Here is a 144,179-nt window from a genome sequence, read left to right as displayed (position 1 = left end):
TTGAAAGTAAGGCAATCATAGAAAGAAGATGGCATTGAGAAGGAATTGAGATGGTATAAAGAGATAGACTCTCTTCCCAGCTTCCATACTGGCTGGTAATTGAAAGTGAGAGCCTTCTGAAGCAGTGAGGGCTTAAGAACATATCTTCAAATTGACAGCAAGTTCTTCAGATGCAGGGGATTGTTTTAAGTGTTCTCCAAATCAGTAGCAATGACCAGATATAATTTTTCACGAATAGATTGTTCCACGTAAAATATTATCATCTACAAGATTAAAATTGAAATAGACAAGCATACACCAATATTCTGCTCTCTCCTCTCTTATAGGGAACATTTTTCTTTACAACACATATTTTAGAGAACATTAGTACCTCCTAAGTCTTATAAATTGGAAGAGTTTGACTGTTTGTACATTTAGGAAGAGAAAATAAATGAGAAAAAATCTGACACAGCAAGAGATCACAGGGAACAGAAACTTTATCTTCAAACTCGATATCACTGATAACTTCTGGGTTCCTTGGCTGCAGACTCTAGTCTATTCTACACCTTTATGCAAATTAGAAAAAGATACATCCCTTGGGCAGAAACAACCCCATAGCTAAGGCATCTCTTCTTCCAGGAGAACCCAGCCCTCTTCAGTGCTGAGAGCTTGGTGAGCTGAACTCAGGCTGGATTCTAGCCCCCACCTCCCCCTTAGCTGGGTGCCCTAGTGCAGTGAACTCCCTGAACAACTGCACAGGGAGCACTGCCTATAAGGACCCACTCCTCCTCTTCTTTCTCCTGCTTGCTTCAAAATCTGATGTGTCATGCTCGGGCAGGGAACATAGCACTATTAGGGACCATTACCACCTAATACATTTTTATGGGCAAGGAGTATTCTATAGACTTCCCCCTTGGGTGCAGATCATATAACTATAAATTTCCCCAGGAGCTTTCAATTTCTTTTTATGATGATACATCCCCTCTCTACCCCATCGAGCCCATTCTCTGGAATTCTCTTTCTTATTCATCAGGTTTCCCTCTGTCCTAGCTCTTTTTTGGCATATGCACTCTGACCCCCACAACCCTACACATATGTAAGGTACAAAGAGCTCCTCGGCCATGATCAACAACAAATAAATCCCAGAGGCAGCATTGAATTACCACAGTTTTATTTCCACCATCATTCTCCCCTGCCTTTGTCCTTCTTCTCAAAGTGTAAAGAACCTTAATGTTGTTGGGAAAACAGATGAGTGGGTTCAGTTAGCAGAGATATAATACTCGCACTGTTTCTTTGGGAGATCTGAGGGCTAAAGTGCACAGGAGCTTCTCTTTTAGGTCAGGGAAGGGCACGTGAGCTATTTGCTTTAGAAGGTATTGTTGAGAATTAATCAAAATGAAACACAGGTTTGCATTTTCTTGGGGAGAGGTTAGAGACAGAAGTGAGGTCGACCTGAGAATAAATCTTGGTTTGGTTGCAAACTGCATGGGAGTGGACCAGATGCTTCATCCTGCAGCTCAGTTTCCTAATCTGCAAAATGGGATCTAAAGCGCCCACCGCTGGACTTGTGGGAAGAAATGGACACAGTGTCTCTTGGGATTCCTGACCCTGCTCTGTCCTGTCTCTAGCTTCTCTCTGGCATTTCTTCCTTTTTGACCTTCCCTCTTGCCAATAACATCTCTCTTCTTTGCTTCTCCTCTATTGTCTTCTCTTCCTCTTCTCCCACCTTCCCAAAAGAAAATGGTATTTTTTTTCCACCTTATTCTTTAGAGGATATTCTTTTGCAGGATGATGTCACAGCCTTTCCCCTCCTGTGAATAGAACCATTTTGATCAAGACAAAACCACCATGGGAACCCAGAAAAGGTCACCTGGATCTGCCTTGTATACAACAAGCCCCACAAAGAGACAGCCCATCATGAAGAACTTTTGAATTGAAAAGAATGTTTCTATTCACCAGGACATCTTTCCATCTTAACAAGGGGGAAGTTAAAAGACTCACACCTGAACTTAAGGAGAATCACACTTTACATATTTTGCTTCATTGTAACCCTAGAACAGTAAACTACTCCTGGAAAAAGGCTTTTATGGCCATTGTAAGAGAAATACCCTGAAACTGATTAAGGACCTGACCCAGATGTAAAGCAAGGGATGAGTTTTTTGGGTGATTTTCCCCCTGGGGTTATTGTTTCTGAGTCAGTGAGAAGCCACTTATGTCTAATAGCTTTATACTGATTAAAAGAAAATAACATTATACCCCATCCACCCCCATCTCTAACCAAAACCCTTTTGGGGCCAACTCAAACCTTGCAAGTGAACAAATTCAGTATTATTTCACAGCATTAAAAAATTTTCCTTTTCTTGCAATTAAAAATATATATACCCCAGATTGAGTATCAGGACATTATTATGTAGATCTGTTAGAGAAATGAGACATGCCAGCATTGAGTTGGAAGGGAATATTATTTACCATTCCTGTTTCTACCTCTGTCCTAGTTTCTTTTCTCTTTCTGCACTGGACTCTTCTTTCTTCTTGGCCTCACCAGATATGCTGAATTGTGGTAAGCATGTCTGACAAAGCCTCAGCAAAGCACAACTGCCTTTCCAAGAACCAACATCTTCCTATGAATTTATATGTCGATTCAGTTAAATTGTTAAATCCCAGCTGCTTTATTCAAAAGCTGTTTATTCAAACGTTTTTATGAAGCAAACACCAAAACCACCCACTGTCAGATGCTCACACCTATGCACACTTAGACACCTCAACAGCAGCCCACGTTAACCTGACAGTAGGTATGGCTGCTATATTTTACTAGTCTTCAATACATTAAACATGCTCTACACAAAGAAATATGACTGCAAGAATTATAATAATTAGCGCCTATTAAAGGAGGGGGAAAAAGACATCGCTACCTTGTAACAACTTAATGAAACCAGTATGACCAATTTTTCAAGACTCAGTGCTGAAAGGAAAAATCCCACTCTAAGTTAATATGATGTGGCTCTCATGGTGACTCTTGCCAGCACTATGATATCAACAAATGGCTTTTAGTCCTTCTATAACAGGGAGACAATCTTCTTTGGGATTCCTGGAAGGAGGTGAGCTAGAAAGTAGACTATCCCAGATTCTAATAATTTAATTCTTAGGTTTTGAGGTGTACACTTCCTTTTCTAGTTTAATTTGGTTGTTTGATTTTGTTTTTGAATGCAGAGTAAAATGCACTTATCTGTCAGGATTAAGCCATGTTCCTTCTCTTTCTGCATAGATGTTCATTTCAGTCCATCCCTGAAGACTATGCAAACTTTAATTCTCTGATATGTCTACTATGATGTAGGTTTCCTACTCTTATTTTTCACTTAAAAGAAACAGCATTCAGAGTGGCTGACATTTCCAAATGCAGAGAATGATTTAATGGAGAGGCCAGGCTTATTCCCTAGCCTCTCCCCCAATTCTCCTTTTGGGTTCACAATGTGGTTTTATAAAAACAAAAATGTATTAAAATAATATACTTTTAGCAGACAGTGAACCCAATCATGGAGTCCTAACTGCACAATTTAAGTTGACAGCAATGGGATTTCTTTATACACAAGAGTCAACGAAAATTATGAAATCGGGCCCTGGGTAAGTTCAGGGCATTAACATTCAGAAACACTTTGACATTTGCAACAGTAATGGTCCAAGCACTCCGTTCAGGACACCTCTTAGTTCATCATGTAAATTCACCTCTCTTTTCTCTTGATTTCAAAATAAGGAACACAATGGCTTTGCTTCATCTTACAGGGCTGATTAGCTGGCTAATGGACCACCTTTCCATGGTTGCAGTTTTCTCATATTTCATTAAATACACAAGACTTCTGTATTGCCAGTTGCTCTCCAGAGAACACCTGTTTTGCACACAAAAGTATTTACATCTCTTCTCTGTTTTCCAGAAATTGCATAATTGTTTTAGTCCTCTCATCACTGATAAATGTCTAGTCCATTAAAATAGGCCCTGAACTTGGCCTCCATTCCCCCCAGATTCTCAGCTAAGTGTCAAGGGTCAGTGGGACACTGTGTCCCTGAAGCCACAGGTATCCCTGGTCCCCAGTGATTGCCTCCTCTGTCTTGCCAAAGCAAGGGACATCCTTCTGCCATCCAAATGGAAACCTTCACCTGAAGCCTTCTCACCGTCTCTTCAGAGCTTCACCATCCCCTGAAGTCATCCATATTTCATGGAATGTGTGTTTGAAGCAGTCGACTGGGGAGATAGCGTGGTTTTCTTTCTCTTTTATAATCCTCTATGGTAATTGAGTTCATTATTATGATTTCACACACAGGGATCTGGAATCTTCTGAGAAGTCGACAGAAAACCCATATAAATGAAAATATCAAGACCAACCAAAAACCAGTGTGTGTGTGTGTGTGTGTGTGTGTGTGTGTGTGTGTGTGTGTGTGTGACCTACTTATCAGCAGCCATTTCTGGGTGCATATGATTTTACCCAGTTGTGTTGGTAAGTATCACATGGAGATGTGTGAATCATGGCCCTGACCTCCAGGACTTTAGAATTACGTTGTAGTTAGGACTCCTACCTATGATGGGTTATTTTCCTGGTTGCAAGGCAATGAGTAATATATCACCCAAATTCAGGAAAACTTAATTTTGTCACAGATGAAAATGAATGTATGGCTATTTCTTGGGAAATGACTCATTGCCCTCTCAAGGCAAATAGCAATAAGGCCAAAGTTAGAAAAAAAAAATGGAGTAAATAAAACTCCAGTCTTAAATGCATTGAATAGTAGAAAAATTACTGAGTTAGGTACCTGAGTTAGAAATTCTAATTTGTTCTTGACACTGAAGAGGTGCATTATTCAATGAGTAACAGAAGAAAAGTTTCTCTCTCTCTCTCTCTCTCTCTCTATGTATATATAAAATATATAAATTATAAATATTATATAAAATTATATATTATTTAAATAATTATATAAAATATATAGTTATTACCTGTTATCATAGAAATATTAAAAAGTAAAAAACTACTGTATCACCTGGTCTTTTCACTACATATTGATAAGCCAACAAACAAACCAAAAGGCCCCGGAAACTAGTAGCTAACAGCTTGCTGTGTACTGAACATACACATTCCACAGAATGTCAATAGTAATTAAACAAGGTCACTCTGAGATTGTGATGAAATTTGACAAAGCAAGGTCACTCTATACCTGAATATACAGCAAAGACAAGGACATCATGCAACAAAAATAACCAATATCTTTCTCTATTGGTTAATATCAGTGACTAGGACAGCAATGGCAGCTTCGTTTCTTCCATCTACTAATAAAAACCATTAAAATACCCAATTCCCAAATGCCCCTATTTCAAGAGAGCACCCAAGATCAAGATCAAACCTCACTTTCCTAAGCCCTTTCCAAAACTACCCAACAGAAGCCCAAACCTTATAACAAGCCTAGCTCAACACCCCATCACTGAGAAATACCTTGTGTGTGTTTTCCTGTGTTGCAAAGAGTTAATATAACTTCTACTACAGTTATACTCCCTGCGTCCTTTGTCTGGGGCATTAAAAAAATACACAGTGTACATAACTTTTTTTTTAACAAAATAAGGGTCATGGTTAAGACCTATTTTTAAGCAATTCTCATTTTATCAGTCTTTGCAAAGATGCTTTTTAATGTCTGTTTAGTATCCTATCATATAGATGTTACTCTTTTTGAAAATATATAAAATGTAAGAATTATACAAAAGTGTTATGCTTGCCAATTTATAAAGTATGCCACAAAATTGTCTACTTTTTCTCCCTAACTTTATTGAGATATTATTGATATATAACATATGTAAGTTAAAGTGTATAATATGATGATCTGATACACCTACAGATGTCCCTTGGTATTCTCAAGGGATAGGTTCCAGGACACCTTACAGACACCAAAATTCAAGGATACTCAATCCCTTATATAAAATGGCACAGTATTTGCATATAGCTTAGGCACATCCTCCCTTATACTCTAAATCATCTCTAGATTACTTATAATAACTTAAACAATCTAAATGCTATGTAAATAGTTGCAAATACAAATGCAAAAGCTATGTAAATAGTTGTGTGTGGCAAATTCAAGTTTTTCTTTTTGAAATTTTCTGGAATTTTTCTTTGACTATTTTTGATCTTTGGTTGGTTGAATCTATGAATGCAGAACCATGGATACGAAAGGCCGACTGTATATATCTATTTTGCAAAATGATTACCACAATAAGGTTAGTTAACACCTCCATCCCCTCACATTATTATCATTTGTGTGTGTGTGGTAATAACATTTAAGATCTATCCTTTTAAAGACTTTCAAACATAATGCAGTACTGTTAATTATAGTCACCAAGCTGTGCATTAGATCCCCAGAACTTATTCATCTTACAGCTGGAAGTTTGTAGCTTTCGACTAATATCTCTCCACTTCCCCCACCCTCTCATCTACTGGCAACCACAAATCTATTCTCTATTTCTATGAGTTTGGCTTTTTTAGATTCCACATATAAGTGGGAACATACAGTATCACAAAATTTTCTTATAATTTTATCCATGCAACAACTCTGTAAGGTAAGTATATAACTATATAAGTACTTAGCTCCTTTTAAAGATGAGAAAATTAAAATTTAGTAAAAAAAAATGACAACACACCAGTAATTGACAAGGATTGGACTTCATTCCATGTAATTTAGTGCTGTTGGTGCCATGCAATCTAATATCTCTCCTAACTTAAAAATTCTTCAGGGTCTAGCTTGCCATTTTGTATATAATATGGTTTTTATATTATTATAATGTTACAGATGGCTCATAAATCTGATATTTCATAAACCTGATCATTCCTTTGCAATGGTTTAAGACCTCAAGTGTGGCAAGATAATTTGTTGCATTAAGTGAACAGTGTAGAGGTTAAGAGAATAAACTTGTGTCAGACAGCTTGGGTTAGAATCCTGGCTCCACCAAGGCTTAGCTAGCCTTGGATGTTTCTTTAAATGTATTTGTGCCTCAGTTCCTTTTATGTAAAAATAGAGATAATGGTATTTTCCACAAGATTGCTGCTATATTAATTTTTTTTTTAATTCATACCTGTTGAATAAAGTAAAACTTTCCTTTTAGGCAGCAAATTACATTTCTGAAGACATTGTAAATTGCTTCATAGCTAATAACCAGTCCAGTCTAATAGTTCAAACATTGTTACTGGAATTCTACATTTCCAAACATGTATGACCTTTAGCAAATGACTTGGCTACCTCTCAGGTTCATGTCTCCATCCAAAGAAGGAACATAAATGCCCAGTTGCCACAAGGCAAGAGTCACAGTATTTCTGAGACCTCAGATTCTACATGAGTCCTGAATGAAATTCTCTCAATGAAGGACTCCAAGATGAGTCCCAGTGTTCCTCCACTGTGGGTGTAGTACAGGGATGCACTCAAGAATTTGGATAGAGGAAGATAAATGACAACGAATAAGTTTTTAGGTTCAAGTAGTATTCTAGTGCTTGCTGGAGAAATACATTGGTACAAACATCAGGCTTACTGTAGATTTCAACATTTACTATTTTTTAATTAATGAAATTTAAACATATAAGAACTGTGTCACACAATGCAGGCCCTATTTTCAATGTCACATTAAAAGAAATATATGGGGGCTTCCCTGGTGGCGCAGTGGTTGAGAATCTGCCTGCCAATGCAGGGGACACGGGTTCGAGCCCTGGTCTGGGAGGATCCCACATGCCACGGAGCAACTAGGCCCGTGAGCCACAATTGCTGAGCCTGCGCGTCTGGAGCCTGTGCTCCGTAACAAGAGAGGCCACGATAGTGAGAGGCCCGCGCACCGCGATGAAGAGTGGCCCCCACTTGCCGCAACTGGAGAAAGCCCTCGCACAGAAACGAAGACCCAACACAGCCATAAATAAATAAATAAATAAATAATTAAAAAAAAAAAAGAAATATATGAAGAACGTGAGCCTTAGGGAATAATAACAGAATAACACCTATGTATTTACCTAAAAGCTAATCCTCCCATGGAGGTACGCTCATTAAATACAGTTCAGAGAATTAAAGAAAGTTTAGTGTTATTTGTAGTACCATGTATAATTGACCACCATTTGAGGGAAGCGAGGGAGTTAGGGTTTTTTATGTTTGTTACTCCCTGTAAAACATCCTATGTGGGATTTTGAAATAACATATTAAAGGGAAAATCAAGGAAAAACATGTAAAAATAGGTTCATTTAAAGGGATGGTGACAAATTGTACAATTATGATGGTACAATTCATTCATTTTGTTTACCAGCCAGAATTTACCTCTGTCCTCCAAAGCCTGCAGTGCCCTCACTTCCAATCTCCATGTCCAGGGCAGGTGCACTCTGTGCAAGTGAAGGTCAGTTCTGATGTGGAGAAAGTTCACATAACACTGTAGGTGCTAATGCTGTATTTTTATGGTCATAATGTCCATATTATATACATGTGTACATATAATGTATTTTTAGGTTGTGTATATAATAGTAGCTTTATTTTATAAATTTTATAAATTTATAAATTGAAAATTGAAGCACTTAATGACTTGGCCAGTGTCATGCACTTAGAAAGTCATAGGACTTGACATTACAATGTCCAGAAACAGAAATTACTGACCTAAATTCAGTTTTATTTCCAATACTGTTAGAAAACTTGATTGTATTATCCGTCCAAATGAAAGAATTTTATAACTAGAATAACTAGTTAAATAGTTTATTAAATTTCTATTGAGACTATTAAATAAAATTACCAGGGTGTTTATACAGAGAAGTTTTTTGTTTTGTTTTTTTTTCCCTTTTGCATTGTCTGACAAAAAAGAAGAGATTTCCCCTTTGATAGGGCAAAGCCTTTTGCCTTGAAGACAATTTGCCTGAGAAGGCAGTCATCTGAGGCCAAAAACTTGGCTGAAGGCACTGAAAGAGTGAGGCCTCAGCCTTATTTTGTATTAAAGAAATTGTTAGTATAAATGCAATGTTACTAGTCCTCTATTTAACCCATTAGAGCTTTCCCTCATTTTGCTCAAAGGAAATAATTCCAGTCAGTAAAGTATTTTAGTGAATCCTTGTCTATTTGAAGAATATTTTTCTTTATCAAGTCTACGGATTCTGAAAAGAAACCACTTTGTGAAGAGTAAATATTTTTAAAACTATGAAGTATAAGAATTGTGAGAAATGAAGGATTCTGATTAACTCCATGTTCTCCTTCACCGGGGAACATGGGGCACGTGTGCCATGCAAGGATGATGGCAGGTATAGATGCGCCAAGGAATGCCAAGGATTGCTGGGGCTGCCAGAAACTAAGAGAGGGCGGGAACAGATTCTCCTCAGAGCTTCCAGAAGAAACCAACCTGCCCACAACTTGATCCTGAACTTCTAGCCTCCAAAACTGTAAGAGAATAAATTTCTGCTGTTTTAAGCCACCACACTTGTGGTACTTTTATACAGCGACCCTGGGAAACTAATACACTAAATAAACTCATTTAAGATATTATATTTTTTTCCTTATTCTTTATGAAAAAAAAAACCTTGAAAAGTGAAAATGTCAATTGTCCTCAATTTCTTATTTGTCTCTAATAAATAAAATCTATTGGACTACATGTTACCATGTTTGATTCCATGTAATAGTTTCTTTTATTAAATATATTTGAAGAGTAATTTGTGCACTTAGACAAGTCACTTTTCCATTTTCTAAGTCTAAATGTCACTTAGGAATTTGGTAATTATCAGGAAATCAATTAAAGTAGAGGTTTATAAATTTGGAATGATAATTCATAGAGCAATGGAATTTAGAACAAAATATCCAATACTCCAAATCTAACACTCTATCTTAAAGATAGTTAACCAACTCAGTTGCGGGGATTTCTACACTGTGTAGCTGTTAAGACTGGGGGACTCTGGAGACTCCAGAGCACTTCTACGTGAATGGAAATCTGTGTTCGCCAGTTTTAGTCACAGAACTTGGACAAGTCAATTAACCTCTGTATTTTTCAATTCCCATTTTCATAAATATGGAAATGATAGCTGTCTCATTGGATGCTGTGGATTAAGTGAGTAAGTACATGTAAAGCTATTAAGAACAGTGTCCAGCATGGATTAAGCTTTGATGTTTACTATTACTGGGGTGACTATGTAACTTATCCACTTTCAGTTGTGAAAGTGGGTGGAGCTCTACTATAATTAACCTGGATGATATAATCTAAGTGTCTGGGGTACCTGAAGCATATGATAACAGAAAGTTTTAATAGCTCTATGGACTGAAAAAATTCATCACAAAGGGCTTAATATAATTTTGAATAAAGTTTTAATAACTACCTTAGAAAGTCTTTATGGATTTCCAAGTCTGCAGTCTTTTCTGTAATTCTGAAATCCAAACAACTCTGAACCCCAAAAGTTATGAAAGCTTTTCTTCATTTGTTTTGCTTTTCATAAACCTGTGAAATTGTGAACTTAATTTGGACAACTTTTTGTCTTTATTTATTCCACTTAGAAAGAATGCTATTATATTCCATGGCCTGAAATATTAATGTATTTAATACAAGAGACAGGTGAGCCTAGCTGGTGCACCATTTTTCCTTTCTAAAATCAGAAACACTAAATTCAAAACACACCTTGCTGTAAAGTTTTCTGTTAAGGAAATGTGGACATGTGTTATTTAAATTCAAATGATTGTTAAAATTCTATTCTACAATTGGCCAATTTATTAGGCATTGTAATACACAATTAAAAGTAACTTAGACATAGTCCAAGGATGTCAGAAAAAAATTTTTAATTACTGGAGGAGGGAGGCACATAAACTTTCATCTGTGATTCAAAGCACGTTGTCTAGTTGTTCAATGGAAATACAAACACTGAAGTTTGGACATGAGAACTTATCAGGGAGGGCTGCAAGAAAGAGGAGCCATTTGATCCAAGTTTTGAAAGATGATTAGGATTTTATTAAACAAAAATATAGGAGAATGCTTTTGATCTCATGGACCAAAACATATTTGATATGTTCAAGGCATGCCGAGTTTTGAATAGTATGACCAAAGCAAAGGATGATGACAGGAGGTAGTAAAATCTACTGAAAAGATTAATTTCTGATGCCTGAAGAGAAAAATAATATTATTTTAACTCTTTTAAAAGGTAGTTCTTTCCCCTGTTATTAAGAGAAGAAAAAAGACAATTTGGGGTAGATATTTTGTGTGAAATATTTTTCTAATAAAATTGTGTATTTTGAATGGCAGAGTGTGGCATTTTTGATTTGATATTTTGAGATTGCAGAGAGAGGTAACAAACAGATAGAAACTTTAAAGCCTATCAGCAATACCATTTCATGGAAGATATGGGATACTGGATATAGAGCTTTGTTCCTCAGGAAGGTTAAGATTGTAGAGTAACCAACTCATCTGTTATGGTGGCCAGTGTAAGCCAGTCTTTGTGGACCAGGAGGTAGTTTTCTGTTTCTGGAAACATTAGAGTATCCTCGTTCCTGACTGGCAAACACAGTGTATAATATAGGAGGATGATTTTTCTATTCTACCAGGGAAATACCTACATGGGTAACCTAGGTAGCCTTATCATCACAGGTCTCTATGTTTTATAGATTGTAATCTGAGTGATTGAGGGAAAGTAAAGATGCTTTATCTTTTAGTTGAGCTTCTTTGGGTTTCAAGAATTGGGAACCAACTTAAACCAGCATTAATAAAAGTGACAGTTGTGGGTATGATCTTTGAATATTCAGGATAGAAGTCAAGGGGTCTCGAAGAATCCCGAAGTTGCATGCTATATGACCTCAGAAGGGATTGCCACAGGGAATTAGCAAACCCAGACAACCTGTTCTTCCTCTTGCTTGTCTCTTAATTGTCCGCATCTACTTCTTTCTTTTGTAAAGGCAAACTGGTTGTCTCTGCTTCTTGCTTCTCAGCCTTCATGGTAGAAGATGACTATCCCACAATGTCCAAATTGCATGTTTCTCACCACCAGTCACACATAGAAATAACTAATTTTCTATGCATTCCATTCCCCAAATCCAGAGAGCTTAACTGATCAGTCCAGCCAGGTTGGCTCTGGTGGAAATCTCTGAACTAGTCAGCGCTGGCCTGGTACATGGAGAGCAGGGTGGTATCACACAAATATAGCTGTTAGTTCACAAGCATGTAGGAGAGGCTGAGAGAGCAGAGCATTTTCAGTGGCTGGAGATCTAATAAGACATCTTGAAGAATATCTACTCAATAATTTTATTAACTTCTTTGATTCTTTGGATGATATTGGGGAAATAATATTAAAAGTACAGTTTATCTTTTGCCAAATCCTCACCGTGTATATAAGTCAACCTGTTGTGCAATGTTGGTGCCACCACTGGTTTTGGTAGCAGACAGACCTGGGTGCCAGTCTGACTCTACAATTTGGGGATGTGTATTTTTGACCTAGTTCCTTAGTCCCTTCTACTCTCAGTTTCCTCATCTGTAAAATGAGGATGATCACACCAACCATACAGTGTTGTAATATGTATAAAATAAAAAGTGCAAAAAAAATCAAAATAAAATACTCAGCATAGTATCTGACAACAAGTAGGTGCTTGATAAATAAAAATTGGTAAAAGTATTGTTTATTTGGCGTATGCACCATTATTACAATAAGTTCTTGCACCAAACCCATTATTAACATTGGCCTCACATTGATTGATATTCCCATGGTCAACGTGTCAGTTCCACATATTCTAATGAGATGTTGTGATGGGATCAGTCAGCTAATTCTACTGCTCATTTACCCTTCTACAAGACTCTCCATACAAAAAAGGAAAAACTGCAATGAAATGGAAGAGTCACCTTGGCAGGTAAACAGAGGATATCATCCATATTTTCTGGTTAAATGTAAAAAAAAGTGAAAAGCAGATTGTCAAAATTCAGCTAGAAACAAGAATCCCCAATTCATATATTGACTCACTGACATTATCACAAAGGGATCAAGTGATGACCCTTCCCCAGATGAGTTCAACCCAGAGCAAGAAGGAGATAACATTGAGTAAACATTTCTTAAAGGGAAAATGTCTTCTACACTCAATAAGCTTTGTGCTGTCACCCCCAAAAAATGGAGGAAGAAGGGAAGAAGAGTAAAAGATAACGTACTGGCATAACTAGTGGTTTCTGTTTGCTTTGTGTTCCAGGATGCAGCCAAGACAAGTCGTCAGGTCTCAGAGTGAATTTTCTAGTTACCGTGGATGATGCATTCAGTCAGCTGTGGTGACGGATTGTTGGTATTAGTGGACTTGAGTGTGATTAATAAGGCTGCTCTGTCTCTGACAGAGTGGGAATGGCACCACTAAAATTGAATGGAGGCAATCCTACTAAAATCTGTTAGGGATGCTCCTTGGGGAAAAGAAAATGGTACAAGGGAAATACCGGGAGTAGAAGCATCAGTTCACCAGCTGTAGCCCCATAGATCAAAGCAAGATGTCAAGGTCCCATTAAACAGAAGAACTCTGTGCTTCTCACTTGGTCTTCTTAACAATGAACAAACCTGGATTCCTTACCTCCTTCCACAGAGGCATACATTTATTTATAGCAGGGTCATGTATGTACCAGTGTATATATTTGTGTGAACTGTTACCTGTATGGATGGAAGAAGAAAATCAAAATGATAATACATTTGCGATTAAGTATATTTTTGTTTTAAAATGTGTCAACTGTCAGGTTTGAAATAAAAAGAGAGAGAGAGGGAGAAAAAGAGAGAGAAAGAGAGTCAATCTTTGGTCTATTAACAGATGTGTTTAACATTTAGATACTAGAGCCAGGGTTTTATATGACACAAAATGAAAATATATTCTCTTATGACAGTATAACTTTCATCACCATTAAAATACAATAAAACTGTACAATGGAAAAGAGGAAATATTTGAAAAGCTGGGTGAGTCTGTGTCATATATTGAGTTAATATCTGAGAGTTATGTTTCTGGTTAAGCCTGTATCAGGAGACTTAAAAGGCGTAAAATATACCTTTATCCATCTCTCAGAGTTTCAGAAATTGGAATGTGTGCTTCTAAAATCAAAGACAACTGTTTTTATTGATAGTCTATCTGGAAGAACTGACAGCAAAGAGCTTGCTACTTTGCTGGTGGGCAGAGTAGTGGGGGCTTACAAGGTGCTATTACTGATCATTGCCTTGTATGATCAATGTGGACTTTTGAGATATGTCAGTACTATCTCAATACAATTGCCCCTTAAGGGTGGTGGAGTCTTGTAGAGCAAAACCTTTAGTGACAACATTATCATTCATAATGAGGGTCTACAAGATGCTAGATGAGCTTCTATTTGTTCTACATAAAATAAACACAATTCCATTGGTCTGGACCTTTAATTCTAAGCAGACACTCTGGAATATTTTACTTTTACAAATAATTTTATAAAATTAAATAAAATAATATTTTATTATATTTACTTAATCTCTTTTTTTTTAGTTGCAGTTAGGATAATTTAGCAATGGAAATAATCTATATCTTTATGACACTTTACAACTTACTAAGTACTTTGTACACGTACTTTTATTTGAGCATCACAACTTTTTAAAATATATTGGGCTTTTCTAATATTTTTTCCCTTTTTTCTCCCCCACAAGTTATTGAAGTCTGGGAGAAGGAATGGAGAAAATTTGAAGATTTATATTTCCAGAAGATGAAGATGATCTGAGATTTGGAAGTTGTTCAAGGGTAAATTAAATAATGAGACAAGTAAGATGTTAATTCTATATGTTTTTCATCTCTCAACTGGTTATTTCAGCATCATATAAATGGAATTCATATTTTGCTTAAATGATGGAGATGTGATGCTCACTCATTGTACCTGGTGTAATACCCATTTTCTTGCAGATGTGGAGTGTGTTTAATAAATTTCTTATTATTTACTTGTTTGTTCATTTCTTTGTAAACACAGTTATAAACCTCATTCTTGTCACATACAACCTTTCCTAACTGTAAAATCACATCAAATCCTCAAGAGAGCAACATGCAGCAGGTGGCTTTTATTAAATACCAGTTTCTAAAGATATAAGCAGATTCTGTCAAAAAGCTGTCCCTGTATCAAACTCGGGTATGCACTCAATTCTTATAAACACATTTATGTGTTTTATTAAGTCCAAAATAGTTGATATATATTTAATGCTTCAAGTGATAGAAATATAAAGATTTATTTTAAAAATTTTAAATAAATACAGGTATATAAATGCATGTGATTTAAAAAAAAAAAAAACAGTACCCACCTACCATACACCAATTATCAATCAGTATCTGTATTTATAAATTAAATTCTTGGTTTCCATGTCACCACTAAACGCTAATACATCCTCATGCTACAGTTATCACGAAAGCAACTAGTCCTTGTTAACCCTCAGGGATTTAATATACATAGAAGAAGCAGCTAGAAGGTGGTTTGCAAGAGATGTCAGCCAATCTCACTCTGCCCCTTCCACACACCCAACATGGTGGCCCAGGCATGCTGAGGTGGAGGTACTGTTTGTAAGTGTGGAGGGTGACTTAGTCCAAGTGTCCAAGGTGGTCAGCATGTTTATTCCAATCTAGGTGGGTCTGTACGGAATGTGTAGGCTGGTCATAGTGTCACAGGGAAGAGACCCAATCCTGTACAGAGACTAACCTACTTTCTCATTTTTTCCTACATCACAATCCCTTAATCTATGCCCACAGCTGTGCTGGCTTAACAGAAACTAAGGTAGACGCCACAGAAAAAAAATCACAGAACCAGTCTCAGTTAGAAAGCCCCAAGATGGCAACAGCCAACTACCCTGAACCAGTTCCAGCCTGACCACGAGGACAGCGCTTGCGCAGATGAGACCCAGTATCCAAAAGTTGCTTTTGCCTCATTACCATGCTAGGATCTCCACCCAAGGTGGGGACTTGCACTTTGCTAGGCATAATTAGTACCATGTGTAAAGGAGCACAGAGTGCTGTGCATGTTCTGGTTGTTTCTGGAAATCGCCACCCCCTTCCTGGAATTCTGGTGGCACACCCACCTCTAACCACTTAAAAGCTTCCTGCTTCCCTTCCTCAGGGGGAAGGGATCTTTAGAGCACTAGCTCTCCCTTCCCCATCTTTGATCTACAAATAAAGTTTCTGTTCTGCTTTGCTGAACCTGGTCTCATTCAATTGGCCTGAGAGGTACTGGGTAAGGAAAGGTGCCAATTGTGGTCCCATCTGATCCGAGAGGGTCAGCAACAAATAAGTATTGACCACCTATTTCTCTAAAAGTTTTCTTGGACAAAGTATTAATCCTCAAACAAGGAATAAGATTTCAGGGTTGCTTTGGCCCATGTGGAGGTGAGGCAGGTAGTAGAAAAGAGGCTCCTATGGAAACTCCCATTGCCTCAGCAGTTTGCCACCTTCAAGTAACTTGCACCTTAGAGGATCCACCCCTAGCATGGGAAGAGTGCCACTGCCAAGGACCTGCCCAGGGTCCATGCCACCAGTTCTAACTCAGGTTATGCAAACACAGGAAATGGGAGCAGAGCCTAGTCTTAGAGGGTTCCTCCTCTTCCCTCAGGCATCCCTCTCTACCTCTGGCCCTTTGGGCAGCAAGAGTCCCTGTGACATAGTTTAGGGGCTGGTTGACCATCAGCTTTAGCAAAATTGTTTTTTTTGGAGTTCTAGCATTGATTGACTGAAAACTCTTGGGCACAAGGCACCGAACTTTAATTTCCTCATCAGAAAATAAAACAGAGGTAATAATAATACATACGTTGTTTTGTCAGAGGAAATAACTATCATGTTTTAAAATGAGTAAACTCAATAAATGGAATTATTAACTTAAGTTGTCATTAGCATGAATGTGTAAAATCTTTATATATATATTGCTTCAAAGGTTAATCTGGTATTTTTCCCCCACTTGATGTTTGTTTATTGCATGAACATACACTTAATATACATGCATAAATAAATGTTGGGAAAACAAAGAAAACCATCCTAGTGGGACCTAAGGAATACATAACAAAATATCCCATCAAATGCATTTGTATTAGTTGTAATACAGTCATCCTCATTCAGAGTTTTATACTGTGCAATAAGTGGTCAAACTGATTGTTACTCTCTTTGAATCTCACTTTGACCAAGTTTTATTTTTTCTTACTGGTTATGATTATTGCTTATTGATTTTTTCTATTAATTATGCTTGATTTTATTTGGCATATAGCTGCCATTTGTTGGAGTTCTTTGCCTTATTTCTAGGCCTGTGGGCTGTATTTGTGAAGTTCCCCCAAGGAAGGGCTCATTTTGTTCAAAGAAAAGAGATCACTTTTTTTTTTTTTTTTTAATTTAACATCTTTGTTGGAATATAATTGCTTTACAATGTTGTGTTAGTTTCTGCTGTATAACAAAGTGAATCAGCTATATGTATACATATATCCCCATATCCCCTCCCTCTTTCATCTCCTTCCCACCCTCCCTATCCCACCCCTCTCAGTGGTCACAAAGCACCGAGCTGATCTCCCTGTGCTATGCAGCTGCTTCCCACTAGTTATCTGTTTTACATTTCGTAGTGTATATATGTCAAAGCTACTCTCTCACTTCATCCCAGCTTACCCTTCCCCCTCCCCGTGTCCTCAAGTCCATTCTCTACATCTGCGTCTTATTCCTGTCCTTCCCCTAGGTTCATCAGAACCATTTTTCTTTTTTTTTAGATTTCATATATATGTGTTAGCATACAGTATTTGTTTTTCTCTCGAAGAGATCAATCTTCTCTGAGATCAGGTCATCTCTCACTTTAAACCGATCCTGTTTATTGTTCATTCTTGATGTTACCCAGTATCAGAAATTTTCAGCAGACAGAAGAAAAAAAAAACAAACTATTTAACACATACTAAAAAAAAAATTCCGTCAAAATGTCAAAATGGGCATGAATCATTCCTGAAGCATTAGCTAGGGTGAGACAAGAGCCAAAAGAAATTGAATTAAAAAGGGAATGAGGGGGGCTTCCCTGGTGGCGCAGTGGTTGGGAGTCCGCCTGCCAATGCGGGGGACACGGGTTCGTGCCCCGGTCCGGGAAGATCCCATATGCCGCGGAGCAACTGGGTCCGTGAGCCACAACTGCTGAGCCTGCGCGTCTGGAGCCTGTGCTCCGCAACGGGAGAGGCCGCGACAGTGAGAGGCCTGCGCACGGCGATGAAGAGTGGCCCCCTCTCGCCGCAACTGGAGAAAGCCCTCGCACAGAAACGAAGACCCAACACAGCCAAAATAAATAAATAAATAAATAAATTTATATTAAAAAAAAAAAAAGGTAAGGAGGGATCCTTAAATATCCATGCTTAGGTTAAAACAAAGACATGTAGGAAAAGGAGGGAAAATCTGTTGTATTCATGAGCTGCAGATAGTCCAACTGAGCAAGAGGAGAGTATTACTATTAAGCTTTCTTAGGTATGACCACAGATTGTCAAATGGAGTAGTAGAATATCCACTGGTGAGCAATGAAAGACATTTTGGAAACTCTGCTACTGTGCAAGCTTCCTTTAAGAAAGCTGGTGCTAAATTGCTAAATTGTCAAAACTGCACATAAAACAATTGTTTAACTGGATGTACTGGACATACCAGGAGATAAATATAATACTTGTGTCTATGTCCAGAGCAGAAATATCAATAGTTGAGAGACCTTAGAATTTTTATCATCATATGCCTTAGACCACTGAGTTTAGATACAAGCATGTAAAAAAATTTTAAAAATGTAAAGTAAAGCTTATAAAAAAGGGAAGAAAAAAATCCCTCTTCTGGGCAAGTGATCAGGTGGTGACACCTCTCAGGACCAGTTTTAACAGGAAGGGTGAAGACATAGTTAGGTTAGTGGACTAGACAAACCCAGTGGAATGTGCTGAAACAAGATGAACAAGGCTGACCATTGAGTTGGACACCAGGTTTTATACCCCAGCAGATTTCAAAAAGGTCCTTTAAATAGAGAGCAGACAGGGAAATATCAGCAACAAAGAGTTGAGGTCGAAGGTAGAGAAGGATGAAACAGGTAAGCCAAGGTGGGTCAAGAGTGAAGTGGGAAGGAAGGTGTGGTCTTGAGCAACTGCTTAGGGCAGGCTCTGTTGTTTCTGATGCATTTGGAAAACAAGCAAACAAACAAACACACAAAAAAGTTTGGTCCAAATCAAATGGGACATGCTTTCTGTGTAACAAAATCATTTAACTCACACTGGTCTTCAAACTTACATTCAATGAAGAGATTCCTTATTGCTCTTGAATTGCTCAGTTTTACCTGTATTAAGCACAAGACAATGAATTCTAGTGGATTACATCTTGCTTCTTATTGCTTCTGAACATCTCAACAGAAGTTGGCATTAACGGAGATGCTGGGACTGGAATTAACATCTTATTAAGGTGTCTATAGATTCCATGACACAAAAAATAACAGTAGACATTTTTTTTTTTTTCCCAAACAGTGCTGCTAAAGGATAGCAGGACTTTGTCCAGCCAACTTTTGACAGGAATGAATTTTCTAAAATAAAATCAAAGAAAAATTTTGGCCTCCCCTCTCGTCTTTTGAGGAGGATGCATGTACTGTGGTTGTTTGACAGTGTGATCAAATGCCAAATGATGGACAGCTCAAAAGGCATTGTGAACCTACTAGGGATACTTGTTGGTGGAATCTGTTTTTGATGCTATTTGAATAGTTATGAATTTCAAGGATAAGAATAACTAATATTTATTGAGATTTTACTCTAGCTCATGACTTTTCTCATGCTAAGGATTTGACATTGGTAATGTCATTCTATCATCATAGCAACTCTATGAGTTTGTTCTTATCCTCACTTTACAGATTTTCCAAATTTATACAACTAGTAAGTACAATACCATGAAGCTTTCTTCTACCAGCTATCAAGAACTGCTTTTTTTATTTTACTGATAGGCTTTATGTTTAAAACATTTATAGGTTTACAGAAAAATTGAGTAGAAAGTACAGAGAGTACTTATGTACTCCCTCCCCCTGTACACATAGTTTCCTCTGTTATTATTATCATGACTTAGTGTGGTACATTTGTTACAACTGATGCAGCAATGGTGAAACATCATCATTAACTAAAGTTCAAAGTTTATATTAGGGTTCACTCTTTGTCTGGTATATAGTTCTCTAGGTTTTCACAAATGTATCCACCATTACAGTTTTATATGGAATACTTTCACTGCCCTAAAAACACTCTGTATTCCACCTATTCATCCTTCCTGACCTCTCCTCTAGCCCTCAGAAACCTCTAATCATTGTATTATCTCCATAGTTTTGCCTTTTCCAGAATGTCATACAGTTAGAATCACTCAGTGTGTAGTTTTTTCAGTCTGTTATCTTACACTTAGTAAAATACATTTAAGTTTCTCCATGTCTTTTCATGGCTGTATAACTCATTTCTTCTCAGTGCTGGATAATATCCCATTGTATGGATGTATCATAGTTTATCTATCCAACACGAATTGAAGGATATCTTGGTTGCTTCCATGTTTGGGCAATTTATGAATTATAAAAGTACTGTTGGGGCTTCCCTGGTGGCTCAGTGGTTGAGAATCTGCCTGCCAATGCAGGGGACACGGGTTCGAGCCCTGGTCTGGGAGGATCTCACATGCCGCGGAGCAACTAAGCCCGTTGCTCTGAGCCTGCGCGTCTGGAGCCTGTGCTCCGCAACCAGAGAGGCCGCGATAGTGAGAGGCCCGCGCACCGCGATGAAGAGTGGCCCCCGCTCGCCGCAACTAGAGAAAGCCGTCGCACAGAAACGAAGACACAACACACCCAAAAATAAATAAATAAATGAATAAATTTTTTTTAAATGTGCATAAAAGTACTGTTTTTCATCTATTTAATTCTGATTTGCATTATCAAGTTTTTATCATATCATCTTGAATCGTGTACCTATGTGTATATATATATATATATATTATTATACTATACTATACTATTATACTATACTATTATACTATTCTATTAAATAATGTATTAAATACACAATTTCCAAATCTATAGTTTGATTTTCAACATTTAAAATTTTCAGCTTAAGACATAAGGAATTGAATTGACAGGTGCAAAAAATTGGATGGCCAAATAAAAGTATCAACTAATTCTTACATTTTCAAAAAAATTCAAGTTAAAGGTGAATGGACAATTATCATTTGATAATGAAGAAAACTGATGTTAAAAGTGTTTAATATAGTAGTAAAAATACTATAAATGGAAATTTTTCTAGTCATGAAAATTCATATTTAGAATAAAAACCAGAGGAAAAGCCATCTATTTTTCAAGTGATACTTGATAATAATGTAAATTTAGCTTGACAAATTTAGGAAAAGATGAGGAAATTTGAAGAGGAATGAAAGGATGTTATAAAAACATGAAATAATTTGTGTTTATAATGTCAGAATAATTCTGACAGTCATATTTCTTTGTGTAGAGTATCTTTAATGTATCGAAGACTTAGACACCTCACAAACTGTACCTTTCTAGGTGTGGAGGCAAGGGTGTCATTTTACTGATTAAAGATAAGTCGGTGCATAGGGGGAATATGTAGTTTGTTTTTGGAAAAAAATACCTTTGTGATTGATGCCACTTTTTATGAGGATCAAAAACCAAACCAAATAAACAAACAGAACAAAACAAAAGAAAAACCTTCACAGACACAACAGGGAGGACACAGATCTAATGATTTCTGCGTTATGGTAGCAGGTTACTCACAAAATGTCTAGATATGTTTTCCTTTGGATTCTATACTTTCTATCATAGAAATAACTGGTTCCAAATATTTTTATAAATAAAATAAGAGCATATTGATACATATACCCCAAATATAGTGAGAGAGATGGATATATTAAACCAAACACAAAGTAAACTCAGTATTTTCTTCACATTCAAGTCAAATCACAGTGATTATTTGGAGATATCAGCCAAATCAAGTTCACATACAATTAGATTAAAATTGTGAAGTGAAGTCATCTTTTTGCATCCACTTCCCCTTTACTGGAAAAGTAGTGAGTGCTCTCTGCTTTCCTCATCACCGTATTCCTTGTGCCTGGATGAGAGCTTGGCATGGAATAGGCTCTCACTCAGTAATTAATTAATTAATTGTTTCTACACTAGTACAATTCTCAGAATCATGGAGACAGAGGAGAGAGGCAGTGTGTACTACGCCTACTGGATACCCAGTAACCTGTCCTCACTGTTACCTTCAAGTTAGGAGTGCTATATAGCTTCACAGAGTATTGGTTTGCAAAGTTATTGGTAGATATTCAACCTGTCCAAGCTATCTCCAATGTGAATAAAAGATGTGCTGTCTCTCTAAGCTGGTTAAAAAAAATAATCTGAAATTATAGACTAATGGATATTGTCCTTGTCGCTCACTGCTTTCCAAATGCAGATCTTGGCTAAATCTCATGTGTATATACGATAATCATATGCCCACACATAAATGACATCCAATTTCTAGTATAAGCACTCACACAGTAGCATCTGTCATTAGAGGAGATAGCTTCAGGGGAGGGAGGAAACACAATGTACCACTCTGGAGAGGATGGGGACCTTTGACCTAGTGTCCTATGGCTGTGTTATCATGCTTTCCCCATTTCTCTCTCTCTCTTACACTCACTGTCTCTGGGGATCAAGACCAATTCACAGAGTGGTACCGGCTTTAGTAAAAAAAAAATCAGTGACCTATTCTCTTGGTCAGAGCATGAAGTGTTGTGATGGCAGTCAGCACAGCAGGAGACGGAGAGGAAAATGAAATAAAAGGATGCAATATCAAGGGATGGGGGATATAATTATGCTTGCAGAAAAGCATGTTCAATAAGCAGATTGCTGGGGAGTGGCAGAGGCTAGCTTTTCATAAATATGAAATTAGAATTGGGTTGAAAAATTAGGACACTGAAGCTCTTTCTCTGAGTAAGGAAGGTATGATAATAGAGGTTATTTCCACTTCCACTGCTACGTGCCATTTGTCAGTCACCTAATTACACTTTGTAGAGGGGGCTACAGACAAAGTTCTCCATTGTGCTGAAAGCCTGGGTGAGGCTTCTGTGGGACTCATTTGCTTTGTTTTAGTTTTGTTTTTTGAAGTCTAACAGTTTTTAGGGAACTGAGTAAGAAAAGAAAAGGAAACAAGGAAGTGAGGCAGTGAGGAAAAGAGGACGGAAGGAAGGAAAGAAGGAAGCAGGGAAGGAAGGAAGGACAAGAAGGAGAAAGAAGAAAGACAAGGAGAGTCCAGAACAGGCTGTTCATGTCTGGGAGGAGACGTGCATCTGGCTCAGCCCAAGCTTTGGGAACTCGGCCACTCCCCTTTAGTCATTACAGAAAGAGACCTGCCAAGATGAGAAATTACCGCAGGAGGGGCTGGATATTAGGATTAATTGTCTTGAACCAGAGCAGTGGAGCAGGTACACAAGGCATATCCAGGTGGAGATAATGACACCAATGAGCAGCCCTTACAGCTTTTTTTGCCTAAAGAAAAGAAGAAATTTAAGTAGTGGTACTAACATTTTCACCACAATTTCAGGAACTTGAAGTAAGACAAGATGATGGCCTTTCAGTGTGTTAATGATTTGCATTAAGGGAAGGTGCATCCTTGAGCAGTTTGAAATGTCTGTAGTGCTAATTGTAGGTCATCATCTCTTTTTTCCCCCACCTTGCCCCTAAAAAAATTGGTTTTGATATTTATATTGACCACTGACTTATGCCTTTACACATTTAGTTTCCTTTAAATTTTTCTAACCAACAGCTTCAGGAAATTACTTATGGACCAATTGATACTTTAGAGTCATGGATATCAAGGCTGAAAGATGAACCTGAATGTGCTGTCTGTAAAATGTTACTCTGTTGAAAATTGTTAGTTTACAAATGAAATAATGTTCCATGTAACTGAGCTGAAAAAGAAAGGGATTCAGGTGATATATGTATTCTGTTGTTATCTATTTTTATAAAGGCTTACTACAAAATTTCATGTAGCCACCTGTTAATTAATGTGTGCTGCTCCCTAAAATCCCTTTGCTCTTTTTCCTGATTTTTTTTCACTTGGAGTCAAGAGTAATGACTGAGATGATCAAGTCATTATGCTCTTTTCCAGCTTTTTTATTAAGATGACTTGTGGATAACCTGGGTACTTCAAATTCAGATGAGCTGTAGATCTTCTTCTTTGTATGACTTATCAGCAAAGTTTTCCAATTCCAATTTCTTCCTGGAATTCTCATGGAAATTAAATACTTGTTGATGAAACTCTCTGTATACCTGTATTGGTTTCTTACTGGTGTTATAAGAAACTAGTGGCTTAAAACAAAATAAGTTTACCACCTTACATTTCTGAAGATCCGAAGTCTAAAATGGGCTGGCAGGGCTATGTCCTTCTAGAGGTTCTAGAAGAGTATCAGTTCCTTGCCTTTTCTAGCTGCTAGAGGCTGTCCTCATTCCTTGGCTCATGGCTTCACACCAGGCAAACTTCTGCCCCCATCCTCTCTGACTCTGACCTTGACCCTCCTGCCTCCATCCATAAGGACCCTTGTGATTACATTTGGCTCACCCAGATAATCCAGGATAATACTCTCCTAATCTAAAAAATATTTAATTTAATCATAGCTGCAAAATCCCCTTTGCCATGTAACACATTCATGCTTTAGTGTGTGGATATTTTTGGGGGTCACTCTTGCCTAGCATAGCACTCAATATTCAAATAAATAAATGAGTTTTTTTCTTATTTAAACATATTATGTTAAGAAGAAAAAGGGTCTCTTTTCCTTTCAAAAGCACACAAAAACATATTTTAGTTTAGTTTGGTTGAGTTTCTTAAAAATAAGAATGTGACTTTCTGAAGATATAACTTTCAGCATATCAGAAGCCATGTATTCAGTGTCTCTGATGTACCCTGAGGCACTCAAGATTGTGCTTAGGCCTGTCTTGCTCCCCAAGTTTCTGTGGATGCAAAGCGTTTTGATCTTTTATGCTTATTTAAGGGCATATTAACATTTAAATAAATATAAGGGAAAATACAGCTTTATCTTATTCTAGGGGATCTCTAAAGAACTGAGTGCCTATCACTGTATTCCCAGTGTTTAGTGCAGTATCTATTATGTAGTAGATTTGCAGCCAGTATTTTCATTAATACACTGATGATTAAATCATTGGTCATTTCACTCCATTCCCTTAGGTCACCCAAAATTCCATTTTAATGATTGGGTGAAGAGAAAGATGACAAGGCCTTAGAATTATTGGTGTCCTTTTGTGAAGTAGAGTCCTGGGAAAGAAGGAGCTCAGTCTTTGTCAAAAGACAACTCTGATTACTGTCAACTCCCAAAGGCAGGTGGGCATTTCTACTTGAGACCATTCATAAGAGAAATTCCACTCGTACCTGGGACTGGAACCCAAGAAGAAGGAGCTACCCAAATCAGGGTGGCAATCAAATACGATTGGTTTCAGATAAATGCTGAAAAGGAAAGCAAGACTGGAGTTCAGTGGAGTCGATGGAAACGATTCTGGTAGGGGAAGGGAAGATGATATCTCAGCGAGCAGCAGGTGACAGGTGGGATTTTGCACACTCCCTGGAGGGAATGGAGGTCAAGGTAGGATCAAGCTTGCAGTTTGAATCACTCCATAAAGCTCAGATCAGCTGGGGAAGGCACAAGTTGTCTTGACTGCTTTAGGAAGTATTTGTAAATTGCAGCTATGACCTTCAAAGAAAATTTGCCTTTCCCTCATTGGGAAAGACAATTTAGAAATGGAATAACCTGGAAACAATTGGTATAGCTCACCGGGTATTCTGTCATCATCAATGAATAGACTGTCAGAAAGCAAGGGCTACCCTGAGTATATTCAATTCTCGCCAAAGTCTTTATTTCTTAAAGCAGAGATGAGGGCAGATGTTGGGAAAAGTGATTTGTTCATATCCTCAAAGATCTTAACTAAAGTCGCTGTCTCTTTAAACAGGCAGTGTGGGCTTAGGCTGTGTCCAACAGAGAGCAGAGGCCTTGTCTAATTTGGAAGGGTGCAGGCATCCTTGTCAAAGCCAGGAGGAGCTCCAATCAGATTCTCTGTCATAGCCTGACCCCATCAATCAGAATGGCCTGTGGTCACAATTTTCTGGGAAATGTTGAAAATTACCATCTACAGTAAATCTGTTGCCTGCAATGTCTTTATATTGTCTATATTTTATTTAAAAAATGGGTGCAGATATTTTATCTCTTTTGTGTCTTTAAACTTTGATGTAACAATATCTAGTTGAAGAGTAGCTCAATTGATGATGGTTGAAAATCCCTATAAAGAACAATGATTTTTAAATTTTTATTTAGTTTGAATAAAAATGCTTGGGATAAATCAACACTGTGTAATTATCAAAAGACCTCATATACAGTCTTTTGAGATATTAGCAAGCGTGAGACATGGTGCTGGCCTTCAAGGTCTCTTGGTATTGCCAGAGAAACAGCCATGTTCCTAAAAACACTGCTAGGGTTTGAGAAGAAGAGAGATTCTGAGGACCAATGGAGGAGAGGAAGTTTTGCAGGCCTAGGTTGCATGGACAGAGGTATGGAGAATAGAGGAGATATGGTCCTTTTTATATAGACAAGTGGCCTGATGTGGTTACACCCAGGAATGCCTGTGAGGAGGAAGCAGAATATGAGACTGGGAAAGTAGGTTGGAACAAGATATGTGAGCCTAGACTGACTTGGTGATGGAAGAGTGCTAAGTGACAAATGGACCTTGGGGTAACTTGAGAATGAGATGATAATGTCTTGTGGCTACTCTCTCTTTGTACTTGGTAGAACTCTATTTCTTGATGTGAAAACACAGTCATCATTTTAAGTTACATAATAATGCATGTGGTATTAAAACAGATTCTTAGGATCAGGCAGCACCTTAGTTATCAAATAATCCAATTTACTTTACTATTATTCAAGCCACTATCTGCCTAGTGTCCTGAACAAATAGTTAGCTAGCCTCTATTAGAACAGATGTACCCTAGTTCAGTGGTTGGAATTTGACTCTGTTCTCCCTTATATTGAGCTAAATCTGCCTGTGTAGTTTCTCCACCCCAGTCTCAGTCCTGCTTTCTGGGATCACATGAATAGTTCTAAATTTTCTCATACATTATAGATCTGTAGCTATTTTTCAAAACTGCTTATCCCTTGGACATATTCTCTCCTCCATGTTGTTGTTCACAAGACATAATTTAGATTTCCTACTTGCTTCTCGTGCATTTGTTCATCCATCAAAGTCCTTTTCCTTTTAGAGCAGGCCCTAAAAATGAACAAAAAAACTCTAGGTGTGACCTGATGGAAGAAAGTAGAATGTAACCAATACTTCTCCCCATCTCCTGCTCCCCAGAGAGCTGTATATTTCTGTAAGAACTCAACAGCTATAAATTATTGAACAGACACCTCAGGACAGGAATAAAAGAGTCGTTTACAAGCATGATTATCTCTGTTTTACCAGTGAAGAAAGTGAGTACAACAGTGACCATGTAACCGACCTAAGCTCATCCACATAGCAAGTGATGGAGTAAATTTTAAGTCTAAGCCAGCCTCACTTCAAGGTCTATCTCTTTTCATCATGCCATGCCATGTTACCTTTCATTTACTTGCCAAGCTCTATCAGCAGGTCTCTGTGCAATGAATGCAGACACATCTAACAGTACATTATTCAAATACAAATACAAAGGAATAATCAAAACCTCGCAGTCTAGTTCATCTTCTAATTACAGTTTGAATTTGTAAGTAATCCTTGGATGTAAGTAGTCATGGCAAGTGAAAATTACACTAATGGTTTTCAGGATGTGGTAATGTCAAGAAAAGCATTGGGCTTAAACAGATTGAGTTGGGAGGTTATAAGATGAAATGGGGCAAGAGGAGGTATGCTATCACCAGTTAAGCAACTAAAGTGTTTTTATTTTTAATTCCAGAAATATGTAAAAAAATGTGGGCAATTGTTTCTTCAGGCTATTTTCCTTGTGCTGCAAAAATGGTCCCATGTAGTGGCTAGTGTCCTCTGGCAAGGCCAGTGTGATTCACAATAGACTTGGGGATCCTTCAGCATCCTGCAATTTGTTGTTGAAAATTTGGCCTCAGAGGGGATCATTAGATGACACTTCTATTATTCAGTGGTGATACAAGGTAAACCTATTTCTTAATATACTAAGAAAAAATTTTTAAATAGAAAATTGTTTTAGCGTTGGCATGAGGGAGCAGAGGCATCACCAGTTTTAAACAAATTATGTGAATATTTTAAGGAACATGTTTGTTTAAGGCATTTTGGAGAACATCCTTTGACCTGTGACCTATCCAAATCTTTAGGGTAATGAATTGTGCTACAATGAATTCTACTCAACCCGTAAGCATTTTTCTTATCTACTTGACATATAAAGACCAATACAAACTAGTAAATTTGTCTTTTTTTTCAACTTATATTTACAATTTCAGAAAACACTATTTTCCATATCCTCAGTATTACACATATTTGTTGTGGTAGCTGGTATTTTCATGAATATTTGTGGGAAAAATAATTATTTCCACTGACTTATCTTGACCTAAAAACACTAACATAATTGATTATAGCAGGAGAAAATTGAGTTATTGGATAGCATGACCCTGTATTGTGTCTGGGATTCTAATATTCCTGCCAATTACTGCCAATGATACAAAGCTCAATGTCAAATGAATTTTTTTAAATGCTAGAATTAATGTGATTTTGATAGACATTCCAACTTCCACTCTGAAAAGTAATGCCTGAAAAATACGGTGTGTTTTTAGACCAAGCCATTATAGGGAAACTTAAGAGTTAGAACTTTTGCTAAGCTGAGAATGAGTATTTTACTTAATTTTCAGCCTGTGTATAGAAAAAATACAATTCTAAGCTAAGATTTTTTTTTGTTATTTTATATTTTAAATAAAAATTTTTAATTTCAATAAATGCAATCATTTAATGATAAAGGGGTGTTTAATGTGGTAGTATTTATTTGCTGCTTTTAATTGATGGTGTGCTGATAGTCAATAGCATCTTTATGTCATGAAAATACAGTGGCGCAAGTAAAGAACAGAAGTGCTAACTCCATTGTGAGTGAGGTAGCTTTGCAAATTGTGAGACCCTTTGGAATTTTTTTTCTCCTTATGTATTTAAAGTGGAACCAAAAATTAATATTTACCCTTGTGACAGGTGTGTTTTTGTGTTTCTAACAGTTACTGATGGTGACTTGAAAGAATAAGGAGATGTATGCTCCTTCTGGTGAGAACACCTTGAAGGAGGTGTGATTGGAGGTCCACTGCCACTGGACACTCTCAACTTTAGGAAAATGTACTAGTTGTGTTAGTTCAATTATTTCTTGGGAAAGACCTAACCTGGGGAAGGACATATAACAAAAGCGTTTACCCAGGATGTAAAGTGAGAACAGCCAATGCTTGTGCTACATGTAGGGGTCATCTAAAGAAAAAGTTAGCTAAGGGTGAATCGCAGCCCTTGCTTTTAAATAACTGCATGAGTCCAAGTGACCCCACCAGGGGTAGTTTTGGTCCTGAACATGGCCCTGTCACACAAGTACAAGGCTACGATTAAGCCTTCAGTAATATCATCATTAGACCCCCTGGGGAGATGCATTGTTCAAGAGTGGATGTTTCAGGCAGGAAGAATAAGGGAGGATGCCTAGGTAGTTACGTTTAGTTCACCAGAGTGTCCCAACATTAATTATGCCTGAGTAGTTGCTAGGACAGGATTAACCTAGGGAAATAGTGTGCCCACCAACACCATCTGACACAAACTTTTGTAAAATTTTTTATTTCGTATTGAAGTATAATTGGTTTACAGTGTCGTGTGAGTTTCTGGTGTATAACAAAGTGATTCAGTATTATATGTGTGTGTTTATTATTTTTCAAATTCTTTTCCATTATAGGTTATTATAAGATATTGAATATAGTCCCCTATGCTATACACTAGGTCCTTGTTTTTTATCTATTTTATATACAGTAGTGTGTATCTGTTAAACCCAAACTCCTAATTTATTCCTCCACTCTGACACCAACTTTTTCGAAGTTACTAACTTTTCAGAGAAAGAGAAAAATCTAGCTTATATCTCCCATAACTCCCTTAAAAGACACCCTGCATATCCATATAAGCCTTTCTGAACTACTTCTGGTTTTCTGATTTTCTCATATTTCTCTTTTCTGTATTTTTACATGTAACATTTTCCAGAATACATTTTTGTTAATTTTTGTCTGGCCAACTTTTAATGATCCTTCAAGATTTTGCTCAAATACACCTCCTGTATGATTCTTTCCCACACCTACTAAAAAAGAAACACTTTCTTCTGTGTACTTCCATAGCACAGAGGCAGATAGGAAAGAGTAAGCAAAAATATAAAGGTGAAAGACAAAAGTATCATGTGTATGCACAGAATAAAATAAGTTGCTTTCTGTGCTGAAATATAAGAAGTGAGTCATGCAATGATAAAAGATAATGCTGGCAAGGTTGATAGAAACAATATTATGAAGCATATTTTATGTCATATTGAAGACATTGGTTTATTCATTATTCAATAACTTCTAAACAGTGACTTGACATAGTAAAACTGTTTATGCTAAATGAATGGCTAACATGATGTGTAAAACAGGAAGTAGTTACAATCATTCATAACAGGAATGAGGGTGTAAAGTAGAGTAGATAATTGTGGAATTACAATTCAGGTGAAAAATATTCAGAAAATAAATATTTGAGGGCTAGTTATTTTATTAGGTAGACAGAGAAGCAAAGAGAAAAATCAAAGATGAACCCTCAGGTTTTAGCTTGAATGATAGTAGCTGTTGATGTCCCATAATTAAGTTAGGGAAAGAAAGAAGAGCTGATTTTGAGAAAGTGGCATGTTAAGTTTGGGAAACGCTGAAGATGAAGTCTATCTAATGAAGAAATAGAAGCAGGGAGATGCATAGGTCTGAGGACGGTGAGGGGAAGAATTTAGACTACAGTGATAGACTTGGGAGAAATAAGCATATAGATGGTAATTGAACATTTGAAAGTGGATAAACTTAACTGGATAAATGCATGGGTATGAAAAGCAGTGTAATAAAGAACTCTAGAGAGTACTAATGTTTCAGGCTAATACCAAGGATGGAATGGAGAAAGGTTTGTAAAAGTGATGCAAATAGTACAAGGAGAAACTCAAGAGGTCTAGAAAGTTTATTAAAATATTCATTACACTTGACAATACCATAATATAAGATACAAAAGAGTTGCAATATTAGTCTCTTCCTAAATGTTTTGTTCATTGCTGTATCCCAAGTGCCTAGATCAATGCCAGGCACACAGTAATCTCTCAATATTTATTAGGAAGTCGCTGATGGCCTTAGGAATTAAAATTTCAATATAGCAGTGAGGTCAAATGCCAGATGGTGAAGCAATAAAGACTCGAGTAGTATAGACTCTTTTTTCAAGAATTTTATATGGTAATTGAAAGAGAGAGAGAGACATTGAGAGGACTTGACATAAATTAAGCATTTTTATTTTAGGGAAGGAGAACCTTGAAATTATTTATAGTCTGAGATAAATTAAAGATTCTGGAGCAAAAGAGCTTGAGTACAGGAGGGCAGTTGCAGAATAAAAAGCAGAGAATAAAATCAAGAGCTCAAACAAGTGAATTTTTAACAGAGGGAAAAACACTTCATCATTTGAGAAGACAAAAGGGAAGGACATGGCAAAGGACAAATTTGTTGGTGGACGATGGCAGTACAATATTGAGAATTTTTTTGAGAGCCTTTCTCTTTTCAATAAAGAGGCTGAGAAAAGGGGGAATGAAATAAAGGACAATGCTTCAGAGGATTGGAAAAGCTTTGTGCTAGAACTTGGAGTTGACGAAGAAATGGGAATATTAGTGAGACCAGTTGACATCCGAGACCATATGTTTAGAGGGTTCCAAGATGCAGAGTAGATGATTTGCTTAATAACCCAGTGCAGGCCAGGAAAAGTACATAAAGGCATACTTTAAGAACACGCCTTGCTTGAAGTTTGGCTAGTTGCATTGGACATCAAGGGAGGGATGGACAGAGGTAGAGGGTTCTGACCAGCTATGTGGACCCAACAGAGATATTTTACAAGGGTAAAAATACTGAGGCCCAAGAGAAAATTCAGTGGAAGTGAGGTTATGAGAAATGACATACATCCCTTACCATTCAATTAGCTATTTAAATTTAAAGGTCTGAGAGGAATCTGCTGTGGGGGATAACAGAATTTAAATGTGGACTAGACAGGAGCAGAGAAGAAGGGGAAGTGAGGTAAAATGGCAGTGGAGGTATTTGGAGTTCGGAAGCCCAATAAATAAACAAATCATCAGGTAAATGACAAATGCACCTACGTGGTCATGTTTTTCTAATTTGGTGGACTATTGAGACACATCAATCAATTTGAAAGACTACAGCTGGGAGGGTGATTAGAGAGCTAAATTTGGGTGAAGAACAAAATAACTAGTTTTCTCTAGAAGACCAGGAGTGAGTTTCTAGCTCTTTTGTCCTCACATGTGAATATAAAACATTTAGTGGTTTGATCTGAGTATTATTAGCCAACATCTGGAGAGTGCTTGTCTCTAAGTAGATTTGTACCCAAAAAAGGAGATCACAGAATCTCATTAGTAACCTTCATGTCCATTTGTAGACCTTGCACAGCACATGCATATTTAAGAGAATGGTGCCTCCCTTACATGAAGATATTATCCAATCCCTAGAGTCCTTAATACTTTTGCATGATGACAGGAGCTTCAGTTGTTCCTCTTGGTTATATCTTTCTGAAGCAATTTACATGGAACAGCCTCTTAACTTTAGGAACGCTTCCAGGTTTCTTCTTCAGGCACTGGGGTTTATGAAGCATTCAAAATTAGTCTGTGATGGGAGCTATTTTAGCCTCATAAGATGTGCCCTCAGATTTCACTCAACTTTTTTTTCCCTTTGAAAAACACTGGCCATAACTATGTTTAATTGGCCAGAAGTCTCTCTGGAGGTTCGGTGTTTCATTACTCAAGGAGACATCAGAGAAATTTTAAGAGATGAATCTGATGTGAGGAATGCTAACATTTTGTAAGATTAGAAGCCTAGACTGTAAAAGCAGTTTGCCAAGACATACATTTATAGCTTTTACCTGATGGACCTCTACCTTCTGCTACAGGTAAGTCCTTCCCTATTCTCATATGAGCAACATGAAAATGTAAATAATTAGGACTGGAGAGAGACCCCAGCCAATGTTTCTCAGAAATCAGTTGATGGAGTTTTGTGCTGCAGTTGCCATTTTATCTTAAGGATGGCCTGAAATCTAAAGCTGTCTTTAAAGTCAGTTGCATGTGAGGGTCTCTGTAGAAAAGTGATCAAAAGGACTCTCCTGGCTTAGGCGCCCTTTGTCTCCAAGGAAAGTGATCCACAGCATCTGGAGATGATGGGACGCATGATTAACATCACCACAGAGAATGATTAATATCTTCTTAAAGCACCTACTTCCAGATTATCCATCATTTCATTAGAGTGAAAAAAGTTCCCTGTGAAAAGGGGCTGGCCCTCTGAACCATGAATAACTCACCCACCCCTTGACATGTTTACTAATTGAGTAGCAGAGTGGGCTTAATACTTTAATATATTTATACTAAGCAAATTATGACTTTTTTTCAATGCTCAGGGTGAGTTCAGGATTGTAGTGAAATAACAAAGTGCTTTTGTTTGGCAATTAAAGGTCATTTTATGATTAATATCAAACTTAACCCTTATTCTTGACAGAAAGCATTAATTTTTTTGTCATAAACCATTGACCAGATTTTGCTATGCAATATTGGTTAATTTGCACTGTAGATGTGACATTTAAAAGATTCTTCATTAACCAGGACCTTTGAAAGCATCTAGTTTTTACGTGGGTCCTGAGTCTATGAATTTATTTAGTGTTTTACTTAAAGAGAGATTATGTATTCAGGAGAAGACAGTGCAGGAATGATGTCATATTTTCTTTATTTTCTTCATCTCCAATATAGAATGAAATATCTCCTTAACATAATGGTGATGCCTCCAAATACTGAACCCCTCCCAGAGTCCTAAAAATATAATATTAAAACCATACTGAAAGCCACTTCAATACATGTGGGTTATTTAGACAGAGGATCGAGAAAATTATTTGTAAAAGTCAAATAATGGGTCCCTTTTTTATTAACTGGCCTTAAAGTATTTATTTCTGTTTCTGTTTTAATAACTCAAATAATAGTCAGTCTTTTCCACTTCATTTAATTAGGGTAAAAATTATGGAAAAATGTCAACTTTTTATTTGTCTTTGGGAACCATCTCCATCTTGTCCCATTCCAAACACTATGGATTGATTTAAGATTTGACTTTTCAACCAATACCTCTGGGTCATAAGAACACATCAAAGCAAATGGAGAAATGTCTTTAGAAATATGTCCTGAGGAGCTTCAGTAACCAGTGTGGACACCTTACCTTCTTGGTGCCTAAAGATAAGGCGAGAAGCTGAGGTATCTTTAGGCATCAAAGTAAGGGTTTAAGCCAAAGTTGTTTCTCTCATCAGCTGTGTAACTTTGAGTTTGTCACTTCTAGTGTCTTAGGACACATATAAAATAAATGCCCAGGCTAAATGATCACTTGGTTAATGACACAGACTCACTGAACAATTTTGATAATTTTTCCATAATCTTCTCATATGAAATATTGTATTGTAACAAATAAATTCTCCCTACATGCCCAAAAGTGATCATGTTAAACAAACATTGTCTATAAGTGTGTGATGTGCATGTGCATATATGGGACTCATAAAGCCTCAATGCCTAGAAACTAAGTTGACTTACTATTTAATTAAAGTGCCTCAAATATTCTGGATATTTTTTGAAAGGAAACAACTGACTAGAAACACAGTTATTGCAGGGGAGTTCCAAAAAAAAAAAAAAAAAAAAAAGCAAAAGATGCTAGAGGACACAATTTATCTCACACGTCTACAAATAAAATGTTTTGTTGATGCAATAATCTAAAAGGTTAGGAATTATGAAAATCAAATTCAAGTGTGTCTCCTATACTGCATTATACCTGCCATAAGTTGGAACTAGACCCAATAACATAAGGTGTATTTCCTAAGCGATGGTCTATAAAATGCTATTCTGTGGGTCTTCTAGAAGCATAAATTGAAAACAAACTCAAATGCCAGCTAGAAATGCCAAGTTAAATAAAATTAAATAAATTTGTTTATGACACGAGTTTTCAGATCCTTGTGAATTTTCAAGAAGGCAGTAGGTTCATAATACTTCTCAAACTAATTTGACAATGAAACATTTATCTATTTATTTATTTGTCAGAAAATATTAAGTGCATATAATTGTATTACACAAATATTTATAAATATATATGTATATATATTACTTTATGTCTGTTTCTCTCCATATACATAGCAATAGATAAAGATTGATAATATTTAAAGATTGTGACTTAGGATAGAGAGTCAGTAAATATGTTTTGTAAGCATGAAGAAATAACTGATATAAAATCCAACAAGAAGATTGTGATTCAAAATGTAAACCCTAAAAATAATTTAGGGTTGGCAGAATGACTCCCTATTGTATATAGCTATATCTTTTGACTATTTACTGTATACAGATATATCTGACTGAGTCCAAGATAAGAAAAGGATGTGGAATTTTAGCCCTTGTTTTTATCTTTAGTAAGCATCTCTCAACTCCCTGAGTGGAGTAGTGGCTTTAGATTCATGTCAACACTGACTTCTTTTCATGATTTGGCCAAGCTTTAGAAGATAATGGGAGAAGGTACCCCAAAACCAACTTTAGTTGGGGAAAGTATGGAGAGCTCTACTATGGCCAAATTAGGTGGCTTTGGCACAATCCCCTTGATTGTGTCAATAAACACCTTCACTCTAAACATCTGTGCCTGTGGACAATAGGAACCTCCCTGCTATTTAGGTGGCTGGGTGCTACCTGGATGATTCTATCTATAGCCAGGTTATTTCTTTCCATCCTACAAGTTTTATAAAAGTTTCCTTTCCTTTCCTAATGTCTAAAATCAATATTCAGTAAACCAACATCTCTAGGTTTAGATAGCCCTTCCTTAATTATTCTTTTTTTCTAACAATATTCCAATGCTATAGTATGCTAAGAAGACTTTTTGGTGGCCTTATGAACATTGCACTATCTTGACCATGAGGGAAGGAATCATCTAATAAAGAAAATGTAAGAGTTATATTTGCCCAAGGACAGAAAGTTCCCCTGTCTTCCACCAGTGAAATAAGAAATATTAGAACATAACAATTTGCTTTTCACTCTGGGTAATCATTGTGTGCGTGTGTGTGTGTGTGTGTGTGTGTGTGTGTAGGTCTGTAAGTAGCAGTATTATAGCTGTGAATGTTTGAGAATCTTTTGTTGATATGTTGAGTGGAAACTAGAGCAAATAGCCAAAGATGAACAACCTATCAAAAGTTTTCTTTTTTATTTTCTGGGGAGTCAGTTTAGTTTGGTGAGGAGAAAGGAAGTTTGTGAGTCCTGGACCCTTGTACCATCTGTTAACTATGTAACTTTGAGAAAGTCACTTAAATTCTCTGACCCTCAGCCTTCCCATCTGAAGAAGAAGAAATTAACCCCATTACTTCATACTGACCTGTGAGAAATAAAAATTTCTGAAGGGAGTGTGTTACTCACACACTAGTTACACCATAGATACCACAATTCTTCAAGATTACTCACTGTTTGAGGAAAGGCACAAAATGTCCTCAAAGATTCAGCTTCGGCTTGTCTTTTCCCTTCGAGATCACAGCCATTGGGGCTCAGATCCACGTGCCTAGAAGGCCCTAAGTATTACTTAAGCTGCAGGTTAAGAAGACCTCCGGCCAGCTCAGACCCCTCCCTGCCGTCAGGCCTCAGTACTCCCATTCTGGTGGCTATTTGTCCTCCTCTTTGCCCTCTCTGCTCCGTTGCGATCGTCCTGGATTTTCCCTCTATGCAACTGCTGTCCAGACCAGCTGCACCCACTACATCTTCAGCAGTGGACCGAGGAGGGTATTAATCATATTTTTGAGGAGGACACTCTGCTATTTATCTCCCTGACACCTCCAGTGCTGGGCCATCCGGGCCTGCCCACAGTCCATTGACTGGTGAGATTACACATTACCCTGCTCCATTGCCTTTCCCTGCCCTCTCCATTGACTAGCTGTTCAACAGTGGAGTTGTGTTTGTTCAGTCAGACATAATTTATACCTTTTTTGTTCTTTCTGGAGAGTTCATGTTAATTTTTAGTGCAAGTGCAGAATTTTCAGTCGAATTTCAAAGTTAAACAACACTCATTGAGATGAAAGATGCTAAAAATTCTTTTGTCACTCCTCCCCTACTGCCAGCAGCTACCATGGGAATTATGGGGATGTGTGGGTTTCCTTCAGCAGCTGCATTCACTTAATGTATGATCAGGTTTCCAAGCTCCCATGCTTTGTTATAAATTGTGTATAGATGTGCATTTATACATAGCCTCTACCTCAAAGTTTAGAAGTTGCCTGCAGAGAAGTAGCCCATCTTTCACTCACTTCCTTGTAATTCCTTTCACCCTTTATGTGTTATCTTTCATTACAAGTCCTTCTGGTTGGTTTGCCTTATGCATCTCATAGCTTAACTTGCCACTTATCTTCTCACTTCTTAACCCTCTTACTTTACTTTAAAGTTCAAAGGAAGCGGGAGAGTAGCAGGGCTGCTTAATAGCTGCAATAATCCAAATATGTAAATAGTATTAATAATTAAATTAATTACTGATTAGCTAATAAGTAAGCTCAGTAATAAACTGGCTGCAGAGGGACAGAAGGCTGTGCCACCACACACCAAAGTGAGTTGGTTCTTTGTTTTCAAAAGCATTGTTCTCTTGAACGAATTTCCATTTCCAACATTAATAATTGGCTTAAAGTCTGCCTGATTATGCAGAATATGCAAGTTAAAGAAAAGAAAGAAAATATTCAATCAAGAGTTCTCTGACTTGTTCATACATTCATTCAGCAAATATGATGTCCCTACTGTGTGCCAAGTACTGCTCCAACAGCTGAAGTTTTTGGGGGGAGGGATGTTTACACACACACACACACACACACACACACACACACACATACTATTTTATTTACTTATTTACTTAGTTACTGTAGAACAGTGCTATGGCTTTCAATCTTAATATAAACCTCGAAATGAAAAACTACCAAACTGACTCCTCATTTCATTGTGTAGTTTCTAGGCTGAACATTAGGAGGTGGAAACTTTCATCCTATGGTTAGTGCTTAGTAACACTGAAAATAGTAAAGAAATAGTGGAAAGGGATTGGGAGTCTGATTTGATCATGCTGGAATATTGACTGATCATAATAGGTACGTGCTTTTGTTTCCCTGACCCCCATGAACCTCAGTTTTCACTTCTAAAAAATAGGGATAATACCAACAAGTTAGTGGCTTGTAGCAAGAGAAAATTAAGTGCTTAAAGAGTTAGGCATGTAGAAAACATCCAATCCTTGTCAATTTGGTCATTATAACTTTTATTAGTAAGTGGAAATAGACCTAGCTACCCTCAAATAAACATTTGATTAAGCATATACATTCAAACATGCCCATTTTACAGAAAACTTAGGAAAATATACCATGTCATGTAGAAGTACTAAGCAAATTTTACATTAGTCTCTGCTGTGCCTGTTGTCTCTGTATTGAAGCACCTTGGGGGTTCTGCTAGGTAGACTGGCTCCTTGTCTGCTGCAGTCCCCTCTGCGCATCATTCATGGCTTCCTCCATCATTTTCTGATCAACACTTTTCAGTGCTTTCAGATTCCATAAGTGTGTTGAAATTGTTTGTCTTCTAATGACCCCATCCAAACTGATATTTTATATGTAATTATATCTATATCATAACATAGCTGTGCACACATACATATATATCATTATGTATATCATTATCTATCATTATTGAGATACTAGAAGGAAGAATCAAATAGGACTTAATGCAAATTCTTGAATCAAAATCCACCCTTTTGAATCTGGATCTTCATATCTACGCTCTCCTTGATTTTCTACCTAATTATCAGCTAGAATTGCTCTGGTGTATGTGGTTCTCCAGGAAAAAAAATCACAGTTTAGTGGAAGGTGATGTATTGGAGTCAATTTAGCTCAGCATAAATCCTGGCTCCACTCCTTGCTGTGTGATTTTGATGACTTTTCTAAGCTTCAGTTTTCTCGTGTATAAATATATATATATATACATATATATATATATATATATATATATATATATATATATATATATACACAAATATCAATTCTGCTTTTCATTGTTGTGAGGACTGAATGAAGTGACATATAAAAGTGCCCAGCAGGTAGTAGAGACTCGTTAAAGTGCTACTTTCTCTTCCTTCCTTCCTTCTTTTCTTCCTTCCTTCCTTCCTCCCTCCCTTCCTTTCTTTTGCATTGCCCTTGTTGTTATTATTGAAAAGACTATGGGATTTGGGACTGGAAAAAAATTTTGTTTAAATCTTAGACTCCCAATTACTTTGGACAAATTATTTTACATTCCTGATCTCAGTTTTCTTAGCTCTAACATGGGTTTAATTACACCTACTTTCTGAGGTTGTATGAAAATTTAATTTGATGGTGGTATTATGCATACCATGTTCCCAGTAGGAAATCAATAGGTTTTTCTCTCTTTTCCTTCTGTATTTCTCAGGAGGAAACATGGACAGGGCTTCCACTCCCATCGTGTTTCTTAGGGCCCAGTTAAATAATCAAATATTTTAAAAATAGAAGTTCACTTGGGCAAGCTCACATAAGAGAGGTAGAGTATTACAAGAGCTTCTTCTACATTGTTTCTGTAGAGGTTTTAGTAAATGGAGGAACATAAAATAAAGAGCTGATGGGCCTGCTACACAATGTAATTGGAAAGATGAGAGCTACTGCTCTCCTCTGGTCTCTCAGGGTCATTTGCTTGTCTGATATTCTTCCCACAACTGTCCATTCTTTTGTCTCTCCTGCATATGTATGGCCACCAGCCCTAGTTCTACATAGGTACCGCTCAGCTACCCCCAAATCTGTTTCCTTTTGCATTTTTTAATTCTACCTTTCAAGAAAACAAATCTGATTGACATTGCTCATCACCTCTAGGGAAGAACTCGTATCCTGGGCCATTTTTCCAGTTTACTAATGAGCCTCCTCTTCGGACCTGTGATCTAATCAATGGCCATCCACTTGTAAAGACTGGCCCAGAAGATTCTCTGTCCGGGAGTGAGTGTGGAAGTTTAAACCAGAAGTAAAAGCTGAGTTCAACAGACAAATTGATACATATAGCACATGGAACAGTCTAGATATTTTTTACTAATGAAATAAATTGGTGTTCATTCTGTGTTGGTGCTTTAAAAAAATCTCATATAGGTGGGATTACTGTAAATAGAGATAGGGAAAAAGAGAAGAGAGAGAATTTTTAATTACTCCATTGTAATCCCAAAGAAAATCTTTTGACAGTGTCCCATAATTTTCTCTAGAATACCAGCAGATTCTCCATCAATTAACTTTAGTTTAGAAAAAAAATTGTTCAGGCTAAGTTGTAGAAAATTTCTCTGTGGCAGAGATAACATCTAAAAAACCCAGTGAGGCTTTTCTACTCTAATTATAATAAGGTTTTGAACTCAACAAAAGAGCTTGACAGAGGTGAGAAGATACCCCTGCCAGGATGCTCTGGGGTGACCATGTGGCCAAGGCAATCTCCGAAGAAGTTGGAAGGTCAGTGCCACCCTCATTAGAGACCTTCAGCTACTGTAGCAAGGCCTGGGCCATGGACTTCCCATGTGGAGGCAGGGACCTCAAAAGGACACATTAGCAAGGAGGAGAGAAGACCCAAGAAGGCACTAGAGATATTTGAAGAAACGGAGAATAATTAAAGCCTTCTATAAAGTCAGGAGCTGAAAAATATTTATCCTCTGGTCCAGTTTAAAATAGGGATTTCAACCCTACTCCTAATTTCCCTGATTTAGCAAGTAGTTCCAAAAGTATGAGTTCTTTAGGTGCTGTGAATTACCAACAGCATTCAAAAAATACCCATATTTAAGGAAGATGTTTCTCTCTAGTGTGTTTCTCAGTAGATTTCTCTTTTCTCAGGGTTTAATGATTAGGAGCTACAAACAGACTGGGGAAAATAACCCTTTAAGTTAAGGGTTTTAGGTTTTCAGTAAGAGAGAAAAAGGGGGAAAAATAAAATTTTCATTGGCATGATGAAAATTTTGCCCGATTCAATTCAAAACTACTAACATCAAGCTCCCTTGGAGTGTATAGTATCTCTTAAATAAAGGGGATTTTCTTTTCATCTGTTTTCAAATTTGGAGATCAGAGATTGCCTGGCTCCAGTGAGTCAGTTGTAGATAAATGGCCTTAAAATGTTTCTACCACACAATTTTCTAATATCCTTTCTCTTTCAAGGCTTTCAGTTCCAGAATTATGCACTGTGATTGTAGGCCAACTGTTTGGGTATTCAATCTCTAGACTAGGTTAGTAGTACTATAGCAAAGCATTGATAACTTTCTCCTGGTTTGTTTGACAGTGTCTGTATCTATGATTAAAATCTCACTGCAGATCCAATGCTTCTGCTTGTCCAGGCCATTAAATTCAGGGTTTGCAAACAGGCAATAGAGAGAAAGATTAGAGCAAAGTTTTTTACTTAACCCACTTGAATTGGAATATTTTATGTAAGGTATTGGGGTAAACCTACCTTCCTAAGAGTGACTGTGTCTTCCTGAGGAAGACTTAGCAAGTGTAAAGTTGTGAGGCTACACTTAAGGACATGATTTCAAAAACAGCACCTGAGATTTCATTTGAGAAAAGCATACATAAGGCTTATGAACAGGACTGGCTACACAACTTGTGGGCCCAAGTGCAAAATGACAAGGCAGAGCCCCTGATTCAAAAAAATATTAAGAATTTCAAGATGGTGACAGCAGAACATTAGGTCGAGTGTAAGCTCTTTATGAACATGGGGCCCTGTGCTATTGCCCTGCTTCTAACACATCTATGATTTCATTAAATGTAGCCATTTCTCTTCAGTGTTTACTGAAGACCCAACTGAGATTGACTATAAAACTGATTCATAAAGACAACTGGCAGAGAGATTTGCCTCTAGTTCACTTTTAAAATTTCAGAATCCACTAAATAAGTAGATTCTACCTTGCTGTTTGTTTGTGTACTCCCAGGCATTAGATAAATATCTTAGTTGTATGTGGGCAATGCATGTGGCATTGTGCACGCTTTCTTTTACGAATAAGCCTGAGCTTATTCTCCATTGTAGGTGTAACATCCCACATGGGGCACTGCAATGTTACAGTGTCACACAGTTGATGCCAGGAAGCATAGTGAAGGCACATCGTTGAATAGTCATCTAGTCATCTGAACTGGGCCATTCAGTTCAAGGAAAGCAGGAAGAGCTCTACATGCACAGCATTGAATTAAAGCTGGACCATCCCAAAGGCAAGAACATCAGAGGCACAATTGCAAATGGTTTTCTCATATAGGGGCAAAAAGAGTATCTACTACATAGGTTTTTGAACAGCTCCCAAGAGCTAATCCATGGAAAGAGTTTAACACAGGCAACCATATAATAAGGCCTCAGTGAATGTCAGCTCTTAAAATTTTAAAACAGAATACTGAATATCTAGTTTCATTTACATTTCCATTAAAAATTCAGAGGAGAATGTTAAAATGGTCTTGTTTGGACCATTCTGTTCCACCTGAAAAGTCCTAGAACAAAAAGTGATTATTTGCTTGTTTGGGAGTTTGGCCATTCTGAGGTCCCTGGAAGTTGAGACAATTTTCATAACCATCACTTTGGAGCAGAAAGGGGCAGTTTTTTAAAATAAACTTTTAAATTATAAAAGTTTCAGATTGACAGAAAAATTGTGAAAAGAGTAAAGGGAGTGCTCACTTACCACACACCAAGTTTCCTCTACTATTTAAATCTTAAATTAGTATATCCACATTGTCATAACGAATGAATCAATACTGACAAATTATTACTAACTAAATAAATCACTTAACCAAATGAAGTCTACAATTTACCCAGATTTCCTTAGTTTTTAGTCCACTGTGTTTTTTAACTTTTCTCTTTTTGTGTCACATTTTAGGATGTGATAGTAACAGCATTCCTGAGTATAAGACTCCTGCTCATCTATAGGCAGGTAAATCTGGTTTGCCTAACATGGAATCTAGCATATAGAAGGCACTCAATAAATGTTTGATTGGTCCATGAGGGAGAAGTGGCCTGGGAGTGTCACTATGTGGAGCACTCTGCGATTAATTTTTACATTCATTTGACATAGTTATAATACAGTTTGCCAGAAACTGGTCTAGGTATTTACATTTAATATTTATTTAATCCTCATAACAACAAGCGTAGGTGAGATGTATTATCGTTTTAATTTTACAGATGAGGAAAATAAGACACAGAGAGGTTACATAAGTCACCCAAATTGCAAAGCTAATAAGTGTTCAGGATTTAAACCCAGGCAATCTGGCCCCAGAGTCCAACCTCTTAAACACTGCAGCATCTCACTGCTCTTGTTGAAGGCAGGAATACCTGGCCTGAATTGATCTCTTTTGGAAAGACTCCAAATTTTAAATAATTATTAAGAGAAACCCCTCTACAGGAGTGTGTTCTCTACTGCACAAAAGACATGAAAACAGAATTAACATCTGGATTTTTTTGTAAGTGCTAATACTCTCAACTGCTGAAAATCGTATAGATAAAATATGTCTACACGAAGGATTTATCAAGGAGGTTTCCTGATTGAAGCCTAGGCTTCTATGTTCTTTTAAAAGATGCATTACTGTTGCCTCAGTGGATAAATCTGATTGGAATTTGACAAACTTGGGATCAAATAAGCTGTAAAAAATTAGGAAAGATTCATAAGAAAGAACAGTACTTAAGAAATATGATTTCAAGTCATATAAATCTATAGAAATTCAGCACTTTTCTAGTTCAAACCTTTACTTATAGGAATGCCATGTTAATTTTGTGAGGACAGATAAATTTTTCATACTTTTTGAAATACGCTGTTCCTATATACATATTTGATACACCTTTGACCACAAATTTAAAATAATAATTTTCCAGCACAACACATATACAAACATCAAACAGTAAGAGTTTTTTCTAGGTCTTCTTTCTTATAATTCAACAATTCTAAAATAATTAGAGTATGAAGCACATTTTAAGTACATGCCACACCACACACAAACACATGCACACACACACATCCATTAAATATATCATGTATATATATGTACATGGTAGCAACATTCATGCAGTGATAAGCCCCAAATTGCCTTGGCTCCAGATAATACTGATATTTCCCTCCATGGTATTGACAGCTTCTGTATATATTAGCACATTTTAGCATCCTCTTTCTTCAGCTTTATGAGTCAATCAAATTGTATAACATCCTAATCAGAAATTACTCTTCCATTTCAACCTTGTGAAGCTCAAATATAAGTATTGGTACTTACCTATCCTATTTGAAGAATGGATTTTGTTTTCAAACATGGACTTGCAGTTATCATTTAATCACATGATAACTTGCAAGTACAAATTTTGACCCTTGACGCTATCAAAAAATGTCTTAGTCTTCAGATTTATACACATGAATATGTGTATTATGTGTAGTATGAAATCTCATATAAACCTCTACCTTCTTTTTCATTTATTTATATATATATATATATTTAATTGTATTTATTCAAGGTGTACAACATAATGATTTGATATAAATATAGATAGTTAAATGATTGCTACAGTCAAGCTAATTAACATATCACTTCCTTACACAGTTACAATTTTTGTATGTGACGAGTGCACTTGAAATCTACTCTCTTAGCATATTTCCGGTGTTCATTGAACATAACATTATTAAGTATAATTATCATGCCTGTACTCTAGATCTCTAGACATTCATCTTAGGTAACTGTAACTTTGTACCCTTTGGCCAACACCTCTCCATTTCTCCCACCTGCTCCCCAGGTCCTGGTAACAACCATTCTACTCTCTGCTTCTATGCATTGAGTTATTTTGTTTATTTGTTTTTAGATTCCACACATAAGTGAGATCATATAATATTTGTCTTTCACTGAGTACAATGTCCTCAAGCTTCATATACATTGTCACAAAAGGCAGGGCTTCCTTCTTTCTCAAGACTGGAAAATATTCCATTTCAAAAATATATAATAAAATATTTAATACAATGGAATTATAATGTAATATAGCTCTTCTTTAACCATTCTATTTCTTTTATTCCATTTATCCATTAATAGACAACTGTGCTGTTTCCATATCTTGGCTATTGGGAATAATACTGCAATGAACACGGGAGTACAGACGTCTCTTTGAAATAATGGTTTCATTTTTGTAATATATACCCAGAAGTAGATTGCTGGATTATGTGGTAGTTCTATTTTTAATATTTTGAGGACCCTCTATACTGTTTTCCATAATGGCTGTACCAATTTCTGTACTTACCAATAGTGTATATGAGTTCCCTTTTCTCCACATCCTCTCCAACTCCAATTAACTTTGTCTTTTTGGTGATAGCCATTCTAACAGGTATGGGGTGATATATCATTGTGGTTTTTATTTGCAATTCTCTGATGATTAATGATGTTGAACATCACGTACTTGTTGGCCACTTGCATGACTTCCTTGGAGAAATGTCTATTCAGATCTTTTACTCATTTTTAAATTGTTGTTTTATTGCTATTTAACTATTTGAGTTCCATATATATTTTGGATATTAACCCCTTATCATATATAAGGTTGGCAAGTATTTTCTCCTATTTCATATTTTGTCTATTCACTCTGCTGGAGTTTCCCTTGCTGTGCAGAAGTCTTTTGGTATTATGCAATCTTATTTGTTTATTTTTTCTTTTATTGCTGTGCTTTTGGGATTATATCCAAAATTCTTTGCCATAGCAATGTCAAACTTTTTTTTTTTTCTGTTTTCTTCTAATAGTTTTTAGTTTCAGAACTTACATTAGGTTTTTATTCCATTTTGAGTTTATTTTCTATATGGAGTGAGATAAAGGTACTAGTTCATTAAAATAGAGGTTAGAAAACCAAAAGAAATGATTAATGAAACTAAGAGTTTTTTTTTTTTCTTTGAAAGGGCAAAAGTAAAGCAAAATTGACAAATTTTTAGCTAGACTAAGAAAAAAAGAGAAAAAATCTTAAATAAATAAAATTATAAAAAAGAGGAGATATTATAACATACCACAAAAATACAAATATCATAGGAGACTACTATTAGCAATTATATGCCAACAATTTGGACAATCTAGAGAAAAGGATGAATTTTTTTTTGAAACATACAATCTATCAAGACTGAATCATAAAGAAATAAAAAAATTGAACAGACCAATAACTAGTAAGGAGATTCAATCAGTAATCAAAAACCTCCCAGTGAGGCTCCCAAAGTCAAAGCCCGATGGTTTCACTGGTGATTTCAATCAAACGTTCAAAGAAGAATTAATGAAAATCCTTCTCAAACTCTTCCAAAAATTTGAAGAGGAGGAAACACTTCCAAACTGACTTTATGAGGCCAGCATTATCCTCATACCAAAACCAGATAAGGACACTACAAGAAAAGAAAATTTGAGAACAATAGTCCTGATTAACCTAGATGCAAAAATCCTTAACAAAATACTAGCAAACCAAATTCAAAACACTTTAAAAGCATCATACACCATGACCAAGTGGGATTTATCCCTGAGATGCAAGGATGTTTCAATATACACAAATCAATATATGTGATACACTACATTAAAAAAATGAAGGATAAAAATTGTGTGATCGTCTTAGTAGTTAGAGAAAAAACATTTGACAAAATTCAATATCCTTTCATGATAAAAACTCTCAACAAATTAGTTGTAGAAGGAATACACCTCAACATAATAAAGGCCATGTATGACAAACCCACAGCTAAAATCATACTCAATGGTAAAAAGCTAAAATCTTTTTCTCTAAGATCAGAAACAAAACAATGATGCTCACTGTCCCCACTTTTATTCAGTGTAGTACCTGAAGTCCTAGCCAGAGCAATTAGACAAGAAAAAATAAATAGAAGACATCCAGATCAAAAGGAAAAAGTAAAATTGTCTCTGTTTAGAGATGACATGATCTTATATACAGGGCACTCTAAAGACTCCACCAAAAAACTGTTAGAACTAATAAGCTAGTTTAGCAAAGTTGCAGGATACAAAACAATATACAAAAATCAGTTGCATATTTATAAACTAAAAATGAACTTTCCAAAAAAGCAATTAAGAAAACAGTCCAATTTAAACTAACATCAAAAAGAATAAGATAATTAGAAATAAATTTATTCAAAGATGTGAAAGATCTGTACACTGAAAACTATAAAATATTGATGAAAGAAATTGAAGACACTAGTAAGTAGAAAGATATCCCATGCTCATGGATTGGAAGAATTAATATTTTTTTAAATGTGCACATTACACCAAACAATTTAAAGATTCAAAGCAATCCTTATCAAAATTCCAATGATATTTTTCATAGAAATAGAAAAAAAATCTTAAAATTCATGTGGAACCACAAAAGACTGTGAGTAGCCCAAGAGATCTTGACCCCCCCCCCAAAAAAAAAAAATTTGGGCACATCACACCACTAATTTTAGTAGATTTCAAAATATACTAAAAAACTACAGTAATCAAAACAGCATGGTACTGGCATAAAAACAGACATGTAGACCAATGGAGCAGAATAGATAGACCAAAAATAAGTCCATGCATTTATGATCAATTAGACCTTTGACCAAGGTGCCAAGAACACACAATGGGGAAAGGAGAGTATCTTCAATAAATGCTTTTGGGAAAACTGGTTTTCCATTTCCAAACCTCTCTCATGTGTGGGTACAAAAATGAGACAAGAAATACCAGTGTTCACCTGCCACCTCATATTTTCTTCTCAACTATTATCCTAACTTACTCAGTGGGAAAAACAAAGACAAATGAGTGAATGAGTCACCTTGCTTTAGTGAAATTTAGACCCCCAATTAGGTACTAATAGTGTGCAATTGCTATAAAGTTTTCTGGTTTCTTTCTGCATAACACACGGTATGTTTTCTTTCTCTTGTTCAGTATTTAATGTTTGTCCTTTTATTATTTTAGAATTAATGTTTTGCAAATGTAAGCTACCATTGGATCATCAACTATAAAAACAATACATCTGGAGCAGGAATACTTGGCAACTGACAACAAATAATGTGTGACTTGGTATAGAACATGACAGCAGATGAAATGGTGCTTTCTCATCATGTCTGATCTAGTGAAGACTCATACTTTGATACAAAATGTTCCAACATGATAAGCTTTCTTTGATACGATTTTATTTTATTATTTTTTTTATTTTTCTATTGAGGAATACATGTCATATAACATTATATTAGTTTTAGTTACAGAGCATAATTATTTGATATTTGTATATATTGTGAAAAGATCACCACAAGACTAGTTAACATGTATCACTTTACATAGTTACAATTTTATTTTCTTGTGATGAGGACTTTTAAGATATGACAGACCTAGACAGACCTGGGTCAAATCTTGACTTTGAAATTAGCCATGTGCTCCCAGAAAAATTGTTCAACCTCTTCAAGTTTTACTTTTCTCATCTATAGAATGTTGTAAGAGTACTTAGATAAGCACTAAGTAAAGTAACTAAGGGGATGTGAGAACTCAACAATTAATAGCAAGTTAACTATAAATTATTATTGCAATGGCAGCCCTGTCAGGTAATCATAAGTTTACCAGGGTATGTTCTGCACAATGCTCCTGATACAATGCATAAAGGAATCATTGACTCTGATCATTAGGGGAAAAGATAGGGCAGCCTCTTGATAATTTCCAATGCCATATAGTCTATATTATAGAAAGCCATTTAAAAATTTTGGAGTCCTTCCAAATGTATAATTTATTGGTACATAGTGATACCAATATTTCAACTAATTACTCTATGTAGTTTAGCATATTTAAGTAGAGTGTGTATACAGTCACACATTTCCTATATACCAGTGAATGTATGCATACATATATAAAGTGTGTATACATATACATGTAATACAGTATGTTACTGTGTTCTCAAATCCCACCATCATTCAATGTCTTGCCAAATAGCATTACAGGCAATGCGCCAGATCATTTCACTTCCCCACTGAAGTCACTTGGAACATATCTGAACGTGGCAAAATACATTTGCCAAGTTATGTGCATAAAAGCATCCTTTTATCTTTCAGAGTCATAAATATGTAATAAACTACATGATTGCCCTACTGATCTGTCCAACATCAATCTCACCTTCCCTTTTTTATGGGTTCATCAAAATAAGATATGAACAAGGTACAAAAGAGTTAAAGAAGCTATTTATTTTAATGTTTCCTTGGAGAGCATGCTTGTTATTGTGAGTACAAATTATATATATAATATTTCATGAATGATGCTGAAGCATTAAAAATCACCTCTGCTCTTGAAGTTAACACAAAACTCTGGCTTTCTGCCAATACTCCCCTCATCCCCTTATGGCTTACTACAAGATGCAGTGCCATTTTTCCAGGATAACACTGGAGTGCTTCTCAAAATTCTAAAAGTCATAGTCTAGATTCTTAATATAATCCAACTTTTAATGTCCAGATAATTGCACTCTAAGCAGCTATTTGGTTTGAGCTTAAGAGTGATAACCAAAATTAGGAATTATTCAAATTTTAGCAGATGTCAAAATATGGTTTATGGAAAGAAAAATAAGGAGAGTAGGGTAACAGTAAGGGATCATGTGATCCTTTGTTGTTGTCGTTTAATATTTAAAAGCACATATCACTGGCTTCTATGCCCACTTGTGGTTTATCGAGTAGTTTTTTTTTTTTACTTCAAGCTGCAAATATTGGTTACATAAGGTGATGAGATATTTAAATTGACTATTGTGAAATATTGTAGAAAAGTAGAAAAATTATGCAAGCTATAAACTGGGTGAGTGATGGAGTAGGTAGTAAAATCTACATTTTTTTTCACAAGGGAAAAATAAGATTGAACTAAGTGTTTCAGTGTTAAAAGGATGTAAGTTTTACCTTATAGCAGAACAAAATAATGATTTGAGCTTATTCTGATATATTTAGGGCAGTGAAAAAGGATAATTTATGTCAATGGACACATTTTTACAGGTGTGAGTTGTATACTTTCTTCATGGTAGCATAAAAAGGACCGGATGTTCGTGTATAATTAATAATAAATGAGATAATTTTCTCCAATGTACACAATTATTCTATCAGGGAAGGAAGGAAAGACTCTAAAATTATACAATAGAATTCAATAATGTGGAAATACACCACAAGGTTTCAATCTCACTGTCAGTTATGCAATAAGAATTTGGTTTAAAAATTTAGCAAACTGAACTCAGCAACACCTACAACTATTGTATGCCATTGTTATATGATATTTATATCATATTAATAAAATAAAGGATGAACAACATATTCTTTTTGTAGACATAGAAAAAAGCATTTGACAAGATGCAACACATATTCATGATAATAAGTCTCAGGAAACTAAAAATAGAAATTTTCTCAACTTGATAAAAAGAGTCTGTGAAAAACCTACAGTTTATATCAAATTTAAGAGTGAAAGATTGAATGCTTTCCCCCTAAAATTGGGGACAAAACAAGGATGTCTACTCTGACACTTTTATTCAACATTGTAATGGAGGTTCTACCTCAAATAAAATTATTGAAAGGAACCCAGATAGGTAAGGAAAGAGTAAAATGGTCTTTATTTACAAATAACATTATTTTATATTTAGAAAATCCTAAGGAATGCATGATTAAATTAGTAGAGCTAGTAAACAAATTTAACAAGGTCAAAAGACTAAAAAAAATATATTGATAGACAAAAAAACAATTGTACTTTTATATATTAGCAATAAACCATTTGAAGTTGGAATTAATGACTAATTCCATTAGAAAAGCACCAAAAAAATAAAAGACTTTTAGGATAAATTTAACAAAATAATGCAATGTTGCTTAGAGAAATTAAAGAGGATCAAGATAAAATGGAGAGCCATCCTATGTTCATAGATGGGAAGAGTAAGTATTGGTTGGATGGCAATTCTTTCCACATTGTTCTACAAATTCAGTACAGTCCCCATAACAATACTAGAAAACATTTTGGCAGAAATTGATAAGCTGATCCTAGCATTTATGTGGAAGTGGAAACAACTCTAGCATCTAAAAATTTTTGAAAGAGAAGAAAATATGGAAGGGCTTATGTTACATGATTTGAAAACCTACCATGAAGCTACAGTAAGCAGAGTGAAGTTTTGGCATAAAAATGGTGGTATAAACAAATGGAAAACAATTGAGAGACTGCAAATTATCATTTATGTTTACAGTCAATAAATTTTGGAAAAGGTGTCCTGAAAATTAAATGATGAAAGGATACTCTTTTCATTAAATATTGCAGGAACATGAATATCCATATGCACACACACAAAAAATCAGTGTAAATCTTTACCCCATACCATACACAAGTGTTAATTAACAATGAACCACAGACATAAAGTTAAACCTATACAATATCTAAAAGCAAGCATAAAAGAACATCAGTGTGATCTTGTGTTCTTAGCCAAACAACATCAAAAGCACAAACCATAAAAATAAGAAACTAGACATCATTAAAATTAAACATTTTGTGCTTTGAAAACACCATTAAGAAAATGAAAAGGTAAGTCACAGACTAGGAGAAAATGTTTGCAAATCATGTATCTGACAAAAGACTCGTGTCTCTATGTATAAAATTCTTAAAACAATAATATGAAAGCATCCCAAATTTTAAAATGGACAAATATTTAAACATTTTACCATATCTACAAAACACATAGAAAGATACTCAATCCCATAATTATTAGTGAAATGCAAGTTAAAACCACAGTTTCCTATCCCTATTCATTCACTGAAATGCTATAATCCAAAAGAGTGAAAATACAAGGGTGGCAAGAATGCAGAGAAACTGCAACCCTCATAAATTGCTGGTGGGAATGCTATATTGTGAAGCCACTTTGGGAGACAATTTGGAAGTTTCTTTAAAAATGAAACATAAGCTTTTTATATGACCCAACACTTCCATTTCTATGAATTTACGCAAAGAAAATGAAAACATATGTTCATTAAAGACTTGTATATGTATGCTCATAACAGTATTATTCATAACAAAAAATAAATAAAAATAGTTCTAAAGTACTTCAAATAATGAATGGATGAAAAAAATTTGTGTGCAATGAAATTACTCTATAGAAAAACAATCCTGAAACATGCTGCAACATGAGTGAACCTCAAAAGCATTACACTAAGTGAAAGAAACTAGACAAAAATGTCTACACGTGGTATGATCCCATTTATATTAAATGTTCAGAAAAGACAAGTTTATGGAGATGTAGAAAAATAATTGATTTACTAGGCTTGAGTTTTGAAGGAGGAAATGACTTCACATGGGACTCTCAGAATTTATAAGATTATGAAAATGTTCTAAAAATGGATTGCTAGAGAAAATACTCTGATATGATTTAATTATTTTAATTTGTAAAGGATCGTTTGATGGCTCAGGGTATGTTCCATGTTTACCTGAAAAGGCTATGTGTTCCACTGTTCTTCAGTGGAGAGTCTATTAATGTCAAATCCAGTTCATTGATGATGGTGTTTAGTCCTTCAATATTTCTGCTTATTTTCTGTCTACTAGCTCTATCTGCTACTGAGAGATGAATGTTGAGGGTGCCAACTATACTTGTATAGTAGTCTATTTCTCCTTTAGTTCTATCAGATTTTGCTTTATGTATTTTAAAGCTGTGGAGATAGATACATAGACATTAAGGATGCTATATCTTCTTTAATTAACCCTTATATTAATAAGTAATATCCTGGTAATTATTTTCACTACAAAGTCTATTTTACCTGATACTAATAAAGCTGTTCCAACTTTTTTTGATTATGTTGACAAGGTACATATATTTCTATTCTTTTATTAATACATTTTTTTTTATTGGAGTATAGTTGCTTTACACTACTGTGTCAGTTTCTCCTGTACAGCAAAGTGAATCAGCCATATGTATGCATGTATTCCCTCTTTTTTGGATTTTCTTCCCATTTAGGTCACCACAGAACACTGAGTAGAGTTCCCTGTGTTATACAGTAGGTGCTCATTAGTTATCTATTTTATACATCACAATGTGTATATGTCAATCTCAATCTCCCAATTCATCCCACCCCTCCTTCCCTCCTTGGTATCCATACATTTGTTCTCTACATCTGTGTCTCTATTTCTACTTGGTAAATAAGATCATCTATAACATTTTTCTAGATTCCACATATATGTATTAATATACAATATTTCTTTTTCTCTTTCTGATTTACTTCACTCTGTATGACAGTCTCTAGGTCCATCCATGTCTTTACAAATGACACAATTTAGTTCCTTTTTATGGCTGAGTAATATGCCGTTGTATATATGTACCACATCTTTATCCATTCTTTTGTTGATGGACATTTAGGTTGCTTCTGTGTACTGGCTATTTTAAATAGTGCTGCAATGAACTTTGGGGTGCATGTATCTTTTTGAATTATGTTTTCTCTGGGTATATGCCCAGGAATATCCTTTTACTTTTAATCTACCTGTTTAATTATATTGGAATTAAGTTTCTTGTAGAAAGCACAGTAGGTTCACGTTATTTTCCCCATTTTAACAATATTTGTGTTTTAAGTAGTGTGTTTAAACCATTTGCATTAAAAGTATTTATTGGTGTGTTTGGATTTAGGCCCATTTTCTCATCTATTTTATTGCCTCTGCTTTTGGTTACCGCATCCCTTTTCCTGCCTGTCTTAGTGAAGCTGCAGTAACAAAATACCACAAATTGGGTGGTACATTTATTTCTTGCAATTTTGGAGGCTGGAAGACCAAGATCAGAGTGCTGGCAGGATCAGGATCTGATGATGGTCCTTTAAGGGATGAGAGCGCTCTCTGTGGTCCCTTTTATAAAAGCACTAGTTCCACTCTTGAGGTTTCTACTCTCATAAGCTAATCACCTTCAAAATCTCCATCTCCTTATGCCATCACTTTAGGCATTAGGTTTTCAACATATATATTTGAGGGGGACACAAATATTCAAACCATAGTGCTTCCCTTTTTTGAAGGGGGGGTTGTTTGAACAATTATTAGTATTTAACTCTATTTAATCTATTTTGATTATTACTTTGCATAGATTTTATTGGTTGGCCTATTGATTGAAATTTGTTTACTTTTCACAGTCTGCTTAGTATATAGAAAATTTACCATAATTGAAGTTTTTTTGCCCTCTCTTTGTATGTTTTGGGATGATAGAACTATTCTAATTCCTGATTGCAGTGATGGTTACACAACTCTATACACATATTGAAATAGATGAAAATGCACATCAAAATTAATCAGTTTTACTGTATGATAATTAAAAAGAAAGTAATGTCACTGAACAAATGAAAGAGTTTTAAAAAAATATAAAGATGGTTGAACAACTCTAAAATCAATGAATTGTACACTTACAGTGGGTTCAGTTTATGGTATACCTCAATAAAGTATTAAAAAGGTTTGCCATTCAGAGCTGTGGATCCTTGAGTTATGCCTCCTGTACTATTCAGTTAATGGAGTAGGTCTACTGCATAGGCATGTGCAGCAAAATGGATCAAAAATGGATCACTGGAGTGAAAAATGTGAAACATAAAAGCACTAGAAGAAATATGGAAAAATTCTTTCACAAATATTTCCAACTGGATAGGAATCATAATCCAGAATAAATTATAAATGGCTCAACATTTAAATGTAAAAAGATGAAACCAGAAAGTACCCTAAGTAAACATGAGAAATTTGCATTACGTCTCTAGAGTGTGGAATGCCTTTCTTAAAAATGATTCAAAATTCAAAAGCCAGAAAATAAAATATCAATAAATTTGACTATGTAGAAACTTTAAATCTTCCATATATGAGTGGTTTTATTTTATATAGTAGACCAAAAGACTACTCCCTCTAATATATAAATAGTTTATAGATACTGATAAAAGATCCACAATCCAATAGAAAATGGTCAAAAGATTAAAAAAATAAATAAATGTAAAGAAAGATACACAAATGGGTCAACCTTGTCATTATGAGGGAAATACTGATTACTACTAGGAGCCTGGGCAACTCTAGCTCCAAGTAGCAGGAGCTAGTGGAGAATTTCTCTAGGGCTACACTACCGGAAAGAATCCCTTTCAATGCACTTCAACTAAGCTTTAAAAGTAATAAAAAGGGAGGGAAAGAACGAAGAGCATCAAGGAAATGATAAAGGTGATTTATGACTTCACTACAGCATGGGGTAAATTTGTCTCTGATGTAAAAAATAAAAAGAAAAAGAAAAAAGAAAACAAAAGTAACAAACTCTCTGAAAAACAGTTTGATATTACCGGACAAACTCATTTCAGGGAATCCATCCTAAAGAATAATAGTCAGATTTATTTAGCAAGATAGCTATGACATCAATGTTTATTAACAGTGAGCCAGTTTGCATTTGGCTTAGGTACAGTGCTACTCCTTGGCCAAGGGAATAAGTAAGAGTCCCACAAAACTGGAATGCAAGGGAAAGACGTCTATTTATTTAACAAATGATCTATAGTGTTTATTATGTGTCATACACTGTTCTAATTGCTTTTGCAATTGGAGTAACTGCATAATTAATCCACATAACGTCCTTATAATGTTGGAACTATTATTATACCCGATTTACAGATGATTAGCTGTAAGCACAGAGATGTTAAGTAACTTGTCTAGGGTCACACAGGTAATAAGTAGCAGATTCAAGATTCAAGCAAACCACTGTGACTCCAAAGCCCATGCATTACATAGTTCTCCCAAAGAGAATCAAGGTGCTATTTCCAGAAGAAGGGGAATGGTTTGGGTACAGGCAAAAACATAGCATCTACCACAGTCAGCAGTATTTACTGCCTAGAGCGGTTCCCCTATCAGAGATTCCCATAAGTCCTAGAGGCTATGATGCTCACATGACTTGGAGCACTGCATTCTAGCTGCCTTGACTATATCTGTCTACTCTGAAGGACCCGATGTGATGTGGCCTCCACAGCACAATGTTCCCAGCACTTACTGAAAAATAAGCACTGTTGTATGGTATTGAAGAGAATTAGGAGGAAAGAGTCTTCCTTGAGTTTCACCTTGAAGTTTATATAGACAGGGTCTTTGAAGGGAAACGGAAACCTGTGAATAAATATGGTTCAAACAATATGCAGGGTTTCAACGTTGGGTTCCATTAATTTCTATTCCATTATAATAACAAATTGATCTGAACAAAGCTGGGAATTTATCATACAGTGTGATATAATAGCAGAAGAGACTAAGGAATCTTAATGCAATGGATGTACTTGTTTAAAAGTCAAAATAGTAAAAAAAAAATGTGATAACTATTTGATATACATTAATAAATCCTTGAAATTTATTTATTCAATAGATATCTGTGAGGACCTAGAATGAACTAGCTTCCAGGCTAGGCTCTGGGCACCATTCTAAGCCATATCACTTTCTGAAATTTGATTACTGAAGAAAAGCAGTTACTTGTGGTGATAACTGTTGATTTAGCCACTTTAGTCAAATACTTCACAATATATTTTGTAGAGAAATGTAATAAATCTGTTGCTTGACTTAAACAGGAGTCAGTTCATTTAAAAATGTTCAAACTAAAAAAAAAAAAAAAAAAAATGTTCAAACTAGTGGCCCAGACATACCATGTCATATATATCCATTTACATGTAGATGCTCAGAGTGGTAAAGCTGCCTCTGGTGTCACAGCATGCCTCTGGCTGTTATTATACAGGTGTAGTTAGTAAACAGAAATTACCAGATTTGATTTATGTTGGTCAATAATCAGTACAATTCTAATATCAAAACAAACATTTTGTTTGTTTCAGCTCTCGGTAAAGGAATTATTTTTATTTTTTCTTATTTGGGGAATATACAAGATAAGTAAATTTTATACCAAGTTTAAGAAATTGTGTAAACTTTAGAATTTTGACTAAGGCTTAAAGAAGAGAGCAAAGAACTGTTATCATTCTACATAAAATTCATACTCACAATTATTTAAGTGTATAACTGATTATTATTCTTTGAGTAGATTCCCTGAAATGAGATTGCCAGAAAAAAATGTATACAATTTTTAGAGATCTTGTAGACAGTGTCAAACTGGTTTTCAAAATGTTTCTGTTACTTTTATAGTTTAACTGAAGTGAAAGGAAATGCCTGATTTATGGGATTGTTCTGACTCTCATTGCCTCTTGCCTTTTAGACCATTACTATGCTTCATTCAATAGGAAAAAAATGAAGCTTCCTCTTTTAATTTGCATGCTTTCAAAAAGTGTTTGTGGCATCCCCAACATTAAAAATGTTGAGAAAGATGCTCATATCATAAATAGCAACATCAACATGTGAAATTAGGAAGCAGAGACCAGGAATGAGAGTTTCTCAAAAACAGAAAACATGGATTTTAAATAATGGGGTAGATATTATCTTAAGCATAAGGAGTTTTGCATGCATTCAGCAGAAACTTAAGATACCAAACAAAATCATTAAAAAAAAGGCTTGTTCGTGTTATTATTTTTTTTTAATTTTGAACTTAAAGTATTTGCAAAATGAATTTTTATCCCTGAATACGTTACTGAAATACATATTCTCAGGATACACCTGCCTAAATGCCCTGCAAAATAATTTAATAGTATACTGTATTGTGCCTTTACTCACACTGAGAGCCTTACATTTTTAACTGGAAGAATTATGAAGAAAAAAATGTTCCTTTCCAATTCACATATTATATTAGTTTCCTATTGCTGTTGTGACAAAGTATCATAAACATAGGGCTTAAAGCAACACATGGATCTTATTTTAAACTTCTGGAGGTCAGAAGCCCAAAATTGGTTTTACTAGGTAAAAATTAAGGTGATGGGTAGGTTGTGTTCTTTCTGGAGGCTCAAGAGGAGAATTCATTCCCTTGCCTCTTCTAGCTTCCTGTTGTTCCTGGGCTTGTGGCCACTCCCTCCATCTCCAAAGGCAGCAGCTTCTTCACATCTCTCTCTGACTCTGCTTCCATTGTCACACCTTCTCTGACTCTTCCAAGGACCCCTGTGATTACATTGGGTCCACCCAGACAATCCAGGACAATTGTCCCATCTCAATGTGCTTAATCATATTTGCAAAGTCCCTTCTGCCCTGGATGGTAACATATTCATAGGTGGCATGAATTAGAATCTGGACATCTTTGGGGGCCACTCTTCTGCTTGCATCACCTATATTCCACAAAAATGAAAGATTTTGTGACAAATTGAATGTAAGGTGTCATAAATGCCAGTGTGTTCACTTTGTAAACATTTGTTGAATTCTGTTATGGTTTGCAATATAATCAAAATATACTATATGTTTTGTGATGAACTACAGGAGAATAGTATTTCTTTTCTTTAGTCACTTCCTACTCTCATTTTTCTCATTTCAGACTAAGGTTAGTGCTTTAACAAAAACATACTTATTAGCTGATGAGAATAATGAAATCAGGCTATTTTGTATATTAATAACTGCATTATGCTCAATACACATTGAAGAAATTAGATGGCTAGGATTTTCTATGTACAAGAAAAGATACATTTTAATTATCTCATTTTCTCTTCTTACTATGTGACTTTAATAATAAAAGCAGGTCGTAATAGAAGTAGCTAAGAGCTTTAGAATCAGACCAGTCAGAGTTCTAATTCCGGCTTTTCTACCTATCAGATATTTGCATTTTAAAAACATTGTTTAATGTTTCTGAGCTTTTGTAATACACTGGGATATTGTAAAAATTAGATAAAATTGGAAAAATTAGGTAAAATAATGTATAAAAATGATTTGACATGCAATATGCCCGCAAAACTGTTAGCTTTCTTTTCCCTACTGTCTTTGCTTCTAAAATTATATATTCCATCTACTTATATAGATATTCCTTTATGCTAATAGCTAAAAGATTTGAAAATATTTTATTCTATTGACTGAAAAAAGACAGACAACTGGTTTCCTCCTTTACTAAAATCTGCTTTTCCTGCATTTGGAAAAATAAATGTGGCATTGCATTTGTTTGCAGGCAGGTAAAATACATCATTTGAAGGTTAATATATGCCCATCTATATCCTATTTGTCCCCAGGTACTTCTGAGGTAAAGTGATTAGTTTCAGATTATATTCTGAATAAGTGATGGAATTTATAGACTCTCATTCATAGGCATTCAGCAATGAAGAGCTTATTGGGCAAACAGAGCAAGAGATCATTAATAAAAGATGGACATTCTGCATAGAATTTTGTACTCTATGTACATCTGCAACAGATGACCCTACTTTTGAATGCCACCAGAACTTTCCAAAACAAGAAAAGCTACTTGCTATAGGAAATCTTCCTGGGAAAGAAAAAGTGCAACTTCAAGTCAGTTTCCCTGCACTTCTCCCTTGTACATCTTCAGCAAGTTCAAATCTTGCTGAAAATGTTCTTCCAAAAGAATTTTCAGGGCACAGTTATTATATAAACTGGACTATTACATACTTATTAAAAGTTTAAAGTATGTGTTAGCATTTTATTTTCTTTATTTTTATAATACAAGATGGTTTTCCAGGAATATAACCCTTGCTCATAACACTGTATCTTTTCTTTATTTGATTTATGTCACTAAATATATAACTATCATTCAGGTGGCAAGTATATACAAAGCTATGAATCACCTAAACTTTAGGAATTCATATGATATAGAATTCATTACAGTTTGTGGATTGGAATAGGCAACAAGATAGTTGAATAGAAATTAGACTAATTATATAATTGCAGATTCTGAAATTTTTGAAAAAGCTGTGAAGTAACCTCATTTTAAACATGGAAAGCAGGTATGTTATAAAATGGAACAACCAATTAAAAACTGACCCGAACTGCAAAGCAATACGCTGAAGCACATTTTAGCTTTTCCAGAATTCCATTTTGAGTTTTTGGCAGATGTCTGAATGAATATATTTTTTCCTCCTTTGAATGTGTTTTCTCATCATTTAAATGAACCGTAATTAGGAATCAACTGTCTATATTCCCAATGATTCAGTTTATTTCATCTGTATTTTATATTTTGTTAAAAGAATAAAAAGAAATAGAAACAATGACAAAGAAGGGAAATCACACTCTTATTTCCATCAGCCATTCTTAAAATCAAGGGATAACCTGGGGTGCCAAGCAGACTACAGAGCCTTAGGGATTCTTCTGAGAGTAAAGGAGGATTGCAGATTTGCACCTAATTCCTCATTTTTGAGGTTTGCCATCCAAATCTTGTTATATAAGTTTAAATTATGTTCATTTCAAGTTACTCTGGTGGTTTGTTTTCAAGAGATTTGTAAGAAAAGTATTGCACAGAATTAGAGGAAAAGTTGAACAACCCAACTCCAGTACATTGAAGATCCAGAGCAAATCCAAGAGCCTCAGTGGTAGGTCTTCATGGGTGTTTCTTCTGTCTGCTAGAGACATCTGGCTGATTCTCAGATCCCTGACGCTGCTAGGTTCTGATTGGCTCAGATTAAGCTATGTATCTTGGTGTCTAACCTGGAGCCGATTTGCCTGGAGTCAAGGTCTTGCAACAGCAAATTGCTTCTTAAAGCCCACTTTGCTGGTGGAGCTAGAGATATCAGAGAAATTATGTTGGAAAGCCAACCCACTAGGTGTCTTCTAAATTGGTATTATTTGGAGTAGAGGTAATAGGACATTTTTCATATGTCCTAAATATTTTCGTAGCCAAGAACTTACTACTGTATTTTCCATATTTTGAGGTACTAAGAGGATTATTTTCCACAGGTTTTAATAAATTGGTGGCTGATTATGATATTTGCAATGGTAATAACTGATAGTTAAGGTTCCAGATGATAATAGAGAAAAATTAACCTGCCTCTAACAAACAGAAAGAGAAATAGGAAAAAAAGAAAGAACAAAAAATAAAGTTTTTCTAAAAAAAATTGGGGGGTGATTTTAAATATTGAGAATTCAAAGACTGACCTGGAAGATTATTGCATTCATTCCAATTAAACTTATTTGTAGGCTGGGCTGGAATTGCAAAAGTTAGGGATATGTAACAGTAGTTGTCTTTCTGTTGCATGCTAAGGATCCTCCTTAAATATCAAGAAGGACTTGAGTATGCACATTTGATGTAAGGAAATTAAGTGCATCATTCCAGCAACTTGTCTTAAGCCAAGGTCATTAATGAGTCATATGCCAAGGACTACATCTTAGCATCTTTATGTGTCACTATATTAGAACTTCTTAATCTTTACTAGAAGCAACAAAGGCTGGAAATGCTCTGTTAAAGGAAATATGTTTAAAACTTTACAAAACTTCCATGTCAAATCCTTTCAGTTTCTTCTTTCACAATATGAAAATGTCTTTATTGGAACAGAACCTTCCAAAGTTACAGGATTGTCTTTGGTGCTCCACGGAACCATCAGCAAGGCTGTCATTGAGAGAGACAATGCCGTCAGTACAAGCACTGGGAGAATCCGAAAGCCCAATAGTGGAGCATTCATCACCAGGATTCCACCTGACACTTGACTGAAAGCATTTTGCACTAATTTGCTTTGTGCCTGTCCAGACAATCTAAAAAGAAAGGATGAGAGGGCAATAGTTGTCTATTAAACAGAATAAACAGCCTCTGGCAAATGAATACATTTCACACACTTGTGGCTTTTGGAGGGTTGGGGGTGGTGAGGCTAAGGGGAAGGGAAACAGAGGAAGAGTGAAGGATTAGCCTTCTCTCCAGCAGTGGGGAAGGCCTGTTTCAGGTCACAGGGGTCTGCATAGCCCACACCACCCCCACCTGGAGATTCACACATGCAGTGCAGAAGGGGGCTTCAGCCAGTGCTTACTTCTAGGTGTGCAACTTTTATTTTGCAAGGGTTTAAAACCTACCTGGCAATGACTTCCAAATCTCTGATGAAATAGGTTTGGGTCTCTTTCCCTGGATTATATTTTTAAACTTAACCTCTACATACATATAACTGCTCTAGGGTGATTTTAAGCCTCTGCTAGTGGTTCAATTAAAAACAAAAAAGCCTTGAGCTTGTTGTCACAGTTGTCTGACTTTGCTGAGAGCATGCAAGAAAGATTAGGGTAAAGGCAAAGGGAGCGAAAGAACTCACTCTGGGCCCTGTAATTGGCTTCTGTTTTGAACTGTGGAGAGGAGGGAAGAAAGCAAAGGAGCGAGAAGATGGTCTAACAAGAAACACATGGTCTTTTGAAAGTAAACACAGCTGGGATCCAAACCGTGTTCTACTCATTGTCCTAGCCTTTGGCCTCTTCAGGATCACGTTATCTTTGTGGTATTTATGATTATCTGTTTGGATTATCATTAAGAAATGTGGCAATATTCAAGAGAGGATAGATATGAATCTAATTTCTAGGGCTATGGTTAATCAGAAAAGTCAATCATATTTTTCAAAGACTAAAACAATGGACTTTATTAATAATCCTCAGTTTCCTTAGAGATTCTAAGTCATTGGATATTTTCTAAGCTGCTTGCAGTTTGACCTTTACTCATTGACTTTCTAAGTAAATAACATGTGATTCAAGGATTCTTTAGGTCTCATGGAAAAATGGGAAGATTGTAATACTGGTTATTAAACTAGCAGCCCAACCTCTTCCCTTCATGTTGGCAAAAGGGATGTGGAATTTGAGGAGCACCACAGAGTATTCATGTCCATAACTATTTTCTTCATTTTCTGTGTAGCTTTGTTCACTCCTTTGGATAGGGTTGTAACACAAGTGTTTTCGAGAAATTGTAAAATAATAGGACAATAAGGTAGATAGTAATGTCTTGGTGGAAATATCTTAGTATATGAGCATAGGACAGATCAAGAAAGAAACATTTTTGTCCTGGGAAACATGTGGGAAACCACAGTGGGTAGTGCCCAAGTGGGATTCTTACACTAATAGATTTTGAAAAAAATGTCTACTGTTCCTGGTTCAGCGTCACAACATAAGAAAGAATGCATATGGGAGAGGTGGGCTTTGTCAGCTTTACAATTTTACCTAAGCCAAATAAGTCTACTACATTGTGTTTTAAAATTATTTTGCTTCCTCTGGTTCAGAATTCTGTCTGTAAAAAAGATCCTGATTCAGGATTTTTAGATTTTCTCATAAATACTTTTAGGGTTGTGAATAATGAGTTAATTCATATTTTTGTTTAATAATTTTACCTGTTCATTATTGTAACAAAGCAATAAAGAAAAACATTAACAGGAAAAAAGATAAAGGAAACAATTTTTTAAAAAAATTTGTCTACATAGAAATAGCCATTGTTGACATTAGGGAAATGTTACTCCACTCATTTTAATTCTTGTGTGAACATCTAACTAGAAATAGTAATAGAAAATGTAAATATAAACCAACAAAGAGAAAGAAGGAGAGAGAGACTAAATGGGTAGAAAATGGATGGGTGTGTATAGATGGATGAATATTAAAAATGTCATAAATTGCATTTGTGCAATTTTTAAGTGTGAGAGTGTTTCATTTTATTTGAAGTTTATAAAGTATATAGAATTGTGATAAAAATGATTAATTCAGTCAATTTTAGATAAATGTTTTTATCACCATGAGAACTATTAGTTCCTAAAATATATTAAAGACTACAGAAATAGATAACCATAAAAATTAAATACACTGAAGTCATTCTGTTTTTCTGAAACAAAATATTTCAATTTTAGTCAATGTCTATTGACCCCAAACCAGGAAAAATTTTAAAATTAGCATGCCTTATTCCACAACTAATTCTCTTGTTTTAACATCTATTTTTACCCTTTCCAAGTTGATGATGTTTTCTACAACTCTATGTTATTTTTTTACTGATTGCCACAAATGCTAACATGTTATTTTTATTATGGCTAATATTTTTATTTATTTCTCTGTTGGTTCTTGACTAGCTAAATGTTGTTATTGTTGTTATTTTCTTCTTTCTTTAATTCTTTAAGTATTTTTTATTTTTTTTTTTTAATTTTATTCCTGGGAAGGGTAGTTCCAAAATTCTTGTGTGCTTGAGAATGTGTGATGCCTATCTGCTCCAGGATAGCTAGTGTATAAAATGTGCATCACCCACATTTCCTTACCTCAGTGCACTGTAGACACCACTCTGCTCTCCTCTGCCATGTAATGCTTCGCTCATCTTTATGCTAGGATGTCTTTCTTCTTCTGAATTTCATTAAGTTTTATATGTGTGTCTTTGTACATTCTTTCATGATACATTCAGACTGTTTATGTCACCCTCATTGGCAAAGGACAGCTTGGTTAGGAATCACATTGTTTGAGGTACTCTTCATCTCCTTCAGTATCTATCAATTATTGTTCCATTGTTCTCTGGCATTGGAGGTTGTTGTGAAAAATTTTGAGACTAACTCAAATTTTTCCTCATTATAAATGACTTCAAATGATTTGCTTTTACTTATTTATTCTGGAAGTTTGATAACTTAAATAAGACACCTGTTGCTCTGTTTCAAGTTTTCCTTGAATGTGACGTACTCATTCAGCTGGAAGTGTTATTTCTTCCTTAATATCAAAAAAAAATTTTTTAGGGGGAGAAATCAAGATGGCAGAGTAGAAGGACGATCTCTCACTCCCTCTTGTGAGAACACCAGAATCACAACTAGCTGCTGGACAATCATCGACAGGAAGACACTAGAACTAACCAAAAAAGATACCCCACATCCAAAGACAAAGGAGAAGCCACAATGAGATGGTAGGAGGGGCGCAATCACAGTAAAATCAAATCCCATAACTTCTGGGTGGGTGACTCACAGACTGGAGAACACTTATACCACAGAAGTCCACCCACTGGAGTGAAGATTCTGAGCCCCACGTCAGGCTTCCCAAATTGGGGGTCCGGCAATGGGAGACGGAATTCCTAGAGAATCAGACTTTGAAGCCTAGTGGGAATTGACTGCAGGACTTTGACAGGACTGGGGGAAACAGAGACTCCACTCTTGGAGGGCACACACAAAGTAGTGTGCACATCAGGACCCAGGGGAAGAAGCAGTGACCCCACGGGAGACAGAACCAGACCTACTTGCTAGTGTTGGAGGGTCTCCTGCAGGGGTTGGGGGGCATTGCTGTGGCTCACCATGGGGACAAGGACACAGGCAGAAGAAGTTCTGGGAAGGACTCCTTGGCATGAGCCCTCCCAGAGTCTGTCATTAGCCCCACCAAAGAGCCCAGGTAGGCTCCAGTGTTGGGTTGCCTCAGGCAAAACAACCAAGAGGGAGGGAACCCAGCCCCACCCATCAACAGTCAAGCAGATTAAAGCTTTACTGAGCTCTGCCTACCAGAGCAACAGTCAGCTCTACCCATCACCAGTCCCTCCCATCAGGAAACTTACACAAGCCTCTTACATAGCCTCATCCACCAGAGGGCAGACAACAGAAGAAAGAAGAACTATAATCCTGCAGCCTGTAGAACAAAAACCGCATTCATAGAAAGACAGACAAGATGAAAAGACAGAGGCCTATGCACCAGATGAAGGAACAAGATAAAACCCCAGAAAAACAACTAAATGAAGTGGACATAGGCAACCTTCCAGAAAAAGAAATCAGAATAATGATACTGAAGATGATCCAGGACCTCGGAAAAAGAATGGAGGCAAAGATTGAGAAGATGCAAGAAATGTTTAACAAAGACCTAGAAGAATTAAAGAACAAACAAACAGAGATGAACAATACAATAACTGAAATGAAAACTACACTGGAAGGAATCAATAGCAGAATAACTAAGGCAGAAGAACGGATAACTGACCAGGAAGACAGAATGGAGGAATTCATAGCTGCAGAACAGAATAAAGAAAAAACAGTGAAAAGAAATGAAGACAGCTTAAGAGACCTCTGGGGAAACAGTAAATTCAACAACATTCACATTATAGGGGTCCCAGAAGGAGAAGAGAGAAAGAAAGGACCAGAGAAAATACTTGAAGAGATTATAGTTGAAAATTTCCCTAACATGGGAAAGGAAATAGCCACCCAGGTCGAGGAAGCACAGCGAATCCCATACAGGATAAACCCAAGGAGAAACACGCCAAGACACATAGTAATCAAATTGGCAAAAATTAAAGACAAAGAAAAATTATTGAAAGCAGCAAGGGAAAAACGACAAATAACATACAAGGAAACTCCCATAAGGTTAACAGCTGATTTCTCAGCAGAAATTCTACAAGCCAGAAGGGAGTGGCATGATATACTTAAAGTGATGAAAGGGAAGAACTTACAACCAAGATTACTCTACCCTGCAAGGATCTCCTTCAGATTCGATGGAGAAATCAAAAGCTTTATAGACAAGCAAAAGCTAAGAGAATTCAGCACCACCAAACCAGTTCTACAACAAATGCTAAAGGAACTTCTCTAAGTGGGAAACACAAGAGAAGAAAAGGACCTACAAAAACAAACCCAAAACAATTAAGAAAATGGTCATAGGAACATACATATCGATAATTACCTTAAACGTGAATGGATTAAATGCTCCAACCAAAAGACACAGGTTTACTGAATGGATACAAAAACAAGGCCCATATATATGCTGTCTACAAGAGACCCACTTCAGACCTAGGGACACATACAGACTGAAAGCGAGGGGATGGAAAAAGATATTCCATGCAAATGGAAATCAAAAGAAAGCTGGAGTAGCTATACTCGTATCAGATAAAATAGACTTTAAAATAAAGAATGTTACAAGAGACAAGGAAGGGCACTACATAATGATCAAGGGAACAATCCAAGAAGAAGATATAACAATTATAAATATATATGCACCCAACAGAGGAGCACCTCAATACATACGGAAACTGCTAACAGCTGTAAAAGAGGAAAATGATAGTAACACAATAATAGTGAAGGACTATAGCACTGCACTTACACCAATGAACAGATCATCCAAAATGAAAATAAATAAGGAAACAGAAGCTTTAAATGACACAGTAGACCCGATAGATTTAATTGATATTTATAGGACATTCCATCCAAAAACAGCAGATTACACTTTCTTCTTAAGTGCACACGGAGCATTCTCCAGGATAGATCACATCTTGGGTCACAAATCAAGCTTCAGTAAATTTAAGAAAATTGAAATCATATCAGGCATCTTTTCTGACCACAATGCTATGAGATTAGAAATGAATTACAGGGAAAAAAATGTTAAAAACACAAACACATGGAGGCTAAACAATACGTTATTAAACAACCCAGAGATCACTGAAGAAATCAAAGAGGAAATAAAAAAATACCTAGAGACAAATGACAATGAAAATACGACGATCCAAAACCTATGAGATGCAACAAAAGCAGTTCTAAGGGAGAAGTTTATAGCTATACAAGCCTACCTCAAGAAACAAGAAAACTCTCAAATAAACAATCTAAACTTACACCTAAAGGAACTAGAGAAAGAAGAATAAACAAGACCCAAAGTTAGCAGAAGGAAAGAAATCATAAAGATCAGAGCAGAAATAAATGAAATAGAAACAAAGAAAACAATAGCAAAGATCAATAAAACTAAAAGCTAGTTCTTTGAGAAGATAAACAAAATTGATAAACCATTAGCCAGACTCATCAAGAAAAAGAGGGAGAGGACTCAAATCAATAAACTTAGAAATGAAAAAGGAGTAGTAACAACAGACACCACAGAAATACAAAGCATCCTAAGAGACTACTACAAGCAACTCTAGGCCAATAAAATGGACAACCTGGAAGAAATGGACAAATTCTTAGAAAGGTATAAACTTCCAAGGCTAAACCAGGAAGAAACAGAATATATGAACAGACCAATCACAAATAATGAAATTGAAACTGTGATTAAATATCTTCAAACAAACAAAAGTCCAGGACCAGATGGCTTCACAGGTGAATTCTATCAAACATTTAGGGAAGAGCTATCACCCATCCTTCTCAAACTCTTCCAAAAAATGGCAGAGGAAGGAACACTCCCAAACTCATTCTATGAGGCCACCGTCACCCTGATACCAAAACCAAACAAAGATTCTACAAAAGAAGAAAATTACAGACCAATATCACTGATGAACATAGATGCAAAAATCCTCAACAAAATACTAGCAAACAGACCCCAACAGCACATTAAAAGGATCATACACCATGATCAAGTGGGATTTATCCCAGGGATGCAAGGATTCTTCAATATATGCAAATCAATCAATGTGACACACCATATTAACAAACTGAAGAATAAAAACCATATGATCATCTAAATAGATGCAGAAAAAGCGTTTGACAAAATTCAACACCCATTTATGATAAAAACTCTCCAGAAAGTGGTCATAGAGGGAACCTACCTCAACATAATAAAGGCCATATACGACAAACCCACAGCAAACATCATTCTCAATGGTGAAAAACTGAAAGCCTTTCCTCTTAGATCAGGAACCAGACAAGGATGTCCACTCTCACCACTATTATTCAACATAGTTCTGGAAGTCCTAGCCACGGCAATCAGAGAAGAAAAAGAAATAAAAGGAATACAAATTGGAAAAGAGGAAGTAAAACTGTCACTGTTTGCAGATGACATGATACTATACATAGAGAATCCTAAAGATGCCACCAGAAAACTACTAGAGCTAATTAATGAATTGGGTAAAGTTGCAGGATACAAAATTAATGCACAGAAATCTCTTGCATTCCTATATACTAATGTTGAAAAATCTAAAAGAGAAATTATGGAAACACTCCCATTTACCATTGCAACAAAAAGAATAAAATACCTAGGAATAAACCTACCTAGGGAGACAAAAGACCTGTATGCAGAAAACTATGAAACAATGATGAAAGAAATTAAATATAATACCAACAGATGGAGAGATATACCATGTTCTTGTATTGGAAGAATCAATATTGTGAAAATGACTATACTACCCAAAGCAATCTACAGATTCAATGCAATCCCTTTCAAATTACCAATGGCATTTTTTACGGAACTAGAACAAATCATCTTAAAATTTGTATGGAGACACAAAAGACCTTAAATAGCCAAAGCAGCCTTGAAGGAAAAAAACGGAGCTGGGGGAATGAGACTCCCTGACTTCAGACTCTACTACAAAGCTACAGTCATCAAGACAATATGGTACTTGCACAAAAACAGAAACATAGATCAATGGAACAAGATAGAAATCCCAGTGATAAACCCACGCACCTATGGTCAACTAATCTATGATAAAGGAGGCAAAGATATACAATGGAGAAAAGACAGTCTCTTCAATAAGTGGTGCTGGGAAAACTGGACAGCTACATGTAAAATAATGAAATTAGAACACTCCCTAACACCATACACAAAAATAAACTCAAAATGGATTCGAGACCTAAATGTAAGACCAGACACTATAAAACTCTTAGAGGAAAACATAGGAAGAACACTCTTTGACATAAATCACAGCAAGATCTTTTTTGATCCACCTCCTAGATTAATGGAAATAAAAACAAAAATAAACAAATGGGACCTAATGAAAGTTAAAAGTTTTTGCACAGCAAAGGAAACCATAAACAAGATTAAAAGACAACCTTCAGAATGGGAGAAAATATTTGCAAATGAATCAACGGACAAAGGATTAATCTCCAAAATATATAAACAGCTCATGCAGCTCATTATTAAGCAACTGAATCCAAAAATGGGCAGAAGACCTAAATAGACATTTCTCCAAAGAAGACACACAGATGTCCAAGAAGCACATGAAAAGCTGCTCAACATCACTAATTATTAGAGAAATGTAAGTCAAAACTACAGTGAGGTATCACCTCACACCAGTTAGAATGGGCATCATCAGAAAATCTACAAACTACAAATGCTGGAGAGGGTGTGGAGAAAAGGGAACACTCTTGCACTGTTGGTGGGAATGTAAATTGATACAGCCACTATGGAGAACAGTATGGAGGTTCCTTAAAAAACTAAAAATAGAATTACCATAGGATCCAGCAATCCCACTATTGGGCATATACCCAGAGAAAACCATAATTCAAAAAGACACATGCACCCCAATGTTCATTGCAGCGCTATTTACAATAGCCAGGTCATGGAAGCAACCTAAATGCCCATCGACAGACGAATGGATAAAGAAGTTGTGGTACACATATACAATGGAATATTACTCAGCCATAAAACGGAACAAAATTGAATCATTTGTTGAGACATGGATGGACCTAGAGACTGTCATTCAGAGTGAAGTAAGTCAGAAAGAGAAAAACTAATATCGTATATTAACGCATGTATGTGGAATCTAGAAAAATGGTACAGATGAAGTGGTTTGCAGGGAAGAAGCTGAGACACAGATGTAGAGAACAAACATATGGACACCAAGGGGGGAAAACCGCGGTAGGGTGGGGATGGTGGTGTGCTGAATTGTGCAATTGGGATTGACATGTATACACTGATTTGTATAAAATTGATGACTAATACGAACCTGCAGTATAAAAAAACAAACAAACAAAAATAAAACAACTAATACTAAACTTTCTTTAGGTTATTTGTATGGAAATATGTTAATATAAATATTTCAGACATTAAATGAAATTTCTAAAAATCTTATATGTTGTGGTATAATGTTATATGTCATAATTCTAGTTATTACTTTAAAATGTATATCTCAGAAAAAAATTTTTTTTGTACCCTCCATTTTGTTCTCTACTTTAAGAATAGTAAATATCCATGTCATCCGAACATCTTTGTATGCTTCCCATACTTATTCACTTTTCTTTATTTTTTAAAATGCCTTACCATTTTTTCTGTATTTATGATTATCTCATGCCTTTTAAGCCATGTAAGCAATTTGATTTTTAACCGTATCCATCTTGTCCCTTGCTCTTTTGAATTTATTTAGTTATACTATAAAGATGAGTGCTGATTTTTTTGTTCTGTTTTATAATCTTCAATCATTTCCTTAGCTGTGGAATGTTCATGTTCATCACTTTAAGTTGGTTTATCATCTTGTCTCTGAAATGTTAATTTAATTCAAACTCTCATTAGTAATTTTTGAGTGTGAGGCTCCATTTCTGTTTTTCCTTCAGTTATGTTTTATTTCAAACTTTTTTTATGGTTCTTTCCTTCTTTGTGTGTGTGTATGTATGTGTGTTGTGTGTGTATGTGTCTTATGTACATAGACATGACATTTTCTCCCATATCTTATTTATACTTAGTGTAGATGTCCTTATTTAGGCTGTCTGCATATTTTATAATGCAATTGGTGAAATTTCCTTGTCACTCTATTTCTTATCTGAGAATGATTTTCTTTGCTGGCAAGCCTCAATCCCCCACTTTTGTCTAAAACAAGGGTGGGCAAACTTTATCTGCAAAGAACCAAATAGAAAACATTTTAAGTTTCGTGAGCCTATGGTCTCTGTTGCAATTATTCAACTCTGCAATTATAGCAGGAATGCAGCCATAGACAATACATAAACAGATGGTCATAACTTTGTTCCAACAAAACTTTACTCACAAAGTCACGTGGCAGGCCCACAAAGTTTAGCTGACCTCTGTATCTAAGAGATTGTTTAATGCCTTCTGTCAGGTTCACTCTACCTTGTGTGGCTGTTACCTATTTAATGGAGGAATGATGGCATAATTAAGATCAATTCCCTAATTGACCACGGATATGGAAACACAGTAAATCCCTTCAGTCTCCACCAACATCTTCACATAACTAGAATGAATCATTCCTTGCTTTTACCTATGATTAAATGCTCATCCTTAATTTGACTGTCTCCAAATTGTGGGATATTAATAATAACCCTAAGAATTTTGTTGTCTCATTTATATCTCTATTGACACTTCTTGGGAAGGGGGATATAATTAAGGGCTTTAATTAGTTCTTGCTGGCGAACATTTTCCATATTTGTCTTATTATTTTTGTGATATTCCAACTGAGAGACTCAGGGAATTGGTTTTGCTCTGCAATTTTACATGGCAGTAATCATGTGTATTTCATCACTCTCTTCTTCTTCAATGTTTCCCAGCCACTTCTGAGAGTTTCCGAGAGGACTGTCAGTTCTACGTTCTCCAGGATGTATCCAAGTGGAAGTTTTGCAGAATGGCTGTTTACCATGCCATCCTGCAGCCAACACTGAGACTCCCAAGGTGTTGCTCCAGTGAGCGGAGCTCTCTACACCTTTCCCTTGTCACCACCAATCTGGTGTGCAGGTGGAGGGCAGGTAGTGATGATGGTGTAGGAGAACTCTGTTCTACAAACTCTTTCGTATGGTAGGACAAGATCATCAAAAGATAAAGAGAGCTTGCAAATATTCTACTGGCAGTATCAGAACAATTCCAGATGTCGTATGAGGCAAGGACCAGCTTATCCACCACCACCAGGAGAGCTTGGAGAACCTCAGCACCTCAGAATACAGCACCAAATTCCTGATTTTCAGAAACAGGAGGAATTTTTTTCCCCTTAAACCTAACTAACATCTATGCATCAAGTCCCAATAGATTTACACTAAGTTTTCTCACAACCTTTAGAGCAAACCCTATCAACCACAAGGAAAAATATTGCCTAAGGTTGTCCACCAAGAGTGGGACATCAATAGAAGACCAGGTTATTCTACACCAGCCCCAACTCATTTCTTTTTATCAGTTTCTACTGCTGTAGCACCTTGCTCAGAAGCTCCAGTCACAACCATTCAAATAATAACACATGTCCCAAAATACAAATATTACTTAACTCTCAAAGAGCAAGTGCAAACTGTGATTGAAAAGCATACTTACAAATCATATTTTCATCAGAAACAATCTGCAGAAAGGTAGGTCTGCTAAAAGATGCACTCAGTTAACTTGACTATACAAAGCACTTTACTTTTATCCCAAGCACAAACATTCTAATTTCTTCTAGAAAAAAAAAAATCAAAGATATATTCAAGTGTGAAAGTCAGATGCTTGTGATGGGTAAAAGGGCTTAATAGCTTCATGGAATAAGTCAGTGTTCAGTATATGCCAAAGCATGTGCTTAAACGTAGTTCTTTCTCAAATTCTCACATTCAAGTCCATGGATGCAAATAAAAATATCATTCAGCCAGTTCACTCCTGCTTCACCAAGAAGCAGAACTTGTCTATGACTCTGTCCTGAAGAAGAAGGTATGGGGTTTTCAGTGTTGGAGAAAAATGACTCTGTGTATAATTTGACTGCATTTATGCACCTAAAGTTACAAGCTTTAAAATTGCCTTCCTCTAAAGGAAAGGGTTGATTCTACAGGACATTTTTTCCTTTTTTAATTTTTAATATAAATATACCACATATTTTACTTTTTTCCTCTCTAGCTATGGGACGAATTTATTTCAAGACATTTTATCTCTTTCATTAGTTGACTAGAAGTAGAATTTTTTATCTGGAATATTTGGAGCTTAATCTGTATCTTATGTCTGCATTGCTTTGAACAGACACATCTTTAAGTAATTCTTTTAAATTAGTTGTATAGAGTTCTAATCTCTATTAATTAATGTGGAATAAAGAAAAATTCAGTGATAGCCATTACTGCTTACTAAGCAAAGAGGTTAAGCTACATGTATATATAGGACCAGATGAATCAGTTATTTTTATCTTTAGGGCATAGTAGCAGAGTAGCAAAGTCTTACATGAAAGGCTCTCCCTCGCTCTCCACCAACCCTGTCAGAAAATGGAGCTGAAATAGCTAATGGTGTTATTAAGAGGGTTGCAGCATCAAGAGGCAGGCAGAGGGAACTTCAAAAGCTGGAGCAGCCGTGGTCCTAGAAGCATTTGATAAGGAATCTGGGCTCCAACTCTCATTTTCTCTCCTTTGAAGAGTTCTAATTGGAGAAGAAAAAACTCAAGCATTTTTGACAAGACCTGTGCCAAAGAAAATTATGGGAGGCAAAGATGAAAAGGAATGTGTTCTGATTGTCCTTTTTTTTAAAGTCCCCAAAGAGTAAGAGTGCCATTGCAGTCACTGATGCTGAAAAGGTTCATTGGGGAGGATGGGGGAGGATTCCTGTGTGTGACCAGCCAAACTTGGAGGCTTCCTCAAGACAATGGACCAGATACTGATGGGAAATTACATTACAAATTAAAAAAAAAAAGAAGAAGAAAGCATCAAAAGAAGAGAAGGTAAGTCTGCTGTCATCTAAACAGTTTCTTTTTTGATACTAGGAAATAAATACAGTGATACTAAGGTCTGTGAAATTCTTAAAGTTTAACACCTAGGAGTGTATACCCTGTCTTTCCTGAAATCATTTTACCACCTCATATTTCACTTGATTAGTTTAGAAATGTGTTTAATGAACAACACGAACAGAAAACAAGAAAACAAATAATAAGAAAAGTTAAACCAATAATAACTAATAAAAGTAAAAAGACAAGCCACAACTATCACACACCCCTGTGATGAGTACAATATATTTTGAAAATGATTACACATGTCATTTGTAAAGAAGTTCTTGGATGAAAGCCATTTTTGTAAATATGATACTTTTTCTTATCTTCTGTTACAGCCAATAATGTCTATGAAAGGGAGTCTGTATAGACATAAACTGATTTTATTTGATCAGATATCTGTCCAAAAAATGTCAATTAAGTACAAAATAATTTTTAATAATGCTATTAAATTAGTGTTATTTTCCAAAATAGGCAGAAAATCATAACCAATTAAAATACAACTTTTTAAAACATTTTGTTTCATATTTTTGACTAGTTTGACAAGGAGTATTTGAGAAATACTTCAGACTTGACCTAAAGTAACCTGAAGGTGGAAACTGCTTCAAGAAAAAACAATTTAATAAAACTGTTTAGGTTAAATATATATTTTCAAGAATACACCTGTTTTGAAAGAACCCCGCCCTATTAGATCATGGTGCCTTGTTTGATAAATGTGTGTTCATTGACAGATTATCAGATATGACCTTCTTAAGAATTTATTTTATAAGGGTAAAAAACAGAGCTTTCAGAAATCTTCCTCCTTCAGGGGTCTAGACACCCACACCCTGTCTTTCTCATTTTACCCTCCAAGGGCACTCTCCATTGGCATTTTCTAAGTAAGGCAGGCAGCATACAGAGGGGTAGTGTTGACAAAAGAGTGACCATAATATTATTTTTGCTTATCTGGAAATATTATAGGATTTTCTACTTCAAAATTTAACCAAGCTTAGGTCACCTTTGGCCCCATGGCTTTGACCCCATAGCATACTAGATATCATACCTTGTTTCTTCAGGTGTCAGCCAGACTTAAAATTCAAAAATCACAGAATTTTTCAGAACTATAAAGAAACATTTTAATTGAGCTTCAACTCCCTCCATTCCATCAGAAGACTCTTACTAAGGTCACTACTAAGCTCCATGTTGTCAAACTCAAGGAGAATTTTTGATCTCATTTTACTTTACCTCTCAGAAGCACTCAAGATTAGGAAAATGTGTAATGTTCTCTTCCTTTAGACTCTGTGACTCATCCTGTCCAGTTTTCCTCGCTAACTCTGACCAATCTTCTCCCCCAGCTTTGCTGGCATTATTTAACCCTCCTCATCACTGAATTATGGTATCCCTCATGGCTCTGTTCTCAAACTTTCTCATATGCCTTTATACCCTCCATCTCGATTCTGTCACGTGCTAAAATTACTTATCACTGTGTATGTATTGATGACTCCTAAATCTAAGTCTGTGACCTCATCCTAAGCTTCAGTCCCAATTGTCTAAGAGATATTAGGTCCTCCTGAATTAGAGGTCTCCACAGAGATTCATGTCCTTCATATTTAACATGTTCAAAATGACAGAACCTAGAAGCAGATCGATCACCTGGATTCCAATCTTGGATCCACAATTTGCTAGCTGTGGGCCATTGCTCATTCTTTCACATTGCTGTGCCTCAGGCACTTTAGCTCTGAAAACGAAAAATATTAGCACCGCCCCCCACACACACACTGTTGCGAAGATTAAATGAGCTATTGTATGAAAATTCTTTCCAACATAATCTGATCAGATCATTCCCCTGCTAAAAATCCCTTCAGTGGTTTCCCTTAACTCTGGATAGAACCATAAAACCTGAATCAGTCCTCAAGGCTATGTATGTATGAACTGAGTTTATCCTCCATCATTGTTCCCCTGCTGACCACAGTATAGTTACCTTCAGTCTACCTTCAGTTCTGACACTACACACCCGCTTTCCTACCTCAGGATGTTTGCACAGCCTGTTTATTTTACTTGGGATGATCTTTCCCTACCATGTATCAAAATTACTGCTATTTACAATTTACTCCTTAAAAGTAATATCATTTCCTCTAGAAATCCTGCCTGACTCACCCAGATTGGATAAAATTCCCATATTATATACTCAGATCATTGTTTATATTTCTTAATGTAAAAAACAGAAATCTTTGAACAGTTTCTGCAATATGTATTTATTTATGCTACTATATGACTACCAATTTGTCATTTTGCTAAACTGTGTGACAAAAGATTAGAAGGTAGAGAATAGATCACAAGGGTAATTTGGGCCATGAGAAGGGCTTAAGAATTTATTTCAATGTAATGAACTTTAACTGAGAAGTGACACGGTCCCTACTATGTCAAAAACAGAACCAAACTCTTGAACTCCCCATAAAACTGTTCCACCCTCAGTCTTTTCTATTTATATTAGTGAACAACTATGCTTCTTTCATTGCTCAGGAGAAAATTTTTGGAGTCATAATTCACTGTCTTTTTTCCCCTAACCCATATTCCAATTGTCAGGAAATCTTGTTGGTTCTACCTTCCAAGTATCATCAGAGTCCAATAATTTCTCTCCATTTCTACTGCTCTCATTTTGATCTTAGCTAACATCATTTTTGGCTTCATTACTCCTCTAATGTTCTCCTAGAAGTTTCCTTCTTATAATCTACCCCCAAAACAACAACCAAAGTGAACATTTAAAATCATAAAAGATAAGGACACTCTTCTATTGAAAACCTTTTATCACTCTCCATCTTAATCAGAAGAAAAGCCAACGAATATAGTGGCACTTCAGACCTGGTATCACTGTTCTCTACCTCCCACTACCTCTCCCTGATTTTGCTTTCCACCACATCTCCCTTCAGTCCTTCTGTTGCAGCCCCAGTGGCCTCCTTGCTGTTCTTCACTTCTTTGTCTCCTCAAGTTTTTGGTCAAATTCCACTTTTCCAACCAGGCCTACCCTGATTACCATATTTAAAATTGTAATATCTCCACATACTCTCCATTTAGAAATCCTGGTTTCTTTTTCATCACTCCTCTCTAGCTTTTTACTTGTGTGTGTGTGTTTGTTTTTAGCCATAGGATTCATGTCCTTCTAGTATGATTCTTTATTATATTTAATTTTTTGTTAAAGTATAGTTGATGTACAATATTATATGTTATAGGTGCACAATATAGTCATTCACAATTTTTAAAGCTTATACTCCATACATAGTTATAATAAAATATTGGATATATTCCCTGTATTTTAGAATATATCCTTGTAACTTATTTTATACATAGTAGTTTGTACCTCTTAATTCCCTACCCTTATATTATCTCTCCCCACTGGTAACCACTAGTTTGTTCTCTATATCTGTGAGTCTGTTTGTTTTTGGTTATATTCACTAGTTTGTTTTAATTTTTATTTTCTGCATATAAGTGCTATCATACAGTATTTACCTTTCTCTGTCTGACTTATTTCACTTAGCATAACACCCTCCATATACTCCCACTAAAATGTAAGGTCTGTGAGGATAGGATTTTTTTTTTTTTTTTGCCTCTTTTCTTCACGGATTATCCAAAGCCTCTAGAAGTGCTTTATGTTGTCGGCTCTCAATAATTTCTGTTGAATGCATAAATGGTTGAGGGCAATCAAAAAAGTGGAGAGACCCACTAAAAGATTATTTTAGCCACTCATATAAAAGAGTAATTTGAATTATGGTAGTGCTAATAGAGATTGAGAGAAAGAGAAAGGAAAAGAAATACATTTTGGCAGTGAAAACTGAAGGTACTTTTTGTATACAAAGACAGGAAGATGTGGAAAAGGGAAGAATTAATAATTATTCCCTGACTTCTGGCTTAAATAAATGCTTGGATGATGGTGCTTATGGAAGATGTGGTGAAACTGAGAGAAGGTGGATAATTGAGAGGTGGGACGGATGGGGAAATGTCTGTTTGTATATATATTAATGAGGACATTTCTGAAATATTCAAGTGGGAATGGCACATGTGCACATACACATACAAGTCTGCAGCCCAAAGGCGAAACAGTAACTGCATATGTGGTCAAGAAAAGCTACTGTCAAGATAGGAACTTCTAGGGCATGTTTGGTTTCAATGGGACATTAAGGAGAAAAGGAGAGATTGACCAACCATCAAAAAGTGAGAGGGGAAAGGCAGAGCTCCTCAGCATTTGAGAAGATCATGGAAATAAGTGAGGAGAAAAGAGTGGGGCACATGATGTACTATTGCAGGAAAGAAGATGGAAACATATTCATGTAGTATTGATTATAGGACTGAGTGATGGTGTCTTTTGACTTTGTATATGGTGCAATATGAGGAGGACTATGGAGACTTAAGAAGACAGAATAAGTTATGAAATAATCATATCAAAGTGGAAAAATGGGCTTACTAGGAGATCATAGTAGACATTCCATGCAGTATTGAGAGACTTTTCAACATAAATTTAAAGTGAAGCCAATCTGATCAGAGATGGCATAGAAATAGTGAACAAGTGGGCTTACCTGAGCCACAGAGATTTTAATGGGTGTGACCATGATCATATAGACAGGTAGAGTTGGGATCTAATCTTCTGAATTTACTTCTATCATCCTTTGTACCCCTACACGTCTTCCAGGACATGTGTGGCCCAGCTCATCAAATATGGCTTCTCTGTCAAGGTACTTTTAATTGATTTCTTCAACAGATCAATTTATTGAACTCGTATAATGCATTTGTGTTAGGAATACAAAAACATAAGTTTCTTTGTTAATATATGTTGATATGCTGTGGGAAAAACTATTTTTAAATTTGTTAATTTTGGGCCATAGGGAAATAGGGAGATAATATCCTTTGGAACTTTGAGATCAGATTTCAACTTTTTAAAATCATAATAATTAATAAAGATTCTACACATAGACAGAAGAATGCTTGTTACATCAACTCTGTTTAAATTTTAACATTCTTTTCTTGGTTGATACATTATTTTATATACCATATGAGTTATGTTAGCGATCTGAATTCTACAGTATATTAATGTTCCTACAAGTTTTTAACAACTATTTGAGACCTGTACTGATCCCCTTTTCCTTTAAGAAATAATTAAAAACTGTTCACCTTTCCAAAACAGACATTGGATGGTCTCCTCCTATCATGAGGATTACCTGGAAAACCTTTGAATCAATAGTAAGGATTCTTTGTTATTGAACTTCGAAAACTGTAAATTAAATAAACAAAGGTATGACCTAAAGTCCTTTTTACCAGAGTTAAATGTAGAAATATCACCCTGAAGTAACTTTGTTCTTGAGAAAAGTAAGTCTCTTACATTCTGGTGTTAGTTGAGGATTAAGAAAATCAAAAATGATTTCTGCAAATCAGAGCCAGAAATCTATTTTGAGGTTGAGGAAAAGGGCTGTTTCTGGAATGATGTAGGATTTTCAGAAAATTCAAGCCAACTAAAGCTTGCAGGGATGGAGTCTTGAGTCACAGAAGTCCCTCACACTGTCTGGAGAGTGTCTTTGATCTACTAGGTAACATCTGATGATAGTTATTCACATCCTTTTTCCCCTTGCCAAAGTTAACTTCCCAGAAGTGAAAATGCCTTTTCTGTTCCTTGGAGCAATTTGTTACAGCAAAATGTAAGGGAGTCATCTTCTTTCTCTGGGTTGCCTTCTCCTGTCTCCCTTGCAAGGATCTCCTTCCATACTTAATGCTCAGTGGAAGTTCCAGGTACCTGAGGGAGATTGTAGCTAGAATAAGACCATGCACTGTCAAAAGAGCAAACAAGTTGCTTTGCTTTTCAGATAGATGTAAAGAAAAATATGGATTTCACTAACTATTTTTGACTACTTGCAGAAATTGGAAGTGAAAATATGCTCAATATTGAAGAAGTTTTGCATTGCAAAGGTTGTGAAGGTTGGCGCATGCTACAGGTCCTTGTGGCTTTGAACAAAGTAGATACAAAATAATCAAACATTTCAAAAATAATACAACAGGAAAACTTTCAAGATGGCAGGGGAGTAAGACATGGAGCCTACCTTCCTCCCCACAAATACATCAGAAATACATCTACATGTGGAACAACTCCTACAGAACACTTACTGAACACTGGCAGAAGACCTCAGACTTCCCAAAAGGCAAGAAACTCCTCATGTACCTGGGTAGGGCAAAAGAAAAAAGAAAAAACAGAGGCAAAAGAATAGGGATGGGACCTACACCTCTGGGAGGGAGCTGTGAAGGAGGAAAAGTTTCCACACACTAGGAAGCCCCTTCACTGGCAAAGATGGGGGAGTGGGTACCATGGAGGGAGGGGAGCTTTGGAGCCATGGAGGAGAGCACAGCAACAAGAGTGCACAGGGCAAAGAGGAGAGATTCCCACCAAGAGGATTGGTGCCGACCGGCACTCACCAGCCTGAGAGGCTTGTCTGCTCACCTGCCAGGGCAGCTGGGGGCTGGGAGCTGAGGCTTGGGCTTCAGAGATCAGATCCCAGGGAGAGGACTGGAGTTGGCTGCATGAACACAGCCTGAAGGGGGCTAGTGTGCCATGGGTAGCTGGTAGGGAGTCAGGGAAAAGTCTGGAACTGCCTAAGAGGCAAGAGACCATTCTTTCCAGATGCGTGAGGAGAGAGGATTCAGAGCACTGCCTAAACGAGCTCCAGAAACGGGTGCGATCTGTGGCTATCAGCGCAGACACCAGAGACAGGCATGAGACACTAAGGCTGCTGCTGCAGCCACCAAGAAGCCTGTGTGTGAGCACAGGTCACTGTCCACACCTCCCCTCCTGGGAGGCTGTGCAGCCCACTACTGCCAGGGTCCCGTGATCCAGGGACAACTTCCCCGGGAGAACACACAGCGCACCTCAGGCTGGTGCAACATCACGCCGGCCTCTGCCACTGCAGGCTCACCCCACATTCCGTACCCCTCCCACCACCTGGCCTACTGAGCCAGAGCCCCCTAATCAGCTGCTCCTTTAACCCCATCCTGTCTAAGCAAAGAACAGATTCCCTCAGGCGACCTACATGCAGAGGTGGGGCCAAATCCAAAGCTGAACCCCAGGAGCTGTGCGAACAAAGAAGAGAAAGGGAAATCTCTCCCAGCAGCCTCAGGAGCAGGGGATTAAATCTCCACAGTCAACTTGATGTACCCTGCATCTGTGGAATACCTGAATAGACAATGAATCATCTCAAAATTGAGGCTGTGGACCTTGGGAGCAAATGTAGACTTGGGGTTTGCTTTCTGCATCTAATTTATTTCTCGTTTTATGTTTATCTTAGTTTAGTATTTAGAGTTTATTATCATTGGTAGATTTGTTTCTTGATTTGCTTGCTCTCTTCCTTTATATATATATATATATATATATATATATATATATATATATATATGGATATATATGTTTTTTTTTCCTTTTTCTCTTTTTGAGAGTGTTTATGTGTATGCTTCTTTTTTTGATTTTGTCTGTATAGCTTTTCTTTTAACATTTGTCCTAGGGTTCTGTCTGTCCGTTTTTTGTTTTTTTTTTTTTTTAGTATAGTTTTTAGCACTTGTCTCATTGGTGGATTTGTTTTTTGGTTTGGTTGCTCTCTTCTTTCTTTCTTTTTCTTCTATTACTTTATAAATTTTTTTTATTTTTAATAATAATTTTAATTTTTTATTTTAATAACTATATTTTATTTTATATTCTTCTTTCTTTCTTTTTTTCTCCCTTTTCTTCTAAGGCATGTGGATGACAGGGTCTTGGTGATCTGGCCAGGTTTCAGGCCAGTGCCTCTGAGGGGGATAGCCAAGTTCAGGACATTGGTCTACCAGAGACCTAACGGTTCCATGGAATATCAAACAGCAAAAGCTCTCCCAGAAATCTCCATCTCAACGTTAATACCCAGTGCCACTCAACGACCATCAAGCTACAGTGCTGGGCACCTTATACCAAAAAACTAGCAAGACAGGAACACAGCCCCATTCATTAGCAGAGAGGCTGCCTAAAATCATAGTAAGGTCACAGGCACCCAAAAAAACACCACCAGACGCAGTCCTGTTCACCAGAAGACAAGATCCAGCCCCATCCACCAGGACACAGGCACCAGCCCCTTCCACCCGGAAACATCCAAAACCCACTAAACCAACCTTAGCCACTGGGGCAGACACCAAAAACAATGGGAATGACGAACTAGCAGCCTGCAACAAGGAGACCCAAAACACAGTAAGTTAAGCAAAGTGAGAAGACACAGAAACACACAGCAGATGAAGGAGCAAGGTAAAAACACACCAGACCAAATAAATGAAGAACAAACAGGCAGTCTACCTGAAAAAGAATTCAGAGTAATGATAGTAAAGATATCCAAATTCTTGGAAATAGAATGGAGAAAATACAAGAAACGTTTAACAAGGACTTAGAAGAACTAAAGAGCAAAAAAAACAATGATAAACAACACAATAAATGAAATTAAAAATTCTCTAGAAGAAATCAATAGAATAATAACTGAGGCAGAAGAATGGGTAAATGACTCGGAAGATAAAATAGTGGAAATAACTACCACAGAGCAGAATAAAGAAAAAAGGAATGAAAAGAATAGAGGACAGTCTCAGAGACCTCTGGGACAACATTAAATGCACCAACATTAGAATTATAGGGGTCCCAGAAGAAGAAGAGAAAAAGAAAGGGACAGAGAAAATATTTGAAGAGATTATAGTTGAAAAGTTCCCTAATATAGGAAAGGAAATAGTCAAGTACATGAAGTGCAGAGAGTCCCATACAGGGTAAATCCAAGGAGAAACATGCCAAGACACATATTAATCAAACTATCAAAAATTAAATACAAAAAAAGAGGGAGAGCTTCAAGATGGTGGAGGAGTAAGATGTGGAGATCACCTTGCTCCCCACAAATACATCAGAAATACATCTACACGTGGAACAACTCCTACAGAACACCTACTGAATGCTGGCAGAAAACCTCAGACCTCCCAAAAGGCAAGAAACTCCTCACGTACCTGGGTAGGCCAAAGATAAAAGAAAAAACAGAGACAAAAGAATAAAGACGGGACCTGCACCAGTGGGAGGGAGCTGTGAAGGAGGAAAGGTTTCCACACACTAGGAAGGCCCTTCATGGGGGGAGACTGCAGGTGGCGGAGGCAGGAAACTTCAGAATCAGGGAGGAGAGCACAGCAACAGGGGTGCTGAGGGCAAAGTGGAGAGATTCCCACAGAGAGGATTGGTGCTGACCAGCACTCACCAGCCCGAGAGGCTTGTCTGCTCACCCGCTGGGACGGGTGGGGGCTGGGAGCTTAGGCTCCAGCTTCGGAGTTCAGATCCCAGGGAGAGGACTGGGGTTGGTTGCATGAACACAGCCTGAAAGGGACTAGTGCACCACAGCTAGCTGGGAGAAAGTGCAGGAAAAAGTCTGGAGCTGCCAAAGAGACAAGAGACTTTTTCTTGCCTCTTTGTTTCCTGGTGCGCGAGGAGAGGGGATTAAGAGCGCCACTTAAAGGAGCTCCAGAGATGGGCACGAGCTGTGGCTATCCGCGTGGACCCCAGAGACGGGCATGAGACACTAAGGCTGCTGCTGCAGCCACCAAGAAGCCTGTGTGCAAGCACAGGTCACTATCTGCACCTCCCCTCCCAGGAGCCTGTGCAGCCCGCCACTGCCAGGGTCCCGTGATCCAGGGACAACTTCCCCGGGAGAACACACAGCACGCCTCAGGCTGGTGCAACGTCACGCCGGCCTCTGCCTCCACAGGCTTGCCCCATACTCCATACTCCTCCCGCCAACACCCCCCCACCCAACCCTGGACTGAGTGAGCCAGAGCTCCCTAATCAGCTGCTCCTTTAACCCTGTCCTGTCTGAGCAAAGAACAGATTCCCTCAGGCGACATACATGCAGAGGCGGGGCCAAATCCAAAGCTGAACACCAGGAGATATGTAAACAAATAGGAGAAAGGGAAATCTCTCCCAGCTGCCTCAGGAGCAGGGGATTAAATCTCCACAATCAACCTGATGTACCATGCATCTGTGGAATACCTGAATAAACACAAATCATTCCAAATTGAGGAGGTGGACATTGGGAGCAATGCTCTATATATTTTTTTCCCTTTTGCTCTTTTTGTTAGTGTGTATGTGTATGCTTCTGTGTATAATTTTGTCTGTATAGATTTGCTTTTACCATTTGTCCTAGGGTTCTGTCTGTCCGTTTTTGTTTTTGTTTTTGTTTTTGCTTTCTTTTTTTTTTACTATAGTTTTTAGCACTTGTTATCATTGGTGGATTTCTGTTTTGGTTTGGTTGCTCTCCTTTCTTTTTTTCTTAATTACTTAAAAATTTTTTTTCATTATTTTTTATTTTTTATTTTAATAACTTTTATTTTATTTCATTTTATTTTATGTTCTTCTTAATTTCTGTCTTTTTTTTTTCTCCCTTTTATTCTGAGCCATGTGGATGACAGCCTCTTGGTGCTCCAACCAGGTATCAAGGCTATGCCTCTGAGGTGGGAGAGCAAAGTTCGGGACATTGGTCCACAACAGACCTCCCATCTCCATGTAATATTAAATGGTGAAAATCTCCCAGAGATCTCCATCTCAACGCCAAGACCCAGCTCCACTCAACGAGCAGCAAGTTACAGTGCTGGACACGCTATGCCAAACAACTAGCAAGACAGGAACACAACCTCACCTGTTAGCAGAGAGGCTGCCTAAAATCATAATAAGGTCACAGACACACCAAAACACACCACCAGACGTGGACATGCCCACCAGAAAGACAAGATCCAGCCTCATCCACCAGAACACAGGCACTAGTCCCCTCCGCCAGGAAGCCTACACAACCTACTGAACCAACTTTAGCCACTGGGGGCAGACACCAAAAACAACGGGAACTACAAACCTGCAGCCTGTGAAAAGGAGACCCCAAACACAGTAAGCTAAGCAAAATGAGAAGACAGAGAAACACACAACAGATGAAGGATCAAGGTAAAAACCCACCAGACCTAACAAATGAAGAGGAAATAGGCAGTTTACCTGAAAAAGAATTCAGAATAATGATAGTAAAGATGATCCAAAATCTTGGAAATAGAATGGAGAAAATACAAGAAACATTTAACAAGGAACTAGAAGAATTAAAGAGGAAACAAACAGTGAAGAACAACACAATACATGAAACTAAACATTCTCTAGAAGGGATCAATAGCAGAATAACTGAGGCAGAAGAATGGATAAGTGACCTGGAAGATAAAATAGTGGAAATTACTACTGCAGAGCAGAATAAAGAAAAAAGAATGAAAAGAATTGAGGACAGTCTCAGAGACCTCTGGGCCAACATTAAATGCACCAACATTCGAATTATAGGGGTCCCAGAAGAAGAAGAGAAAAAGAAAGGGACTGAGAAAATATTTGAAGAGATTATAGTTGAAAACTTCCCTAATATGGGAAAGGAAATAGTTAATCAAGTACAGGAAGCATAGAGAGTCCCATACAAGATAAATCCAAGGAGAAACATGCCAAAGACACATATTAATCAAATTATTAAAAATTAAATAAAAAGAAAAATTATTAAGCATCAAAGAAAAACAACAAATAACACACAAGGGAATCCCCATAAGGTTAACAGCTGATCTTTCAGCAGAAACTCTGCAAGCCAGAAGGGAGTGGCAGGATATACTTAAAGTCATGAAGGAGAAAAACCTACAACCAAGGTTACTCTACCCAGCAGGATCTCATTCAGATTTGATGGAGAATTTAAAATCTTTACAGACAAGCAAAAGCTAAGAGAATTCAGCACCACCAAACCAGCTTTAAAACAAATGCTAAAGGAACTTCTCTAGGCAAGAAACACAAGAGAAGGAAAACACCTACAATAACAAACCCAAAACAATTAAGAAAATGGTAATACGAACATGCATATTGATAATTACCTTAAATGTAAATGGATTAAATGCTCCAACCAAAAGACAGCGACTGGCTGAATAGATACAAACACAAGACCCATATATATGCTGTCTACAAGAGACCCACTTCACACCTAGGGACACATACAGACTAAAAGTGAGGGGATAGAAAAAGTTATCCCATGCAAATGGAAATCAAAAGAAAGCTGGAGTAGCAATTCTCATATCAGACAAAATAGACTTTAAAACAAAGACTATTACAAGAGACAAAGAAGGACACTACATAATGATCAATGGATCAATCCAAGAAGAAGATATAACAATTGTAAATATTTATGCACCCAACATAGGAGCACCTCAATACATAAGGCAAATACCAACAGCCATAAAAGGGGAAATCGACAGTAACACAATCATAGCAGGGGACTTTAAGAACCCACTTTCACCAAAGGACAGACCATCCAAAATGAAAATAAATTAGGAAACAGAAGCTTTAAATGATACATCAAACAAGATAGACTTAACTGATATTTATAGGGCATTCCATCCAAAAACAACAGAATACACATTCTTCTCAAGTGCTCATGGAACATTCTCCAGGATAGATCATATCTTGGGTCACAAATCAAGCCTTGGTAAATTTAGGAAAATTGAAATCATATCAAGTATCTTTTCCGACCACAACACTATGAGACTAGATATCAATTACAGGAAAAAATCTGTAAAAAATACAAACACATGGAGGTTAATCAATACAACACTTAATAACCAAGAGATCACAGAATAAATCAATGAGGTAATCAAAAAATACCTAGAAACAAATGAAAATGGAAGCACGACGACCCAAAACCTATGAGATGCAGCAAAAGCAGTTCTAAGAGGGAAGCTTATAGCTATACAAGCCTACCTTAAGAAACAATAAACATCTCAAATAAACAACCCAACCTTACACCTAAAGCAATTAGAGAAAAAGAACAAAAAAACCCAAAGTTAGCAGAAGGAAAGAAATCATAAAGATCAGATCAGAAATAAATGAGAAACAAATGAAGGAAATGATAGCAAAGATCAATAAAACTAAAAGCTGGTTCTTTGAGAAGATAAACAAAATTGATAAACCATTAGGCAGACTCATCAAGAAGAGGGAGAAGACTCCAATCAATACAATTAGAAATGAAAAAGGAGAAGTAACAACTGACACAGCAGAAATACAAAGGATCATGAGAGATTACTACAAGCAACTCTATGCCAGTAACATGGACATCCTGGAAGAAATGGACAAATTCTCAGAAATGCACAACCTTCCGAGACTGAACCAGGAAGAAATAGAAAATATGAACAGACCAATCACAAGCACTGAAATTGAAACTGTGATTAAAAACCTTCCAACAAACAAAAGCCCAGGACCAGGTGGCTTCACAGGTGAATTCTATCAAACATTTAGAGAACAGCTAACACCTATCCTTCTCAAACTCTTCCAAAATATAGCAGAGGGAGGAACACTCCCAAACTCATTCTACGAGGCCACCATCACCCTGATACCAAAACCAGACAAAGAAGTCACAAAGAAAGAAAACTACAGGCCAATATCACTGATAAACATAGATGCAAAATCGTCAACAAAACACTAGCAAACAGAATCCAACAGCACACTGAAAGGATCATACACCATGATCAAGTGGGGTTTATTCCAGGAATACAAGGATTCTTCAATATACGCAAATCAAATCAATGTGATACACCATATTAACAAATTGAAAGAGAAAAACCATATGATCACCTCAATAGATGCAGAGAAAGCTTTCGACAAAATTCAACACCCATTAATGATAAAAACCCCTCTAGAAAGTAGGCATAGAGGGAACTTTCCTCAACATAATAAAGGCCAAAAATGAAAAACCCACAGTCAACATTGTCCTCAAAGGTGAAAACCTGAAACCATCTCCACTAAGATCAGGAACAAGACAAGGTTGTCCACTCTCACCACTATTATTCAACATAGTTTTGGAAGTTTTAGCCACAGCAATCAGAGAAGAAAAAGAAATAAAAGGAAGCCAAATCAGAAAAGAAGAGGTAAAGCTGTCACTGTTTGCAGATGATATGATTCTATATATATAGAATCCTAAAGATGCCACCAGAAAACTACTAGAGCTAATCAATGAATATGGTAAAGTAGCAGGATACAAAATTAGTGTACAGAAGTCTCTTGCATTCCTATACACTAATGATGGAAAATCTGAAAGTGAAATTAAGAAAACACTCCCATTTACCATTGCAACAAAAATAATAGAATATCTAGGAATAAACCTACCTAAGGAGAAAAAAGACCTGTATGAAGAAAATTATAAGACACTGATGAAAGAAATTAAAGATGATGCAAACAGCTGAAGAGATATACCATGTTCCTGGACTGGAAGAGTCGACACTGTGAAAATGACTATACTACCCAAAGCAATGTACAGATTCAATGCAATCCCAGTCAAACTACCCCTGGCATTTTTCACAGAACTAGAACAAAAAATTTCACAATATGTATGGAAACACAAAAGACCCCGAATAGCCAAAGCAAAAGGGAAGGGAAGGGAAGGGAAGGGAAGGGAAGGGAAGGGAAGGGAAGGAAAGGAAAGGGGAGGAAAGGTGAGGAAAGGGAAAAGAAGAGAAAAGAGAAAAGAAACGAAACTATATGACTATCTCACTCCATACACAAAAATTATCTCAAAATATATTAAAGACTTGAATGTAAGACCTGAAACAATAAGACTCCTAGAAGAAAACAAACAGTACTCTCTTGTTCTTTGACATCAGTCTTAGCATTATCTTTCTAGATATGTCTCTTCAGGCAAAGGAAACAAAAGCAAAACTAAACAAATTGGATTACATCAAACTCAAAACTTTCTGCACAGCAAAGGAAACTACCAATCAAATGAAAAGATAACCTACTAAATGAGAAAAGACAATTGCAAATGATATATCCAATGAGGGGTTAAGATACAAAATATATAAAGAACTCATACAACTCAACAATGAAAAAACAAGCAACCTGATTTTAAAATGGGCAGAGGTGCTGAATAAACATTTTCCAAAGAAGACATACAGATGGTCAACAGGCATATAAAAAGATGTGCAACATCACTAATTATAAGGGAAATGCAGATCAAAACCACAATGAAATATCACCACACATCTATCAGAAGAGCTATTATCAAAAAGATAAGATATAAAGAGCATTGGCAAGGATGTAGAGAAAAGGGAATGCTCATTCACTATTAATGGGAATGAAAATTGGTGCAGCCACTATGGAAGATGGTATGGACACTCCTCAAAAAGTTAAGAATAGAACTACTGTATAATCCAGCTACCCCACTTCTGGGTATCCAAAGAATATGAAAACAGTAACTCCAAAAGATATCTCCACCCCCATGCTCATCATGGCATTATTTACAGTAGCAAAGACATGGAAACAACCTAAGTGCCCATCAATAGATAAATGGTTAAAGACGAGTGGTATGTATATACAATGGAATACTACTCAGACGTAAAAAGATGAAATCTTGCCAATTGCAGCAACATGCATGGACCTTGAGGGTATTATGCTAAATGAAATAAATTAGATGGAGAAAGACAAATACCATATGATTTCACTACTGTTTAATATAAACAAACAAACAAAAACAAAATAAATGAATAAACCAAACTGAACAAAACAAACATGTAGATACAGAGAACCGAGTAGCGGTGACTGGAGGGAAAGGAATGTGGGGGAGGAAAAATGAGTAAAGGGGATCAACTGCTAATGGATAAAAAATAAATTTTTGGTGGTAAGCATGTTGTTAGTTATACAGAGGTAGAAATATAATGTTTGTACACATGAAACATATTATAATTCAATATTACCTCAATAACAATAAAATAAAATAAAGAGAAATTAATCTGAAATAAAGTTATCATCATCTTGCTTTTAGAGGTGAAAAAAATAATTTTCAAGGAGAATGAGTAACTAGGCTAGAATTATTTATTTAGTGAGCTGTGCTTTAAATCTAGGACTAAGACATCTCATGATTACTATTCCTATATTCCACATCCCCTTCTTGGTATGGAGATGATGATGACACAAACTAGCTTCTCTGAAGAGATGTTGCTAGGAAAAAACTAAAAGCATATATTTTGAGCTTCCTTTTCTTGCAGACTAACCTGTTCTCAGGGCTGTGTAGAAGGCTAATTGTTATTCCTCAGAAAATCTAGAATATAGTTGTGGCAGACACTTCAGTTGCTATCCAACAGCTATTTCTTATATTTCTATCAAACTCTAAAATTATATTGGTCTAAGCATGGTAATCCCATTTCTCTTTACCTGTGATTGGGTTAGGGATGGACATGTGACACAGTACTGGCCAATAGGATTTCAAAAGCTGGGAAGTAGGTGCTTTGTGGAATGATTTTGCTTCCTCATAGAAACAGGTGTTAGTGAAGCATTTCATTCTGGCTCCCTTGAATCTGTGGGAATGTGATGCTTGGAGCTGCAACAGTCATCCTGTAGGCGTAAGGAGAAAAGCCTGAGGGTGAAAACACAGAGGATGGCAGAGTAGAAAGCCAGGACGAGCCTAGGTCCTAACAATGACTGAGCCAGATTTCTTGCTATGTGTAGGGATCTATTGATTTATCACCCAAACCAGGGTCCTTTTGAGAGTGGGAAGGGGCACTAGGAGGAATAATATAGGAGAAAAGTTGGCAAAGTGGGACATGTGATTATCCTAATTATGTTAAATAATTAAGTGTCTTTATTGCTTACATGAGTATCCTACTGCTTGCAGTGCAATTCAGTCTTAGCTTATAAGTCATATATATATAACATATTATATGTATAATACCCATCTATTAAACATATATGTATATATATAGAGAGAGAGAGAGAGAGAGAGAGACTATTCCCTGCTTACTTTACTTTCTTAACTCATTTTTTCCCTTCTCTCATTGTCCCACAAAAATAAACTATACTGTCTCTGTTTTTGCACATATTGGTCCTTCTCTCTATTACGTCTTTCTCGTTGTCTTTACTCTTAATACTTAAGTTATTTCTTACCCCACAAGACATAACTGACTCAGCCTCTCCTAAGAATTCTCTCAAATCTTGGCACAGTCCTTCTCTTCTTGCTCTGTTCATTCTCTCTGTTCTAGCATCAATATTTTATACTTGTCTGTTTTTTCTGTCTCTCCTCACTGCCGGTCTATAGACTCTTAGGAACAAAGATCTGTATTCCCTTAGTATTAACACAATATTTGCTTTATAATAGGTACTTGCCAATCATCTGCTGAATAAATTAATGAATGACTAAATGATCAGAATATAATTATGAAGGACCACAATACCTAAAGGACAAATTGTCCTTTACTTTGCTCAAGAACAAAACATAAACATTGGAACATCTCAGAGGAGGGAGAATGCCTTCATACTTTCAGATGGTGGTGAATTATGAAGTTTTAAAACAGTTCAATAAAGGAGGGTAGGAGGACCTCCCAAGCAAGAGGAACAGTATGAGTGGTAGAATGGAAACAGAACACTCAGGATGTAAAAGATGTAAAAGACCAGGGGAGAATCAATTTGGTTTGAAAGGTAAGTGGGGTAAAGATATAAACTTTAAAAATTAGATTGAGGATATTGGCATTTCTTTCATTCATTCAATAGAAATTTATTGGATGCCCCCAGTGTGCCAGGCACTTTTGTAAGAATGGGGCTTCAGCAATTGAAAAAAAAAAACAGACAGAGAGAGAGCAGAACCCCTACTGCTACATGTTAGTGGGGTAGTGAATACCATATATAAACTAAATTGCATGATCTGCTAAAAGTGACAAGTGCTATGGGGAAAAACAACAGGATAAGTGGGATTAGGTGAGCTGGTAGGGAGGGAAGCAATATGCTATGTTAAGTAGGGTGGAAAGTGATACTGGAGCACACAATTTGAAAAGGGGAAGGACAGAGGCATCTAGAGAGCATGTCAGGCTGAGGAAATAGCATGTGCAAAGGTTCCAAGGCAGGAGCAAAGGTGGCATGTTCCCACTGCAGCAAGGAGGCCAGGGCAGCTCAGTGGGCTGAATACAGAGAGAATAGTTGGTAGGAGATGAGAGCAGAAAGGTAACGGGAGGGGAAGATTAAGGACTGTGGCTCTTAGGAGGACTTTGACTTTTATTCTGAAATTATATTGATAATGGATAATTTTTTAATTAGTGTTAAGTACCTGATTACTACATGTCTAATGGTATGCTAGAGGCTTCAGGTCATAAAGAACTGAGAATACAGAATCACACAATTCGTGCTAAGGATTTCCTACCTTTCCTTTACTCATAGAACCTCTAAACTTTTTATTTAAGTGGCATTTATGTACGTCCTTCATGTGTAAAATTGATGTAAGCAGAGCCATCTTGGTGAATGTGGGGTGCCACAACCCAGGTGTAACAAAAGCCTCTTCAATGGAAGAAGATTATCAATGAAATCATCGCCATCATCATCATCATCATCTTCATCACTGACTAAGAGAATGACAGTAGATAATTAGGTGCTAATAATGTGATATGTTCAGTGTGAAACGCTTAGAGAAGTGAAGGAATAAATTTTGATTAGAGTCACAGAGAAGATGCTCAAAAGGTGGTGGGATTTTCCACGTACCCCCTGAATGATGAATCTGTGATGGGGGGATTATCAGCCAGGGAAATACCCATGAGCAAGTCAAATGAGCTGTGTAATCTGCAAGACCCCTTGTTGAATAAGAATGGGCTGGGTGGGATAGAGGAAGAGGTTGACAGAGTCATACAAATAGAGTGGATTGGGTTTCACTCTGCAACTAGAGCCAGGATAGCAAAGGAATGGTTTGCTTTGGTAGACAGGATTAATTTGGTTACAAACCCTTGCTTAAGCAACAAATGGATTTTTTTGAGTCATGGAACTGAAAAGCCCTAAGGAACATGTTTCAGTTATGGCTGTTTTCAAGAAATCAAGACAATTAGGATTCCGTCTCTAACACTAGATTGTTCTTTCTTTCATGCTAGCTTCATTCTTTGTCAAGGAATCCTCCCACTGGGGCAAGACCAAGAGCATCAAACCGATATCCTACCAAATCTGTAACCCCATGTAAAGGGAGTCTGTCTTTTGGTCCTTACAGTTGTTTACTCAGAAGTCTGAGGACTGACTTTCACTGGACCAGTGATGGATGGTGTCCTAATCACTAATCACCGTGTGGTCAGGCCAGGGTCAAAACCTAAGAGCCAGGTCAGATGAGGAATAAGACCAGCACCCCTACCTCCCCAGAACCACTGGACTGAGGAGGTGTGGTAGTTCTTTGAACAAAATATGAAGTGCTCTTACCAGACACTGAGCATCAAATAAATTATTTTTCTGAACCTTCAAATGTCCATTACACACCATTTCAAAACAAGTTACTTTTTGGACTTTTTAACTTTCTTGGAAACTCATTCTGCCCATTCTTCCTAGTATAGTTTTTCAAAAAAATAAAATTGTAATAGCATATGAATACATTTTCTTTCTAAGGACAGTAATATATACAAATGGCTTTAGTATCTGTAGGAATATACCATCCAGGGGTAGAGAAAAAAGTAATGTTTCATCTTTTGAATTATTTAAAAGGTGGACTTATCAAGCATCATGCTGCCATGTTTTTAATTGTATCTTCATGAACTTGAACTACCTTTTGCAAGCTCATCAGTAAAGTTCTACTGAGCTCCCCTGGCTCACCAAGTTCAAAGCTACAACCCAGGTCAATTTTATTTAACGTCTACTGACAGCAGGCAGTGGGGAAACATTAAGTACCACTTAAATCTGTTACTGAATACCTCATCAGGAATATACTGGAAGAATAATCTAACTTTGACTTCATTGTAATCCATTACTACAAACTCCCTTTTGGCTCTATTTTCACACAGGTGTCTCTAGCTGTCTCATGAAAAATCCTTAGCTTTTAATATAATGAACAATTGTTCTTTCTGATTCTTGTCAATTAACATTCAAACCTAAACTCAACAGAATATTAACACAGTAGGGCCACAGTATAAAGCTGACACTGCCTAGCTCCTTGGCATAAATATAGAAGACACAGCTTAAAGAAATCCAAGGGGACTTCTAAAAGAATGTTCATGAGAGAGGACATTCACATTGGAGGACTGACATTTGGTATGAAGTTGGTTTAAAGCAAAGATTTAAGTATGTGGTTTTTACTCCCAGAGTAAAAACTCTCATGTAAATGCCTAGTCTTAAATTCCAGCTGAACCAGGGAACTGTTTTTTTTTTCAACTCTCCAACTCTCAGTTTCTGGTCAGCTGAATAGGATGAAAATGATACTATCCTAAAGGATTACTGCAAGAATTGAATGAGAAAATGTAATTAATGCCTTCATTGTGGAGCCTGATGTTGTTCAAGTTCTCAATAAATCAAAGAGATACTAAAGAAAAAGAGGTGATTTAAGAGTAAACATAGGTTACAAGGTTGTTATACATGAAATGTTCGCAGGTCCATTCTTCCTTGGGAGATGTGTAGCTGACTGTATGTCTATTTGGGAGAAAGGAAATCTCACCTCTTCATGTATGGTGACTCAAAAAAGCCAAAGTAATCTCTTTTTGGTGACTTTGTCCATTTTCTCCTTTCTTTTTTTCAGAGCTACACTTTTTTTGTTTTACTTGCCCTGAACTACTTCTGGTTGATTAAGTGCTATTTTATCTGAAGGTCTGCAAATTTTTCATTTCAATCACAGCTAAACACCATCCTTTTTTCATTTCAGCACCTATTTTTTCTCTGCACAAACCACAGCGAACCTCTTACTGGGAGGAGCATATTGGTAGTGACTAATCTACAAATTATACCATAAAGTATTATTTTCTGTTATGACACTTGTGTGTGTAAAAGCACTGATTAACCTAGGTCAGTCTATGTAACCCACATAAAACAATACTGAAAAGAGCAAGCAATAGGACAAGGAACTCTGGCGAATCAGGGATTAAAAAAAACTAGTTCCGTGATGGGCAGCTAAGGAAGAAATGCATTTATTTTTTGTTTTATGCTAGTGTTTTGTTTTTTTTTTAAATGTATGAGACTGAGCAATAGACTTTATGGGAGTCTTTTCAGGCTGGAAATATTTACTTGATCAATGTGCTTCAGACATTTTCAAGAGTGCAATTATCAAAAGACATTCCATGGAGCCTGGAAGGATTGCAAAGGATGCATTTCACAATATATGGTAGCTTCTTCCCTAAATCATCATCTTATTTAGTGATATCACCTCTTTTTCATTTGAAGAGTATTTTATATATGGGAAACCAACACTGCTAATATTATCAAGAAATTGGAGAGTTATGGACTAAAGAAGTTTATGTACATTATGTTCCTTACCAAAAGGTATTGGGCCATTCTTATCAGAAAAGAAAAAATACTGATTGTAATGAATATATGTAAATTACAAATCATTGATAATAATTTTAGAAGTTAATACTTAGATATATCCTAAGATGAAGTAACAAAAAAGTAATGCCTAGTATATTTCACATTCTGGAGCCTGAGGACATATACGCATGGAAAAGCAATTCATACCAAATTGTTTTTCAAGTGTGAAAATTCTGCTAGCCTAAAGCAATAGCGCTTCACAATCACACAGGAGAAGCAACACCCCAACACAAAACTTCTGCCCTGGAATTATTCTATAAACCTAATTCAGTTTGCTACTATGGTTTTCTTCACAAATGGGTCTTTTCCTTAAATGGTTGATACTCAGAGGCCAGCATTTGAAATCTGCTACATGTTTTTGGCTCAAACCCAAGCACTCTCTTTAGTTTATAGGCAGAATTCATTCAAATGAATTTTCCACATCCAAGAAAAGTAAAGGTGAGAAAATACAGAAAGGCCAGGGATTGAAATAAAAGAAACCCTATCCCAGAGAATGGATTCATAATTATAATAGCTCATTTTAATCACTGTGATTGTTTAATATATTATAATAATTGTCTTATCAGTCACAATCCCTTTGTTATAACCAGTGCTCATTTGGGATTTAACATTGTATAGCTCCAGTCTGTACACTTCCCTCACATATCAAGTGGCCTTAATTATGTGGGCAGTCAGACACTCTCTGGAGACAAAGATAAGGATGACTAAACATCAGGTAAGAAGGTGATGTTCGCTCCTTCCTTCTTTGTTTCGGCTCAATCCCCTGTAGCCAAAGCCGTATATGCAGCTTTCCCCATCTTCGAGACACTTTAAATGTGAAACGAGTAATTTAGCTGAAAATTTTCAGTTTTTTTTTTTTATATGCTTCATATGCTGGGTTAAAACCATTAGCATATAACAAAAATCTGAGCAGATGCAATGCAACAGATTCCTTAAGGGAATCCATATTTTTACATATTTTGTAATAAGGAAACTGTCACTCCCAGATGGTATCGAGCTAATACTGGTGGTTTGCTTGCTGATAACATATTAAAAAATAAAATTAATTGTATTCTATTTGATGACAATGAAGTCATTATCCTATGTACTGTATATACTACACTTTTAATGAAAATGGATCCAAAAGATCAGCTTCCTGAATGATTTGGTTTATTTAGTTTCTTGGCCTGGCCAGAAAAAAAAACAAAAACAAAAATTCAACTTGGATCTTAGAGTTGGAATTCCCTCACACCTGGCACCAAAATGTGCTATGGTTTATAAATGTGGTGAAGTAGAAAAAAATGCTATGCTGAATTGTTAACAATATTAGAGAGAAGCCTGGTGGTATAAATACAACACATCAGATATTTCCAATTCTACTTCCCAAAAGAGACATGTGCACTCTTGAAATCATTCTTTACTAACTTATAGTGAAGCCACCTTTCACAATTCAAGTCCTGGTTGAAAGCCGTGACCAATTACTGCAAATCATACTTACCTGGAAATAGAATAATAAGCCTTAAATTAAAATCTAATGTTGATACATACTTTGCTGTATTTGCATAGTTATTTTCCATAATAAAACAGTGCATTTTATTGATGTGTCTTTTTACCTGCAATCAACTTAGCATAGTTCCTTTCGCATGTAACTTCATTATTTGGGACTTACAATAATTAAACAATAAAATGTATCTTTACTTAGCATTCTCCACAACTCTTTCTAGATACTACATTCAAAATTATTTTTACAGATAACATGTTCTTAACTTTTACTATAGATTACCTCCTTTTATTTAAAAGCAAACAAACAAGAGGAAAAAGAAAACTCACATGACTCTATACACTGGTATCTGTCTGTCTGTCTGTCTATCTACCTACCTACCTACCTACCTACCTATTTATCTATCTATAGACTTTGTTGTGCTCAAAATCAATGCATTATGTTGGGATATTTTTGTTCGTGGGGAGCTGAGATTACAATACTGCTTGCTATATTGGTTATGGTATTTTTTTCCAAGTTAAGATTTATTTCTTGTGTAGTATCATAATGAGTGTGTTCCTCCTATTGGACAGGACTCAAATCTAGCATAATATAGAAAAATAACCATAGTAAATATGGCCAATTCTTTGGGAGATTTGAAAGCCTGGGAGTCAACTGAATATGTCTTCAGAGATCATGAGCAAAATAAATTTTTTTTTACATTTATAAACAGTATAAAGTATATGAATAATAGAATAGATTCATATACATTGAATCTATATATCATAAATGTTTTAACAGAAAGGCAATTTTTAACCCTGAATCAATATTTTTTTAATAGTTAGAAGTTACTTAGTTAACAAACAGCTATTTAGTTTGTCACAAGCTAAATTGTAGAAGATCATAATTTCTGTGTAAATATCTATGTGTCTATATGGCATAGATGCAGGTTAGAATTTATTGGAAAGTTATTTGCGATAACCTAAATAGAGCTGACTATATTCTTTCAAATCAATAGGCGTTAGATGTTGTCTCTTAAGCAAGATTTCCAGGATGACTAATGCTTGGCGTTACTGGACGATGTATACTAAGTTTTCTCATCCATAACACAGTACTCCATGGATAGTCTGTGGTAGAGCAGTGGTGTCAGACAAAAGTCATAGGCATGTAAAGATTGGAGAGACCATAGAGATCATCGTTCAGTCTTTTCCTTTTGCAGATAAGAAACTCAAGGCAGAGTTGCATCATGGTAACAGAACTGGGACAAGGAGAGTCTAAAGTTTTAATTATTGTTGAAATTTATATACATGTGGGATAGTAAAGGTCAGATAGATGTGATTCACAAAGCAACCAATTAGCAAACAGATCACAGTAGATTTCAAAATTTCAACTGACTTTAATCTTCCTAACTCATAGCAAGGTGGCTACTTTAGGAGGAGTGATCATTTCAAGGATATTTCTCTCCATTCCAGGGCTACTGAAAGGCTTTTTGTTTTGTCAAAATCACCAACAGATACAAGAGGCAAAAAGGAAGTTGATCAAAAAGAAATATAGTAATTATCATCACTAGTACCATAATTATCTATTATATGATTTTATATATAATATTACATATATATATACTGTAAAGGCTGTTCTAACATGAAATGAGATCTGGAAATTTTTGTGATATAACAGTGATTCAAATCACACTCTGAAGTCTTTTTATAGTCTTTGCACTCCATCTCAGGTCTCAAGGTATAATATAAAAGCTAACTTGAATTTAAAGGCAGAGGCTGTGTGGTATGATGGAATGGCCCTGGATTTGGATCCCAAAAAGAGGGCTTGAGTTTCAGCTGGTTTTTTTTTGTTTTGTTTTGTTTTTTAATTAATTAATTTATTTATTTTTGGCTGTGTTGGGTCTTCGTTTCTGTGCGAGGGCTTTCTCTAGTTGCGGCAAGCGGGGGCCACTCTTCATCGTGGTGCGCGGGCCTCTCACTATCGCGCCCTCTCTTGTTGCGGAGCACAAGCTCCAGACGCGCAGGCTCAGTAGTTGTGGCTCACGGGCCCAGTTACTCCGCGGCATGTGGGATCTTCCCAGACCAGGGCTCGAACCCGTGTTCCCTGCATTGGCAGGCAGATTCTCAACCACTGAGCCACCAGGGAAGCCCTTTAGCTCAGTTTTAATGGGCAAACTGTTAATGTCCAGTAACCTCAGTTTTTTCAGCTGTTAAATGGAGATAAAAATACCTGTTTTACCGACCTTTGCTCGACAGTCCAATGAGATAAGTTATGTGAAAGGGATTAGGACACTGTTAAGATTCTATACATATGTTAGGATTTATGAAAGTTACAAGTAAGCAGGTCTGGTGGGAGGGCTTTGAGGTCCATGCAGACAACGTAAAATTCCAGCCAGGACACAGAAGGCAGCTCTTTCTCCTCAGCCATGAGGAGCAGCTGCTTGCATTCCCCAGTTTGGAATGTGCAGGCTTATCAAGCAAGATTTTAACAGACTGTTTGGCACTGAGTAGAATTCTCCCAAAGACCTGGCAGGGGAATTAGTTTAAGTAATAGTATGTCAAATACTTATCAAGACAAATACTAATTGAAGTTTCAAGCAAATTAGGCTTTGCCTGGGTAATACTAGAAAGGCAACAAGTTTGTCTTCTGCAATTGATTTGTGGGAGGTCTGCCATGCCTTTCCGAAGCATAAATACCGTACCCCTTTTCAGAGTCTGCACCTGCGCACAGACTTGAAAAGCTCCTCCAATCCTCAAAGCGCTTTCTTGGGGTAGGAACGTATGACGTTAGAAGCAAAAAACACTTTGAAGGTCACTTTATGTCATAATTAAATTGAATTCAGTCGTGTTACATTCCAGCGCCACATTTTTATTGATACTCTTGGTTAGAGACACTATTTCATACTTACACATTTCTATTCATCTTTAAATCCCTTAAGACCTACTCCATAGCACTTAGTAGGCACTCAATATATATTAAATCAACCATCAAGTCACTAAGTTCATTTGTTGCATAGTAAATATTCAGCACCCTTTATGTAGCAGGCACTGGGTGAATTCAGGAAGAACCCATTTTACACTTAATTATTTTATAAATTGTGTGAATAACAAGTTTCAAAAGTACCCTCAGTCTTTCATTCCAGTCCCCCCTTTGTGAAGCTTGAGCTTCTTGTAGAAAAGTAATTTTGAAGAGTAGCCAGTGTATTGCAGAAAAGAAAAAGCTACAATTCTGAACTTGCTATTACAAAGCCATGACACCCTGGCCCAGCAGAGAAACACCTGCTTTGTCACCAAGAAAGAACACCTATATCTCCTTTAATTCACAATACACAGGCATTCCTGGGAAGGGGAGGAAAGGGAAAACTGGGCTAAAAGTGAAAAAATTGGATGCCCATTGGATACCTCTGCCACCTAGTAATTGCTCTTGTCTAAGTACTTATTCTTATAAATGGGATTTTAGGACCCTAAATCGATGGGCTATGTCTTTGGTAGTGTTTTTGTGCGAAGAAGTTTTAGTGTTCTTCACAAATTCAGTCAAGTGCTTTAGAGGTTTAAAAATATATACCTCATCCTAAGAAAACTTAATTGGAAAAGACATTTTCTTGTTCATGCCAGTGAGTTATGCAATTTGTCTAAGTCAAGAGGTCTCATGAATGTTTGTTTCAACAATTTCGAGTTGGCATTAAAATGGCTCTATGAGAATTTGCCAAGACCCCATAATAAACATTAAACATGGGATGTCTTATGTAACCACAATCCTCATGGCAGATTCCTTTTAAATATAAACGCACAGCTGGAGTTAAAAAGACACCACATCTTAAGAGAGTTCTTGATATAACTCATAAGTTAAAAAAATTAACTGCTTCCTTTTATAAATCTTTTCTCTAATGAGTAGTTATGTGCACAGGCCATAGAGAAATTAAAGTATCAGACTGCAATAGGAAAAAGAGGGAGGAAGAAAGCTCACAGATTCAAAACAATCAAACCCTTTTGTGTATTACTTTATATGTTTCAAGGTAATTTGATACATATTATCACACTTCAGGCTTCACAATAACCCTTCAAGTCAGATATTACTGTTCTCAGATAATAAGCTAAGAGAAGTAAAGATGGGATATAACCTTCTGGCTTTAACACCACTGCTTTCTTAGTCTGTCATAGCACTAAGCCAAGCCCACATGGACAGTGGTTTGGATTTAAAAGATCTTTCTGCTTAACCCCTCTGATGTCCTGACTCTCCTCACTCATTCTGGTAACTGAAGCATGAATAGTATTTTCAACCTAGGGTGTGGCTTTTCTCTTTGTGGGAAATCAACATAATAGGTTGTGAGGATTTTTAAAAATTATTCATATTTAATATTTACTTGAAAAACATCATCACCAGTAGTTTCAGCAAGGTAGGGAACATACTTTTACCTGACTGGTCCAGTGCTGAATCCACAACACAGAGAGAATTCTTAGCACTTAGCTGTGTTCCTAGAAGAAAGGATAAGAGACTGAATCTGAACATGCTCGTAATTCAACTTGGAAACGATGGTTCTCTCAGCCATCAAGTTTGTTCCTTCAAATCTGGGCTTTTCTTTTCTGCTAATTTACAACATTGGCACTGAATCAAGATAGTTTATCAATAAATAATTTGCATTTATCTTGTTTTCTTTAGTTGACCTACTGCGTAAATCTTCTCCCCATTTGATGTTTTACTTTTGAGTGGTGATAATTCATTCTCAGTAGGCTTCTGATTCTTCTAACATTTATAGCTACCCAAATATGTGGAAAAGATACAAGGTGCTTTACAATTGACAAGGCATTAGTCTCCAAAATATACAAACAGCTCATGCAGCTCAATATCAAAAAAACCAAACAACCCAATCAAAAAAATGGGCGAAGGATCTAAATAGACATTTTTCCAAAGAAGACATACAGATGGTTTAAAAGCACATGAAAAGATGCTCAACATCACTAATTGTTAGAGAAATGCAAATCAAAACTACAATGAGGTCAGAATGGCCATCATTAAAAAATCTACAAACAGTAAATGCTGGAGATGGTGTGGAGAAAAGAGAACCCTCCTACACTGTTGGTGGGAATGTAAACTGATACAGTCAATATGGAAAACAGTATGGAGCTTCCTTAAACAGTAAAAATAGAGCTACTGTATGATCCAGCAATCCCACTCCTGGGCATATACCCAGGGAAAACCATAATTTGAAAAAATACACGCACCCCAGTGTTCATTGCAGCACTATTTACAATAGACAGGACATGGAAGCAACATAAAAGTCCATCAACAGAGGAATAGAGGAATGGATAAAGAAGATGTGGTACATATATACAGTGGATTATTACTCATCCATAAAAAAGAACAAAATCATGTCATTTGCAGCAACATGGATGGACCTAGAGATTATCACACTGAGTGAAGTAAGTCAGACAAAGAAAGACAAATACTATGTGATATTGCTTATATGTGTAATCTCAAAAAAGACTACAAATGAACTTATATACAAAACAGAAATAGAGTTACAGATGTAGAAAATAAACTTATGGTTACCAGGTGGTAAGGAGGGGTGAAGGATAAATTGGGAGATTGGGACTGACATATATACACTACTATATACAAAATAAATAACAAATAAGGACCTACTGTATAGCACAGGAAACTCTACTCAATACTCTGTAATGGTCTATATGGGAAAAGAATCTAAAAAAGAGTAGATATATGTATATGTATAACAGATTCACTTTGCTGTGCACATGAAACAAACATAACATTGCAAATCAACCATACCTCAATAATTTTTTTAAAAAAATTATAAAGATTTTTTTAAAAGATACAAGGTGCTTTAGTAGACTGAACTCTCCCTGATGAGTTGCTTAGGTCACATTCAAAGTAGCAGATTTCTTTTATTAGCTTTGAGTTTTCTCACCCCAAAATATGAAGTGCAAATAAGGACATCCTAACTGGGAATATTGTACTGGCTGTCACAGTTTTAGTCTTGAGGAGCCAGTCCTGCTTTATTTAAAGCAGTGCATTATTTGAAGCACTGCTTTGTTATTACAAGCTCACATAATATTGTCTGGTTTCCTTTTAAAATATACATTGTTTATTAATCCCATCACTTGGGTTTATTTGTATTTCTGTTAATAACAATATGTACTGCATTTTTCCACAAATAATATGTGAATACGGCCTCTTTGTAAAAAAAAATATTAAAAAACTACAAATAATGCCCAAGTACTCTTTATATAACTCCCACAACCACCTCCCTCCAGGCACTGTTCCTTCAAGAGAAGCACTGATGTTAGTGTGTATATCCTTCAAGCCTTTTTCTAGGTACTGGGTTGGCCAAAAAGTTTATGGAAAAACCTGAACGAACTTTTTAGCCAACCCAATATATGCATACAATAAACCCAGACTCATGGGAAATATATAATATTGTCGTCTGACTTTTTTCTAGATTTGTTTTTAGTTTAAGAATATCTTGGTGATTTTGTCCATGGTAGCACCTGTGGTACAATTTCATCTTCTTAATTGCTTCATAATATTTCAAGGTATGGATATGCCATCTATGCCAGATAATCATCCTGCTACTGACAAATGCTTAAATTAGCATCAATTATTTCCATTATTACCAATAACTCTGCAATGAATATTCATGGATACCATTCTTAGAGTTTCCAGCTTTAGCAAATAAAAATATAGAAAGGAACGTACTTATACTAAAGCAATATTGTTGTATCCAAAATTCACATTTAATGGGCACCTTATAATTTATCTGTGACACTACTCCTTATGCAGGTGAATGAGTGCATTTTAGACTAGATATCAAAAAATGGAATGGTTAGGTAAATGACACTTGGTTTCTTCAATTTTATAAGTTTGGTCTCTGTCTTCCTGAATCATAACACCAATTGATACTTTGTTGTATATTTCCTAACCTCAAGAATTGAAAAGTAGTTAGATTTACAGTTTAATTGCTTTTTGGTGATATGTATGTCTACAAAGATATGTCGACATATATATATCACTAAAAAAGCAATTTACATATATGTAATTAAAATATATATCATGAAAAGCATGCATATCTTAAGTACACAGCCTGATCTTGCTTTAAAACTGAACATGTCTATACAACCAACCCACAGATGGAGAAATAGGGTGTTACCCTTCCCTCTTCCAGTCACTAATAACCCTCTCCCCAATACACAAACACACCAGAGTGCAATCAGTATTCTGACTTCTAACAGCTTAGATTACTTTTGATGTTTTCTTTTTTTGGGTTTACTTCTTGACATAAATGGAACCATAGTATATGTAGTCTTATGTGTCTGGCTTTTTCCTCTCAACATTGTGTTTGTGAGATTCATCCATATGTGTAGTTTTCATTCATTTTCATTGTTATATGGTATTTATCTAATTTTGATCTTTCTGTGAAAAACACATAAAAGATTATAACTTTTCCTCTGAGTACCACTTTGGCCTCATTCCAAAGACTTGTGTCAGGTAGTGATTTCATTTGTTCCTAAAGCAATTCTAAATTATGTTTTAGATATTGTCTTTAATCCAATAATTATTTAGAATTGAATATTTTTTTCATGAATGGGCTTTAGACTCCCTTCTTTCTCCTTTTTGTTGATCAGGATCTAATTTTTCTTGGTGCATATTTCTTTTTATCAATTTCAAAATATTACTCTTTCACCCTTTCAAAATCTTAAATTCTAATTTTTTATGAGGTAAGTATTGCTATTCCTAGGATGTGTATAGTTGGTGTATAGTTGGATTTTATTTCATTACCCAGTTTTAATCTCTCCCTCCAAGTAGGTGAATTTAGCCTATTCACTCATTTTATGAGTACTGATTTTGAAATATTTTAATTCTATTTTAGTAACTACAGAGAAAATTAAGAAACAAATATATTTTTACACAAATTTTAGAGTTAATCTAGCCAAATCTTCTCCCTGAATCAATCAAGACTCTTGGCCCAAATTTATATGCTAGATTTTTATTTCTACCCACCTATCCTCTTGATGTTCTCTTTTTAATTCTAGGACATTATTGTTTCTTCAACAATTACTATTTACTTACACTTAGATTTCTTTAATATCCATTGCTTCCTATATATCAAATCTTCTTTTGAGCTCCATTTGTGTTCTTATTGAGTATATCTTCTACTGTTTCTTCAAAGAGGACCTATGAATATTACTTATAGATACATGTTTTCCTGGTATTGTTTCATTTTACTTTGCCCTCATATTTGAGAAATAATTTATCAGGATTTAAAATAATAAGCTCCAAATTATATTCCTTGGGGACTATGAAGATATTTATCCATTCCCTTCTTGTATTTAGTGATCTGATTAAAGTTTGATATCAAGCAAATTCTTTTGCATTCTAAGATGCTTTATGTGCTTTTGCCTTATTGAAACTTTTAGCTTTTTTCTTTTAATTGGTACTCTAAAATTTCACCAAATGTATTTAGGTGCATGAATGTTTTCTTTGTTTGGAAAGGAATTGCTTATTCATTTAGCTTGGCACTCAATGCCCTTTTTCAAACTGGAGATTCATGTATTGCTTCAGTTCTGGGTCAATTTTTCTATCATTATCTTACCATTCCCTAACTTTAATTCTCTGTAGGTTCTCTTTCTGCAATTCCTATTATATGGAAGTCAGAAATACTAGAACTATCCTCATTAAATCCTAATTTGTTTTGTATTTTCCATCTTTTAAACCTTTGTTTGCTACTTTTGAGAAGAATTAGTTCACTTCTATCTTTTAACTACAAAATAATCTGAGATTGTTGTGTTTATTTCAGTGCTCACTTTTTCATTTCTGAGATCTATTGTTGTGATATAATAGGAAAACATTTTACATTTCTTGATGCATTTGTACTCTAAAGTCTTATTTCCCCTGCTTTCTGAGATGGTCAAGTGTAAGTTTTTCCACTTGTTGCATTTTTTCTATACCTGTGATTGTTTTTTAAATTTAGCAATGTTTGATGTTTTGGTTTTGTCCTTATTTTGGTTTTTGCCAGGTTTTGAAGGCAGGTGGTAAGACATAGGACCTGCTGCACTTTTGCACTTCAAATTAATTATTTTCTTTTTATGATAAATCTATCACTGTGTCTGATGAGCTTCGAGTTTCAAGATCTGACACTTATTATGTAAAATGTTCACATTAGAATGATTAGCTTACCCATTTAAAAAGATGCCATGTTTTGGCTTTTAATATAAGGTTAAAGGCATTCCTTCTCACCTTAACCTTCTTTTTTTTTTTTTCTACAATTTAAAAAGCATTTCTTCTTACTAGGATTAGATAATAATTACAGTCATTCTGTATCTTCTAGTTAGGAATCCTTGGAAAATTATGTGTTGAGTTTTGGGGGCAGGGGGCAGTTTTCCCAAATGTGTCTTCTGAGACCATCGGAAAAGATACTGATTCCTGAGCCCATCTTTTAGAAGTTCTCATATGGGTAGTCCAGAGAGATTATTTTTATTCATAGGTGTCCCACATAAATAATCTTACAACCTGGCAAATTTGGGATAAGCAATACTCTTAGAACAGGGGCAGAAAGCCACAGAACCTGAATACTCATTCTTTTGGGGCTGGGACACATTTCATTTGGCCAGAATGATGAGATTACATTGAAGTTTCATCTCAGGTAAAGTTCTGGGTCCTTGTTGGACAAACACTTAGACATCTGCTGAATGTGCTATTTTAATCCCTAATTGGTGAGGTTTACTGTGTTTTGTGGCACTTGTGATTCAAAATCATGTTTCTGATGCTTCACAGAGAAGGTATGCAGTGCTAAACCACTTCCACCTGCTAAAGTAGGTTGTATTTTAAGCAGGGTTAACTGAAGTACACCATTTGGAAATAGTTTGCAGAAATGCTTCAGTTCTCTCAGGGTGGGGAGGCAGCCTATGTGCTTTGTAGTTTCTTGAGTGTTTCCAGGCTTAAACTTGATCTCTAAGTCAATCAACAAGGGAAAGTAGACTGGATATCAGTTTTACTAATCTGAACAATTTTTGAACATTGTAGAGTTGTGTTGCCATTTTGATATCACCCCAAACTAGTTTTAGTGTAGAATTTTATAACATACTGCGTAATATTGTGTCATTCTCAAAGGCTGATTGCCTTGAGAGGGAGCAGAAGCTAATAGCTAATTTCAGCTAAAGCTGATAAAGATAGTGGTAGAAATGGCTTGAATCATGATAGTCAAATCCTGTAGTAAAAAGCTCCCTTTCCACAGTTTATCCTTATCAAGATGGGAGATAGGCAAATGTCAAATAGTTTGAAGCTTTAATTTGTTTAAAGCAGGAGTCAAAACTTGACTTCTGTGCAGGTTATTTATTTGCTTGTTTGTTTACATGTTGGGTGGGGATGAGAAGGGAAGGGAAGGAGAGGATATTCAAATTCCCTGGGATATGCATGCTGGCAATGGAAATATTGTAACTAAGTCATGTTGTATTCAGCACATGTATTTATTTAACATTAATCAATTAATTTTCAAAGTCATGACACATGAGTTACTATTTGTTAGTTGTTTGTGTAACATTTTCTATATTTTATGGAAATAAAGAAAAAAGAGGAGTAGTGGGGCTTCCCTGGTGGCGCAGTGATTGAGAATCTGCCTGCCAATGCAGGGGACACGGGTTCAAGCCCTGGTCTGGGAGGATCCCACATGCCGAGGAGCAACTAGGCCCGTGAGCCACAATTACTGAGCCTGCGCGTCTGGAGCCTGTGCTCCGCAACAAGAGAGGCCACGATGGTGAGGCCCACGCACCGCGATGAAGAGTGGCCCCCGCTTGCCACAACTAGAGAAAGCCCTCGCACAGAAACGAAGACCCAACACAGCCATAAATAAAATAAAAAAATTTTTAAAAAAATTAAGAGATTTTAAAAAAAAAAAAAAAAAAAAAAGAGGAGTAGTTATGGGGAGAAAGTGGAAATACTAGTTTTAAGGGAAAAGAAGTTTAATTTAAACTAACTTTAGGTTGAATCAAAGGTTTTCCCTCTCCCCAATGGAATGATATTACAATCTCTGCTGGTGTAGATCAGACCTGAAAACTGGAGAAGGGCTCATCAGGTAATCCTGGAACCCTGGTCCAGGCTTCAGAAACAAAGGTCCCAAGGTTGTGACTTTAAAGGACTTTGATGTCTCTGAAAAATTAAGTTTAATAATTATACCATCATTAATTATAGTGATAAATAATATCATTAAATACATTAAAAATTATAATAAGACATTCATGCTTACAGTAAGAAATTGAATAGCTAAGGAAAAATAGAAAAATATCATCCTAAGTAACTTTGGGGCTCAGGCTGGTATATTACCCTACAGTGTGTTTCCTATGCACATTTCTATTAGAATTATTTTCTTACTAATATCAGAAAAGCCATCACTAACTGACATTGACTTAGGTGCCCCATGTCCCTGACTAAGGAAAAACAAAACAAAGCAAAATGAGGAATGAGAGTGATAAGGCTTGATTCAGGACTCAGATGACTAGGACCCAGTCTTCTCTCCAGTGTCCTCTGCTTGCCCAGAAATGCCCACATTCTCACACAGGTCCCTCCCTTAATGGACCAACATGGCTGCTGAGTTCAAAGAGCTTTCCACCTTTAGGATGACTTTATAGTGGTGAAATGTTTATATTGAATAATGCTTAGAAAAGGCTTTTTTTCTTTTTTTAAGTTGGAGGGAGAAATGGATATGAATTCTGCTCTCTGAGTAAGAAGTATCTTCTCTCACCTGAAACACTCTTACAGGTGACAGTGCTCAGTGAAACCTAAAGTCACAATTGTTGGAATTACTTGCTTTTTAAATTTCAGTTGTCACATCAGGATGCTCATTTGCAGGAGGAATCCTTTACTTAGTGGCATTTACTCTTCCCTCTTTCTTTGAGGAATAATCATAGTAAACTGATGATGACAAAAGCAGTTAATCATTTCTGTGGTTTTAAATAGTTTTTCTCAGCCTGTAAAGACAAGAGAGCTCTGAGCTTCCAAAAACTGAGGGCTCAGGAACTCAATGTTAGACCTTATGTGTGTTAGTTTCTTGAAGCACAAGTGGGAATGATAAAACCAACAGGCCAGGGCTGTGCTGGAGATTGAAATAATGCTAACATAGTGAAGATTCAAATGCTTTTCGCATTGTTCAAGAGCCATAAAAAATTATGAAATCATTTTAGATGACACAGAGCACATCTACTAATCTTAGGTATAAAGACTTTTCTTTCTGAACATAGCAGGTAGCCACTTTTTAGTATTGAAGTATTTTGGTCTATAACTTGCACAAAATTTCGTTAAAATTCATTACAAATCACAAAACGTAATTCCACTGGGAAATTTGGGCTGTTGCTTATCTTTCTGGGTTCATGGTCAAGATCTCAATCACAATAAGTTTATGTTGCCTTTCTACAGTACAACACAATCTGGTGTTGTGGGAAAAATGCCAGACCAGATGTCATAAACCAGAGCTACTTGTATGACCTGGGACTTTATGAAACATCTCTGGAGCTCATTGTCCTCATCTGTAAAATGGGAGGGTGGCACTACAGAGTCACTTATGTCACTTTCTCTTCTAGGGTTCTATTACTCTATAGACAATCCTTGATTTACAATGGTTCTACTTAACAATTTTTTGACTTTACTATGATACAAAAGCAATATGCAGGGCTTCCCTGGTGGCGCAGTGGTTGAGAATCTGCCTGCTAATGCAGGGAACACGGGTTCGAGCCCTGGTCTGGGAGGATCCCACATGCCGCGGAGCGGCTGGGCCCGTGAGCCACAGTTACTGAGCCTGCGTGTCTGGAGCCTGTGCTCCGCAACAAGAGAGGCCGCGATAGTGAGAGGCCCGCACACAGCGATGAAGAGTGGCCCCCACTTGCCACAACTAGTGAAAGCCCTCGCACAGAAACGAAGACCCAACATAGACATAAATTAAAAATAAATAAATAAATAAAAATTTAAAAAAAAAAAAAGCAATATGCTTTCAGTAGAAACCAAACTTTGAATTTTGAATTTTGATCTTTTCTCAAGCTGGCAAGATGTGATACGTTATATTTGAACTGGAACCACCAGATGATTCTTCCTAAACAAAATATAAGTATTAAACTTTGAGGGAAATTATGATTACAATATCACTAATCCCTATTTAATTCCAAGCACAGGGTGCTACTGCATTTTAAAAATCTTTTCCACTCTCATTATTACCACTACCTTTATTATTATTGTTCTTATATAACATTTATTGAGCACTAACTGTGTGCTTTGCACCCTTCTAGTTACCTTATCTCATCTAATCCTCACAATAGCATTCCGAAGTAGATACTATTACTAACCTCATTTCATCGTTTAGGAAACTGAGGATTAGGGAGTTTAGAAAACATACCCAAGATCATAGAGCCGTTAAACTGCTCCAGGAGGAGTCAAATGCAGTGCTTATCGTCATCAGACTTGAGTTTATATTTCCAAGCTTTTAAAAGTTGAAGGAAACCAGTGTTCCTTGAGTGCTGCTATATACCAGTAATTTTATATTCAATGTCAGTTATTGGATTAAAATTATATTACACTGCCTTAGTCTGTTCGGGCTGCTGTAACACAATTACCATAGACTGGATAGCTTATACACAACAGTAATTTATTTCTCACAGTTTGATGGCTGAGAAGTCCAAGATCAAGGAGCTGGCAATTTCAGTGCCTTGTGAGGGCCCGCTCTGATTCATAGATGGTGTCTTGGCACTGTGTCCTCACATGGAGAGATGGAGGAGAGAGCTCTCTGGGGTCTCTTTTATAAGGGCACTAATCCCTTTCATGAGGTCTCTACCCCCATGACCTAATCATCTCTCAAAGGCCCCCATCTCCTAATGCCAACATGCTGGAGATTATGTTTCAAAATTAATTTGGGGGGACATAAACATTTAGTCTACAGCAAATACTAAATCAAGTTTGGAGAAAGGAAACACACAAAGTACCTACAATTTACCAAACAGTGGAAAATTTTGTTTTCCTTTTATATACTCCCTTAGTCTTTATTAATATACGTGTAAATTTATAAAATTATAATTACATTGCCTATATCATATTTTGCTTTTTTTTCACTTAGTGTCACACTGTAAACATTTACTGTGGCAACATGGTTGCTATATTTTTTTCCAGCTTTATTGAGAAATAATTGGCGTACATCCTTAAAGTTAAACTGTGTAAGTTTAAGAGTCACAGCATAATGGTTTGATTTATATATATTGTGAAGTGATTATCACAATAGGTTTAGTTAACATCCTCCATCTCACGCAGATAGAATAAAAAGAAAAGAAAAATAATTCTCCCTGTGATGAGAACTCTTAGGATCTACTCTCTTAACAAGTTCTGTATATATTATATAGCAGTGTTACCTATGGTCACCATGTATATTACACCCCTAGTACTCATTTATCTTACAAATGGAAGTTTGTACCTTTTGACTGCCTTCATCTGATCCCCACTCCCCTCACCCCCTGCCTCTGGCAACCACAAATCTGATCTCTTTTTCTATAAGTTTGGTGGTTTTGTTTTTGTTTTTGGAGATTCCACATATAAATGAGATCGTACAGTATTTGTCTTTCTCTGGTTGACATTTCACTCAGCATAATGCCTTCAAGGCCCATCCATGTTGTTGCAAATGGTAGGATTTTCTCTTTTATATGGCTGAGTTATATGTATATACATATACATATATATTTATATATCTCACAACTTCTTTATCCATTCATCCACTGATGGACAATAAGTTTTTTAAATTATTTTTAAAAGGTGAAAATAAGTTCATTAAAGAATTTGTGGAGCCATTCATTTATTGTCGGACATTTGATAACAAGTATAGTTTCAATATAAAATACACTGAAACTTTAATTATAAATTTATTCTCAAAGTTTAATATGTAACTGCTCTGTGAATTCTTTTGATCTATATTTGCCTACATTATTTTCATAAAAGTATAAACAAGTAATAAAAATACCTTTAAAGCCCATTACATATTTTTCTATTTTAAACATTTGACTTATAATTTTTAAAATCCATAGTGTTTTTTTTTTTTTTAATTAATTAATTAATTAATTTATGGCTGTGTTGGGTCTTCGTTTCTGTGCGAGGGCTTTCTCTAGTTGTGGCAAGCGGGGGCTACTCTTCATCACGGTGCGTGGGCCTCTCACTATCGCGGCCTCTCTTGTTGCGGAGCACAGGCTCCACACGCGCAGGCTCAGTAGTTGTGGCTCACGGGCCCAGTTGCTCCGCGGCATGTGGGATCTTCCCAGACCAGGGCTCGAACCCCTTGTCCCCTGCATTGGTAGGCAGATTTTCAACCACTGCGCCACCAGGGAAGCCCTAAAATCCATAGTTTTAACAAAATTTTTTTTTAAATCCAAGATAATAGTCTCCAACCATTGACAGACTGTAGTTCTTTGATCTGTAATCCATGGACTGCATACATTTGGGTTTAGTAAGAGAAGCCAATAACTTAGAAAATGACAAACGCTAAAAATTTTACTATTATATTTTGACCAAACTGAATTTATATTACATATTATTATATATTATACATAATATAATCATAATAAAATATATTATTTAATAGTATTATATAATAATATACAATAATATATAACAATGGTATTATATAGTAATGTATTACATATTATTATATAATATATATTTTTATATACTATGCTAATAATATGAATGTATATACTAATCTTTTTCTTCATCAGTTCTAGATTTAAAGTCATAGCTATGAAAATTTCCCCATCATCCATGTTATAAAGTCATTCAACCATGTTTTCCTCAAGTACATCATTCATGTAGAATTTATCCTGTCATAAGTTCTGAGGAATAGATCTAATCCTAAAGGCTATCTGGACATCCCAAGACATCTTTTAGATAAAATTCATTTCTTTCCTATTTAATTTTGATGTCACAGTTTATTGTGCAATAAATTTCCATATACAATTAGCTTTCTGTCTGTTGTCTATTCTCTTACTTTGGTTGCCTATTAGTATAACAATTCCATATTACTTTAATATAAAGTGTGTATAATATGGTTTGATGCCTGGGAAAGCTTCCTCCTTTCCATTTTTTTTTTGTTGTTTGTTTAGTCTTTAAATAAAATTTACAACAAATCTGTCATTGGAAAAAAATGTGATATTTTTAATTGAAATAGGATTAAATTTCCAACTTAACTTATGAGGAACTGACATCTTTATGAATATCCTATCCAACAGGCATAAAGCTTCAGTTAAGCAAGATGAATAAGCTCTAGCGGTCTGCTGTACAACATTGTACTATAGTCAGCAGTAATGTATTGTACACTTAAAAATGGTTAAGAGGGGAGATCTCATGTTAACTGTTCTTGCTAAATAAAAGTAAATATGTATATATATATGCTTTATATCTTTAAAGGGTTTTTGAAACTTTTCTTAGATTCTGAACATAAAAACAGAAATTCTTTAAATGTAAGAATCAAATTGAAAACATTTCTAATGGATAGTAACTTTGTTTATGGTGGTCTAAAACTATAAATGCCTTTACAATGTCACAAGATTAGCTTCATCATCCACATACAATTTCAAAACAAACAGGCAATGTCATCTGCCATTTTAGATCATGAATGTAATCTCTGAAAGTTTTGTTTCTTTTGTGAATTTGTGGCTCTTCAAGCATTATTGGAACATAATTTAATAAACCCACCACATATAATATCCTCAGGTATCTAATGACTTTGCTAATTATTTATTTGCTGAACAGTCTAAAATGTCTCCCTCTTGCGTAACCAATGTTAAGGCTGTAAATCAATCAACCAGTACAAGCAAACTTACTTTTAAACTTGATTTACCTGAGGAGAGTGGAGAAAGCACCTTAAAAATGGACCTTCTAATAAGTTGTAATGTAAATCAGCATGAGTTTATAAGCTAGCATCATTAATTATCTTTTTTTAACAATAGCAGGTTGGTTGGAGAATCATAGATCTTCATTTATAAGACAGAGTGGTATAACAATATTATATGAAATAGCATGATTTATTGAACTTGGGAGTTTCAGTAAAAGGCTGAATGGCTTTCAAATCCAGTAAGAACTGTCTCTTTGATTGTCACGTTTGATCTAGTGTGAACTGTCACTGTTTCCTGCCAAGAAAATATGTAATAAAATTTCTGCAAAACCTCTATGGCTTCCTGTCTATCACTGAGCTTTGTGAATCATTTATTCCCACTCTCTCCTTAAAAATGTGTGTGAACCAGGATGCTTCCTAGTATTTCCTGACTGGCTGCCTTGTGGAGAAAAATATAGAAAGACTTAAACTTCACAATTGCCAATAATGAGCAATCATTACTCAAATTACTCCAAGCACTGATTAGGTTTAAAGTAATGAAGAAAGCACCATAATCAATCATCATCAACCCAAAGGAAGTCAGTCTGTGTGGAGAAACCCTAGGAACTAGCACAGGGCTCCACCTACAGGGTTCCAGGGGCAGAAGAATGGCAGGCCAACTTCAGGTCGCATGTACCCCGCACAGTGTGCTGCTTCTCTATGCTGGTCACCCCCACTGCCTGCCCAGAACTCTGAAAGGAGGAAAACTAAATTCAAAGTCTCTTTCCAAACAAGCAGTCCTGATTGAATCACAGTGTGAACTGTGGTGTCACATGCCATCATTAAAAAAATAATAATACACAATTAAGGCAATCATACTACACACATTAAAGATTATATAATAGATTGACATAAAGGTAAATAATAAAACTTTCAACTATGCTACAGGGTGGCCAACCACCTTAGTTTACCAGAATTGAGGGGTTCCTAGGATACGAAATTCTCAGTTTTAGAAACAGCACAGTCCTGGCAAACAGGGTCGAATCGGTCACCCTACTGTGTTACCAGCTTTCCAAGGAAGTGATGTTTTAAAATTCAGTTTATATTAATTATGGGGAGGGCTTAGAAGATCATCAGTAGCAAATTCTTTTGCCTCCTTTTTACTGCAGAAGAGAACAACTTTATTAGTGAGCATAAAATCCTCTTGGTAAGGGCCTGTGCAATATTTGGTCTCCACCATTTAATCAGGAAAGCTGCATAGCCAGGAAATTCTTCCTTGCCATGTGCATTAAGTTTTGCCACACATGCCAATTTATTGGCATTCTGCATATCTGAGAAGCAATTTCAATGACCCCTTTAAGTATAAGCATGAGTCAGTTTAAGAGACCCCAAAAAGGTCACACAAAAAGGAAATTAAAGTTACCAAACACACCTAAAAAATTTATGATCACAGATGGATATAGATATATATATATATATATATATATATATATATATATATATATATATATATATATATATATACTGTTGGGGGGACCATACAACAAATAAGCATTTGTTGGTCCATTTGAAAGGTAAGTGGTTGCATTCTGCCTAGTAATATTTTACTAAGCAGATATTATTCAAAAGAGAAATCAACTGATTACCTAATTTAAATGCATATGTGAGTGTGTGTTTAGTTATGGTCTGATCCATAGTGTATAATGAACATAAGACAAAAATATGTGCAATCTTTTCCTAGTTTTTGCCATATTAAGTTGGTTAGAAAAGCAATAGAAAAGCAGGGGGTTTCAAAAAGATGGATTATATTTTAAAATATTCTTGAAAATATTTACAAAATTTCATGCTAATGGTACCCATAATTGAACTGCAATGTCATGAACAGCTTCACAGAGCTAGGTTCTCAGAGACCATGACAGAACTAGTCTTTTTATATGAAAAGTTTCTACATTACCCTTATTTAAAATGTATGTGGACTGTCCATCTTTGACAACAATAATAAATTATTTCCATGGTAACCCAGGGATAGAACCAAATAGATGTCATCTCAGCACAGCGACAAAGGGGACTACAGAGGAAGTCCCTTTTCAATGTTTTGGTCAAGATACTGCATTGTAAACGTTTTAAAACTAAATCATCATGACCGTGACTGAGGGTTATCTGGCTATTAGAAAATAAATTGTCCGAGGAGAGGTAAAAATTAATTTTTTTGGCAAAATGATAAATAACAATAAAGGAAAAGAAAATATCATTTACATAGGGTTGGCATATAAGGATCAGAAACTTATTTGCATTCTTAACAGTAAATTAATAATAAAAACTAATATAACCCTTTGTCAACATGCCAAACCCCAGTGAGGAATCTGTGCTGAAAGAGATTGTGAAGACATAGATTCAATTTCCATGTAAAACAATCAGCAATAATATTATGTCAACAATTTTTCTGTCATTCTCTTTGGTAGTTTTTGTTAAACTTGAATTTCAGAATATTGCATTATTTGGTAGATCCATTCTTGTTTTTTTTCTCTCTATTGAATTAAGTATACCTACTCTTGACTGGACAATATCCAGATAATGGATCTGAATTCCAGTTACTTAATGTTTATAACCACAACATTTATAGTAGCTATTCACACACACTCTTTCTCAGGTATAAACTAAATTATCTTTCAAGTTCAGGCACTTAATAATGCTAAATTTCAATAAGTCTGTCCTGGGGCTACCAAAAAGACAGCATAGGTTAGGAAAAGAACAATTTCGCAGACTAACTAGTCTTCCCTTATTGATTGATTGTTTGGATTAACTGAATCCAAATCTTTGAGGAACTAGGAAAGCAGGATGATGAGAAAAGAAATCACATTTAACACAAAATTATAGTTACTATAACAATAACATGAATGATCATAAAATTATGACAATGATGCTGAACAAATTATTACATACGCTGGTCACTCTTCATGGTACTTTGCATACATTTTCTCATTTAATCTTCACAAAACCATTTCAGTATTACTCCTATTCTCTGTGTTTTCTAAGTAGGAATACTGAATAACTTAACCAAGGTAAAAATAATGATTAAAATAAATTCAGAATAAAATTATCTCTTGCACATTACCTGGATCTAAGTGAATTGTTGCGGAGCTGCATCTGGGATTAGCCCACTTCTCACATATCTGGCACCACTGATGAGTCAAGTAGGTCAGGGAGCCTCCGCCTAGGTCACCAGGACACCTCAAGAAATGACCATCAGACCATTTCTCTCTTTAAAGTGGGGGCTGGAAATTCTGACAACTCAGGGGATTTTACCTTACTGGGGGGCAGTCACAAATTGTTTTTTCATCCCTACAACTGAGAGTTAACCAAAGCTTGGGAATCATAAGGTGATAGCACAAGTGCAGATTCACTTGGGAAAGGAAGGGACTGGGGCAGGAATAGAAGTAAATCTATACAGTGAATCTTGACTTTTGGTTTATTTCCTCAAATGTAATACTAAATCCCATAGCATCGTAAAATTTTTAATTATTTCATGTAAATTTGGTTGCAGTTTCATATCACAAAAATTCTTTAAATCAGATGAATAGTGCAGAATATGCAATAAAACAGAAAAAAAAATAATAGTTTCCAAAGTCATGGCAGGATTATTAAGGGGAGATCCCTCGAGCATGGGCCTCACATGGCCAAACCATGTGTATCCTTCTCCCCAGTAATATTTTTTTGTCACAATGTTGGTATGTTATAATATCTGATCTGCGGTATTAGTACCACTCCTGTGACACTTAGACCTGTTGTATAACTTTATATCTATATTAATTGCATCAATGGAAGATATAAATATAATTTAAAGACAATGTTGAGAGCTAAACTTTAAAACCCCTTAACAAGCCAAGTCGCCAAAGAGAGAAGAAAAGGTAATTCACCTTCATTTAACAACAGTAGAAAGTAAAATCATCTGCCATAAAATGCCTTAAATATAGATGTCGTGTTTTGAAACATAACCCCTTTTTTGCAACATCAATGACCAGCTGTTTTTACATTCCTTTCTCTTTGTGCCTGATTGTCCCATCCCTTTAATGGGAAGAGATTTATTAACTAAGCTAGGGGCCACTCTGTTTCTTGAGGGGCAAGAGAACCACCCTCATCACCAAATGATTCCAACAGAAAGTGGAAAGGAACAGATTGAATCTGGAGCTGAAATAAAAGCCTTACTAGACACTGGAGTATAAAATATCAAGGTTCTGGGCTTGGCCAAAGATATCCAGCTGGTGATTATTAAGTTTAAAAGGATCATAGAGTATCTAAATCTAAGGTGCAAATTTCTTAAACCTAGGGAAGATCCTCAAAAGTGTTTGTAAACAGATCACCAAAATGGGAGGCCACTGATCTAACTAAAGTAACCATAGCTGATATTCAGAGCCGGGTAGGAATTTGCGGGGAAACCTTCTTACTTAAGCTAAATGAGGGAAAGTAAAACCTTACAACATAGATGAATGGGTATACCAGTCCTTTGGTATCATTGAGGTGGCCACCCAATTCTTTGAGGAAAAAAAAAAGGAAGAAAAAGAAATGTTTTTCTGGCCTCAAGGAAACAAAGTCATCCTAGGAGGAGCTTATCTCCACCATCTTTTTTAAATGCAAATTTTAAAAAAGGGGGTAAAGTAATTTAAAGCTTGACTTGTCAAGGATAAACAGAAATCCTAAGTGTCTTTTCTGTAAACATTAGTAAAAAGGGTTTAGTCATCTAGACCTTGATTTGTTCCCTCTGCCAGAATCCCAGCTTGAATCCAGTCCCTTGTAACTGATAAGTTTTACACTGTTGTACCGGACTCAGGGCTGAATTTTTGAAATGAAAACTGTGAGGTCCCTGTGTTTTTTTGTGTGTTCAAATGTATCAATGTGTGTTGTAGATGTATGGTATTACCAAAATTAATTTGTGAAAGAGCTCTACTTAATTGACTTTAAAAAATTAAGCACTTATATAAATACTAAGGAATATAAAACTGGCCAGAATGATTTTTGGGTTCACGTGACCTAGGAAATATTCAACATTAAATTAATATCTTGTATTGAAGGTGGCTTAACCTTGTTGGTTTGATTAATATAGACATTTCTTTAGAGTCATCAGTGTTAAATATAATACTTCTGTTGTACCTAGGTTTACTAGAGGTCAAATAAGACCTTATTATATCTATTGCAAATTTGTCAACAAAAAAAGTAACTTGATGTGAAAAAAAAAAAAACTTTTAAGGAAAGTAAAATGTATGTTTTCAGTAAAAGAAGGTGTGAGGATTAAAAAAAAAATACTAAAAAAAGGAGTTGTGCATGATCAGGATTTTCTAAGATTGGATTAAATCTAGTTAGGTAAATGGATTTTGTTGGGAATGGGCTAGGAAAAGACTGGATTTGGTTCTCCCTCCAAAGTTTTCTTGAAATGCTGCTTTCGATAACAGGTTGTATAAATTTCTCTGCCTTTAAGTGATCTGTATTTGCTTTTGAGATCTCTTTTAACTTTAGTTAAGGAGTAAGTATTGTCTTAAAATGACCTATGATCTTATTTGACCAAGTGTTTTAAAAATTTTTGACAAACTTCCCAAATATCAAATTTTAAAGTTCTTTTGATTTCCAGTTAACTTTGGTATGCTTTACAGGGCCCCTGAGGTATCTCAAAAAAAAAAAAAAAAAAAAAAAAAAAAAAAAATTAACTAGGATTGTTTTGTATGTTAAATCAAATATAATCAGATGTTTAAAAAAAATTCTTTTAAAAGATAATTCCAAATTCCATTTACATGTGGAAAGCTCATACAAATTAATAGGATAAAAAACAATGATAGGGGTTTTCCTGGTGGCGCAATGGTTGAGAATCTGCCTGTTAATGCAAGGGACACGAGTTCGAGCCCTGGTCTGGGAGGATCCCACATGCCACGGAGCAACTAGGCCTGTGAGCCACAACTACTGAGCCTGCGCATCTGGAGCCTGTGCTCCACAACAAGAGAGGCCGCGATGGTGAAGAGGCCCGCACACCGTGATGAAGAGTGGCCCCCGCTTGCCGCAACTAGAGGAAGCCCTCGCACAGAAACGAAGACCCAACACAGCCAAAAATAAATAAATAAAATATAAAAGTTAAAACAAACAAACAAACAAACAATGATAGCCCTCTCCCCCACACCATACCATAAAATGAAGGGCCAAGACATGAAAAGGTAACTCACAGAAGTGGCTAATAAAAACAAAAATTGCTTGGTACCATTAATGAAGGAAATAAATATATACTAAAGCCACTATAAGATAACAGCTTATTTGTTGTTTACTTGTTTTACCTAACACATTAGCAAACATTTAGATTCAAGAGTATTCAACATTGGGACTTCCCTGGTGGTCCAGTGGTTAAGACTTTGCATTTCCAATGCAAAGGGTGTGGGTTTGATCCCTGGCCAGGGAACTAAGATCCCACATGCTGCATAGCACAGCCAAAAAATTAAAAAAATAATAATATTCAACATAGATGGAGTACAGTTAGGCAAATACAACTTTTTTACAAAAAGCAATTTGGCTGATATATTAAAATTTCTAAAATGTACATATTCTCTTATCCACTAATTCCATTTCTAAGGATTAATCATCATAAAAATTTTTATAAATTAGAACAAACTTTATGGCAAAGATATTCGTGTGGAATTATTTTAATAGTGAAAAAATGGAAAAAAAACCAGTAGGCAATAAATATTACTGGAGGTTAATGTAGTAACAATAACTATAATTTATTTATTAAGTGATTTTTAGGTGTTTGCAAATGTGCCAGGTTTTTGACCTACGTGATCTCAAACCTCCCAAAAACCCTGTGAAGTAGATATAAATATTTTCCCCATTTTACAGATGAGGAACTGGAACTCAGAGAAATTATGTGACTGTCCCAAAATACCCAGTAAATAGTGGCTGGTCAAGGATTCAAACCAGACTCATCTTATTCCAGAGCCTGTGTTCTTCTATATCGCCTGCCATATAGTGGAACAGTGTAAGCATAGTTAAAGTTATCATTATAAAAAGCCTTTAGTGACCTGTTGAGAGCATGATGGGACAGTAAGATGTAAACTGCTACATGATATGCACTGAACCAATGATCCTTGAACAAGTATTACATTCAAGGCACTTGTATCCTGAGTTCAGAATGAGACAGAGCTCAAATATTAAAAAAAATAAATGAAAATTCTGAAAAAGACCTGAAAATTTGTTAGTAAAAATTTGGGGTGGGGAGAGGTAGCAAAAATAATGGTAGTTTTAATATTCTTCCTTAATCTCTTTTATATTTTCCAAGGGTATGCAAAATGAGAAATAGCTTTGTGGAGTCCCAAGGACTGTGAGTCCACTATGGCCACACTTCAGTTCCTTGGTTGTCTGGGCAGTTAAGGATGGCGAGTTTAGCTCTTGTTAACCTAGATTGCACACCAAGTTTATTTTTTGTTTGGATATTAGCTGCCAACTTATTTATTTGTTTTTGACAACCAGTAACAGGGTCATCTCAGCCCAAATGGGTGCTCATTATTTCCATGGCTTCCACTGATCCATGACATTTTCACACCAGATCCCCACAATTCAGCTCCTTTAAATAGCGTAGTTTATCCATTTGAGTTCCTCTTTCTTACGGTTCCCTTGACATGTTCACTTGAGAAAGACAATGAGCTCCTTTTAAAACCACCCAAAGCCTTTCCACACCAACCTCCCAGAAAACAAGCAATTAGAGGAATACCAAGAATTCCAAATTACAAAACTTAGTAAATATGCAAATACACATCTAATTCACTGGTTTTTAAATAATTAAAACTGTGCATAGATTTGTACGTTCTCTATTCCCAACCAGAGTTATTCTTGCACATCTTAGATCATTTTATTAACTCAGTTAAAATTCTATATCATGATTTGTAATTTCTCTGCCACAAAAAGTCAAATTTCTGTTGATCCAAAAGACTCTGATCTGCCCCACCCCTTCACCCCTGGCCACCACCCCCCCCCCCAGCCCATCTCTTTCCCTAAGTTCCCCATTGCCCCTCCCAACCCCAGCTGCACTGACTCCCCCATTATCCTCCAACATGCCAAGTCCACTCGTGGATAAAGTCTCCATCTGCCTGTTCCCTCTGCCAACCGTGCTTGTTTTCCAGTTTGGTTAACTTCTTCAAGCTTCCTAACTACCTTAACTACTGTATTTAAATATGCCACCCACCTCCCTCCACTCTGCACTCCTCATTCCCCTAACCATACTATCTACGATTTTTACTCTGTTTTTCAATAAAGGGTACTTATAACCTTGTAACATTATATATTTAACTCATTTCCTGTTTATTGTTTCTCTCCCATCATTAGAAGGTAAGCTCCTGGTGGGTAGACATTCTTTCATCTGTATTGTTGACTGATGTATACATCAGCAGCCCAAATACCCATGTGTACCAGAACAGCCTCTGGCATGTAACAGGTACTCAGTACATATTGGTTGCATGAATAAATATTACTGCTGGCTGATATATAAGTGAAAGTACAAATGGCTGCTTAGTCCAAATGTCTATATCATATCCAAGTCCAATACGAGGCCTTGCTAGTAACTTCAAAGCTATAGCCCTATCATGCTCCAGCTATTTTTTAAGGAAATAAACAATCATCCACATCCCTAATCCTGTGCTGCCACCTCACAAACTATAAAGGTGAAATACTTGTGGTGGTTGACTTATAGTGTGTTCCTTAAAATGCACATTTCCAAACTGTATAAACTTCATGTAAGACCAGAAATTTGAGGAAGCTGCCTCAGTTTCTTACCTTAGCCCAAAATGTAGTCTTTAGTCCACTGTTCATTCCACTCTCACACATGCTTTTTCTAAGCTCTGGTCTATTCTAGAAAAAATTGTAATCAAAGTAAAGGAAGTTCTTCATCCTCCTGCGCATTGTCAATTAATGATGCCTCATTAGACAAATCATTTGGAACGCTGATGAGGTTTTCCTGAACACAAAGGCCAGGCTGATCGATTGTTTTTCCACCTGTGGCTCTTTGGTGAATAGCCAAAGGTTAGCCCAGTTCTTGGGGGCCTCCATTGTGTCAGCAAAAATTAGCAAGAAAGTGGCAAAGTTGTCAATAGAGCACAGAGACAATTAGTTAATGATTAGGGAGCTAGCAGTTGGGAAATTGATAACAAAACGAGCCATCTTGGTTACATTTGCATGCACTTAGAAAATCTATAGCACTGTAAAAAGTATAATACCACAGAGAGAGAAATGATGTGCTTTGAAACCAAATAAACAAGAGAACTTAATCATGAGCAGAAATTTGCACAACTTGGTAGAAGGTCATGGCTATGTCAGAATGATGCAGTAACACTGATCAAATAGATTATTAACCCCAACTGTGAGATTTCTCTTACCTTTACATAAGGCCTTCCTTCTGAATTTGGATTGATTGATTGATTGATTCATCATATATTTATTGAGCACCCATATGGGCCAGATGATTTATGTTTTAGGCATCATGGAAAAGAAGGTCAAATGAGATAGGCTTGGTCTCTGCCCTTAGAAAGATGAAATTCTGGTAGGGAAGTCAGATTTTAAAAAGAAAGAAACAATCAAACTACTTACAATTGTTGTAAGTGTGTTTAAAATATCCTAATTATATTCTAGGATGGTTGGAAGGGAGAGTCCCTTCAGATATTTAGGAATGAAGATTAATAATCAAAATTTAAAGTCTATGTTTTAATATATTTTTCTTCTTAGAGAGTGGAAATTCTTAGGTGTCCCTCCACAGGTCACATGGCATTTCTAACAGAACAGCAACTAGAGTGAGGCTGATGGGACCTTAATTGTTGGAAGTGTCAGAAGTGAGGAAGTGGGTCAGCTTGGATTTATCTTGCAGTATTTAAAACTCTGCTGTGGCTTTAGCCTAAGGGTATATCTACAGCCACTGGAAATGACGGGGGTGTCTGAGGTCATTTTTCTTACAGTTTGCAAATCACTTGAACCTTCTGTTACCGTTTAAATGGCAGCAGTGGGAAATTGTGCAAATTCAAAGTAACACTGCACATGCGACAGGAAAAGATTTTCAAATGTTAGAAGGATTGCGCCAAGCAGAGATGCCACAGCACTCCCTGTCACCTTGGACAAAAGTCTTCTATCCCACACCAAACAGTGGGTAAATTGTCAGGAAATTCAAGTCATGAAGTCACAGGGACAAAAAATCCTAGAGGTAGAAAGAGCTGTCTTGAAATCGTCTACTCTTTCATCATTTCACAGGGAAGTCTCCACGGCCAAGTTCCTTGGGGGAAGATCCAGCCTAGAACCCACTCCTGCTAACTCCAAGCCTGGTAAAGCCCAAGCCAGAGAGTCAAAGGCCAGGTATTGTAATGCCAAAGAAGATGAAATATCAAAGTTTCCAGCTAAATGCAAACCTGTTACATCCTTATACTTAGGTAAGTGTAATTTCATTTCAAACCAACATTGTTCCTCTGACTCGCATACCCAAACCCATGAGTAAAATATATTCTTGCCAAATTTATTTTTACTTCCTTACAGGCCCATTTATATACAGTTAAATTAGTTATCCAGCCAATTCTCTTCCATATGAAAGCAGAAAACTGATTTAGCTGGTGGTTTTCATCTGTTAATTGGATTCTTACTGCAAAGACACATCTTAGTTTTTCTTTTTCTTTCACTTTTATTTTTCATTTGGAGGAAATATGTGAAAAGGTGATGTTTTGTTTATTAAAATCTCAACTCATTCTCCTAAAAATAAAGCCTTTTATTATTATTATAAAGTTATCTCTAGATATGAATTTATAATGATGTCTCCACTATTTTCTCAGCTGACAGGGCCAGTGTAGACACAAAGAAAGTCATCAACTCCTTAGATTATTAATAAAGTATACAATTCCATTTGAACTTATTCTATACAATGCCAAATCAACTGATTCATTCAATCTTTCACTCCATTTAGTACATTGCATGAAGGAATAATTTGGTTTTAATAGAGATAAACGATGCTTTTCTTTGAATTGACCATTTGTTGTAATTCCATTGAAATGTTTGACTCCATTCAGGTGGTGAAGACGGAAGGTGGGAGAGAAGTATATATGCTTAGAGTTTTCCATCTTATCTGTTCTCCATTTTTTAATAATAATTTTAAAAAACTGTTAAAAAAGCTCTATTTCTAGTTGAGCATATGACCAAATACATAAAAACTACATTTCCCAGGTTAGATAGATAGATAGGTAGAAAGATATAGATATGGATTGGAGATATAGATATAGATAGATTTTTATAAGGTTTTGGCTCACACAATTATGGAAGCTAAGAACTCTCTTGCCCTGATGCTTGCAAGCTGGAGACCCATGAAAGCCAGTGGAAGGGTTATAGTCTGAGTCCTAAGTTCCGAGAACTGATAAGCCAATGGCATTAGTCCCAGTCCAAGGGCAGAAGAAGACAGAGAGAGCAAATCCTCCCTTCCTCTGCCTTTTTGTTCTATTCAGGCCCTTAACAGATGGGATGAGGCTCACCCACACTGGGAGCACAATCTGCCTATTCGGTCTACTGGGTCAAATGCTAATCTCATTCAGAAGCACCCTCAAAACATACCCAGAAGTAATGTTTAACAAAGTATCTAGACACACCATGACCAGATCAAGATGACATAAAATTAACCCTCACAGAGGCTTGTTAATAAAAATCCTGTCCAGTGAGATTAAAGTAAAGACACTAACAGGTATTCTTGAATTTAAGTCATGCAGCCACCTCCACCCTTTTCCCTGTGATATTATCATGATGGATAGAGGTGGAGAGCTCTGTTGAATCATGCTTTGGTGATCACAGAACCACCATGGTAACCCTGGATTTGCCTACATTTTCAGAAGAGGAAAATAAACTGTCTAGTTTAAGATACTGTTATTTTGGATTTTCTGTCACTTGCAGTTGAGTCTAATATTAAATTGTTTATGATGGAAAAAGAGAAAGAAGGGTGGCAGAAGAGAAAAATACATGAATGTATATTGTGCATTTACTATTGCTTTAAATAGGTTATTGGAATTAATAACCACAGTAAATGACATAATAGCTATTGTGATCCCCATTTCAGGAAGGAAGAGATTGATACTCAGAAAGGTTAAATATCCTTTCTGAATTTATATAACTAGGATGTGACGGAGCTTGGTTTTTCTACCAAGTTCACTGACTCCAAACCATGCTTTGTTTCCTCCAGATGGTACAGCAGTGCCTCCCAGAAATCTTTTAGAAGTTTGTTTTATTACTAAGGTGAAGTGGTAGAATCATTTTTCAGTGCCCAGGGTCTGTAATGTTTCATACCAGACTTCAGTGTCATCAAAAGGCTGAAATGAAAGTGAAGACTGTATTATCAAATATATTCATCCCTTGAGGGACTTCTTAAGTCAGAATATTGCACTACAGGCAAAATATATATAATGTTAATTTTAAAATAATTGAAATGTGTCAAGAAGTGGATGAGTGTCTTATTTCAATATCTTTTGGAGAATAAACTTTGAGTGAAATTTAACAGTTTTTTTTTTCCTCTTCTGTGAGAGCTACATACAAAATTTTGTTATCTAATTACCACATCAAAGTGACTGGTTTGTACTTGTCCAATCATTCTGTTCACCTTATTAGCTTAGAAAAGTTCCTTATGCTCCTTGTGGTTTAGGAATATTTTCAAATACTTTATAGTGTGGGGATTTGTCAAGGTTTGTTTCAGGTTTATTTTCATTCTCTGAGCCTTTACAGATGACTCCTTCCCATTCCAAGGGTCTTAGCTGAATTGTCCAGCACTATTAACATACTATAATAAGAGGCTTTAACTTCATTGGGTTACCAGAGAACACTATGAATTCCAAAGTGAGCCTTTAGAAGACAGACATAGAGAGATATAGAAGATACGGGTTATCTTCTGACCCACTTGCCTTTCCATTGATGTTCAGATACTTGACTTTCTGTGCCTCACTGCTTTGACCTACAAGCATCCAATTATTTTCAATTTAGATATACTTGTCAGCACCTTTGCTTTTCAACCCTGAGCATGGGTTTCCTAAGTTTCAAAAGGAAATTGATGTTGAAAGGAATAAGGGGAGGCTTGTAGATGTCTGACTCTTTTTCTTCTTCTTCCACAAATTATAGTAGCTTAAATTCTGACCAGGCAGGTTGATCTAACTAAAAAGAAAGTGTGCCATGAAAGCATCCCAAAGGTCATATTGGTTCAAGGAGACTGACACAGGCAATGATGTCATCCTAAATTCTTTCTTCTCCTTGATATTCCACACCTATCCACCATCAAATTCAATTGTCTTCATCTCAGAAACATAATTCTAATTTCCTTTCTACTCTTCAATGCCACTGAATTTGTCAAGAAATTTCAAATATATATATATATATATATATATATATAATTTGTTAGTTTTCTAGTTACTTTGTGTTTAGATCGTTCATATCAGTTTGGCTTGACCAGACAAGTCAGTCATATCTGACCACCCAACACATGTTTATTGTCTGGCTGAATGAGTTGCTATGTTTAGCTCTGCAGAAATGGTATATGAAAAAGTGTTCAATTCTTGTTATCACACTTAAGCCTATTCAAGGAATAGTTCAAATTTTATCAAAACCTATTTTTTAATGGTCCAATTAGCAAAAATCATAATATTTTCTCATAAGTAACTGACATACCATGGTGCAGCATCTTATGGGTCTTCCCCAAGGAGTATTGGAAAGTTCAAGTATGCTTAAGAGAGAGATTTAGTACCCCTCTATAGGATTGTGTTACCATCTCAAAAATGCTCTTTGATTTAAAACTGGCAGTTTATGTATGGTTATAAATTATAGAGTAAATCATGATAGGCAAGGGGAATAAATATTACACCTGAGGGTTTGCAAGACAGTCTCTAGACACTAAAGAGCTTTAAATCAGCCAGTCTTGCTTACTTTCTGTTCTCTATAGAATATTGGCCGAAACATGGGGTTTTGAAGGAACACTTCTAAATATTTGATACTACTATTTGTATTACTATGCAGGAAAACTGTTTACTGTAGTTATATAAAGTCTTGGATAAAGATTAGTTCCTATCACTCTTTCTACTAAAAATTACTTAATTTTAATAAGTTCAAAATACTTATGATTGTTTAAGATAAATTAATTGTCCAAGCCTTAGGAGGGTTAAAAGATGCAAATTAATATTTTCCAATCATTAACAGTGGAAGAATATTCTGTGCAAAAGAAAAAGCCAAATTTTCAGTCAGAAAGCAGAGGAATAACAAGTGCTTATTGTCACTCTCTGTGGGCAAGTTAGAAACTCTACAGTAACTACAATTATATTGTTCTTGGTGAGTGGAAGCCCATGTAGATGAGACCATTGGGCAAAGACAGGGAAAGAAAGCTGAATAACATGCCTAAAATAGGCCATCAATTTATTTATTTGTCTGTTTATTAAATGTTTAATTTTTTATTGTTTCTTTTTCTCTTTTCTCCAGCTTTATTAAGATATAATTGAAATATAACATTGTATAAGTTTAAGGTATATAATATGTTGATTTGATACACATATATTGCAACATGATTACCACCATAGCATTAGCTAACACTTCCATCACATCACATAGTTGTCATTTCTTTTTGTGGTAAAAACTTTTAAGATCTACTTTCATAGTAACTTTCACGTATACAACACCATGGTGTATATTAGAACACAAGAACTTATTCATCTTAAGCTGGAGTGTGTACCCTTTGACTAATATCTCTCCACTTCCTACAACTACCAATCTCAGTAACCAACATTCTACATTGTTTCTACGAGTTCAGCCTTTCTAGAATCCACATATAAGTGATATCCTATAGCATTTGTCTTTCTTATGTCTGACTTATTTCACTTAGCATAATGCCTTCAAGATTCATCCATGTTGTTGCAAATGTCAGTATTTCTTTTTTTTTCTCATGACTGAATAATATTCCTGTGTGTGTGTGTGTGTGTGTGTGTGTATCACATCTTCTCTCATCATCTGTTAATGGACACTTAACTTGCTTCCATATCTTGGCTATTGTGAATAATGCTGAAATGGACATGAGAGTGCATATAACTCTTTGAGATCCTATTTTCATTACCTTTGGATATATACACAGAAATTAGATTGCAAATCATAAAATAATTCTATTTTTAATTTTTTTAGAAACCTCCATATTGTTTTCCATAGTGGCTCTGGTAACTTAAATTCCTACCAACAGTACACAAGGATTTTCTTTTCTCTGTATCCTTATCAACACTTGTCACCTCGTATTTCGTGTGTGTGGTTTTTTTTGTTGTTGTTGATGATACCCATTTTAAAGGTGTGTGGTGATATCTCATTGCAGTTTTGATGTGCACTTCTCTGATGACTGGTGATGCCAAGCACCATTTCATGTACCTGTTGGCCATTGATATGTCTTCTCTGGAAAAATTTCTATTCAGTTCCTTTTCCCATTTTAAATAAGATTTTTTTTTTCTGTTGAGTTGTATGAGTTTTTTATTTTAGATATTAGCTCTTTATCAGATATATGATTTGCATGTATTTTCTCCCATTTCATAGGTTTCATTTCATTGATTCTTTTACTATGCAGAAGCTTTTTAGTTTTTTGTTGTCCCGTGTATTTATTTTTGTTTCTATGTCTTGTGCTTTTGGTGTTATATCTAAAAAATCATCTCCAAGACCCATATCAAGGATCATTTTCCTTAAGTTTTCTTCTAGGAGTTTTACAGTTTCCATTTTTTGACATGTAAGTCTTTAATCCATTTCGAGTTACCATTTGTCAGTGGTGTAAAACACAAGTCCAGTTTATCTGTTCTGCATGTGTTTATCCAGTTTCCATTACACCATTTATTGAAAAGATTATCCTTTCCCCATTTAATATTCTTGTCTTTCTTGACAAATATTAGTTAACTGTACATGCAGAGGTTTATTTCTATGCTCTCAGTTCTGTTCCATTGGTATATATGTCTATTTTTATGCCAATACCATACAGCTTTTTTTTTTTAACATCTTTATTGGAGTATAATTGCTTTACAATGTTGTGTAAGTTTCTGCTATATAACAAAGTGAATCAGCTATATGTATACAAATATCCCCATATCTCCCCCGTCTTGCATCTCCCTCCCAAACTCGCTATCCCACCCCTCTAGGTGGTCACAAAGCTCTGAGATGATCTCACTGTGCTATGCAGCTGCTTCCCACTGGCTATCTAATTTACATTTGGTAGTGGATATGTGTCCATACCACTCTCTCATTTCGTCCCAGCTTACCCTTCCCCCTCCCTGTGTTCTCAAGTCCATTCTCTAAATCTGTGTTTTTATTCCTGTCCTGCCCTTAGGTTCTTAAGAACCTTTTTTTTTTTTTTTTAGATTCCATATATATGTGTTAGCATACGGTATTTGGTTTTTCTCTTTCTGACTTACTTCACTCTGTATGACAGAATCTAGGTCCATCCACCTCACTACAAATAACAGTTTCTTTTCTTTTTATGGCTAATATTCCATTGTATATATGTGCCACATCTTCATTATCCATTCGTCTATCAATAGACACTTAGGTTGCTTCCATGTCCTGGCTATTGTAAATAGAACTGCAATGAACATGTGGCACTTGACTCTTTTTGAATTATGGTTTCCTCAAGGTATATGCCCAGGAGTGGGATTGCTGGGTCGTATGGTAGTTCTTTTATTTTCTTTTTTTTTCTTTTCAGAAATTTTCTTTTTTTTTTGGATTTTATTTGTTTATACAGCAGGTCCTTATTAGTTATCCATTAGTCATCCATTTTATACACATCAGTGTGTACATGTCAATCCCAATCTCCCAATTAATCACACCCCCACCCTCTCTCCCCACCGCTTTCCCCCCTTGGTGTCCATAAGTTTGTTCTCTACATCTGTGTCCCAATTTCTGCCCTGCAAACCGGTTCATCTGTACCATTTATCCAGGTCTTACATATATGCGATAATATACGATATTTGTTTTTCTCTTTCTGACTTACGTCACTCTTTGTGACAGTCTCTAGATCCATCCACGTCTCTAAAAATGATACAATTTCGTTCCTTTTTATGGCTGAGTAATATTCCATTGTATATGTGTACCACATCTTCTTTATCCAGTCATCTGCCGATGGGCATTTAGGTTGCTTCCATGACCTGGCTATTGTAAATAGTGCTGCAATGAACATTGGGGTGCATGTGTCTTTTTGAATTATGGTTTTCTCCTAGTACATGCCCATTAGTGGGATTGCTGGGTCATATGGTAGCTCTATTTTTAGTTTTTTAAGGAACCTCCATACTGTTCTCCATAGTGGCTGTATCAATTTACATTCCCACCAACAGTGCAAGAGGGTTCCCTTTTCTCCACAACCACTCAAGCATTTTTTGTTTGTAGATTTTCTGATGATGCCCATTCTAACTGGTGTGAAGTGATACCTCACTGTAGTTTTGATTTGCATTTCTCTAATAATTAGTGATGTTGAGCAGCTTTTCATGTGCTTCTTGGCCATCTGTATGTCTTCTTTGGAGAAATGTCTATTCAGATCTTCTGCCCATTTTTGGATTGGGTAGTTTGTTTTTTAATATTGAGCTGCATGCGCTGTTTATATATTTTGGTGATTAATCCTTTGTCTGTTGCTTCATTTACAAATATTTTCTCTGAATCTGTGTGTTGTCTTTTCGTCTTGTTTATGGTTTCCTTTGCTGTGCAAAAGATTTTAAGTTTCATTAGGTCCCATTTGTTTATTTTTGTTTTTATTTCCATTAGTCTAGGAGGTGGATCAAAAAAGATCTTGCTGTGATTTATGTCAAAGAGTTTTCTTCCTATGTTTTCCTCTAGGAGTTTCAAAGTGTCCAGTCTTACATTTAGGTCTCTAACCCATTTTGAGTTTATTTTTGTGTATGGTGTTAGGGAGTGTTCTAATTTCATTCTTTTACATGCAGCTGTCCAGTTTTCCCAGCACCACTTATTGAAGAGGTTGTCTTTTCTCCATTGTATACCCTTGCTTCCTTTGTCATAGACTAGTTGACCATAGGTGTGTGGGTTTATCTCTGGGCTTTCTATCTTGTTCCATTAATCTATATTTCTGTTTTTGTGCCAGTACCATATTGTAGTATAGTATGATTCCTCCATCTCTGCTTTTGTCCCTAAAGACTGCTTTGGCTAATCAGGGCCTTTTGTGTCTCCATAAAAATTTTAAGATTTTTTTTTGTTCTAGTTCTATAAAAAATGCCATTGGCAATTTGATAGGGATCGCATTGAATCTGTAGATTGCCTTGGGTAATATAGTCATTTTCACAATATTGATTCTTCCAATTCAAGAACATGGTATATCTCTCCATCTATTGGTATCATCTTTAATTTATTTCATCAGTGTCTTATAGTTTTCCACATACAGGTCTTTTGTCACCCTAGGTAGGTTTATTCCCAGGTATTTTATTCTTTTTGTTGCAATGGTAACTGGGAGTGTTTCCTTAATTTCACCTTCAGATTTTTCATCATTAGTATATAGGAATGCAAGAGATTTCTGTGCATTAATTTTGTATAATGCACCTTTACCAAATTCATTGATTAGCTCTAGTAGTTTTCTGGTGGCATCTTTAGGATTCTCTACGTATAGTCTCATGCGATCTGCAAACAGTAACAGTTTTACTTCTTCTTTTCCAACTTCTCTTCCTTTTATTTTTTTTTCTTCTCTAATTGCCATGGCTAGGACTTCCAATCCTATGTTGAATAATAGTGGTGAGAGTAGACATCCTTGTCTTGTTCCTGATCTTAGAGGAAATGCTTTCAATATTTCACCATTGAGAATGATGTTTGCTGTGGGTTTGTGGTATATGGACTTTATTATGTTGAGGTAGGTTCCCTCTATGCCCACTTTCTTGAGAGTTTTTATCATAAATGGGTGTTGAATTTTGCCAAAAGCTGTTCCTGCATCTTTTGAGATGACTGTATAGTTTTTATTCTTCAATTTGTTACTATGGTGTATCACATTGATTGATTTGTGTATATTGAAGAATCCTTGCATTCCTGGGATAAATCCCACTTGATCATGGTGTATGATCCTTTTAATATATTGTTGGATCCTGTTTCCGAGTATTTTGTTGAGGATTTTTGCATCCATATTTATCAGTGATATTGGTCTGTAATTTTCTTTTTTGTAGTATCTTTGTCTGGTTTTGTATCAGGGTGATGGTGGCCTCATAGAATGAGTTTGGGAGTGTTCCTGCGTCTGCAATTTTTTGGCAGCGTTTGAGAAGGATGGGTGTTAGCTCTTCTCTAAATGTTTGACAGAATTCACCTGTGAAGCCATCTGGTCCTGGACTTCTATTTGTTGGAAGATTTTTAATCAGTTTCAATTTCATTACTTGTGATTGGTCTGTTCATATTTTCTATTTCTTCCTGGTTCAGCTTTGGAAGGTTGTACCTTTCTAAGAATTTGTCCATTTCTTCCAGGTTGTCCATTTTATTGGCATAGAGTTGCTTGTAGTAGTCTCTTAGGATGTTTTGTATTTCTGCGGTGTCTGTTGTAACTTCTCCTTTTTCATTTTTATTTTATTGATTTGAGTCCTTTGCCTCTTTTTCTTGATGAGTCTGGTTAATGGTTTATCAATTTTACCTTCTCAAAGAACCAGCTTTTAGTTTTATTGATCTTTGCTATTGTTTTCTCTGATTCTATTTCATTTATTTCTTCTCTGATCTTTATGATTTCTTTCCTTCTGCTAACTTTGGGTTTTGTTTGTTCTTCTTTCTCTAGTTCCTTTAGGTGTAAGGTTAGATTGTTTATTTGAGAGTTTTCTTGTTTCTTGAGGTAGGCTTGTATAGCTATAAACTTCCCTCTTAGAACTGATTTTGCTGCATCCCATAGGTTTTGGAACCTCTTGTTTTCATTGTCATTTGTCTCTAGGTATTTTTTAAATTTCCTCTTTGATTTTTCAGTGATCTCTTGGTTATTTAGTAACATATTTTTTAACCTCCATGTGTTTGTGTTTTTTATGTTTTATTCCCTTTAATTGATTTCTAATCTCATAACATTGTGGTCAGAAAAGATGCTTGATATGATTTCAGTTTTCTTAAATTTACTGAGGCTTTAAGTATAACCCAAGATGTAATCTGTCCTGGAGAATGTTCCAAGTGCAATTGAGAAAAAAGTGCTGTTTTTTGATGGAATGTCCTATAAATGTCAATTATATCTGTCTGGTCTATTGTGTCATTTAAAGCTAGTGTTTCCTTATTAATTTTCTGTTTGGGTGATCTGTCCATTGGTGTAAGTGAGTTGTTGAAGTCCCCCACTATTATTGTATTACTGTCGATTTCCTCTTTTAGAACTGTTAGCAGTTGCCTTATGTATTGAGGTGCTCCTCTGTTGGGTGCATATATATTTATAATTGTTATATCTTCTTCTTGGATTGATCCCTTGATCATTATGTAGTGTCCTTCCTTGTTTCTTGTAACATTCTTTATTTTAAAGTCTATTCTATAGCTACTCTAGCTTTCTTTTGATTTCCATTTGCATGGAATAACTTTTTCCATCCCCTCACTTTCAGTCTGTATGTGTCCCTAGGTCTGAAATGGGTCTCTTGTAGACAGCATATACATGGGTCCTGTTTTTGTATCCATTCAGCATGCCTGTGTCTTTTGGTTGGAGCATTTAATCCATTCACATTTAACGTAATTATCGATATGTATGTTCTTATTACCATTTTCTTAATTGTTTTGGGTTTGTTTTGTAGGTCTTTTTCTTCTCTTGTGTTTCTTGCCTAGAGAAGTTCCTTTAGCATTTGTTGTAGAGCTGGTTTGGTGGTGCTGAATTCTCTTAGCTTTTGCTTGTCTGTAAAGCTTTTGATTTCTCCATCGAATCTGAATGAGATCCTTGCCAGGTAGTGTACTCTTGGTTGTAGGTTCTTCCCTTTCATCACTTTAAGTATATCATGCCACTCCCTTCTGGCTTGTAGAGTTTCTGCTGAGAAATCAGCTGTTAACCTTATGGGAGTTCCCTTATATGTTTGTTGTTTTTCCGTTGTTGCCTTCAATAATTTTTCTTTGTCTTTAATTTTTGCCAATTTGATTACTATGTGTCTCGGCTTGTTTCTCCTTGGGTTTATCCTGTATGGGACTCTCTGTGCTTCCTGGACTTGGATGGCTATTTCCTTTCCCGTTTTAGGGAAATTTTCAACTATAATCACTTCAAATATTTTCTTGAGTCCTTTCTCTCTCTTTTCCTTCTTGGACCCCTATAATGCGAATGTTGTAGCATTTAATGTTTTCCCAGAGGTATCTTAGGCTGTCTTCATTTCTTTTCGTTCTTTTTTCTTTATTCTGTTCCACAACAGTGAATTCCACCATTCTGTCTTCCAGTTCACTTATCCGTTCTTCTGCCTCAGTTATTCTGCTACTGATTCCTTCTAGTGTGTTTTTCATTTCAGTTTTTGTATTGTGCATCTCTGTTTGTTTGTTCTTTAATTCTTCTACGTCTTTGTTAAACATTTCCTGCATCTTCTCAATCTTTGCCTCCATTCTTTTTCCGAGGTCCTGGATCATCTTCACTATCATCATTCTGAATTCTTTTTCTGGAAGGTTGCCTATGTCCAGTTCATTTAGTTGTTTTTCTGGGGTTTTATCTTGTTCCTTCATCTGATACGTAGTACTCTGCCTTTTCATTGAATGTGAATGTGGTTTTCATTCCACAGGCTGCAGGATTGTAGTTCTTCTTTCTTCTGCTGTCTGCCCTCTGGTGAATGAGGCTATCTAAGAGGCTTGTGCAGGTTTCCTGATGGGAGGGACTGATGGTGGGTAGAGCTGGCTGTTGTTCTGGTGGGCAGAGCTCAGTAAAACTTTAATCCACTTGACTGCTGATGGGTGGGGCTTGATTCCCTCCCTGTTGGTTGTTTGGCCTGAAGTGACCCAACACTGTAGCCTACCTTGGCTCTTTGGTGGGGCTAATGGCAGAATCTGGGAGGGCACCCGCCATGGAATACTTCCCAGAAATTCTGCTGCCAGTGTCCTTGTCCTCATGGTGAGACACAACAACGCCCCCCCCCACCTTTGCAGGAGACCCTCCAACACTAGCAGGTAGGTCTTATTCAGTCTCCTATGGGGTCACTGATCCATCCCCTGGGTCCCGATGCACACACTACTTTGTGTGTGCCCTCCAAGAGTAGAGCCTCTGTTTCTCCCAGTCCTGTGAAAGCCCTGCAATCAAATCCCGCTAGTCTTCAAAGTCTGATTCTCTAGGAATTCTTCCTCCTGTTGCTGGACCCCCAGGGTCAGAAGCCTGACATGTGACTCAGAACCTTCACTCCAATGGGTGGACTTCTGTGGTATAAGTGTTCTCCAGTTTGTGAGTCACCTACCCACCACTTATGGAATTTGATTTTATTGTGATTGTGCCACTCCTACCATCTCATTGTGGTTTCTCCTTTGTCTTTGGATTTGGGATAGCTTTTTTGGTATGTTCCAGTGTCTTCCTGTCGATGATTTTTCAGCAGTTAGCTGTGATTCCAGTGTTCTCACAGGAGGGAATGGGAGCACATCCTTCTGGTGGTTCTATTATTAGTATTTTAAGGAACCTTCATACTGTTCTCTGTAGTGGCTGTATCAATTTACATTCCCACCAACAGTGCAAGAGGGTACCGTTTTCTCCACAACCTCTCCAGCATTTATTGTTTGTAGGTTTTTTGATGATGGTCATTCTGACTTGTGTGAGGTGATACCTCCTTGTAGTTTTGATTTGCATTTCGCTAATGATTAATGATGTCGAGAATCCTTTCATGTGTTTGTGGGTAATCTGTATATCTTCTTTGGAAAAATGTTTATTTAGGTCTTCTGCCATTTTTGGATTGGGCTGTTTTTTTGTGTTTGTTTTTGTTTTTGATACTGAGCTGCATGAGCTGCTTGTAAATTTTGGAGATTAATCCTTTGTCAGTTGCTTCTTTTGCAAATATTTTCTCCCATTCTGAGGGTTGTCTTTTTGGCTTGTTTATGGTTTCCTAGGCTGTGCAAAAGGTTTTAAGTTTCATTAGGTCTCATTTGTTTATTTTTGTTTTTATTTCCATTTCTGGAGGAGTTGGGTCCAAAAGGACCTTGCTGTGATTTATATCATGGAGTGTTCTGCCTATGTTTTCCTCTAAGAGTTTTATAGTGCTGGCCTTACATTTAAGTCTTTAATCCATTTTGAGTTTACTTTTGTCTATGGTGTTAGGGAGTGTTCTAATTTCATTATTTTACATGCAGCTGTCCAGTTTTCCCAGCACCACTTATTGAAGAGGTTGTCTTTTCTCCATTGTATATTCTTGCCTCCTTTATCAAAGATAAGGTGACCATATGTGTGTGGGTTTATCTCTGGGCTTCCTATCCTGTTCCATTGATCTACATTTCTGTTTTTGTGCCAGTACCACACTCTCTTGATTACTGTAGCTTTGTAGTATAGTCTGAAGTCTGGGAGCCTGATTCCTCCAGTTCCGTTTTTCTTTCTCAACATTGCTTTGGCTATTCGGGATCTTTTGTGTTTCCATACAAATTGTGAAACTTTTTGTGCTACTTCTGTGAAAAATGCCATTGGTAGTTTGTTAGGGATTGCACTGAATCTGTAGATTGCTTTGGGTAGTAGAGTCATTTCCACAATGCTGATTCTTCGAATCCAAGAATATGGTATATCTCTCCACCTGTTTGGATCATCCTTGATTTCTTCATCAGTTTCTTATAGTTTTCTGCATACAGGTCTTTTGTGTCCATAGGTAGGTTTATTCCTAGGTATCTTATTCTTTTTGTTACATGGTAAATAGGAGTGTTTCCTTAATTTCTCTTTCAGATTTTTCATCATTAGTGTATAGAAAGGAAAGAGATTTCTGTGCATTCATTTTGTATCCTGCTACTTTACCAAATTCATGATTAGCTCTAGTAGTTTTCTGGTAGCACCTTTAGGATTCTCTATGTATAGTATCATGTCATCTGTGTACAGTAACTGTTTTACTTCTTCTTTTCCAATTTGGATTCCTTTTGTTTCTTTTTCTTCTCTGATGCTGTGGCTAAAACTTCCAAAACTATGTTGAATAATAGTGGTGAGAGTGGGCAACCTTATCTTGTTCCTGATCTTACAGGACATGGTATGAGTTTTTTACCATTGAGAATGATGTTGGCTGTGGGTTTGTCTTGTATGGCCTTTATTATGTTGAGGTAGGTTCCCTCTATGCCTACTCTCTGGAGGTTTTTTATCATAAACGGGTGTTGAATTTTGTTGAAAGTTTTTCCTGCATCTATTGAGATGACCATATGGTTTTTCTCCTTCCATGTGTTAATATGGTTTATCACATTGATTGATTTGCATTTATTGAAGAATCCTTGCATTCCTGGGATAAACCCCACTTGTTCATGGTGTATGATCCTTTTAATGTGCTGTTGGATTCTGTTTGCTAGTATTTTGTTGAGGATTTTTGCATCTATGTTCATCAGTGATATTGGCCTGTAGTTTTCTTTCTTTGTGACATCTTTCTCTGGTTTTGGTATCAAGGTGATGGTAGCCACGTAGAATGAATTGGGGAGTGTTCCTCCCTCTGCAATATTTTGGAAGAGTTTGAGAAGGATAGGTGTTAGCTCTTCTCTAAATGTTTGATAGAATTCGCCTGTGAAGCCATTTGGTCCTGGGCTTTTGTTTGCTGTAAGATTTTTAATCAGTCTCAATTTCAGTGATCTTGATTGGTGTGTTTATATTTTCTATTTCTTCCTGGTTCGGTCTCGGAAGGTTGTGCTTTTCTAAAATGTGTCCATTTCTTCCAGGTTGTCCATTTTATTGGCATAGATTTGCTTGTTGTAATCTCTCATGATCCTTTGTATTTCTGAAGTGTTTTTTGTTACTTCTCCTTTTTCATTTCTAATTCTATTGATTTGAGTCTTCTCCCTTTTTTTCTTGATGAGTCTGGCTAATGGTTTATCAATTTTGTTTATCTTCTCAAAGAACCAGCTTTTAGTTTTATTGATCTTTGTTATCGTTTCCTTCATTTCTTTTTCATTTATTTCTGATCTGATCTTTATGATTTCTTTCCTTCTGCTAACTTTGGGGTTTTTTTGTTCTTCTTTCTCTAATTGCTTTTGTTGTAAGTTTAGGTTGTTTATTTGAGATGGTTCTTGTTTCTTGAGGTAGGACTGTATTGCTATAAACATCCCTCTTAGACCTGCTTTTGCTGCATCCCATAAGTTTTGGGTCATCGTGTTTTCATTGTCATTTTTTTCCAGGTATTTTTTGTTTCCCTCTTTGATTTCTTCAGTGATCTCTTGGTTATATAGTAGTGTATTGTTTAACCTCCATGTTTGTATTTTTTACAGTATTTTTCCTGTAATTGATATCTAGTCTCATAGCATTGTGGTCAGAAAAGATACTTGATATGATTTCAATTTTCTTAAATTTACCAAGGCTTGATTTCTGACCCAAGATATAATCTATCCTGGTGAATGTTCCATGAGCACTTGAGAAGAAAGTGTATTCTGTTGTTTTTGGATGGAATGTCCTATAAATACCAATTAAGTGCATCTTGTTTGATGTATCATTTAAAGCTTGTGTTTCCTTATTTATTTTCATTTTGAATGATCTGTCAGTTGGTGAAAGTGGGGTGTTAATGTCCCCTACTATGATTGTCTTACTGTTGATTTCCCCTTTTATGGCTGTTAGAATTTGCCTTATGTATTGAGGTGCTTCTATTTTGGGTGCATAAATATTTACAATTGTTGTATCTTCTTGTATTGATCCTTTGATCATTATGTAGTGTCCTTCTGTGTCTCCTGTAATAGTCTTTATTTTAAAGACTCTTTTGTCTGATATAAGAATTGCTGCTCCAGATTTCTTTTGATTTCCATTTGCATGGAATATCTTTTTCCATCCCCTCCTTTCAGTCTGTATGTGTCCTTAGTTCTGAAGTGGGTCTCTTGTAGATAGCATATATATGGGTCTTGTTTTTGTATCCATTCAGCCAGTCTATGTCTTTTGGTTCGAACATTTACTCCATTTATATTTAAGGTAATTATCGATATGTATGTTCATATTATCATTTTCTTAATTGTTTTGTTTTTCTAAGTCTTTTTCTTCTCTTGTGTTTTCGGCCTAGAGAAGTTCCTTTAGCATTTGTTGTAAAACTGGTTTGGTGGTGCTGAATTCTCTTAGCTTTTGCTTGCCTGTAAAGGTTTTAAATTCTCTATCAAATCTGAATGAGATCCTTGCTAGGTAGAGTAATCTTGGTTATAGTTTTCTCCCTTTCATCATTTTAAATATGTACTGCCACCCTCTTGCAGGGTTTCTGTTGAAAGATCACCTGTTAAACTTATGGGGCGTCCCATGCCTGTTTATGTTGTTTTTCCCTTGCTGCTTTTAATGTTTTCTTTGGATGTAATTTTTGATAGTTTGATTAATATATGTCTTGTCATGTTTCTCCTTGGATTTATCCTGTATGGGCTCTCTGTGCTTCCTGGACTTGATTGACTATTTCCTTTCCCATATTAGGGAAGTTTTCAACTAATCTCTTCAAATATTTTCTCAGACCCTTTCTTTTTCTCTTCTTCTTCTGGGACCCCTAAAATTCGAATGTTGGTACGTTTAATGTTGTCCCAGAGGTCTCTTAGACTGTCTTCAATTCTTTTCATTCTTTTTTCTTTTTTCTGCTCTGTGGTAGTTATTTCCACTATTTTATCTTTTGAGTCACATATCCGTTCTTCTGCCTCAATTATTCTGCTATTGATTCCTTCTAGAGAATTTTTAATTTCATTTATTGTGTTGTTCATCATTGCTTGTTTGTTCTTTAGTTCTTCTATGTCCTTGTTAAAGGTTTCTTGTATTTTCTCCATTCTATTTCCAAGATTTTGGAACCTCTTTACTATCATTACTCTGAATTCTTTTTCAGGTAGACTGCCTATTTGCTCTTCATTTCTTTGGTCTTCTGGGTTTTTACCTTGCTCCTTCATCTGTTGTGTGTTTCTCTGTCTTCTCACTTTGCTTAACTTACTGTGTTTGGGGTCTCCTTTTCACAGGCTGGGGGTTTGTATTTCCCATTGTTTTTGGTGTCTGCCCCTAGTGGCTAAGGTCCGTTCAGTGGGTTGTGTAGGCTTCCTGGTGGAGGGGACTTGTGCCTATGTTCTGGTGCATGAGGCTGAATCTTTTCTTTCTGGTGGGCAACACCACCTCCAGTGGTGTGTTTTGGGGTGACTATGACCTTTTACAGTTTTAGGCAGCCTCTCTGCTAATGTGTGGGGCTGTGTTCCTGTCTTGCTAGTTTTTTGGCATAGAGTGTCCAGCACTGTATCTTTCTGATCATTGAGTGGAGCTGGGTCTTAGCGTTGAGATAGAGATCTCTTGGAGATCTTTCATGGCTTGATAGTACATGGAGCTGGGAGGTCTCTCATGGACAAATGTCCTGAACTCGGCTCTCCCACCTCAGTGGCACAGACCTGACACCTGGGCAGGGCACCAAGACCTTGTCAGCCACACATCTCAGTAGAAAATGGAGAAAAAAAAGAAAGAAAGTAAGAAAGAAAAGAAAAGAAAAGAAACGGAGGTTATTAAAATAAAAAAAAATATTAAAAATAAAATTAAAAAGTAATAAAGAAAGAAAGAAAGAGGAGAGCAACCAAACCAAAAAACAAATCCACCAATGACAACAAACACTAAAAACTATAGTAGAAAAACAAAACAAAAACAAACTGACAGAGGAGGTGGGAGAAGATGGCGGAAGAGTAAGACGCGGAGATCACCTTCCTTCCCACAGGTACAGTAGAAATACATCTATACGTGGAACTGCTCCTACAGAACACCCACTGAATGCTGGCAGAAAACGTCAGACCTCCCAAAAGGCAAGAAACTCCCCCCGTACTTGGGTAGGGCAAAAGAAAAAAGAAATAACAGAGACAAAAGAATAGGGACGGCACCTGCACCAGTGGGAGGGAGCTGTGAAGGAGGAAAGATTTCCACGCACTAGGAAGGACCTTCGCGGACAGAGACTGCAGGTGGAAGAGGGGGGAAGCTTCGGAGCCACGGAGGAGAGCGCAGCAACAGGGGTGCGGAGGGCAAAGCGGAGAGATTCCCGCACGGAGGCTCGGCGCCGAGCAGCACTCACCAGCCTGAGAGGCTCGTCTGCTCACCCGCCGGGGCGGGCGGGGCTGGGAGCTGAGGCTCAGGCTTCAGTCGGATCCCAGGGAGAGGGCTAGGGTTGGCGGCGTGAACACAGCCTGAAGGGGTTGGTGCACCACAGCTGGCTGGGAGGGAGTCCGGGAAAAAGTCTACAGCTGCCGAAGAGGCAAGAGACTTTTTCTTTCCTCTTTGTTTCCTGGTGCGCGAGGAGAGGGGATTCAGAGCGCCGCCTAAATGAACTTCAGAGACGGCCACGAGCCGCGGCTATCAGCGCGGACCCCACAGCAACAGGGGTGCAGAGGAAAAAGCAGAGTGACTCCCGCACAGAGGATCGGCGCCGAGCAGCACTCCTCAGCCTGAGAGGCTTGTCTGCTCAGCCACCGGGGTGGGCGGGGCTGGGAGCTGAGGCTCGGGCTTCGTTGGATCGCAGAGAGAGGACTGGAGTTGCCTGCATGAAAACAGCCTGAAGGGGTTGGCGCACCACAGCTGGCTGGGAGGGAGACCAGGAAAAAGTCTGCAGCTGCTGAAGAGGCAAGAGACTTTCTCTTGCTTCTTTGTTTCGCGGCGCACAAGGAGAGGGGATTCAGAGCGCCTCCTAAACAAGCTCCAGAGACTGGCACGAGCCGTGGCTATCAGCGTGGACCCCAGAGGTGGGCGTGAGACGCTGGGGCTGCTGCTGCCGCCACCAAAAATCCTGTGTGCGAGCACAGGTCACTCTCCACACCGCCCCTCCCGGGAGCCTGTGCAGCCCGCCACTGCCAGGGTCCCGTGATCCAGGGACAACTTCCCCGGGAAAACGCACTGCGAGCCTCAGGCTGGTGCAACGTCACGCCAGCCTCTGACGGTGCAGGCACGCCCCGCCTCCCCTATACCCCTACCTCCCCGCGGCCTGGGTGAGCCAGAGCCCCCGAAGCAGCTGCTCCTTTAACCCCATCCTGTCTGGGCGGGGAACAGACTCCTTCAGGCGATCTACATGCAGAGGTGGGTCCAAATCCAAAGCTGAACCCCAGGAGCTGTGCGAACAGAGAAAGGAAGGGGAAATCTCTCCCAGTAGCATCAGAAGAAGTGGATTAAAACTCCACAAACAACTTGATGTGCCTGCATCTGTTGAAATGCTGAATAGACAAAGAATCATCCCAAATACAGGAGGTGGACTTTGGGAGCAGGATATATTAATTTTTCCCCTTTTCCTTTTTTTGTGAGTGTATATGTATATGCTTCTGGGTGCGATTTTGTCTGTATAGCTCTGCTTTATAATAGCTTTATTTTACTTCACTATATTATAGCCTCTTTCTTTCTTTCTTTCTATTTTTTCTCCCTTTTACTCTGAGCCGTGTGGACGAAAGGCTCTTGGTGCTCCAGCCAGGCATCAGAGCCGTACCTCTGAGGTGGGAGAGCCAACTTCAGGACACTGGTCCACAAGAGACCTCCCAGCTCCACGTAATACCAAACGGCAAAAATCTCTCAGAGATCTCCATCTCAACATCAAGACCCAGCTTCACTCAACGACCAGCAAGCTACAATGCTGAACACCCTATGCCAAACAACTAGCAAGACAGGAACACAGCCCCATCCATTAGCAGAGAGGCTGCCTAAAATCATAATAAGGCCACAGACACCCCAAAATACACCACCAGACACGAACGTGCCCACCAGAAAGACAAGATCCAGCCTCATCCACCAGAACTCAGGCACTAGTTCCCTCCACCAGGAAGCCTACACAACCCACTGAACCAACCTTAGCCACTGGGGACAGATACCAAAAACAACGGGAACTACGAACCTGCAGCCTGTGAAAAGGAGACCCCAAACACAGTAAGATAAGCAAAATGAGATGACAGAAAAACACACAGCAGATGAAGGAACAGGGTCAAAACACACCAGACTTAACAAATGAAGAGGAAATAGGTAGTCTACCTGAAAAAGAATTCAGAATAATGATAGTAAGGATGATCCAAAATCTGGGAAATAGAATAGACAAAAAGCAAGAAACATTTAACAAGGACGTAGAAGAACTAAAGAGGAACCAAGCAATGATGAAAAAACACAATAAATGAAATTAAAAATACTCTAGATGGGATCAATAGCAGAATAACTGAGGCAGAAGAAAGGATAAGTGACCTGGAAGATAAAATGGTGGAAATAACTACTGCAGAGCAGGATAAAGA

General features: G+C 36.5%; 2 long non-coding RNA genes across 2 annotated transcripts in view; both read right to left on the bottom strand.

The window, feature by feature from the left end:
• Nucleotides 1–38,043: 38,043 nt before the first annotated feature.
• Nucleotides 38,044–128,249, bottom strand: LOC309654484. The gene is made up of 3 exons (XR_014260287.1): nucleotides 122,691–128,249; nucleotides 101,467–101,526; nucleotides 38,044–40,390 (listed from the first exon to the last, which is right to left on the bottom strand). It is a non-coding gene; the product is annotated as an uncharacterized lncRNA (long non-coding RNA).
• An 11,595-nt stretch (nucleotides 128,250–139,844) lies between these two features.
• LOC309654480 overlaps nucleotides 139,845–144,179 on the bottom strand; it is a 15,638-nt gene continuing 11,303 nt past the window's right edge. Inside the window, exon 2 of the long non-coding RNA XR_014260283.1 lies at nucleotides 139,845–141,584. This is a non-coding gene — a long non-coding RNA (uncharacterized lncRNA). The remainder of the gene's footprint in view (nucleotides 141,585–144,179) is intronic.

The sequence above is a fragment of the Balaenoptera physalus genome (genome assembly GCF_965194825.1).
Source record: "Balaenoptera physalus genome assembly, chromosome: 2".
Lineage (NCBI taxonomy): Eukaryota > Metazoa > Chordata > Mammalia > Artiodactyla > Balaenopteridae > Balaenoptera > Balaenoptera physalus.
This window is presented reverse-complemented; position numbering and strand designations above follow the sequence as displayed.